Consider the following 144,179-nt stretch of genomic DNA (forward strand, 5'->3'; position numbering starts at 1 on the left):
GACAGGTAAAATAAAACATTTACATTACCAACTTTTAGTAACATCGATCTATTGGAAAATCGATAAATTTGCCTATATAAACAAAGAAGGAAAAAAATACTTAAACTTAAATAGAAAAAGTTCTATTTGGAAATCAAAAATTCGATACCCCACAAATTAAAGTTTAATTTATTCCGGATATTATGAATATTTTTTTAAAAAAATATTTTAATATTTGGTTGGTCCTTTTTGACTTTAAATAGACCCACCTCAGTTCATATAGACTCTGAAGAAAACCGGTAAAAAAAAATGACTTTTTCAAATATAACAGATAAAATGAGATATTTTCCGCAAAAAATCAAAAATTCGATACCCCTAAAAATGTAGAAAAATTATTCAATTTTCGTTATGTGTAATTTGTTTTAAATTTTAGAATGGTTTGTTTGGTCCTTTTTGCATTTTAGTGTGTACAGTGAACATTTCTTAAAAAATTCCGGCTTTTTCCGCCGTCATCCGTAAGTACTCGGAAGCTGTTACGGAAAATATAGTCGTCTGCTAGTCTGACTTTGTCGGTACAAATTGTTATAGCTCAAAGCCTATAAATTGTAGGCAACTTCACATTGACAAAAAAAAAAAAAACACAAAAAAAACAACAAAAAACATTGTAATTAGACAATTTAAAACAAATTAATTGTTGAACTCAGAAACGCCGAAACCTAGATCCGCTGTCGTTTAAAATAACGCTTTGGAGGATTTAGTGTTCAATACGCGTTAAATATACAAATGCTTTTAATTTTCATCGCAAAATATACTTAAAGCAACTAATTCTCGTGTGTTTTCGTAAAATATAGCCTGTCAGTAATTGAGTTTTTAAGCATTCTTAAGAAATATAACGATGATTAATTTATTTATTTCCAGATACCTATATCATTTTTTGTCAAACGATCTGGAGACTTTTTTATTGCGGTAGCGGACCGGGTCCGATCTCCGACGCGGTCATCTTTTTTTCTTCATATGGGATTTTTTAATAATTTTTAAACAAAAAAAAAAAAATTCTATTATTCATAATATGACCAAACTTTAATTTGAAAGATAGCCTTGATGAACTGATAATTCTGCTTCTTTCCGAACCTCCTTTGTATATATTATTCTTTATACTTAAATTAATGCATGTTTTTGGTAAATTCTTTAGTCATTCGTTTTAAAAAATTGCGATATCTATTATTTGATTTAATTGTAACAAATATCTTAAAATTGCCCTTTGACTTTATTGTGTATTACAATATTGCCTAGGGATAAACAATATCCGGTCAGTGTTGTTTCAAGACGGGTCATAAAAATATATGTTACCCCATTTACTATAAGTGATAGGTATTTTTATGGTTTTATGGTTTTTGCGTTGTAATATATGTCTTTCACTTTCTTCTGTCTTTATATAGTCTTTTCCCTTTCTTTCATGAAATTTGTTTTTACGATTTTTACCCTTATTTCATGGATCGTATGACAGTAGAAAGAATCAGTATAAATTTAGAATTCACATCGTTAACAGTGTTGTTCCGTAAATATCTACTGAGTAAAGATCCTGGCCCAAATTTCACGAAAATCTTAAGTTATTACTTAGTTAAGTCTGCTATTCTAAAATTGAGATATTGATGAAGTTATTGTTATTTAATGTTGTTTTTTCCTGTAACAATATATTTATAGTTAAAGTATACTATGGTAGTAGTATTTGTCAGCAGTACTTATTCAAGTCACGCAAATATGATATTTCTATTTAGGCACGATATAAGAAACTTAATCCTTACCATACTAAATTACAATAATGAACTTGTCTATCTTTCAATTTGGACTGTACTATTAATTATGAAAAGGGTGCATACCAAAAAGTTACTGGCTGAATGGCTGACAGTGCAGATCATGATCAGTCTGCACGGATGTGCAGGCTGATCATGATCTACACTGATTGCAAAGGAAGAACCAATCGTGTCCAGCATGGTAAGGGTTAAGTATTTCCTTTTAAAAGTATAAGTCTTATTTCTATACTTCTTTTTCTTTAAAGCGACCGGCCTCCAGATCGTTCGACAGCAAAAATACTTTTTAGATATCTCGAAAAAAAAATGCTATATTTCTTACGAAGGCTTCAAAACTTAATTACTGACAAACTTTATGTTATGGAAATACATGAGAATTTGCTGTTTTTACTACCTTTTACGATGAAAATCGAAAAACGTTAGTGGTTTAGAATTTTGAAAATATTTTAGAATCAAAAGCTCATATTCTAATGTTCATAATATGTGAAAGAACGCGCGTATAGAGGAAGTATTAAATATTTTAGATAACATATTCATATTCTTGAATATTTATTTTATTTACAGACAGTTTCTTGTGCGTAAATATTTCTTTTCTGTACATAGATATACGTTAGCATGATGTTTCATGTATTAAAAAGAAAGTAACTCTATGTGTTCGACGTATAAAATGTAACGATTTCTAAATATTTTAGATAACATATTCATATTCTTAAATATTACTTTTATTTGACAATTAATAAAGTATTATATAAATTTTCGACTTGTTCCGATTTTCACTTTAATAATTATCAAAACTTCGTTCAATTCAAGTATATCGTTTAGCAAACTGCAAAGATGTTAATTATCGATTTTTCCCCCGTGTTACTACAACAACAACAATTAGTACGGAAATCAACGAATCCGTCCGGTAGCGATGATATTGGATTATTGGTTTTATTGATTTTTATGATAGGTAGATCTGTCCCGCTTTATCGGTTTCGAGATGTTACTAAAAGTTGGTAATGGATGTTGATTCTGAATTATTTAGAAATTGACAATTACCATCGATTTAACAACTTTTCTGTTGGAGTGTGTACGTGTGCTATGCATGCTATTCAAAAATAACGTAGACTTTTTCTCTAGTGTTTACATTCCTTAATGAAGCAAAACGAGAAATATAACATCATGATTTGCAATCTTTCTACTAACTGCACGGCAGATTTGACGAGATTATGACGGAGATGCAACTCCTCCAAAAAAGTTACTTACAGTTACAAAGACCCGGCGCACAGCAAACATATTTCAACGATGTTAACGACGTCGTGCCTACATTGTGATGCTTTAATTTAAGTTTGCATTCATTTATATTTGTAAATTTATTTTATAAATTTTTCATGAGCTATACTTAAGTCATAACAAGTTTTTTGGTTAGAGTACTAACAATGTATGAACACTTATGACACGCATCTTGGACAGGGTACTCAACGTGAGTACTTGGTTTTTATCTACGGCGTCATACATTGGCGTTAACATTCATTCGCAGTTTTTTCCATTTTTGCCCTCCATCTTCACTGGCTTTAAGCAATTCTGAACCATTTGAGAAACATTTGTACCACTCAAAGATAAAGACACAGATGACTGAACATTGTTGTGGTGTCTGCTTCATTAGCTTATGAACTTTCAGTTGTTGTTCGCCAAAATTTCTCTAAAACTAAGCAACAGTCTTAGTAACCATGCGAGTCGAAGACGACATTATACGAGCCGCGCCATGAGAAAACCAACATAGTGGCTTTGGGACCAGCATGGATCCAGACCAGCCTGCGCATCCACGCAGTCTGGTCAGGATCCATACTGTTCGCTAACAGTTTCTCTAATTCCAATAGGCTTTGAAAGCGAACAGCATGGATCCTGACCAGACTGCGCGGATGCGCAGGCTGGTCTGGATCCATGCTGGTCGCAAAGCCACTATGTTGGTTTTCTCATGGCGCGGCTCATATGCATTATAAACAGTAATACTTAATCGGAATGACGCTATACTCTAGGTGCATGTTGCCCTGACATGTTGCTGCACTTTGGCAAACATGTGTATTATTAGAGCGAACATTAGTGATCGAATTCAAATCGTGACAGATCAAAAAGCGACTGTGCTGGTAATGCTTAGCTATGAATAAAAACGTTCGACGCACTTCACCATTTAGCAAACATGTTACGAAAAATGTAAGATAGAAATGTACCCCTTTGTTATGTTGCATTAGACTGTTAATTAAGATTATTGAGATTATTAAGTTATCAATTTCAGTCACTGGCTTGCACTAGGTTTCTACATTTTCAAATAATTAACATAAATGATTATAATAATTAACACCAACTGTAACTGAATGTAGTAAAGTAAAACATATCCCGCTATACAACATAGTATCTTTAAACATGCAGATGCTCTCTAAACATACTAGTCATGAGTGTGAGTCAACTTTGAAATCTATTCTTATTATCTTAGCATATATAAAGCTTTATTTTTAGTTTGGTTGTGCAAATATGCATTAGGGAAGTGCACATAGCTACTTTTTGCACACACAAAACTGAAACAATTTCGGAACAAAATCAAGCTATATGCATATTTAACAAAAACTCTTTTACAATAATGATTTTATAGAAAATACATCTAAGGTATAAATTCATCTATTTTCAACTGTTGGAAAATTATACACATATAAAAGGAGCTCAAATTAAAATAGGAGTTATCAGTTTTTTGGCTCTCCTGAAAAATTATGAAAATGTCAGTTATCCAGTTTTTGCGCTCACATGACGATATGCTCACCATGATCCCACTACTGTCGTGTTAGGGCCATGTCGTATGTCGTCCGTCGCGCTTTGAGGTCGACGCACGACAGTGCAACCCGACATCGCGACAACGCGACACGACATCGCGACAATGCGACACGACACACGACGGGACTAGAAAATATATCAACACAGTACCAAAGAACGGGGATACATTTCGTATTAGCAACAAAGCTTATTGTCGACAACTTATTTATCTACAGATTTGTGTGAATGCACTGATGGATATTTTGGACCTGACTGTGGAAATGATATCACTGAGCATCCTAACATAGACGATATCGAAGGAAATGGTATTTGTGATACAAAATTTGGCAGCGAGTGTGAATGTTTTGAAATTCAGACATCTGCACTTGCAGATGGATTTTATTGTAAAAGATTGCATTAAAAGGTACGACAAGTGATGTTTTAAAAACTATAGTATACATTGTAGTTTACAAACGTCAAAGAGTTACAAAGATACGTATATAAAATAAAAAGATCATTCAGCATTGCGGTGAATAAGTAATCATTACAGACTATTCACGAGAATGGTTAAGAAAGAGGTGCATGTGCACTTGTGATAACATACTCCAATTTGAAATTGATCTGATATAAAAGTTTCAATACTTGCTAGTATGTATCAAACGATTTTACAAGGATAGAAATGGAAAATAGATAACTATCATCATGTCTTGCACTGATATCTAAAATTTACGTTCAATTATATATATACTAATTAAAGCACACAGTTTATTTGTAATGCAGATACTGGTAAACTCGTTTCTACTGCATATGTATACACCAATCGAAACACACTGCTGGACTTTTTGTCATTTTGGTACAAAAGTATTGGTTTAAATTCTTAAAATATTTTTTAAAAATCCACGTTATGTAAAAGTAAGAGCAATGCTTAATTAACGGCACTATTTAAAGGGGCAGATAAGCTTTTTTTCGAGAAAAAGGATCATACCTGAAAACTGACAAAATAAATGAAAATATGATGATTATTATTATTATTATAATTGTTGCACTTGGGGATACATTACACATTATTTATTACAGGTAATGCAGAATGGAGACATTCAGGTGAAGACACTGTCCAAGGCTATTTCATGAATATGTTTACCGGAGAATGTTGTTTTGATACAGTGCCAGGGCAATTTGACGCCGATATTGAAACAACTGAACCAATTATGCGTTATCAATTTGCTGTTTCAATCAGTACTAACCGCATACATTATGGTGATACAACTGACGTATTCATATTCGACTCAACATGTTTAGAACTGATGGAAAACGAAACTTGAAATATTTTCTTTTTTTTGAAGGTAACTGGTGCTGATTTGAGAGTGTATTGTTTTACTTTCTTTTTTTTTGAACAATTCGCAGGTTATATGAATATCTTAGGAGAACAACTCTGTAAAACTTAAACTATCCATCATTTGTCACAGTAACAGATCTATGTATTTTGTTAGGAATAGATACATTTAAGCTAAGCTACATGAAAGTCATCTTTAACGTTGCACCCTTTTTTACAAATATGATGTGGTTCGTGTTTATCAACATTCTAAACGTCGAATTAACAAAAGATAGTAGGTAAAGGTAGATTTCTCGGAAGCACAGAGCACCACAAAAACAGCCTCAGAGCCACACATTTGCAAAGTAGGCACACAACAAAAAGAAGCTGTAACAGAAAATATTATAGACGGGTTGCTTCAAAAATCCAACCAACAAGTATATTTTAATTTTATGCAAAATACAGAAAAGGGGGGAGGAAGAGGTATGAATAAAAGACAGGAATATATCTGAACATCAGACATGCAAGCAAATAAAGAAGATAATATTAAAAATCACATTACCAAATATTGCCTTGCTATGAATATTGTTAATAACAATAATAAACACTATTTATAAGACAATTTTATTGCAAATCATTAAGGTTTAAAAGTCCATCGTGACATGATTGCATAATACAAGACATAAAGCAAACATTGGTGAAAATTCGGATATTTTACTGTATCAATGCTTGCTCAAGTAATACAGAAAGTCATTTCGATCAATGAATATGTAAACTGTTATTCATTTTTTCTTGAAGTTTCTCTATATGGATTTTTGTTTTCAAATTTGTCACCTGGATAACAAGGAATATAAAATTTATAGACTTACTACTTACTTCTCTCTGTAAAAGTGGTATGTATTTATTCTATGTAATTGTGTCTCCCACCACACAGTGGTGTGGGAGACAAATTGATTTACTCCTGTCTATGTGCGTGTGTGTTTTATAAAATGTGTTTGCCAATAAGTCCTCGACCAAGTTCGGTAACTAGCCAAATCGGCCTAGGCACTTCGGAATTATGGCCCTTGAAACTTTTTTTTCTTTTGATAATCAAAGCACTGAAAGTCTGATAAGGCAGTTGAGGTCTTGGTGCATGGTTGACTCATATACTATTCAGATGATTAGGCAGTTGTGGGAAACATGCGCTTTTTTCAAAAGCAGCTCTAGTATAAATACTATTTTGTGTGTCAAATGGTCTATTGATGCGTCTAGTGTGGTGTGTTGTGTGCTTGTCACCTTCCGCTTTCAGCCTCTGCCGCTGGCTAGCCCTTTGGGCAAAAGGGAAGCCGAGTGCGTAAGTCTTCCCTGCCAGTACATAGCCTCTCTGTAGACAAGCCCTATGCAGTGCCTTCTCGTGGCGACACATGGATACTGAGCACCCTGCGGCCTCAGGCAGAACTGTATAGGACTCGGAGGAGGTCTGCCCCCAGACATGCGGCATGCAAGGCCCACCGGTGTGTGGATATGTCCTGCTGCCCATGAACAGATCCCCTGTGGTTCCAGGGTAGGTCTTTTGGCTGGAATCTAAGGGATAGGTAACCCCGACATAAAACCTAGAGAGCTGAAGACAGATGTACCAGGCCAGTTGGCGCTCTCTAACAAACCATGGTGCAATGCATTTTTCACCATGACTACACAATCATCTAGATTTAGTTGTGATGGCGCTGGTTCTTTGAGATCCTTCCATTCAGAATCAGTGTCGGGCTCTGAGCCTCGACAGAGTCCACCTCATACTACTGGAGGTAACTCCCATCGCCTTAGAGCTAGGAGACGAGGGAGAAAATCTACTGGCCACACGGGAACAAAAAAGAAGCCAATGCAACCTTTCAGGGTTATGCATTGGAATGCAGAAGGACTCCTCAATAAGAAAATGGACTTAGAGAGAACATCTTGTTTGATAAGGACATTCAAGTCTGCTGCATCCAAGAGACTCACCTTAGCGAGGACAAATCCTTCAAGGTTAGAGGCTACAAGTGCTTCCGTTGTGACAGGTTGGGTAGAGCAAGGGAGGAATCCTAACACTGGTGAGAAACAACATAGCAGCAACACAAATCACCGTGCGTATGGAGTATCAGGTGTTATGCCTAAAACTTAGAGATGTGGAGTTAAATGTTGTCAACCTCTACTCCCCAATGACAAACCTCTATCCTCTGACACGATCCCAGTGCAGGACTCAAACTTCCTAGTCATTGGCGACTTCAACAACCACTCACAGAGCTGGGGATATGACCACATAGACAGACGTGGAGAAGAGGTAGAGTCCTGGCAAGATGATCACAACTTGTTGCTGATCAACAACCCCGACGACCAGGACACATTCTATTCCAGACGTTGGCATACCACTTCCACTCCTGATCTTGGTTTCTGCACTGAAGACATCCACAAGAATATTGCAAGAGAAGTAGGCCAACAACTAGGCGGTAGCGATCACCGTCCTGTTAACCTCACCTTGCAGTATAGGACCATACAGGAACCAAACTTACCTCGTTGGAACTACAAAAAGGCTGACTGGAAAAAGTACAGAGAGCTTACAGATGAAACCTGCAGACAGATTCGCACTGAAGGCAGGGACATTAACAAAGTCACAAAGGACTTCAATGCAGCCCTACTCCAGGCAGCCAAAAAAGGTATTCCTAGAGGTTCCAGGAGAGATTTCAAGCCATACTGGAACAAGGATTTAGAGGGCCTTAATGGATGAGTTGTCAGAAGCCAGGCGAGAGGCTGAAACACAACCGCCCCAAACCAACAACATAAAACTCCAAAAGGCAAGGGCCAAGTTTCTGAGAGCAAAGATCCAGAAGAGAGAGCTGGAAAGAAAAAACTGCCTCACTCAATTTAGAAAGAGACAGTACAAAGCTCTGGAAACTCACTCGGTACTTGAATGATGAAGGCGGATGCGAAAGAGGCACTACATCTGTAGAAGAAAATGGTTCTCTGCTGACTGGAAAACAGGCTGCAAATAAGTTTGCTGGAAACTACGAGAAAGTAAGCAACATCACAGTCAACAGAGGACGGCAAAGAGAAGTTAGAAGGGAGGAAAGAGAGAAGATCCAAAAAGTCCAAGAAGAAGTGATGGAATCAAGCCTCGCACTAAATGAGCTACTTACAGCACTGAAGAAGCTCAAGGCCAAAAAATCACCAGGACCAGACCACATCACCAATGAGATGCTGACCCATATGGGAATAAAATCTGAAAAGTAGATCCCTCGGAAGCACCGAGAACAAGGCAAACAGTGAAAATTGCAGACTCGGTTTGATTGAATCTGTTCATGGAATGGAAAATGCAACATTGCCCACGCCCCCTAGCACCGGCTTAAGCAGTATTCAATCTTCAAATCTAAATGAGTTGAAATCAATGCTCCCGAAGGACCAGAAAATATAACAACACTGAGACGAAGTCGGGGCGACTTTTTACGGCCGCCACACAGCACAGTTTTGCAACGAAAACCCTTCTAGATGTCTTCAACCTGAAAGAAAGTAGCCAGCTATCGCCCTATAAGCCTCACCAGCTCAGTGGGGAAGAACATGGAAAGCATCATAAACCAACGCATGAAGTGGTACTTGGAAGCTAACAATATCTTGGCCCACCAACAGGCTGGCTTCAGGTCATTCCGATCAACAGAGGATCAAACAACATACCTTGCACAAGAAATCGAAAATGCCTTTCAGGCAAAAAAGGTTACTCTAATGACATGGGTAGACCTTCAGAGAGCATTTGACAAGGTGGATGGTCTTCTTGTGAAACTACAGAGGAATGGTGTTGGAGGCACCATGTACAGATGGATAAAGTCCTATCTCTTCAACCGAAGGGCTAGAATGAACCTTGACGGAACCTCTAGTCATACGTTTCTGCAGAGACATGGAGTTCCCAAGGGAGGAGTACTCTCTCCTACTCTCTTCTTTCTCTTCATCAACGATCTGGTGGCTGAACTTCCAAGAGGAGTCAAAGCTGCTCTCTACGCGGATGATTTGGTGCTTTGGTGCTCAGAGGAATATGCAACAACTGCTAAGTACAGGATGCAAGAAGCTGCAGACCAGACAGGCTTACTGCCTGGGCAGAAGAATGGTGTGTTCAGATCAACACTGAGAAGTCTTGCACAACCCTGTTTTCACTGTCATCAAGGCAGACAAATGTTGGCTATATTAGGATTTGTGACACCCCACTTGCAGAAAGGCAACTAACCAATGCAGAAAGCAAGGCACGAAAAAAGCTTCCCATTCTTCGGAAACTTGCTGGTACAAAGTGGGGATCTCACGAAAACATACTCAAGACAGTATACCTTGGGACCATCAGACCTATTCTTCAGCTTGGATAACAGCGGCAAGACAAATCAGCAGAGGTTAGACAATGTGTAAAATCAGGCTCTCAGAATCGTCACCGGAGCCCTGACATCAACACCCATTAAGGCCATGTTACTGCCATCCCTCCACTTGCCAAGAAAAAGGAGTCTAAAACCCTGGTACAAGCCAGCAAATACCAATACCTGCCAGATCATCCCATGAAAGCCAAACTTGAAGGGCTTATAAAAATCGTTTAAAAAGAGGCAGCTTTGTACACGAAGCCAGGAAGCTCAACAAAACCTTTGCAGAGCATCTTGGACAACCCACTACTCCTTTCACTGTTCAAGATCTACCAGAACCGTGGAAACATGACCAATCCAACCTGACTATACATACTAATGTTCCTGGTCTTCCCTCTGGTACTTCAGATGAAACGGTCAAGCTATCCTTTACACAGACCATGATCCAAGGCACACAGGTGTACACAGACGGCTCAGCCTCAGCTGCAATATAAGACGGAGGAGCTGGCATCTTTATACTGCATACCTCGGGAAGATCAGAGACAAATAGTATTCCAACCGGAAAGCACTGACCAACTACAGAGCAGAGGTCAAGGCCATCAAACAAGCTATTAAACTCATTGAGGAGTCTCTAGAGAGCTGCCCCAACGTTGTTATCTTTACGGATGCTCTGTAAGTTCTCCAAGCACTGGAAAATTCAAAACAAACATCCATCTCCAGGGCACTGTTCAGCCTATGCAAATCAAGAGTTGTGTCCTTACAATGGATACCTGCACTGTAGTTTACCTGGGAATGAGAATGCAGACAGATTAGCCAAGCTTGGAGCTACAGATAACCAGCCACAAAATGCCATTATTCACGAGGAGAAGGTGACAATGATCAAAGCACGGACAAAGCCAAGGCCAACCAAGGATGACTACCATCTACTAGACAGATGGGAACAAGTAATCATCTTTAGGCTCCGCACAGGACATAATAGGTTAAATGCCCACATGTGCACAAAGCTTAAATTGTCTCCTTCTCCGATGTGCCCTTGTGGCCTGGAACAGCAAACTGCTGAGCACATTCTGCAGAGATTTCCACGTCTGGAGAACCAAAGGAAAAGTGTGTGGCCAAACAGCACCCCAATTAAAATCAAAGTGCACGGCAAGATGGAGGACCTGAAGAAGACGGCATCCTTCATTGCTGTCAGGGGTGATGGTGTAGGCGGTGAACGCCAAGAAGAAGAAGAATACTATTTTTGTTCTTTGAGAAAACGAAATTTTTGTTTTCGTAAAATAACATATGCAAAAGATATTCATATAAATTGATATTATATTTGGAGTTTACAACACCGTTGAAAAAAAAATTAAAGGCAGATGGGTTTTCACAACATGGCCTAGTTGTGAGGTTGGAAATATATGATCAAGGGAGATAAACCCAAAAATAAATTAATGTTCATTTTGTCAGGTATTTCTGTTCGTAGCTTATCTAATTTTTCTAATTGTTTCTCACTGTATCTGCAACATTCCTGCAAAGTACCATGATAACGTATTTTAATTCAAAAATATAAAGAAACAGAATTCTAACACGATCTGCAGCAATTGCTATATACACATATAGCGAAAATGCCTATACATGAATCTACGATAAAATATGGTTTGCTGTTACATTTCACCCCCTATGATTGTGGCATAAGAGATTCTACTTCAGTTCCATTACATACAAATTATTTCAGGGCCAAACGGTTGAAAACAGCATTTCAAAAACAAATATGATAAAAAGTCATACTGACTTCTGTGTAGGACCGTACAACCCCTTTCGATCTCTACGAGCGAATTCAGTTAGCTTAATTAAGATTCAGTGGTGACGTCATAAATGTATGACATAAAGTATGACGTCATAATGATGTGACGTCATACAAAGTTAAAAGGGTAACTTGTAACACAGGGTCAGTTCGTCTAATTTTATGATTTTCTTCATAATTAGTTTGCGAGCTGTTAGATTACTAAATTATAAATACTTCTCAAAATTCTGATAAAAAGAAACAAATATCTATACGTTCCATTGGCTATGCAACTCGTTCTAACCATAGGGGGTAAAATGTAACAGCATATGACCCGAATGACGTATTACGCTGAAAATGTAGTACTGTTAAATGCGAATTTTTTGCGTTGTTAGAATCGAAATAATAAATATGTTCCAATAATTTTATCAATTTATAAAACATGGGCAGTCGTTTGGATGCTAATGATTAAATCACTCGTGCTACGCACTCGTGATTTAATTATTACGCATCCAAACTCCTGCCCATATTTTATTAACTGATAAAATATAGGAACAGATTTATTATTTCTTAAATAAAAACATTTAAAAATATACTTCTCAATTTTAGACATGATACGTTTACAAGCTTATTAAATGAAATGTAAAGTCTTTCTTGGAAGTATTGATACATGTAATGATTCCAGTTATTACACTTACTAATTTTGAAAGATATCTTATATTGCACGCGATTATAAGCAAATGTTTGCAAACGAATTTATTAAAGTCATTTGAAGATGATGGGCATAATCGAATAAAATGATAGTAATATCCAAGAAGTTGTAATTACTATAACTTTCTTCTGTTGGTTTCGTAAACAACATATTTTAAATGACTGTTACAATGCATTTCGTTCATAGTAACAAATTCCTATTTGTTTAAAAAAAATGACGAAAACTATATTATTGTTTTTACCACATTTTACTTACAGGAAAACACATGCATTATAAATGGTTTGTGTTTCAATTAACAGCAATCTGTGTCATATACCTTTTTGACTTCCTCAAACAAACGGGTATACATATTTCCTAGACACATTTAGAAATGTAGGCCCAATCTTATATGATCAGTTTTAATCTGCCTTTGACTATGTTTACCTGATTCATACCTTCACCTATGTAACGTTAAAGTCAGACTATTCTTACAATGTGTATTAATTTTGATCTCTAAGAATGAAAAAAAATTAAAATATAATAATGGACATATGATTTGCTCACTGAAAGTCTGTGAAAAAAAACACTGGTCAACTGGGTTTGTCTTAAACCGATTGGTAGACAATGTCTTATTCAGAACAACAGGATGGGAAACGTAATTATTCATTATTTGATATGATTTGTCAGTTGAAATCAAATTTTAACTTTGAAATTCAAATTTGAAACACTTTGAATAGCATTCTAATTCAGTATTATATTGTTTTATTTCAGTGTTGCTGATGATAGACAGGAGTTTGATGCAGTTATGGACGACATTCCGATGAGAAATTTAGGACACACCAATCAATTGAGACGTTTTCAGCGTTAGCACCTTTGATGCCGAATCGAATTTATAATCTTGACCATTCGATAGCATGAAATGCAAACAAGCTTGATTAAGTGTTCATAGGATTTGATGGAATGTAAAACAACCCTCAAGCCGAAAAGCACATGTTTCAGCGTAATATATTACAAAGAAGCGATGAATACACTCCATTTTTCCCAAAGAACTGGAAACAATAATTACTGTGCGGGACACTTTTTAAAGCTTAAATAAGGCTTGCCAACTGTTTTGAACATTCTTTTCAAATCTACCGTGTCCAACAACCTTCCAAAATGTCATTTATGGTTCTTGGTGCCTTGAGACGATTGTTGATTGCAGCAAACTTCCTTTCCTTTCCTTTCTTTCTTTGTTCATTTTTTTTTCTTGTATCCTTCCCACTTCGAAAATCTCATAATATGTTATCTCAAAAATATACACGCACAAATACTCCAATTTCAGACCAACGCCATTAAAGTTTACACACTTAAGGAAACGAATTCATGTAAGTCTTTTTCGCAGACTTGTTTTCTAATCTTCTATATAATTTGCTCATATGTATCCAACTGTCTGTGTGCATGTATGTACTCATTGTATTCGAAATAAATACTGTTTAAACCAACTGTTTTGAGACACACCGCATGTTTAGTGTTCAACCCGTTTACAGATGGACACTACGCTTTCCTCTCTGTGATAAGTAGAAGTAGTTCTTAAATCCCAACAGCACTGAACAGTTTTGATTTCTGTCTTCTGGTCTGTTTCGTCGGACCCTTAATTAAAGAAGCATTTTTGTGTTTTACATGCCATTCCTTTTGTTTCCATTGCGTGTGTTAGAGATTTACCTGTTGGGGTGCATGTACCACGTGACTTTTCCGCTAATCTGGGGTGCCAAAAACATGGCGGATTCCTTGGTAAAGGCAACATTTTCTTAAATAGCTTTTCAACAACCTGTTCAAATAAAAGGAAACATAGATGAGTGCCGTCTCATATGAAAATCCAACACTCGGCTACAGGGTTTTTTTTTCAAAGTCGGTTCGATTTCTCTAAAAACGCATATCCGATAAATTAACCTTTTGAAAGACTGAAAAAGACTTGTTTGCGACAAGGATATTTATATGAGTATTTTTTGACATATACACCTTAAGAAATTACAAAATGAAAACATTCCATAGCTTCCGGGGCCAGATTTATGAAATTGCTAAGCAGTGGTACCGTTTTCCTTAATGCTAAGACGGGGGCATGATTAAATGATTTGTTATTGGAAGTTCTTTGTATTTTATTAACCTGCTTCATTTCAGTTTTTCCATGTTTATACTGCTTACTATAAAATAATCCCGATTTATGTCTGGTAAAATTCGAATGGCCATGAAAAATGAAAGCTTTTTGCCGACTGTAAACTGGAGTATTATCCTTCTTTAGTATGTATCAAAAACTGCACATGTTTCTGTGCTATTGTACTGACCACAATATGTGCTGCGTTTGTATGTAGCGATTATTTGACTCACTAAAACTTGTATCTATTACAGCACAATTCAAACTGCAATTGTTTCTCTCTATATTACACAGAAAACAGTTGTGTTGAATTTTTCACGAAACACTAGTTCAGTAAATATTTAATTAAATATTTTTATCGAAATAAAAATAACTCCACAGTCTCATTGAGATCTTTCAAATGTATCATATTACCGGTATCACTAGCAAAATCACAACTTGCTAATTTCTAGAGTAGTATAAGTCATAACGTAGTCTTTTCACAGCATGTGTCGAGACACTATTCACGGTGGTATTCCCTCTTTGTTCACATAGTTGAGATAGGTCAAGAGGAGCTTCCAATTGTTCTACAACAAAGCCTTGGTCTTGCTGGGGCACAGACTGGCGAAATTGAATATCGTACAATAAATGCTCCGTTGTCAAATCTAGTGGCACCTCACAATCAATAGATTGTTCACTGGCAGGAACAGAAACACTCGATGCAGGATGATTTTGTGTGTTCAGAATATTTTTCAACATAGGAACACTGACATCGTCCAATGCAACATTAGATTGTCTTCTCATCAATGGTAATTCAACAGGTGCCCATACTGAAGATGTATATGGTGCCAAAGGAAAACGTTCTCCAGTCCCTGATATTAACTTGACAGGTGTTCCTCTTGACGAAGTATGTCCTGGCAAAGGAACATTTACAAAAGAGTCTTCCAGATCTGGTTCTTTAACAGGTGAAGCAGCTACTGACCCTGAATGTTGTAAGGCATAAGATGACTCTACATAAGTTCTTCTGGTGATGTCGGACAAATACATAGGTGTGTGTCGTGAAGCTATACTCCCCATAATCTAGAAGAATCTTTACTTGCTGGTCCTGGACTGGCTTGCAATCCCTTAGAGGTCGATTGAACGTTTGAACTAGTTGTCGAAGTATCAGATGTGTATGCAAGTATGCTCTCACCTTTGTGGACATCTATACAGATAAATTCACAATCTTTTCGGCTTCGAGTCGACAAAAAGTTGAATGAAGGTGCAATGCCCAGAAATTAACAAGTTGTGGCATTAAACATGATTATGTCTTGTGACACGCCCTGATCTGCAATAGTCACATTTAAACGTACGCCTTTCCCTGAGGCTATGTATTTTCTCTTGCATTTATTGCAGAAGTATATCTCATCTTTACTGTTCATTGATTTACGATAGCCCTGTAGAGGGCACAAGTCATACATTTGATGGACAACAGAATGTTGCCACTGCTTTCACGCTCTGTTTTTCTATATTTGCACTCAAACTCCTAACAGTGTCTACCTGTTTGGGAGAAGTTTTCTCTGGGGCACAAAACATTTTTCACAGCACTGTCATGGGGAAATGATTTTAGAAAATCCAGTTCTGCTGCATTATTATTCAATGTATACTCCGCTGTTGTGCAGTTGAGCACAAAAAATAGGATAATTCTTCAAAGACAATCACATAACCTGGTCGCCCATCAAAGCCGACGGCAGATGCCCTCCAAAATGTCACAGACACACTTGTTTTTAGATTCCTAATTGTTATTGTAAGTCTATCGGCATTGTTAAATTTCTCTGCCTGCCCTTTATCAACTATGAGCCCATTAACAATCACAGCTGTGTTTTCTTCTAGCTATGCCAAGTCATACAAAGGTGTCAAATCAACAGGTGACTCTAATACACCCTCCTCTGTAGTTTCAACTGTTGTCTGATTGGTAAATAGCAATTGAATATCTTTCCTTGTTCTTGTATAGCTGGTCTGGCATACCTTGGTGCGAATTTTATGAACGGTGACAGTTTTGCCCTCAAATAAATTAGCATCCATATATTTACCTGTACGGAATTTGACAGCTCTAAAAGACCTATATTTTCATTCAAAATAACAGTCATGATTGTTTCGAATTTACACCTGTACATTTTATTTAACAACATTGATCTTACAACGGTAGATTTCAATTTACAGCTTTAAAACGACCATAAAACAGGTCCGACAGGTCGGAATTACGCAAATTAGACAATCTGACTAAAGTACATCTCCAATTAACGCTACGAAAATCGGATCTGAAGACCTGCTATTGACAGCCTCGTTCTGACGACCCTTCCGTTAGCCAATCAGAACCTTACTTACAACATTTTGTATTTGAAAGAAGATGTTTAAAAAATCTATATTTAGCCTGAGATTTTAATATTTACAATTTTTATGACGACCACATAGCGACTACGCCCTCGTGTTTTGAAAGAAATCATATGTTATGGTACGGTCGACTTGTTTCAACAAGCATTTGGCTGAACCACCAAAATAGCGTCGAATGTCAAAGGGTGAGAAAAATGTGCAGTCAGTCCGGGGCTCGAACCCGGGACCCCTCGCTTACAGGGCGAGTGCCCTACCGACTGAGCTAACCGGCTGTAAGGTGTCATACACTCTTCAAGAACATGGTGTTAGTCCTCAAATCTTAAACTGGATTCGATTTTTTCTCATTGGCCGTAGACAGATAGTAGTTGTGGATGGTGACTATTTTTCCGAAGTGCCTGTTACCTCTGAGGTGCCCCAGGGGTCAGTCCTAGTCCCCTCTGTTTCCTTCTCTATATCAGCCAGCTACCTTCCTCTGTGTTAAAGGCTCAAGTCAAATTATTTGCTGATGACTCTGCTGTGTACCTTACCATCAACTCCTCCTTAGACTCTCCAACACTCCAACATGATCTCAACAACACGGTACAGTGGAAGAAGCAGTGGGACATGGAGTTCAATCCTTCAAAGTGACATGTTATTCATATAACCAAAAACAAAACTGTGATTAAACACCAATATCTGTTCCATGGCCAAATCCTAGAATCTGTATCTAATGCTAAATATCTCGGACTAGATCTATCCGCCGACCTTAACTTTAACACACACATATCTAGAGTAACTTCCAACGCAAACATATCTCTTTGTTTCATTAAGGGGAATATAGCAGCGAAAAATAAAAAAATAAAATGTCAGAGAATCAGCATACAAGTCCTTGGTCTGACCACAGGTTGAATATGCGTCAATTATCTGTCCAGAGTTCCTACACTAAATCCAACATTCACAAGGAGACGTGCAATACGACGGGTAAAGAGGGACTACTCCCCTCTCTCGAGTGTAACAGCCATGCAGGAAGACCTGGGCTGGCGTTCCCTTGAACATCGCAGACTAGACTGCAGGCTCATCATGTTTTATAAAATATACCATACCTAGTTGCAGTTAATCTCCCACCATATATCAAAGTCCCTCATAGGTTAACAAGACACATGCATCCTCTATCTCTACGACAAATACAGATTTCCTCTGACTACCACAAGTACTCCTTCTTTCCTCCGGCACAGCATTGTACTTTGGAACAAACTCCCTGGTCACATTGCCACCCTGCCCGATCTTGATCAGTTCAGGCGGGCGGTTGTAAAGATGTTTTAGTCTGGATCCCGGTGTTTTTACTTTTTGTCCTTTCATTTTTTTCTCACTATTAACATTTTAATAATGACTAGAACCCATTTCTAGTCTCACTTATCCTGACATGTTTTCACTGTCAGGTTTTATCTCTCTCTCACCTATTTACTTATTATCAGACGTGCACTTTATTTCCTGCCTTTAACACTCGCGAGAGGGGTTGGCAGTATTCAGAGATAGCTAGATGTTGTAGCCTTGCCGGCTCGTGATAAATCCTATCTTTTAGCAAAGAGCTATAAAAATAATTTTATACTTCTTTGCTTTTAGTGACCATTTTCTAATTTTTAATAGAAATATTTTTCAACAGAACGATTGTAGCATCATCCTCATCTTTCAAAGATGGCCAAGATTTTTATTTCCAGTATATAAAGTAAAAAGTACAGTATGCAAAATGTCATTATTTGCTAATGTTTTAACTCTATTCAATAGGTACATTTTTATTATGTTATTAATTATACTTTTGTTATTTATGTCGGTCAATAGCTATACATAGCTAAATACTGCCCATAATACTCGCGAGAGGTGTGAGGCAGTATAAAGAGATAGATAGATAAAGTTGTCTATATATGTAACACCGACTTGAAATAAAATTTGTATCTTGTATCTGTATCTCTTCGTTTCACACGAAATTTCCTGGGTTGAACAAACTGGGGACGAAAGAATATAGGACCAAATGCTAGATGTAAAGTTTGCTTCGTAACCGGATGACGCACTTCCTGGATACGGTTGTCAAGTTTACATTTCTTGTATTTTCGGGCTCTTGTCAAAACTGAGCGAGTATCTTCAAATTCTACAAAGGGAATCGCAATAAAACAGACATGAGCGGAACTATTTACGACTTGATACCTCATGAAGAGGAGAAACAGTCAAAACCACCAAGGTAAATCTTATTGTGGTGTTGAAATTACAATTTGTTTTTCAACTTTTTGTTTGTTACGTTAGCTAACATCAATTGGTTTTAATTTTAGCAGGTATCTTATACTGCACCTCATACACGCAACAACTGGCAATGTAAAGACAATTCTGTGTTAGACATTTTTGTGACTCATGGCTTCAAGTTTGAAGTAAATATACGGAGCACTTGCACTTTAGTGGTCCCTATAATAATGGCAGTTTAAAAATGTCTTAAAGATTAAAAATTATATGGGGTAACTTTATTTTTAGATAAATATGTTTGGGGGCTACTGCCCCCGCACCCCCGCTTTACCCCACACCCCAACTTTCTGCGTGTGCACGCTGTAGACTTCCAGGAACTGCTAAAGAGATTCTACCCAAATCAGCATCAGATTCTGAGGGAATACAGGCTGATTGGACCATGGCTTATTCGGCCAAAATTGATCCTGACACTAATATCATGAGTAAAAATAACATTTATGAGCATCAAGTTTAATTTCTGATGCAAAGAATAATTGAAATGCTTAGGGCTGTAACGAGTATCCGAGTACTCGGATATCCACGAATTCGACCAAAAGTTCGAGTACGGATATTCGTCTTTGTCGAGATCGTTGGATCGCGATCTTTTCCACTATTACATGCAACACGTAAAATTCTATCAATAAAACTAAATTAAAGCCACATTAAACGTATTTAATGCATTTTTTGCACATCTAAGACGATTACGCATTGTCAGATTCTAGACCGGATGTAAACAAATGTCCTAGGTAGAGTTAGCATCGGTCTTATTTTCGAACGAAAATTAATATGAAATCAGTCAAAACAGTGAATAAACATTTATTATTTGAGAAATTGAATTAAATAAAAAGCTAAATACGAAACTCTTTCCAACAAATAAAGTTTCCTTATCAAAAATACGAATTTTATACTAGATATTGTGATATTTATGCCCGACATCATATCGTTCATCTGCAAGAATGGCCGAACATTACAGTAGTCCACCCGCAAAACCTGACTTTAATTAATGAGCAAAACATTAAACATTAGTCAAAACTGTTAAATGGAGCTGAAACTGAAAAGTCCATAAAGAAAACGGTACTTATATAATGGTCTTGCATTTTTGTGTCATTAAAAATTATGGCTGGTGATCTGTGGTTCGATCTATGAATCGTCAGCCCAGACTCGCGGATCGGATCGCCACTTGTCTGACGATCCACAGCCCTAGAAATGCTTATTTAAATGCATATAACTGATGCATTTTAGCTTGTCGAAACTTCTTACCTGCTTGTAAGGTGTATATTTTATAATATGTACGTCCTTACTTCCAGTTAAATCCGTATAATCAACATTATTTCCTGAACATTGCTGAATCATCCTAAATATATGGTCCTTATTGACTCGTAAATCTAAGTCTGTGGTCCAAATCAGCCAAAATATAAGGTCATTAGACATTTTCTACTTTTATTCAAAGTATTTGGTCCGAATCAGCCAAAATATTTGGTCCGAATCAGCCTGGGCCGAATCAGCCTGTTTCCATTCTGAGGTTTTCTTGGAAAGAGGCCCGGTGGGGTTCTATCTATCTTCCCTTACTGTCCAACCCTTTACAGGGACGTAGACACTTTCATGTACATCAAGCCACAAAGATTATTATTAGAAAAAAAATAATACGAGAAACAGGAGAAAGGATTTTATTGGGACAAATGGCAGTTCATAAAGGGCCAGTTGATTTTACAGGCTAATTTCCTGCAAGGCAAGTGGTGAAACAGAGTATTTTTATACTGGATGGCTGGAGGTGGCATATATTTATGCATAAAATTTGTATTAAATATGAAGCTTACTTAGACTTAGTGCTTTAGTACAATAGATGGTTTTCGCTTCCAGTATATATATTTATTAGGGTTAAAACTACTCTCTGGTTATTTGGTGCAGTTACTGATCTATTGTGAAAATGCTCATATAGTGGGGAGATGTTGGCAGCAGCCACATGAAGATATGTTAATCATATCATATATTAAATTTAATGTGTCAACTTCTAACAGTTTAAGGGTTATTTGACCCAGTAAACTGAAGTGCTACTCCGTGTACTGTAGACTTTATATACCTTTAAAAAAATGCACTCACTCAGATCTATCTTTTTTCGGCAACTTTTGCAAACTTGCACCATCACTGTAGAATCAGTAATGACTGTCACATTATGTAATATCATTAATAATGTTGAAGCCGGAAAAATACTAACAGATATTTGGCGGTATAAATAATGTACTTTTTCTTTCTATATAGGTACATGTCAAAGTTCAGACAGCCTGTAAAGGAGGAATACTTCACACACAAAGGAGACTACAAAACTATGGGACAGGCTAAAGTTCCTGCTCCAACAACTGATAATTTTCTAAAGAAGCATTCAAAGGAACCGAAATTGCCAGACAGTAAGGACTGTATCTTATTTATATAACAGTATGCTCTATAACCCTTACCCTGCTTAGAAATTTCTATAATGAACTTGTCCATCTTTTAATTTGGACAGCACCATTGACTGTTAACAGGGGTGCTTACCAAAAAGATACTGACTGAATGGCGCACAGTGCAGATCTTGATGACAGACTGCATGGATGTGCAGGCTGATCAAGATCTACACTGGTCGCAAAGGCAGAATCAATCGTGTCCAGCATGATAAGGGCTAGATATGACAAAATATGTTTATTTCATTAAAATACAGTAATATTGATATCATAGTTATTTGGCGCCATACATTCACAGACAAGGAATTCTACCAGTTTTGACACTGTTAGAAGTTGTACCTTCCAAAGTAAAGTACAGGGTACATAAGCGTAGTAGTATGTGACTTATAATCATTTTATGTCAGGACACTTAAAGACAGTCAACCAGTGTAATGGGCCCCTTTGATTGTAAGAGTTTTTGACTATAAAGAAAAAAAGCTACTGTTATCTTAAATAGAATTTCACTATAACCTTTCTGGTCTTGTAAAAGTTTGGAGAAGCAATTGGCCAGAATTTTACAGAGAAAAACATTTTTGGCCATAAAATTGATATCATGGCTGTATCTTTAAAATTCAAGTGCCTTTTATCCCCTGAAGACCCTTAGAATGGATTATAACAAAATCAGGTCTAGATCTTGGAAAATAAAGGGGAAAAAACAGATACTTCGGTTATGTGTAACTGTATCAAATGGTAGTGCATTGTGTGTTGATTTTTTATTTTACAATCAAATTTGAGATATTGGTACAGTATAGATATGAACAATTTATTATCTCTTTCATGAAGTGCTTTAGGGTGGTTTTTTGACAAATTGTATCTATTTAAAAGCTTAAATTGCTGGCATTTCCATCGGTTAAAAGTACAAAGATGCTGACCATATATAAATCCATATCGATTTACTGATTTTGTAAGTTTGCTAGTAATGACTAAAATCAATAATAAATTTATAGGGAAAAGCAGGAAGTTGAAAGAGAAAAGACAAAAAACTTAATTTAATGTGCTGATTTATAATAAGGGTGATGTAACAGTCGTAGGAAAAATGTGCAGCCTCGACCAGGACTCGAACCTCGGACCTTTGGCTTACTGTTCCAATGCTCTACCAAGTGAGCTACCGAGGCCACCCGATACGAGAACCGCTACACACCTTCCCTCTTATTGCAAGACATTGGCACTCCTGGCCAATGTCTGCCGCAGACTGTTAACCAAATTCAGATATACACCCCAGCCAAACTGCTTCGCCCGCATGGGCTCCAAGGGTGAGCATCCCGGACGAGCCTCCATGTTCCTGAGACTGACTTTTTTTATAGAAGTAGGAAGGTACTGTATTTTTCTGCTCACCATTGTGCTTTTACTCTGTCATGATTTTATTTCTCTTTTTGCAGAGACTGAGTTCAAATATCCAGATGACGATAGAAAACGCCCAATGGTCCCAGCAAAGGATGATAAGCCACTCATGGGATTGAAAACAACTAAAAATTTCATTACAACAAATGCAGTTCAAACTATCACCTCAGTTCCAAAGAAACCCGAGAAGGTGTATGTAGATACAATTAAAGGTGACAAGAACCTCTTGGTACCATCTGGACTTGAACCAGTGTACATTCACAAAAAGGTAACATTTTGCTCGTTGCATACAAATTCTCTAAAACCAGTTATTCTAGCATAAAACTGCTGCTTTTGTCATTTTCAGGGGGTATTTTACAGGAAGGTAAACATTAACTGTTAACACATCTTTTTATTATGGTGCTTCCTTGTAAAGCATAAATGTATTACATTCATATACACATAATTCAAAATGAAACAACATCAAACAATACTGGCATTCCTGTGCATTTCATTACCAGTTAACAACATTGATGTACAATGTAATCTGGCGGGTTTTTTTTGCTTTTTACACTGTTTATGCTAGAATAGCATCTACACACATTTGTTTTTCATGTTATATCATTAGAATCCTTTGGGGTATGTTGATTCCCAAACCCCACGCAGCATATGATGGCTATATTGAAGTCTTGCATGTTCATCTGACCAATTCCATCATGCCCAGTCTATATCATCTTAACCACTGGGAAGATTTTCATAAAAGTCTCATCCATTGTTTATCTGATTAAGACAACATAAAAAGAGCATATAACCTGGGACATTAAGTCCAAGGTCAAGGTCATACTGTAAAAAGTAAAGATGAAATAACTTAAATTTATGTTAACTCTGTATCTTCTAAACCACTGGAATGAATTTTGTTAAATGAGCATCAATTTTAAACTTATCCAGACATAATTGCAGACTTAACCCTTATCATGCTGGACATGATTGATTCTGCTTTTGCGACCAGTGTAGATCATGATCAGCCTGCACATCTGTGCAGTCTGATCATGACCTGCACAGTTTGCCATTCAGTCTATCATTTTGGTAAGCACCCCCTTTAACAGTTAAAAGCTTCATTACCATCTGTTCTAATTTAACAATAGCAGAGCAAAAGGCAAATTTAGCATTTTTGAAGTCTAAGTCTAAATTATTAATTTTAAATGCTGGTGTGATAAATATAGGCCCAGGTACTATATGTCATGTGCAACATACTCTAACTGCTGTATTGTTTAGGAATATGGAACAACACCACAGTACCTAACACGGCGCCAGGAGGAGATGAAACGCGCTCAAGAGGAATACAATGCTTATGTTGCAGAGCATTTCCGAAGGGGAGCCATGCAACAGCTAACAAACGAAGAGCGCCAATCAATCTTAGACGGACTCAAGCGAAACTGGGAAGAAATTCATGACCAATATCAAGGTTTGTCTGTTGTCACAGATACTGCACCAAAGAAGAACAGGAAAGAGCGAATGGAAGCAGAGATGAAGCAACTAGAAAGAGACATTGAATCAATAGAGCGTCACAAAGTTATCTACATTGCATAACTGTTTCTGAATGTTTTTGAACTAAGGATGTGCAAATTTCAACCATTTTAAAATAAAGAAGGTATCAGTAATTGAAATAATTCAAAAATTAAAGCTAAAAGATTAAAAGAAATGGTGTTTTTGTGCTTTCTAAAAGAACTACAGAGATAATAATTGTAAAGAAATGCCATTAAGCTTGTAAAACATCTTGTAATTTGAAATTTGGTTTTTCTAGCAAATAACTAGCCCAGAGATGTGTACTATATTCTGCATGCTTGACAGGAACAGTCCTTATTTTTCTGGAAATGAAAGAATAAGTTTGAACATTCACAATTTGTAGCACGAGATGTTGCATCAATCAGCATGAAGATTTTCACGAGTCTTAAAAAGAATACCAGGAATGTTTACTTTAATAGTCCATGCTTTTGTCTGTGATACCATATGTATATATGTTGTTGATTGTACATTTCACCCAGTATAGTTTTACCTATTAAATACAAGAGCTTCTTGCTGCATGGTTTGTCCGTGACCTAAAAAAAAACTTGGAGCACATATAAAAATAGCAGAATGGCAGACATCTTGCTCATGTAACTGCCCTCATTTCACTTGTTACGGAGTGTGTTGATTTAGCATTTACATTACTGCATCTTTCTTGTGTAGCTAATTTTTACTGTTATCTAGGTAATATGTACAATAGTTATTTATGCGTTGAGAAAATGGTGTAATTTGATTATTAGTTGTTGTAGAAGTGACTGTAGCAACAAAGCTTGCTGTCTTAAAGATTTTAAATTTCTAATTTCTAGCTCTGTTCTCCAAGGAAAATCTGCATGTCTTAAACATTGTAACATTTATACACCGTCATCTTAAATTTCCTTATTTTTGAGATATGCATGTATTTTACAAATGTAAAGGTATTTTATAGAGAGGGGTATTACATGATTGTATAAATACATGTAGTATTATATTAAAGTGATATTTGAAGACCAGTTTGTGCTTTATATTTGACAGCATATATCTTTGTAGATATGATTTGTAGCCTACCTGTATATAGCAGAGAAAGATAAGGTTAATTATCCCGGTAGGAGATCACCATATCTTTTTCCTAGGGATTAGATAAGCTTCATGTGCACATTTCAATTTTATTGGGTCAAGGGGGAAAATATTGCACAAGAGCAAGTCATGTGCTAATTAATAATTATGTGAGATTTGGTGATTCTAGCTAAAATATTTTTTAATTATAACTATTTTCATTTTTTTTTCACAAATTAATGGGAAAAACTCTTTTACTGGGTCAAGGGGAATAATACTACACATGAGTAAACGTTACAAAAAGCTTAACCCTTATCATGCTGGACACAATTGCTTCTGCCTTTGTGACCAGTGCAGTCTAATCAAGATCTGCACTGTTTGCCATTCAGTGAGTATCTTTTAGGTAAGCACCACTTTTTACAGTTAATGGCACAGACCAAATTGAAAGATGGACAAGTTCATTATAGAAATTCAACAGGGAAAGGGTTAAAAAGGTTTTCAGTTTAAGTTTTCCTGTCACTATTCAGCTCTACATTCCTTGAGACTAATGTATACCTGTCTACCATATCTGTTATCAGCTTTTCGTGGATTTCAACTTTTGAACATAAAATGAATGGGAATTTTACTTGTTTGTTGGGATTAAATTTTGTGAATTGACTTAAGGTATTAGGTCACTAATAGTAATGTTTACAAAATGGCCTTTGATTGGTATATTCTGAAAAGTAACCATGTTTTGCACTATTTTGCAAATTTTAAACAACTTTTACCATGTCGTTTTTTTATAAATTTTGAATAACTTATGGTATCTCCTCAAGCTCAAGTAGAGACAAATTTCAAAGTGATAGCCACTATCCAAAACATTTGCAGAGAACTCATTTTACCATTAATTTCAATCGAAGAAACATCAAACTATTGGTAACCAATTATAAAACACAAAATAAAAATGTTAATATCATTTTTTTCTATGGTGCCTCGTGTAAACGGATTTAATGAGGCAGAATTCGTACTTCAACATTGAAAAAATAAGGTCGAATGATGAGTTTCTGTTTTGAATTTTGCTTACTCCATTTGAAAATAACCTTAGGGAAGACGTAAAACCTACCAAAATTTCTTTCACAATATACAATCTAAGAATGAAAGCAAAATAGAGAACTTTCACCGTGCGTAACTCAATATTTTTAAAGATGTGTAAGTCTACCCCTTCTGTTTAAGTAGTAAATTCACTTTGAACAGCAAAAAATCGCTTATAAGATTCATCTTTTTCCATTTTTGTACAAAACATCAATAATAAGTCTTGAAAGAAGTAAAAACTTACTAGTAAAAAAGGAAAATAAAGAAAAAAAAATTTGGTCCCAATAGGGCTTGAACCTACGCCCCCTAAGAATTGCAGTAAAAGTAGGTTTATGGTAGGAATTAAATACTCTTCAAAAAGGAGGTTCTCTATTAGTGATCTAATACCTTAACCACGACATCCACGAAAATTAGTCCCCCACGAATATTAATGATTTCACAGTATGTGTATAGCAAATGCACTGAAAATCCTTTATTTCCCAAGTGAGAAGTACACAGACATGAATACCCTGCCACAAGGCATCAAATGGATTAGCTTTGCCTCAATCTAAAGACAGACTGTTACAATAAAGCCTCAAATGTCTACTTATCTTGTAATTAATCGCACTAACTTAATAAATGAAACTTAACACACTGTCTGGGAAGAGAATGTATTTTAAAAATTAATTACATTTATCCCCCCCGTAAATTAAGGTGCAGTTTGAATGTCAAACTTACAGCTTTTACTAAAAAAAAACATGTATTTTTCATGATATAACAAGCACGATTCTCTCTTCATTCCAAGCTGTTATTAAACTTCTTACCATTCAGTAAATGTGATGCAAGACATTACAATAACATAAATATCTGTACCTTAACAGTTGCAATTAAAACAATGACAATTTTTGAGGTAAACAACCATCTCAGACAAAAAATGTGCATGTTACCCAAACTTAAGTGCGCAGCTGCATTTAAGTGTAATATTTAAGAAAACATTATCATTTATTTAAATATCTTTAAGATATTCATGAAATGAACTATAGACCAACATTTTCTGCCCAATCATTATCTTAACAAGAGCTATCCAGTTGAACAAGGGCCATAACTATGTTACTGAGCTGTTTTGTTACAATTTATAACAAATTTTAATTTCATTATGGCAATGACAACAAATTGCAAGTCAAACAAGAGCTGTCGGATGACAGCGCGCTGGACTATTCGAAGAATTGATTGAAGAATGGGGTCAAAATATTACCACAGATATTCAGACAAAAGAAAAAAAAGATTAGACAAACAATGTTCCTGTATTTGTGGATTTCGATAAGTTTTGCACTAAATGGCAATGTGTGAACCAATTTCAAAGTCCAAAAAGAGCCATAATTCAGCCAAAATAGTTGTCAAAGTTATGTACTCTTGCCTACAGATTGAAATCATGATGATAAACAAGTGTTCAAAGTTTAAAAGCAATATGTCAAATAGTTTTGACAACAATTGGATTTCTGGAACCTACTTGTCAATTTGTCCTTGTTATTTTCGTACTCTTTTCTTTTTCTTTCGAGCAAGGATAACAAATTATAATACAACTACTAACGATATTAATGTAGACTCAAACATTGCAAGTTAAGTTTATTTACTAATAAGTTACTCAAACAGCATTTGAAAAACTATTAGATCATGTGTACGGTCTTTTCACTGTTAATATATTACTAGTCTATCTTTTTAGAATGGTTTCCATATGAATACAAGATGATATTACTTGAAGATAATGAACAATGTTTATTTGCTTAGACATGTACACTTATACACTTTCAAACAATTCTGGTTTATATAGGTAAATTTATTTCTTTTTTGAATAGACAGGTACACTTTCAAAAAATCTTGTTTATGTAGGTAGAATTATTTTTCCAGCTACGCTTGATATTCTATGTAAATATCTTTTTTGGCACATAAAATCAATGTTTGTGATGAATGTATGATACTTTGGATGTGGAAATGGAAATAAATTATAAAAAAAAAAAAAAAAAAAAATAGTTTTGACAAAATGTGGACTTGTATGAAAACAGAACAAATTTCCAAGTCCAAAAAAGGGCCATAATTCAGCCAAAATAGATGACAGAGTTATGTACTCTTTCCTACAGATAGAGACTATTATACTGAACATGTGATAAAAGTTTCAAAGCCATACGTCAAACACTTTACATAAAATATTAACTGGTACGAAAAACTTAACCCAGATTTCTAAGTCAAAAAGGGCCATAATTCAGCCAAAATCCTTGATGGAGTTATGTACTCTTGCCTATAACTGGACATGGTGATGGTAAACAGGTGTTGAAAGTTTCAAAGCTTTATCTCAAAAGACTTTGTCAAAATATGAACTGGTATGAAAAACTTAACCCAGATTTCTAAGTGAAAAGGGGCCATAATTCAGCCAAAATCCTTGAAGGAGTTATGTACTCTTGCCTATAACTGGACATGCTGATGGTAAACAGGAGTTGAAAGTTTCAAAGCTTTATCTCAAAAGATTTTGTCAAAATATGAACTGGTACGAAAAACTTAACCCAGATTTCTAAGTCAAAAAGGGCCATAATTCAGCCAAAATCCTTGATGGAGTTATGTTCTCTTGCCAATAACTGGGCATGGTAATGGTAAACAAGTGTTGAAAGTTTCAAAGCTTTATCTCAAAAGACTTTGTCAAAATATGAACTGGTACAAAAAACTTAACCCAGATTTCTAAGACAAAAGGGGCCATAATTCAACCAAAATCCTTGATGGAGTTATGTGCTCTTGCCTATAAATGGTCATGGTGATGGTAAACAAGTGTTGAAAAGTTTCAAAGCTTTATCTCAAAAGACTTTGTCAAAATGTGGACTGGTACGAAAAACTTAACCAAGGTGTGACACTGATGCCGACACTGACGCCGTGGTGAGTAGGATAGCTCTACTTATTCTTCGAATAGTCAAGCTAAAAAAGGACCATAACTTGAATTACATTCAACCAAGAGTTATCAACCACAGTTATTTCAGCAGGTCTGATGACTAGGAAGAGTGACAGTGTGAAGTTTCAATCCAATACATGTATTTACCAAGATATTGCTGGATACCATAAACACTCGAATATTCAAGATGAATATTCCTCTACGCTGTCAAGACAAATTAGTGAGTTTGGTACAGCTATGAAACTTTGTTTGTTTGTTTTGGGTTTAACGCCGTTTTTCAATAGTATTTCAGTCATGTAACGATGGGCAGTTAACCTAACCAGTTTTCTTGGATTCTGTACCAGTACAAACCTGTTCTCCGCAAGTAACCATCAACTTCTCCACATGAATCAGAGGTGGAGGACAAATTATTTCAGACACAATGTCTTTTATCAAATCTTCACGGAGAACACACCCCGCCCGGGGATCAAATTCACGACCCTGCGATCCATAGATCAACGCTCTCCCTATTCAGCTAAGCTGTCGGGCTCATAGCTATGAAACTGACCCTGTATACAGTTGTATGGTAACAGTGACCATGACCTTACCAAAAAGCTGCACATGTCAGTGTAACAGTGAACATTTGTGCCAAGTATTTTCAAAATCCTTTGAATAACAGAGTTACAGAAACACAAACTGACCAGAATGACAAAACAATTTCTATAGAGGCAAACAAGTTTTATTCTGAAAACCAAGTCCATAGTTGAACTATTGAAGTAGAGGAATGTTGCACTTTTTTTTGTGTCTTACATTGAAATCTTTGGTAACTGTCTTGTAGTGTAGATACGAAGGTTAAAAAACTAGCTTTTTTAACGAAATACAATAAATATCAAATATTCCTACCCAGTTCAGTTAAACAAGTGCTGTTACCAGCTGAAAACATTGCTGAACAAGCAAATTCAGTGACATTATATCCCATGCCGAATAGGTTTTTCTGTGAATGAGAGGATTATCTTTTGAAAATTATTTCATTTCCAGATACATTAATAAAGTTTAAATCAATTAAAGGCCAATATCCCTGCAGTTACTGAAGAGATACTGTTGAAAGGATTATTGTGTTGAATTTGATGGAGATCCATCAATAGGTTTCTTTGCTGTGACAATTTATAGGTTGTATAACAATTAAAGGGCAGTAACTCTGAAGGCTCTTAAATGATCCTGACGAAAGTTGTGCATGCGCATCCTTGTAAACCATAAATATATCTTGTTTAATATGCCATGTTGTATGATATATTATGTTTATGTCAAATGCCCATAAGGACCTTGACTTTCAATAAACTTTGAACCCACCCACACCCACTTACACACCCACTTACCTATAGTGATATGAGCCGTGCCATGAGAAAACCAACATAGTGGGTTTGCGACCAGCATGGATCCAGACCAGCCTGCGCATCCGCGCAGTCTGGTCAGGCTCCATGCTGTTCGCTTTTAAAGCCTACTGGAATTGGAGAAACTGTTAGCAAACAGCATGGGTCCTGACCAGACTGCGCGGATGCGCAGGCTGGTCTAGATCCATGCTGGTCGCACACCCACTATGTTGGTTTTCTCATGGCACGGCTAATATACATTTGGTTAAGTTTATGAAGATCCATTAATAGGTAAGTAGCCTATTGATTAGATACTCTTAAAGATCCCTATTTTTCACCTAAACACAGGCTTTTTTTACTGGTTAAATGCTATTTTGAATTACCAGTATAAGCATTTTCAATTTCGGACGGACGCACACAAACACACACACCAAAGGATTGACAAACAGCTAGATGGAAAATGTCAAATCTATATCCCTCTATCTTTGGCAGGAGATAAAAGTGGCATTAAACACTAAAAAACCTGGTTTTTTTTTCATTGTATGTTATGACTGTAGATTTTCAAGGGGCCTCCACAGTGGTGTATTAACGCTGGTACCTTTGACTCACTTAGCTCTCACCTCTGTGGACTTGGGCCCTCTCAAGGTGCTGTGTAAGAAAGAAATCCATCTCGCTTACAGAAGGCAAGTGATTCTACCCAGGTGACCACCTGTGCCAGATATATAATGCCTGTATTGTCACCCGTGGTCTTCCTCCACCATCATCTTGTGACCTAAACTGTGACGGTGTAACTTAAAACCAAACTTTTAAGAATATTTACAGATTAGAAGTCACCAAGCAAGGAACAGATGTTCAAAGACAGGAGAAAAACAACAGGAAAATTTTGACTGAAATGGGTTTAATAACAGTCTTGTTTTGAACAAGCAGCTTGCAATAGACAGTGGAAAATGAATAGTTTCAAATGTGTTGTCTTTTACATATTTAACACCGAGAAACTGAGAATGGCTCTCCTTGTGATTACCTCATCACATGTACAGTAGATAGGTTTTGTTTGTTTGTTTTAGGTTTAACAGCGTTTTTATTCAGTATTTCAGTTATGTAATGGTGGGCAGTTAACCTAACCAGTGTTCCAGGATTCTATACCAGTACTAACCTGTTCTCAACAAGTAACTGCCAACCTCCCCACATGAATCAGAGGTGGAGGACAAAAGATTTCAGACACAATGTCTTTTATCAAATTGTCACAGAGAACATACGCCCCGCACAGGGATCGAACTCAAGACCCCACGATCTGTAGATCTACGCTCTACCTATTGAGCTAAGTGGGCGGGCACAGTAGACAGGTAGTCATGTTGGTAGTCAAGTTATTGCCTTAATGAGCTAACTGAGTTAAAAGCAGACAAATTACTATAACAAAACTCCTTTGAGTTTGAGAACTTAGTTACTGGTACAGTTAAATGAAATATAACACTACCAATAAACTACCTTTGTCTACAGATCCAAATTTACTATAGGTTATTCCTTAATCAACTGTATTATGTGATAACACAAGCTACTGTCCAGTGAAATACTGAAACACTTTTAAGCTGCTTCATACATGTTTCTAGATAGTACATAACAAATACAACTGCTTGACGGAGAACTGTCCATCATGTTCACACTTGCGTCACAAAGCAAACATGCTGTCTTAATAACTGTATCTGTAATCAGCTTAATATATCACTTCTTCTCCTCGTTATCAAAATAAAGCCACCTTTGCAATTCAAGTGAGATCCTGTCCGGCGAGTAGTGAGGACACGGCAGCATCTGACTCGAGATACATGGTATTTACAGCTTTCTGTGAGATCAACGATCTGCTAGTCTCCTCCTCGTGTTGACGTCTCTGGATCTCAAACATATCCTGGTATATCTGCAACATGCAAACTTGTAATATTATATGTAGCAACTGTTTGTTAATATTACACACCTATCAAGCGTCATTTCCAAGAGACAGATCAATATTTCGAAAGTTTATGTCTTTGCAATGACATGATCAGGATCATAGAGCTCCTGTGGTGCAGAAAGACTCCAGCTGCCTTTAGACAGTTTATTTCTTGTAATTTTCAAGGTGAACATTATTCTGTAGTCATATATTTTAATTAGGGATGGGAGCGAATACTGAAATCAATATTCGAATATTCGGTTTGCCATATTCGAATATATTCGAATATTCGGTTTGTTTTAATGGAAGCTTTAAATTCTTATTAAGTGATTGGCATATACACAACGTATTCATTTGTTTAAAGCGTGGATCATCGTACGTAATAAGGTCAAAAAATGTTGTTGTTTTTTTAGGGTAACCCGATCGTACCTAGCAAAACCCGCCGATCCTAGCGTTTTATTTCACTATTCTGTCAGTATAATCATGAACATATTTAACTAATTCAGTGTTTTAGCTTCAAAATGATACAAAAAGTCAAAACGATTATATCTTAGACCGTCGCAATTTTATCTAAAAATAGCAGGTCGTCCCATTTAAACATGTGAGGCGCTGTTGTATTACCGCCGCCATTCTGAAATTTTTCAATCGGCGTGTAAAATGGTCGAGTAAAAAGCAAGTAAGGCAGACTTAAACCTCCTTCAACATGAACTTATGCATCAATCATATATCATTTCTTGATTTTCTTATAAAGTACTTCAGAATTTAATTCGAATACGGCCGATTGCGGATGAAAACCGATTCTGCGGATGGTCTGAAACGTCGTAAAAATATTGTGAAAAGATCGGCAATATCTACAAGTTTGGTATTGTTTTCGAAAAAAAATTCTACAACTTGTTACATAAAACAGACGCCAATAAAAATGAACAAAAGATAAAAAGATATCACATTTACGCCTAATACAAACTGTTAATCCGTAGCGATGACCCCATGTAATTATGCATTGCAATTTTCTTGTTAATTGGACATCTTTTGACATGCATCTGACACATTGACGCCTGTTGCAAACTGTTAATCCGTAACGATGGCCCCTGCCAATTATGCATTGCTATTTTCTTGTTAATTGGACATCTTTTGATATTCGATAAACAAACATGACATTGTTTCATTCTGTAGAATTAGCATGCTCATATTGCCCAAAATCAATGATACTTATTTTGAAAAAAATTAAATACAATTATTTACGAATATTCGAATTTGATTTTCATATTCGAATATTCGACCGATTTTCGAATATTCGAATATTCGTTCCCATCCCTAATTTTAATAGTCAAGTTCAAATACTGAGTCTGTACTTGACCTATAAAATGGTAAGCTGTGCATAACAGCACACTGAGCAAGCATTGTTACAATTGAAGACACCCTTATTTCAGATAATGCCTAGTTACAACAACATTGCTGAACTGAAATAAGAATGATGTCAAGATTGTTTGATACATGCCCCCTGATAATGCTTGAAAAAATAATGTGTAAAGTCAAAAACACGCCATCACATAGGTAATTTGTCCATTTTTCCAAAAAGGGTGTATTAAATCAGGGCAAAATTCATGAAATATTGGTGCCCGGGTTATGGCCCTTGAGTTATATGATGCGGGTGATGGTATGAAACACCTACTTTAAGTTTGAACCAAATCCATCATAAGAGATACAGTGAAAGTGCATCAAAACTGTAACTAAGGTGTAGATGCAGATGACAAGGCAAGCTGGATACATGTAGCTCTCCAAATACCTTAATTAATCCACTTAAAATTATTTCAGAAACAAACCGTGTTGTATAAATTCAAAATAACACCAACTGGATATGATAACTAGGTGTTTTTGTAACAAAAACATATGTCTCCCCCCTATGAATTCTAAGGATGGAAGAGGGGCATGTTTGTTGGTATGCAGGGCGAAAGTCAAAACGTAAGTTGCAGTTGGTTTTAATGGATTTAATATATGAAGGTGGACGCAGTTTCGTCGAAATCTGTCCAGCAGTATCACCTGTGAAAGCCAGACAAGATTTTTCTATTTTTAGCTCTGGTGGCCATTTTGTGCAGCGAAGCGGAATGTGCCAGCGACGTGCATAACTGGGGTTGGTACTGATCACTGCTGTGAAGTTTCATCGAAATCCAGCCAGCAGTTTGACCTGTGAAAGCCGAACAAGATTTTTCTATTTTTAGCTCTGGTGGCCATTTTGTGCAGGGAAGGGGAATGTGCCAGCGATATGCACAACTAGGGTTGGTACTGATCACTCCTGTGAAGTTTCGTCAAAATCCAGCCAACAGTTTGACCTGTGAAAGCCGGACAAGATTTTTCTATCTTTAGCTCTGGTGGCCATTTTGTGTAGCGAAGCCGAACGTGTCGGCGATATGCACAACTAGGCTTGGTACTGATCAATCCTGTGAAGTTTCGTTGAAATCCGGCCAGCAGTTTGACCTGTGAAAGCCGTACAAGCTTAATGCGGATTGACGGACAGACAGCGAAGGCAAAAACAATAGTCTCGAGACATAATTAAAAAGCCAAGTTAGCCCTTATGGAATAATTTTGTAATTCAACTGCAAGTTGAAAAGGCATCAATCAAAATTTCGAATGCATAAACACACACACACATCCATGAGACTGGTGTATTTCTGCCAGCCTCAATTACATTGTAACTTTGAACAGAAATTACCTTCTTATCCTCATGTGACAAAGAACTCCATTTTAATGCCAACCTTCTTGTTAACTCTTGCTGCGGTATTATAGCATTCTTCTCCTGAGATATACAAAAATATTCTCCTGACCTAGTTTTGCAAACAATAATAAATTAACCTGAACAGTAATACAAAAGTTCTTACTAGTGCTATATAATGGCCTCCCCTAACGGCCCACAACTTCTACTCGTACAGTGTATTATTAAATGTCATTAGTCAGACTGTCAAGAACATCCACCTTGACTAACCCTTATCATGCTGGACACGACTGACTCTGCCTTTGCGACCAGTGAATATCATGATCAGCCTGCACATCCGTGCAGTCTGATCAAGATCTGCACTGTTCGCCATTCAATCAGTATCTTTTTGGTAAACACCCCTTTTAACAGGTACTGTCGAAACTGAAAGATGGACAAGTTCATTATAGAAATTTAGCAGGGTAAGGGCTAATAATGAAGCATGTGACATTCTGCAAAGTATGCTTATTATAACTCTTGCTAGCATGTTCCTGTGTGGGGAAGTGTTTTTTTTACAGCTCTTGTACATAGTTATACACAAATTTCAATGTACTTTATATGGCTATGTACTCAAAGTTTTCTTTCTTTAATGTACTCAAATTATGTTGGATTAAAGAAAACAAGTAAAACAGCACTGCCACAAAACTAGGTTTTCAACATGAGATACCTGACGTTTGACAGAAATGTAAATGTGCGTAATACTAGCAACTACCGGTACACAGTTGCAATGTTTGTACAATACCATATCTCAAAAATTTATGCTAACTAGAGTAAGCAACTGACATGCAAGCTAACCAATATGAGTATCATATGCAATGTTTGTAATGCCAACACTGAATTCAGTAAAACTTTAGCTCATACCCGTATTCTAGTGTCAGATCAGTCCATTCTCTAGAGCAACGTGTTCTGATTTTTCTAAGACTTATTTGTAAATAGAATACAGTAGGTAGATCACATGACTATGTACAAATCAAGAGTACGCAAGTTCAATCCCAGGCTAAGCAAATGTTGTCCTTGTCAATTTTACAGAAACCAATATGTGTGCAGTCATTCTGCTATGTCTGATTCATAGTCAAAGAGAACAAGTCAGTATTGGTACAGAATAAAGATACACATTGGTTACGTCAACTGACTAACTTTACATAACCAAAATACTATTCAAACATGGCTCTATTTCATTGCCAGTTAAACAAAGAAAAAGGTCAAGCTATGTATATTCTGCAATAAACAATGATTGTGGCATGGACTGGTAAGAGAGCATTATGATGTCAATTATGACGTCAGATTGCTGCATGATGCCCAGTTCATTACTATTTGGATAAATGAAGCCTAGCATAATTTTTATCAATAGATTTGTATGTACAATGTACATGTATGTAAGAATGAAAACTCAAGGCCTTCTTGTGGTTTGTTGTCTAATTTAGCACAATTCATCATTCAAATGCTTAGACATTTAATTGCTTGGACTAATACTCTTGTAGTTCAATTCTTGCACATATGAACTCTGAACTATGATAAATCACACAACAAGCTACTTGAAGGACTTGATTATTTGTTAATCAACCTTTACAAAAATGAAGAAGTTATCGAAATCATATAGCATTAAATAAAAACTCACCCTCAAATATTCATTCTTCACAGACTGTCTATACTGATCACAAAACATCAGAAATGCATTTGTTGGCCGCCGTGGAGTATCATAGGAACCGAGGCTCATACTGTACACATCCTGTTGTGAACTCCCAGTTGCCACAGGTGATGATACAAGATCATGTGACCCACCAGCTGCCAGCTGATTGGACAATGTCTGATCAGGTGACTTAAGTAATGACTTGATTTTCTTCAGAGGTTTAGGTTTTGGTGGTGTTTGCTGTTCTGGAATTTTTTCAGCAGCTAGTGGAACTGTCTGAGGTCTCAGTAAGTTATACATTTGATCCTCCTAAAATAAACGAGTACAATAACAAGCACATGAACTTGCAAAACAGAGCTACTTCCAACCAAATTTGTATATGAATAAAGCAATTTCAGTGAATCAGTATCCTCCGTTGAATGGAATAAAAGTTTTACTGTTGAACTGAAAAAAGCATTACCTGCATATAAAAAGCACATTTTCAAAATCAAATGGATGTCAGTTTAGTCCCAATGTCTCATTCCTTCCTCAAGTTATTTAGCTTTAGCAACTGACATAAGTTATGTACTCTTGCCTACAGGTACTGAGACTAATATAATCAATAAGTGTTCAAAGTTTTAAAGCCACATGTCAAATAGTTTTTACAAAACATGGACTTGTATGAAATCTGAACCAATTTCCAAGTCCAAAAAGGGCCATAATTCAGCCAAAATACTTGACAGAATTATGTTCTCTTGCCTACAGGTAGATACTTTTATAATAAACAAGTGTTCCAAGTTTGAAGTAAATATCTTTGATAGTATACATGATATTACCATTTCATAAAAACTTTAACCAACGCCGAAACTGAGGTGAGTCTTATAGCTCTCCATATTCTACAAATAGTCGAGCTAAAAATTATTGGTACAGATTTGTATAGCAAATTATAAATGACTTTTTGTTGTTTGTTGACAGTACATTATCGTGGAAAAAAATGCTTCATCACCTAGCAACATACTCTTCACCTGTTAAACCAATCAAAATATTTATGGGGAACTTTAATGATTGTATAAATCCACAAAATTGAATTCCGACAAACAAACCAAATTCACATTCAATTTATCTTCAGAAGCAGAAATCCATGAATTTATACCCAATGAAATTGCAGCTTCTGCCAAAACCATGAAATTTTATGTCAACAAAATTTTACGTCTTCACAAAAATTTTCATAACAATAATCCAAAAATTCCCTAAATTTTTCTCTTAATTTTGTGGAGTTTGATATTCCTAAAAACTTACCTTATAAGCAACATACACATACACAATAACTTACTGAACAATATAAACCTATGGCCAGTTTTACAGGTTTTAAGTGTATTTTTTTTTAATCTGACACTTTCACAGAAATCATGTAGTGCAAACTAGTACCCCTTTAAAGGCTTTAGAAAATGGACATACCTCCCACATTACTGGCACCTGTGCCTCCCTGTAGTTATCCTTATAGCCATCTAACCTTGCTTGTAGAAACCTGTAAAAACAATGTCATCATGGCATAATCATTCAATTCATATTGTTTACATTTTACCACATGAAAATATTCAACTCTTTCCTACAGAAACTGCTGCATCAAATTTAACGTCCCAAGTTCAATCCTTTGGCACATAGAATATTACCTAAGACATTTTGATACAACCTTGATGCGAAGTCATGCTGGGTAATTTTAAATTAATTTTCTGGAGAGCATCATATAAACAATACATCTTGTTCTTATTTTTATTTCTTTCCAATAAAATATTTTACACAAAATGCAGTGTTTCAAAACACTCGCTCAGGGCAGCCCAACACCAGAATGGGACCAGGGCCCCCTAACACCAGAATGAGACCCCAGCCCGGGACAATGGCCCTGTAACACCAGAATCGTACAGTAGCCTTCTAATGCGTCAATGCAGCTAGTGCCCTCTGTAATGCAAGAATGGGACCAGAGCCTGTATTCATCCATGTTTAAAGACTGAAACTTAATACTTTAAAAGTGTGGCTTTTTCAGCTGTAGACAGCTGAGCAAAATTTCCATAATATAAACTAAACATACTGTTACTGAACATTTTGACATTCTTAATTCTAAGTTTCAGACCTTAAGGGTTGATGAATATAGGCCCTGGGCCAGGGTCATCTAATGCCAGAATTGGATCAGGGCACTCTTATGCCAGAATAGGCCAGATTCCCCTAAAACCAGAATTTTAACAACTTTGTGAGAAATTGGTCTTCATCAGAATCTGATTGTCATTTGCATATCCAAAAAGTTGTGTTCCAACACTTCAGATTTTCAAGAGGATAATTTCCATCAATGTAGCAGGAAAATCAAAATGCCTGGGTGAGTGCACTAACCAATGTGTGACCTGGGTATATTCAGCTATACAAATACTGACCAATGACAAGTAACTTACTTTTTCTCCCTGTTATATCTACGTATAAGTTTCTTCACATGCTGTAGTCTGTTTATCACCTTTTCATTTCCCTGAAAAGACAATGATCACATTTGTCAGCGTTGATAAAACCAAAACAAACCATCCCCAACCCCTCAACATTCATTTTCTTCTACCATGTCTACAGTTTTCAAATCTGCTTTGGTGAATGACAATACTGATTCAATCCATTGAGAATTTATCCATATACAGTATATTCATTTGATCATAGTTTGAACCAATGTCATAACAGAAGAATAGAGCAATATGCTTCAGTAGTAATGATTGTGATTCTTTTTAAGAATCCTTGGCACTCTCTTAAAATCCTTGGTATCTGTGTGTGAGCATGTTGCCTTACAGTGTAGGTTACACTGTGAACACTTAACACTTCACACACAAACTGCTGACTGTAATAACACTACAGCCATTATTCTAATAAATTTTTCTATATTACTATAATGAAAAGAAAATTTGTAAAACATGTGACAGTATTAACTTGTTACATTGTATCCGACGTAAAATAAAATTTCTTGTACTACCTTTGCAGAGTAAAGTACCTGTGTATATTTTAGCAAAAAAAGATTTTTTTACAGGCAGTGGCTAGGTACCGTAATCCTAGCCTCCGATTCTAGGATTGCAGAAGTTCCGTATTCCTAGACAACCCTATGAGGATAGGCTAAGATTACGGAAGTATTTAAGAGTCATCAACTATATGTTAGGACATGCATAAATGATGTTGTAGACTTACTTATTTCACTTAAAATAGCGATTTTTCATGCCTGCCTAATATATATGGGGCGTTCCATGAGAAAACCCGTATTAGTAACAAAAAATCAAAATTGAGATAATAACATATTCATAAAGATCATTCTTTTATCTTTCAAATCCGAAAATTTGAAGTGATTATCTTCAGAGCTACAATGTTTTTAAGTTAGTCACCGAGGGTATTTTGAGACATGACGTTAAGAACGTCATGAAAGCAGTATGACGTCGTTGTGTATGGCGTGTATTTTTCAAGTCATTAATGGAACAAATTATGCGTAACACTTACTTAACATCATGCATTTGAATATTTAGGAACAGTTTAAAGCGATTTTACCGAAAAATAACTTAACCGTATATTTTTAGTTTCATCATGAGCCTTTTATCTATATACCTCTATATTTTCATGACACATGGGTGCTTTGGAATTTCCGTTGCCATGACAACAGAAACAATATTTATATGAAAAATGGTAGAATTTGATTGGTCTTAGATGACACAATTACAATATATTAGTTTCTAGTTTCTGGGGCAACATAAGAAAAACAGCCATTTTTCAGTATTTTACACTACTAATTATACAATAGTTACATCATGTCACTAATACAGGTTTTCACATGGAATGGTCCATATTTATTAATAGCGGCGCGCAGAAATATCGTTGTCATACTACTTGGAATTATACGTGAGCGTTCAATTATAGGTGGACAATTATATATGCGCTGTTGATGAATGATAATATGAATGATAAAGTTAAAATCTTCTTAAAGTGAATTATACGCATTTTTCAAGTAAAATCCAGCTGAAATAGATGTCTGTTTAAAAAGGGTGAAGGAAATTATAGCTTTTAACCCAATACACCAAACTCTTCCTGTTACCAGTACGAAATAATAACTTCCCAAACATGACTTTTCTTATTATAACTGGGGCAGTCTTTTCAAGAAAAGTCAAACTGCATGCAGGAGTTGCTTCCCTTCAACTTCAGAAATCTCTAACTACAGGTAAGAGAGATAATTGCGTAGAAGATTGAAGAAAAGAACTATTATTTTATTAGTCCGATTTCTATATTTCTAAAGAATCAACTTTTCGCACTAGACAACTTTTGGGAACAGGTACCCATACCCTCAGGAAGGGAAATTTTTCGTCGTTTTAAGACAAAAAGGGAAAGTTTTTAGCCATATATGTTACTACTTTTCACACTTTTTAGTACTGTTTTCAAACATTTGATTTTCAAACTAATGTAACTATATTGCAGCAGTAAGAGGCTCTATAATGTAACTTTAAAGAGGGTTCATATCTAGTTGTGTCAAACAACCTATTATCAGGGGAATTTTCTTCTGAGAAAGGGGAAAAAACATATTCCATATTCGGACTGAAAACGGCTAAACGAGTGCTCTGATGAAAATAGTAATGTTTCAATGTTTACATAATTGTCCAACTACATCCGGGCCACACTAGATATTTCCGCGTGCCGCCATTAATATATCATTTCAAATTATACTAAACCAAAATGGAGGACTGATAACAAGAAATAATATGGCAGGCATGAAAAATCGCTATTTTAAGTAAAATAAGAAAGTTTACAACATCATTTATAATGCATGTCCTAAGATATATTTGATGCCTCTTAAATACTTCCATAATCCTAGCCTATCCTCACAGGATTGTCTAGGAATACGGAACTTCCGTAATTCTAGAATCAGAGGCTAGGATTACCGGGCCCAGGATTACGGTACAGTAATCCTAGCCACTGCCTTTTTTACATCAATTTCAGGTCACAATTCGAAAGAAATATGAGAATTACGAAGTCAAGGTTACACTTTGTTGTAAAGAGTTCATATGCTCTCAACAATACAATGCTGAAAGGTCTCTGGTTGGTGTCAATTGTTGGAGAAAAATGTGTATCCGAACTGATACTATCCACATGCTATGCTAGATTGACAATTGCATTTCAATAATTTTGCATCGATCTTGTTGCCGTTTTTCGGTTTCCTTTTCATTTATTACATTTTGGTACCTGTTGTAGATGTTCGCATTTATTTTTAAGTGCTAAGTATTTCTTCATAAACACATTTTCTTCGCCAAACTGAGACTCCAAATTTTCTGCCATGTTTGAACTATTCGTTCTCAAATAATTTCGGACTTGAGGATGCAACATATGGATGGTAAATTGGTTTTTGCCAAAAATCTAATGCTAAATGCTTATTACTTAACGCTAAATGCCAAATACGTAATGCTAATACCAAATGCTATTTATGTAGTAGGGTAGAGTATAAGGGTGCACTTATACTTCCTTGCTATTGAGCTAGCTTTTATTGTATACTTACTGCTAAAATGCTAAATTGTATGTCAACTCAAGGACAATAATATTATGTTTAATTTTAGGCCTCGATCAATTACTGATACATTGATACTTATTGCCAAATGTCACATAATTATGTTAATCGTCAAATTCATCTCATAAACTAATTAATGTATCATTTAATCAATTGAGAACATGTAATATTCTACTGATCTGATTTGAAGCAATAACATGTTCTATCGGCCAGGGGAGCATGCTACCAACAGTGTTTAGTAGAGACAAAATCATCAATTAAATGAAATGTAAAATGTAACGAACTTCAATTACAAAAATAACAGTAAAGAACAATCACAAATATGACAAGATTCATTGAAATTCATATTGATTTAGATGTGAAAATTATTCAACGATAGCTAGCTTGTTAATTGCATTGGGCTGTGGGACTTGAAGAAAATACAATCAAAGTTACATTTCAAAAAGAATTGTAATATCCGAGATTATCTCAGTCTAGTCACAATAATGTTCCTATTGAAGGGCGACATGCAGTTAATTGCAGCTTATCAGCCATTTCCAGTAATTGAGATTAAGTCATATCATTGATGGAAATTCCGTTCTACATGTATTTTGTATTGAGCATTACAAAAAAAGTCAAAACATGTAGAATGTATTCTCAAAATATATATTGTCATGATTATTAAAACACACATACGCACGTACACATAAAATAATATTATACCTGATCTACAATATATATCATATAAGAATCTGTATTTAATTTGTGGTTCATTAAAACATTTATTAAATCGCTTTGTCCTTAAACCCACTCTGGTAACCGTTCAGAGCTTACTATACCAGTTTATGTTGAAATGAGGTTGTTCACTGCGTAACGTATGTGAATATAGATCTATTTAGTTTAGTTTAGTTTAGCGCAGCTCAAGTGAAATTATTTGTACGACGTATTACCACCCGAGTGTATATAAATAGTGTTAAAACACTAGCTCGTTTGATATAAATTGTTTAGCTTCTTATATGCCCTTAATCTAAATTTTAAACAGTAGATAAAATATATTAGCGCTTTTTCTTGGTCGCAACAAAAATATTGACGTCACCGCACGTTAACGTGATGTCATTCTAACGTAAGCGTGTTTTAACAGAGACAAGCAATTATTATAATTGAAATTAACAACAGATATTTCCGTGAATGTTCGATATATATATGGGTTACCAATTAATGTTTCTGTTTGTACTTTTAACAGCATTAGTAGGAACTGTAATCAAAATAGATATCTATAGTAGTTTGACTAGCAAACCATATTTGTTGTTTCAGTTACTTTTGGTCAAGTCATTGATCGCTTGTAGACATTTTTTCTTGATAGGAAGAATTCATATTCATTTACACAGTGAATCAAACAGGATTGTTTTCGTGTTTGCATTTTAAAACATTCACTGAACTAATTAATATCTTGTCATTGTTTCTATATAATGAAGCATTCACTTTAAAATTATAACTCAAAAGTTAAGAAATCACTCGTGGAAACTGCATTATCCGATACCACCTGTAGCGGACATGGCACTGGATGTGAATACATGTATAGATCTATAAATGTTAATCATGTAATCGTTTCAGGGAACAAATCATCAGTGTCTATGCTCCACCAGTATAGAAGGTTTTTTAGTAAAAGAGGAAATTACATTATAGACTATATCAAAATATTATCGATCACCAATGTTGTTTTTCTCATATATTCAATACTATTATGTAAATATCTGGGTCGGCCACCCTGATACAGGAAGAACAAGAGACGAAAAAAAAAAAGGTTTTAGCAGAGTGGAGATCTAGATCTATTGTGTCTTTATGCCAGCGAACTTAGTTACTTTCGAGATTTTAAAAAGTAACAAAATGGCACGATGGCTTGGTCAGTCCGAGATTATCTTTGTTATAAATGCACGAACAATTTCGGTCTGGTCCAAGTACGGGAAGACTTTTTACAGCCACCACACGGTACTAGAAGACTGATGTAACGGTTGTGATATTTAATAAAATCTATAAGAAGATCCTTTGGAAGCATAGAACGCAACCAAGCAACATAATAGCAGACTCGGTTTGACTAAGTTCCGTTCATGAGAGGTAATGAAACGTACAATATCCCTCATACACCCTAGCATCGGCTTAAGCGGCACAATTGAATGTACGCAATGATCTCAAAGGTCTTTATCAGGAGAAAGATAGCCTATTTAGGAGATACTCACTCCTGATTTGTAGATACTGTATTAAGTCCTAATTAGAAGATAGGCAGTCACAATTATGACTTTGTACCTCCTACTAAGACTTTTCAAACTCGCAGATTGGACTCCGTATCTCCTATAGTTAGGAGGCAGGAGATTTAGAACTGTATGATTTGACGCGAGGAGCTTCCTTATACATCTCACGTGTTTTGTTTTTTTTATCTACTCAAATGTATGCTGTGGTGAGATATCGAATCCGTGACAGTTTGTTCCTAGTTTTGCCAAAAAGGCGTTTTATCTCTCAAAATTTTACAATTTATATTGCTAATACTGGTTCCTTCTATTTTGCAAGTAGCAGACATAAGTATGACAGAGTCATTTACTTTCAAAACACTGTTTAGATGTCCAGAATGAAACAAGACATTTGAACTGAAGCGAACCTGGCAAGCTAAAATGAGCCGCGCCATAACAAAACCAACATAGTGTCTTTTGCGACCAGTCCCTGTAAAATTACTAGACCAAATGCTTTTAGACTTCACACATACGAGCCACACCATGAGAAAACTAACATAGAGCATTTGCGGCCAGCATGGATCCAGACCAGCCTGCGCATCCGAGCAGTCTGGTCAGGATCCATGCTGTTCGCTTTCAAACCCTATTGCAATTAGAGAAACCGTTAGCGAACAGCATGGATCTTGACCAGACTGCGCGGATGCGCAAGCTGGTCTGGATCCATGCTGGTCGCAAAGCCACTATGTTGGTTTTCTCATGGCGCGGCTCAAATTATGTAGGCTAGATTTAAAAGACAAAACTATTATGTTGCTTTCAGATGCTTTTATCTAATTCCGATTTCATATGTTTATACAAAACACGTCCAGCCAGCACAAACAGCTTAGGTACGGAACTGCATTCTGGCCAATTCTCATCATCCCGGCTGCATGATGGCATCTGATCAGTTTTGACAACCTCTCTTGTATGAGCAAGGTCAGTACTCGCGGCAGCTGGTCTGACATCCTCTCTTGAACGAACAAGGTTCATACTTGCGGCAGCTGGTCTGACATCCTCAATGGTGTAACGAGCATCTTCCCATTGTCTACTTTGTTTGACGGTTGGTACAACTTGGCCAGCGCCATCATCTGTCGAATGAAGGTCGACTTTCTTCTGGAAAACGTATTGTGTTGAAGTTGGATGAAAAATGAGTATCAGAAGACTATAAGATTCTTTCACTGGTTGTAGGTGCAGATGGGAATTTCCGGTCTCAAGGGTAACTGTTTAGGCGGTTACGAGGCTCCAGCCGAGTGACCGCGTAAACAGTTACCCGAGAGCCGGATATTCCCATCTGCACCTACAGCCAGTGATAGAATCTTTTTCTTGCATACGATATTCAACAAAGAAGAGTAAAAAATAAATTCAATCAAATGATTTTCTTAATATAGCACTTTTTTCTTATAGTAGCGTATTAACAAAGTGCGGTAACTTTACGTCCGTGAACAGGAAGTACGTCATGACGTTACAGAGACGAAAACAACGTAAGAGTTCCGGTTTTGTTTTATCATCTGCAATGAACGTTATGTTATTTCCTTAAAATAACGTTTTTTGAATCGACAAATATGTTATAAGGAACAAAGAGGAACTATCAATGTATTTAATTGTTATCCCGTTTTACAAAAAATATTATTATTACTACACACATCTTCTGTACATATGTAGTTCGTTATACGTCATTTACAGCACGAGTGTCATCTTACACCCCGGGGTATAAGATGGAGTTTTCCAGCACCGGTGAAATCACCAGAAATCCCCGTCTGCTATGCAAGAAAACAAAGTATTAATAAACAGTGATTAGTTATGTTTTTGCATATAAAAAGGTATCTCAGAAACCACTTGTTATCTAGATCGAACTTAAACTTCACACACTTATTTACTGACCTTTCATGCAATTCACAAGTTACATAACTCTTTTTCACAAAGTTATGCCTTCTTTTCGATTTTGCCGATTTCAAAGTCATTTCAGTAAGTAATAATGAGAGTAAATTGAAAGTTCACACACTGGTACTCTGTGATGATAAGACATGCCAAGCAGAGGCTCTGTAACACTCTTCTCTGCGTTTTCACCACTTGTTTCACACATTTATTTTAATACCGTGATGATCTGACATGCAGTGTACAAGTTTTTTTTTTTTTGTTAAAGACACTGATTCTGGTATGCAAGGTACGTGGCCTATTTTTTTAATACGTCAGCAGGAATCTTAGAAACACCAGTTGGTGCAGAATGGAACTTTACACAGTTATTCAATGTAATAATCTAACGTATAGGTTTCATTACTATTCTAACTATTCTATCCCCAAGTCCCCCTATTTGTCATACTGAACCAACGCCGAGTCCCCCTATTTTCATACTGACCCAACGCCGAGTCCCCCTGTTTTCATACTGACCCAACGCCGAGTCCCCCTATTTATCATACTGACCCAACGCCGAGTCCACTAGCTATTTATTAAATTGACCCCTCATATTTCCGTGGAGGGTCACTAACAAACCATATAATTGATTTATTTTATCGACCGCTTATTTTCAGCCTAGAATGACACGAAAGTCTACTGACCCTCAACAGAATTATAGGGGGTGACCACCTTTTATCCAATGAAAATGCGAGAATGTTTTGGGAGGTAAAACAAAAGGCCGTATTGACTCGTATATGAAGCCAAAGAGCGGACGAAGTGGTCCAGTAGTAACACTTGTGAATATCACGATTAGTGAAATTTATGATTCTTTGCTTTTCTCCTTTGGTGTTTATTCTATGTATTGCTTGTTATGCAAGTTGTTTACTGTGACTTACTCTATTTTGTCTTTTGGCGGGAATTTACATACTTGGTGGGAAAATTTGTTCTTTAGTATTACTCCAAATTCCGTGATATTTACTTTTCATGCTTTTTATTTTTTGGCGGGAAATTACAGTATAAAAATGTTTTGTGTAACATGCTTTTGATCAGTTTTAAAAGTTGTGGTTTTTGGATGTGTCAGAAAAAGCTGTGAAATATTGAATTAAAAATAGTGAAAATTAAAAGTGTTGGAATTTAAAATTGTGTTCATTTTCCTCCGATTCCGATGTGGCAAAAATAAAAGGTTTTAAGGAAAAGCTGCCACAAAACTGTTTGACTACAAAACCAGGGGTCGCGAGTTCGAGCCCCCGCGCGCTCCTCCAACTAAAATGATACTAACATTGGGATAAGAGTCCCGTGTATGGGTGCTTTATGTCTGACACGTTAAAGAACCAGGGAAGCTCCTGGAATTAAAGCATCTTCTGTATCTTGCACTATCCTCCTACTAACATTACTAACAGTCTCCTGGATGAGTCGTCCGTACGGGTTACCGGTGGAGACTATAAATAAACTTACATATACACGCACTTTATATATGGAGCCAAAATCAGATATTGACTCCATAGGCCTATACTCTAGGTCGATATCACTTTTTCTAGTACGATAAATCATCATATTGACTTTCTTAAAAGGCAATAATTGCATATTATTAAACTATATCTATAGACCTTTCCATCGGTCTAAGACATTTGAAACTACATATTTACCGTGCTCCGTAAATTATACGGCTTTCCTTTTTCTTGTCTTCTTTTCTTGTATTTCATTTTCTGCACTGGATTGTGTTTAACATCTTGTCTAAAATATAATTTTGAAATGTATTACAGGACTGTAATATCACGTGCATTAACAGTGTCAACAGTGTTCAGACAACTAATGGGTTCCGCTGAACATAAACTTCAGTCGATCTTCTCTGTTGTTTTTCACAATCATTAGACATTTGTTTAGAATGTTCACCAAAGGATTTGCACCTTAAAACAGTCTAAGTTCCCAAACGCATCTACACGACAAGCACTTCCGCACAACGCATTAGTACGCTAGTTTTTAGGTAATGCCACCCCCCCCCCCTCCCCCTTTTCAATAACAATCGACAATTTACGTAATCTCCGTATGCTATTTCGGCATTCTCCGGCATTCTCCGGTGTTTACGGAAAGCTATGTAAGCGTTGAGCTACGTTTATCAGCGAAGAATGCCGAATTTATTAACGTGAATACATAGTAGCACGGAAATTGCCAAGTGTCATTATGTGAGCAGTACCTTAAAATGTAAATTCATTTTATTTCGACCATAACATTAATGATGGTCCCTTTGAAATGCTCTGAGATAAGTACCCTTAGCGCGGCTAAAAGTCGCCGTTGAAATGTTGACGTGACTGAAAGCGCAATATGCATGTATAAATCACAATCTTTTTTTTCTCTAAATAATTCCATGGAAAATGTTATGAAAATTGAAATATATATACTTACGCTAGAGGAAGGACGTTAGATGATAAGCCGTCGGGCTGTGGTTTACTGCTGAGATTGACAGTACAATCAAGGAAACTTTCTTGTAGTGGTTCGATCTCAAAACAGACATCCGGTGCTTTCCTTGAAACTTCCAGCGGCGTTGGGCCGGGTCTGATGTTATTACGGCTTGCGTTGGCAGAGCCAATATAATGGCGATCTTCAATCAATTCGGATTCGTCTGAAATACATGTAAAACGGCTGCAGTGTTCCTCTGACCCCGGTGGCGCACCTAGTTTCGCAATGGTCCGATGGCCATTATTTCACTTGGTGTGCCATTATGGTCAAAAGTTATCCCGCAGTCGTTTAGTATGGACAACCCAACTAAAAGTCTTCAGTCCTGAACTGTACAGTCACATACAAAACTGTTGTTTGGTTCATCTAAAGTCAAAATTGATCAATATATTTAATTTGAAAATGTCAAAAATCGTATAACCTCCCTCGAAGTTCTTTTAAATGACGTGTAATCTCAATGGTATCGTCTTAGATATAAAGAAAAATCATCAAGCAGTAAAAGAAAGTATATATTATACGGTAGGTATATAGATTTATGCGTGGCGCAGTAACTTTTTAAATTCTAAGATATCTCCAGTAGAATCTAACTTTAATTTTACTGTTGTTTTTCTTTTTAAATAGATTTTTAAAATTCTTATTTACATGATCTAGTCAAAAAACAGTAAAATTAAATTAGATTCTACTGGAGATATCTTGGAATTTAAAAAGTTACTGCGCCAAACATAAATCTATATACCTACAGTATAATATATATTTTTCTAATTCTCTTTATATCTAAGACGATACCATTGAGAAAGGGAGGTTATACGATTTTTGACATTTTCACATTAAATATCTTGATCAATTTTGACTTTATCATAAAAACGAGTTTTCTAGGGTATTTTCCATTGTAAATGTCGGCCACTTGGCACGCCAGTAGATTTAAAACTAAGCATTTTGCCTTTACATGTGGATGAAACTTTCAGGATAGATCTAGATCTATTTTATTTAGCAACAAGAGGGTCATGATAACCCTAGATCGCTCACCTGAATAATATTAGCTACAAGTTTCAAATGTCAAACTGATGCTAAAATATTAAGAAAGTAGGTCAGTAAGTCACGTTCATGTTCACCGAAAGTCAGTGTTAAGATCGGTGTGCAAATTGTATATGTCATCCGAACTTCAAGGCTGTATCTTAAAAACAAGAAAGCAGGTCAATATGTAAAGGTCACAGTCAAGTGACCACCCCCCCCCCCCCCCCCCCCACCCCGCCAATTACTTTGGTCACCAGGTAATTATAATTAAACAGTCGGAAATATCAGCAGATATTTTTTGAAGTATTTTTCCAATATAACTTATACACAAGAGACCCCCGGGGCGGGGCCTCTTTTCACCCACGGGACATAATTTGAATAATCTTGTTAGAGAACCACTAGGCAATGCTAAATACCAAACATCAAAGGCCTAGACCTTGAACATTCAGACAAGAAGATTTTTAAAGTTTTTTTTCCTGTATAAGTCTATGTAAAACTTGGGGCACCCTGGTTGGGGCCTCTTTTCACCTCATTGGCATAATTTGAACAATTTGGTAGAGGATCACTAGGCAATGCAACATACCAAATATCAAACGCCTAGGCCTTACATTTTCAGACAGGAAGATTTTTAAAGTTTTTTCCCATATAAGTCTATGTAAAACTTGGGACCCTCGTGACAGGACCTCTTTTTACCCCAGGTAATAATTTGAACAGTCTTGGTAGAAGACCACAAGGCAATGATATATACCAAATATCAAAGGCCTAAGTCTTTTGGTTTCAGACAAAAAGATTTTTAACGTGTTTTCCTGTATAAGTCTATGTAAAACATGGGACCCCCGTGGCAGGTGCTCTTTTCACCACAGGGGCATAATTTGAACAATCATTAGATGATGTAACATGCCAAATATCGGGGCTCTACGCCTTGTGGTTTTGGACAAGAATATTTTAAAGTGTTTCCTTTCGGTTGCCATTGCAACCAGAGTTCTGTATGGAATTCAGTCCTTTGATTATTTTTTTTTAAAGAAGATCATCCAAGGAACATCCCTGTAAAGTTTCATCTAAATTGGCTTGGTAGTTTAGGAGGAGATATTGTTTAAAGGAAAGTGTGGACGGACGGACGCCGGACGGTGTGCTCATGTGAGTTAAAAATGCAACATTTCCATGCAAAATATTTTGTAAAAATTCTTAAACGATATTTTGAAATTTTAAAAAAGATTCAGCTATAAAGTCGCCATTCGAGAAAAACTCTGTTACAGATTACGTGGAACGAACAGAATTGCATGCAATATTTAGAATAAGATTTTTGGTAATACTTAAAAAATTTTAGAATGAGTTTATCGGAATCGCTTTTATTTTATTCACATTAGCAATTAATGAGGCTCTTACCTTGGAAAACAATGTTTCTACTGCTGATAGTCTTTCCGGCAGCATTCAAGCTTTCGTCCGAACCGCTGGATAATGCGTGTATGCGGTATCCTGTGTTAACGGTATCATCAAATCGTACAGACTTTTGATATTTATCTCGCGTTTCACTGTCTAAGGAAGGTGAAGACTCCTCGGAGTATGTTAGGTCCGCATCAGAGTCTCCCAGAGAAGATATTTCACTCAGTAAGTCGTTGTTAACATCTGTATTGTATGGCCCGGATCTGTATGTTCCGCCACAGGCTATGAGCTGCGTCGCATCTGATACCATTTTTAAATTTTTACATGCAGTCCCGTTTTCGTCAATGTTTGCGCTTCTAATTGCTTCATCGCCAATTTTCCTTTTTCTGTCGCTTGATTTATGAAGCCAAGTTCTCGCATCTTTCTTAAACTTTTTCACTTGTCCATCTATTACACATCTTAAACAATACGGGTCACTTTCTGAATCCAAGTATGTAACGTTGTATAACGAATAATTGATGGGAAATCTCATGTAAGAGCTTACAAGTTCCGACACAGAGTTCACCGTTTGATTGAAGTTTCTGTTTACTGTATCTTCGCTTTCACTCGAGTCAGCGTTATATACGTTAACTTCCTCCGTTTCTGAAGATGGCACTTGAACCACCCTTGGCATTGGATACGAGATACTACTTGTAAAACTTAAGTCATAACGTCGTTGTTTTTCCTACTCTATGCCGTATACCATGACATTGTTTTCTTTCAAGACACAGTGACGTATCGTGAAATCTTTCTCACGCGACATTACGCGGATTTTGACGGTGGCGTTACCAGTCTAAAACGTAACGCTTTGCCGCTCTATGACGGGAGGTATATGACACATTTTTTTAAGAGGAGTGAGTGAGTGAGTTGGGTTTTACGGCGAATCGACACAAAATGGTCATATATCGCCGAGTTTTTAAGAGGATGAATGGAGACAATACAGATGAAATGCTGCATAATTATGAAGAAATTATGCGTCCTTTTCACACAGCACTGGCTGTAGGCCTACGTAACATATCTAGCGGAATTTTGATTATATCATGGTTTGTAATTTGCGTTATCTCTTTGACGGACTACACAAATTTCATTTTTGTTTGTTAAACTACAGAAGGCCACATTTGTAATAAGATGTATATAATTGTTTTTATATTTCTTACAGTGTTACCTTCTTTAAATAAAGATATTATTATTATTATTATTATTATTATTATATTGGTAGTTGATTTGTATACTTATATTTGTTTGGTTTATTGATTTATTCTAAGTTCTGTCTTACCCTGGGTCCGTATTCTTTTTCATGCACTAAATATTTTTGGCAGTTTAAAATTAGGTACATTTATTAATTTGTTCTGCCTAATGTTCGTATGTTACAAGCCCTAGAGAAAAAGAGAAAAATAAACCAACACCGGACTTCATACGTTTTATTCTGAAAACTGTTACTTTCATATTCCGTTGACGAATACTTGGACTGTGACCTTCAACTAGTCGATGTTCCGGCAAAATCGGCATTGACTGGATGCTCACTTTACGCGAGCTTAGCAGCTTAGCAGATAGTTGTCCCGTACAGTCCAGTTGTTGACTTTCGTCAATTACCCACACTAAATAAAAATATCTATCTTTGCCCGAAGAAGAAAACATAAGATTGCGGACAGACACTTGGGTTGTGGAACGTTTGCCCTCTTTCCCCCCCCCCCCCCCCCCCCCACACACACACAAGATATGTGTGTTTAAGTCACTGATAGACGACTTATTTTAACAAGAGCAGCGTCTGCGGGTGCCATCGCTCGTCTGCAAGTGCTGGACAATATGTAAGGAAAAGAGTTATAGTTCAGATTTTCTAAGTACAAAAAGGACCATTTTTTCTTACAAAATGCAGGTAACAAAGTACCCTAATGATGATAAATAAGTGTGCAAAGTTTCAAAGCTGTAGCTCTTATAGTTTTTGATGAAAGGTGGACCTAATCAAACATTTTAACCAAGAAACTCAAATGTTCTTAGTATAAAAATGGCCACAATTCTGACAAAATACATATCAGTCCTACACAGCTAGTCCCCTAATAATGATAAGCAAGTGTACAAAGTTTCAAAGCTGTAGCTGCTATAGGTTTTTAGAAAAGGTGGGCTTAAACAAAAATTTAAATCAACACCGTCGCCGACGATCAAGTGACAACAGTACCTCGTAGATTTTTTTTCAAAAATCAGACAAGCTAAAAACTAGCTAAGACAAGTTTTACCGCCGGCGTGTGATAAGTGTCTGCGTCTGAATATACAATGATGAAAAAATGTTACGCACGCATACGGTGGTTAGACGTAAAAAAATAAATTGTTTGTTTCCGGTGTCCCGACCTATACCATTTTTGGCCCGACCTCAGTGCCGTAGCCAGACAAAAATTTTAACCGAGGCAATCTACGGGGGTGCGGGGGCACCCCCACCCCGCAAGAATTGTTTTCCCTATGACGTCTGGTGCGTTCTGGGCACTCTCTAACTGTGTTACATCACAGTAAAACTCGTTCTTTTAACCCTATCTGTCTCAGTTACTTTCATATTTTAAGAAAAAAATAGATATAACTTGTAAGGATAACTGGGGCTTTATCAAAATAAAATCAGAAAGCCATCAGTAAAGACATACAACAGCATGCTATTTAACAGTTTATTAGTAGTTTATTAGTTTATGGCCCGAGAGGGGATTGGTATGGGAGTGGGGGCGGGGACAGAGGCTCTGTCCGTGTTGGGGTATGGGGGTGAGGTCAGGGGACCCCCCTAGAAATTTTTGAATTATAAGTATGATATGGTGGCCTCTGGTGTTTTACTATTTTTTTTAATTTTGAGATACTGAATGGGGCACAATCCTTCATTTTAGTGGGTCTGGGGTCACTATTCCTAGGAAATTTTGAAATATAGATCAAATAATGGCATATATTGCATTTTTTGTGGTCTAAATGATGAGGTACTATAAGGGGAACAATCTCATTTTAGGGGTTCAGGGTGCTCTCTCCCCGGAAAAGTTTGAAAAACAGGTATGAAATGGTGGCCTCTGGTGCATTTTTGGTCTAAATTTTAAGGTATAGAAGGGGGTATACCCCTCAGTTTAGTGTAGTTAGTGGCTCTCTTCTTGGGCAATTTTAGAATATAGATACGAAATGGTGGTCTATGGTGCAATGTTTGTCTAAGTTTTGAGATACTTTAGAGGGAACCCCCTCATTTTATCTTGAAATACAGGTATGAAATGGTGTCCTCTGGTCCATTTCTTGGTCTAGATTTTAAAGTATGGGAGGGGTTTCCCCCTCATTTTGATGGGGACAAGAGGATATCTTCCTAAAATTTTGAAATGTAGATACGAAATTGTGGCCTATGGTGCACTGTTTGGTCTAAATTTTGAGGTACCTTAGGAGAACCTTCTCATTTTAGGGGAGTCAGGAGGCTCTCGCCCTGGAAAAATTTGAAATACAGATACGAAATGGTAGACCTATGGTGTACTGTTTGGTCTAAATCATGAGGTACTGTGGGAGTTTCCCCCTCGTTTTAGTAGGGTCAGGGGCTCTCTTCCTGAAAAATTCTGAAAGTCAGGTACGAAATGCTGGCCTATGGTGAACTGTTTGTTCTAAATTGTTCTACTTTAAGGGGAACTCTCTCAATTTAGGTGGGTCAGGGGGCTCTCGCCCTGGAAAAATTTGAAATACAGGTATGAAATGGTGGCCTCTGGTGCATTCTTTGAGTCAAAATTTTTGGGAGGGAGTTTTCCCCTCATTTTATGGGGTACACGGTACTCTTTTCCTGGAAAATTGAAATAGTGGTCTCTGGTGCTTTTTTTGGCTTAAATTTGATGATAATGATAATAAATAATTGGGTGCAATTGGTCAACTTCTCAGACAACTTGTGGGGTGGGGGGGGGGGAGCACGGGCCTCCTCGGCCCGGACCTGGCAAGGCTATCAATATGACTGCTAGGATTTCTGCCTCACCTTGCCTCAGTAATGTCATGAGGCAAATGATATTCTGATATATTCTAATGCTATTAATATACTTTTTTGAACTTTTATAACTGATTTTTTCATCAGTGTGATAGGCCTACTTTTTACTCTTTTTTGCTCCGCAAATTTTAACCGAGGCAACTGCCTCGGATTGCCTCAGTGTGGCTACGGCGCTGGACCTTGATTGTTTTTATGGCCTTGGAGAATATTTTTTTCAACTTTTTAACAAAAGTTGCAAAATTGCACTTTTTATGCTTTAAACATGGTCAGTGATGTTAGGAATCAACTTACTAATTCCCTAAAGGCATAACCCCCTTATTTCTATTCATTTTTTGACACAAAATAATTTCTGAAGTCTCACTTAATAAAAAAATCCAAAAAAAAAAAATATATTCCGACCTACCTACCCTAATTTTTTTGAGCATGTAACCGGAAACAATTTTTTAGGCTTTAGGTGGCAGCGGGCAGGTGTTCCACATCCCAAGTGTCTGTGGGTTCGCGAACAGATACGCGTCAGCTAGATAATTTCCAAAATACATACAGTATATTGATATCATAAATAAATTTAAGGATATTACAAAATAGTGAACATACAATAAAACGTTACCCCATAAAGCTGTTAAAAATCTGTTTATCACTACACGATAGAGCCTATGCAAAATACACCTGATGCATATAGCTGATGACCGTGATTATGCGATTTACACCAATCGAGACTGCCCAGCGTGACAAATCTCAAGTGGGATGAATCCATTTTACGTAAAGGGTATAGCTTCTACGGTACAGGCGTTTATAGAAAAATATACAGTTTATGTCATTCTTTTAGAACAATTCTACTCAATTAGATACGGATTTGTTATCTTTTCATATCTTTCAATCATTCTTCGGCCAAAATAATGAACCACTGAACTTGACTTTGAACTATTTGTCCCCACACGGACGAGTCGATTCCATGTAAACAAAATTCTGACACATTGTAAGATTTCCATGTGTAAATAACACATATACCTTTTTGGACAAAACTAATGACTAAATGAGTGTCCTTTTGGATGCCGAGTGTCTACAAGAACCAGAATACATCCTAGAAAATGACATAATTGCGGGAAAAAGTACCGCCAGCGGTGACATGGACGAAGGGATTGAATGCGGCTATTCTAAGGTAAATTTACTTTTTCTTTGAAAGAAAAGTTTCGCCCGCGACCGACGTGCACGCTTGATGTGGATATTTTTGATCTATTGAAATAACCATTGTTAGTTGTTATAATGAATACTACATTTTATATTGCATATTTCAGTTTTATTAGATCTAATTTTTGATAATGAAACAACAGCACGAAGTCCACGGGCTTTGACATGACTGCACTCAATGACGTGTCCGTTTCGAAAACTTTTCTTAGTGTCGATTAACCAGTGCCAATTTAGGCTTATATAGTTGAAGTGAATGCATCTGTATAACTATTGTTGAAGTATCACCTGAATTACGGGTGCATTTTAAAAGAAGAGACGGGACGCACGGGTAGCTTGAACCGTATATCAGTTTGGTTTTTTTTGGAGCGTTAAGGTGATGTCACTTTTTGAATTTCCGGTGAATAACAAAAAACCAAAGAATATTCAGTTCTTTCCAAAAACTGTTATATTATGATTCAACCAAATAGTTTCCATTGTCTACCAGAAAGGAACAATTCTTATATCTTAATATTGAGATTTGATACCTTTATAACAGACAGTAAACTAAAACAATAGACATTCATATGTGACGTCGGTGAGCTCAGCAAAGCAATTTCAAGCACAAATATTAATGTGGAATGTAAAGTAAGTTACACACTACAATATCCGTCCAAGATACTTTCAAAAACAATGAATTTGCAGAATAGAGAGATAAAAGTAATTTTGACAGCTCGTGAAAACTAATGACAAATTTTGACAGGTATATGATGACTCATGACCTAATTAATTTTTTTCTGTTATTTCTAACTTCCAGTTTGATTTTCATAAAATGGGTATTCTTTATTGTAGCTTACAACTCGTACATTAAAACAATAAAAGACTATATTGTTACCTCACTGTCGTTTTGTCTACTCATCTCTCGTACGAATTCCTATTGTTTCAGTCATTTGTCAGTAATTAGAGCAACTCACAGTGTTGCAATCATACAAAACACATCCCTTATTTTCACATAGATATTGAGGATTTATCTAATGAGCACATATATTGGAAACACAATTTCAATACCGACTGTGTATTGTAATAATGCTAAACTATCTCAGCCGTGACATCTCCTTAAAAAGTTATAATAAGTGGAAGTCTGGCATCTCTCATGACGGCTTTTAAAGTTGCAACATGTCATGAGACTAGCCCCAGGTAACATTGCCCGATCGGGCTTACAACACAAAATCCATGTCGCTTATTATAACTTTTTAACAACATCAAAACTTGTTGACAGTGACAACATGTCATGAGACTAGCCCCAGGTAATATGCCCTGCGCTGTTCGACGCCTATGTAATAATATAAATAAAACAGTAATCTAAACCCTTACGTAAAACTCAATATTCTGCTTTTTAGCTAAACACCATTTCTATAGACGAGGTTCTGAGTACACTTGTTTAATCAAAACTTTTATAAAACCAAACTGATTTTCAGAAACGTTATATCATTACCATCTTCCCTCTTGCGCATTCGTGTTTAAAGTATTTTATAATTTGGAAAATAAAGTAAATCCACGGCATTCAAGTTTTTTTCCCTTTCTCTGTCCTGTACTGATGGAAAATAAAACTAAATATCAAAAGGAAAATTGAATGCTCGTAGACACACAACCACTATTCCTAAATCCCTGTGATTTATGGCTCAATAGGATACAGATAATGATGCCTTAGAGCCAAAGCGTCCATTGTTTCACCTCTTATATTTATGGCCAATTAATTTTATTACCCGATGGTACTAGTGGGGCGTCGTACAGTGAAAGTACTTTGTTCGACTATCTCTTGAAAAGTTGATTGCATAATACAGTACAGACCATAAGTGGCACATCTCAGAAACAAAATAATAAATGAGCCGTGCCATGAGAAAACCAACATAGTGGGTGTGCGACCAGCATGGATCCAGACCAGCCTGCGCATCCGCGCAGTCTGGTCAGGATCCATGCTGTTCGCTAACAGTTTCTCCAATTCCAATAGGCTTTAAAAGCGAACAGCATGGAGCCTGACCAGACTGCGCGGATGCGCAGGCTGGTCTGGATCCATGCTGGTCGCAAACCCACTATGTTGGTTTTCCCATGGCACGGCTCAAATCGTCTTAATTATAGAGGTAAAACTGATTCAAATTCAAATACCCTGTTAGGTAGTTGGCAAACTTTAAATATGCTAATGTATTACTAACCTTTTGTATGTTTCACCGATTTTTAGCTCGACTATTCAAAGAATAGTAGAGCTATTGGACTCGCCCATGCGTCGGCGTCCGCGTCCCGATTTGGTTAAGTTTTTGTATGTAAGCTGGTATCTCGGTAACCACTTATTGGAATGGATTGAAACTTCACACACTTATTCACTGTGATAAACTGACTTACATTGCACAGGTTCCATAACTCTATTTTGCTTTTTTGAAAAAATATGCCCCGTTTTCGAGTTAGAAATTTTTGGTTAAGGTTTTGTATGTAAGCTGGTACGTCAGTAGCCACTGATGGGAGTGGATTGAAACTTCACATACTTGTTCACAGTTGTCATCTGACATGCACTAAGTAAGTAAGTAAGTAAGTAAAAACACTTTATTTAATGAGGCTACACATTTGGTTTCCCAGTCTTCCATGTGGGCCTCAACATATATACATATAAACAACAGTACATTACACAAAGTTACAATACAAAACAAATAAGAATGGTACATAAATAAAAGTACTGTACAAACTGAATAAGAAATGTAGCATTTTAAACATGTTTAAAGATTGTCATACTAAAATAATTAATAGCAAGTTTAACACAAATCAAAATATATTTTTGTTGGAAATGAACACGAAGATTATAACTGCCTTATATTCATTCACACATGCATGAGAAAAGAATTTCCACTTAACATATGAAGCTTGGAATTCCTTAAGTGTTTCAGACTTTCGTATATTAAGTGGAATATCATTCCATAGTTTGGGACCTGAGTACACCAATGATTTACGAAAGAGTTCTTTCTTCGGTTTTGGAATGACTATTTCAGAGTTATTTACAGATCTCAAGTTATGATGATGCCTTTGATTAATATTTTGAAACTTATCTTTCATATACTCAGGAAAGGAGTCATCATTGATGGATTTGAACATCACTATTGCCTTTTTGTATTGAAGTCTCTCGTCAAATTTCATCGATTTTAATTCGTTAAATAAAGCATCAGGTGGAGTACCATAGCTTTTATCTAGAATTATTAGAATTATTCTTGCTGCCCTTTTTTGAAGTTTGATTAGATTTGTGGTCAACTCATTGTTGCAGTTGCCCCAAATTGTACAACAATAGTCCAAATGTTTTAAAATATAGGCATTATAGAATAACTTCTTGAATAAGCAGGTCCCATAACTCTACTTTGTCTTTTTAGCTCACCTGAGCCAAAGGCTCATGGTGAGCTATTGTGACCGCTCAATGTATGACGTACCGTTTGGTATGACGTACCGTTTGGGTCAAAAGTCTGAAATCGCTCGAGCGATTCCATAATACACGGTTAGCGTGTAAATTTACACGCTTACCGTGTAAATTTACACGCTTACCGTGTATTTCAATCGGTAGATCTATAAAAGTACACGCTCACCCGTGTATTTTTACGCTTTTAAACCGGTAAAATACGCTTAGCGAAACAAATTTATTACGCTTAGCGCGTTTTCGCTCGCCTGACTTACACTTTTAAAATAAATTACCAATCAAAATACATGTTACAAAGGAAGATATTTATAAAGTTTATGACTGAAATTATTATTTTTAAGGAAACATACATAATATTTTCATGATATTACGAATTGTTTTGCCACTGTAAAGAGATTTCAGTTCAAGTAACTTATTCTACAGTATATACGCTTTGATTAAAGACATGTACATTTTTTACCATATTTTAACCTGAAAAGCCTGCTTTATCCTTATTTTCGTCAGAAAAGAACAAGCTTTTTCCCAGTCTAATTCCACACATCATACAATATAACTTGTACTTTACATTTTTAAAATGTCATTTGTTATCATATATCTTTTTTTTTCTACAACTTCAAATAATATATATATATAAATAATATATGTACATAATTGGGTGGGGGGGGGCAGAATAGAGCCGCTCCGTGTCACTGAAGTTGCTGTTTTAAGTTGATCTACCGGAAATCATTACGTAACTATTATGCAAATGACATAAATAAACATATGTCACCTAGGTTATCAAGATCCTTTCGAGGTTCCCTAATTAGAGCGGATCATAAAATTTACTGAAGCATATAAGATGGTTTTGATATGACACAATTTAATGCCTTCGGTCTCAACGCCACTATATATGAACGAACACGGTTTAAATATATCACGTGGCGGAGCTGTCTTGTGAAACAAAAATTAAAATTTTCGAAAGATTATTATTATTATTTACCAGATTTTTTTTAGCGCACTTTTCATCTATAAAATAAACGTTCAAGAGCGCTGAAACAGATATCTAGTATTCTAAAATCTGTAAGAAAAATATTTGGCAATTTAATGGACATTTATTTTTAAAACGAGGGAAAGTGTAGTAACAAAAAATGTAAATTCGTTAGATATAAATCAAGGACTTTAACTACTTACTAATAGGAAATACCTAATATCTGGAACAACGATCCCTATTAGACCTTCCTGCTAATATAAATCTATAATTTTTTGTTTCTTATTTTTTACATGCTGGATCATTTTCTATCGAAAATGTATCGTGCGCGAAGTCATTATCCGTAATTTAATAGATTATAATTATGACAAAGCTGAATTCCGCAAAAAATAGAACAAGATTTCAAGTCTAGAACACCCTTCCCTGCTACCCCCCACCCCCCCCCCCCCCCCCCCGCCTCTCTCTCTCTCTCTCCCTTCCTCTCTTTTCTCTCTCCCCTCTCGCCCTCCTTAAATCTGATCGCTGCCATTTGATATTTTCAAATAAAAAACTTTCAATTCTAAGAATAAATAAGAAATGATAAATAACAATTTCAAGAGATTACTATTTTGAATACGGAATGAATTGATCCCCACCTTATATAAGTGGATACAAAATGAAAAACTGGACTTAATTGAATATTTCATTTTAAACTTCCACTTTTAATTATATTACAAGTATTTTCCATTTAGGTAATACAAATTTAGCCATTTCCGCTATGGAAATAATTTCCCCCATTTCGTTGTATCTATATCCTTTTAGTAATAAGTTTGTTAGTTACTTTGTATTTGTGGCCCCGACCCATTTGCTTATTTTCTTGGCTGCACATGTATATTTTTGATGTTTGTTAGTATAAATTGTAAACAGTAATAAACAATAAAATATTATTAAAATCGAAATTTGATAAAAAAAAATTAAATGCATAATATACATTACCTAGGCTTCGCGCGGCCGGCGACGGTCGCCGGCTACCCAGAAATAAATATTATCCATTTCGTGAATGAAGTTATTCTCTATTTCGTTGTAGTTATAAATTATTATTCCATTTCAGTAATAACTTTGTTAGTTACAGTTACAGGTTTTACCCGGACTTCGCATAGCCAGTCGTTGGCTACCCAGAAATAAATATTACCCATTTCGTCAATAAAATTATTCTCCATTTCGTTGTAGTTATAAATTATTATAAATTTGATTTATAAGTTTGTTAGTAACAGGTACGCATCATATACTTTTACCGGGACTTCGCATAGCCAGTCGTTGGCTACCCCAGAAATAAATATTATCCATTTCGCCAATGAAATAATTCTCCTTTTCGCTGTATTTTATAAATTATTATCCATTTCATATAAGTTTGTTAGTTACAGGTACGCATCATATACATTACTGGGACTTCGCGCAGCCGTCGTTGCTACCCGGAAATAAATATTATGTATTATTTCAATGAAATTATTCTCCATTTGGTTGTAGTTATGAATTATTACCCATTTAATTTATATACAGTCGTTTAAGAAACTACGCTGTCTGCATTTTTTCATATGGATCCATACAGAAGACGATCACACACTGGGCCGCGGGGAATGCAGTCATTTTTGCAGTTCTAAACTAAATTTTGATTGGTCTATTCGCTCGAATTATAAATTTAGAATTGGGTCAACGAAAATACACGTTGACGTGTAAATTTACACGGTTTTACCCTGTAAATTTAACGCGCTTAGCGTGTAATTTATACGCTAAGCGTGTAAAAAACACGCTTAACGTGTAAATTTACACGCTTACCGTGTAAATATACACGCTTACCGTGTATTTCAATCGGTAGATCTATAAAAGTACACGCTCACCGTGTATTTTTACGCGTTTACCGGGTAAAATATACGCTTAGCGTACAAATTTATACGCTTAACGCGTATCGCTCGCTTTAGTTACACTTTTTTAAAAAAAAATTTGCCAATCAAAATACATGTTTTCAAAGGAAATATTTATAAAGTTTATGATTGAATTATTACTTTTAAGGAAACATACATAATATTTTCATTATATTACGAATTGTTTTGCCACTGTAAAGATGATTTCAGTCAAGTAACTTATTCTACAGTATATACGCTTTGATTAAAGACATGTATATTTTTTATCATATCTTACCTGAAAAGCCTGCTTTATTCTTATTTTCGTCAGAAAAAAACAAGCATTTTCCCGTCTAATTCCACACGTCATACACATATAAAACTTTTATTTACATTTTAAAAATTCATTTTTTTACATATATCTATTTTTTCTACAACTTCAAATAATAATTATATATATAAATAATAATAGTTTATTTTTCTCTGACTTGAATGACATGTACATAATTGAGGCGGGGGGAGGGGGGAGTAATAGAGCGGCTCATGTCACTGAAGTTGCTGTTTAAGTGATCTACCGGAAATCATTACGTAACTATTATGCAAAATGACATAATAAAACATATGTCACCTAGGTTATCAAGATCCTTTCGAGGTTCCCTAATTAGAGCTGATCATAAAATTTACTGAAGCATTTAGATGGCTTTGATATGATACAATTTAATGCCTTCGGTCATCAACGCCACTATATATGAACGCACACGGATTAATATATCACGTGGCGGAGCTGCCTTGTGAAACGAAAATAAAAAATTCACAAGATATCTAGTATTCTAAAATCTATAAGAATATATTTGGAAATTTAATGGACATTTATTTTTAAAACGATAGAAGTGTAGTAACAAAAAATGTAAAATCAAGGACTTCAACTAATTACTGGTGGCAAATACGTAATATCTGGAACAACTGATACGTATTAGACCTTCCTGCTAATATAAATCTATAATTTTTTTAATTTCTTATATTTACATGCTGGATCATTTTCATATCGAAAATGTATCGTGCGCAAAGTCATTATCCGTAATTTAATAGATTATAATTATGATAAAGCTGAATTCTGCAAAAAACAGAACAATATTTCAAGTCTAGAACACCCTTCCCTGCTACACGCCCCACCGCCCTCCTTCTCTCTCTCTCTCTCTCTCTCTCTCTCTCTCTCTCACTTAAATCTGACCGCTGCCATTTGATATTTTCAAATAAAAACTTTATATTCGAAGAATGAATAGAAATGATAAATAACAATTTTAAGATGATTACTATTTTTGAATACGGAATGAATTGATTTCCCCAAATTTAGTATAAGTGGATACAAAATGAAAAGCTGAACTTAATGAATATTTCATTTTTAACTTCCACTTTTAATTATATTACAAGGTATCATGCAAGCTTATTGCGACAGGTTGTAAGTTCTGCGAGGGCCGAGCAAGGAAATAAGACAAAAACTTTGGTTTAAATAATTGATCTTCAAATGTTCCATATATAATTATTTTCCATTTAGGTAATACAAATTTTAGCCATTTCGGCTATGAAATAATATTCTCATTTCGTTGTATTTATTATCCATTTTAGTAATAAGTTTGTTAGTTACATGTACTTATGGCCCGACCCATTTGCTTATTTTCTTGGCTGTACATGTATATTTTTGATGTTTGTTAGTATAAATGTAAACAGTAATAAACAATAAAATATTATTAAACTCGAAGTTTGATAAAAAAAAAACTAAACGCATAATATACATTACCTAGGCTTCGCGCGGCCGGTCGCCGGCTACCCAGAAATAAATATTATCCAATTCGTGAATGAAGTTATTCTCTATTTCGTTGTAGTTATAAATTATTATTCATTTCAGTAATAACTTTGTTAGTTACAGGTAGCATGATAAATATTACATGGGGTTCGCGCGGCCGGTCGTCTGCTACCCAGAAATAAATATTATTCGTTTCGTCAATGAAATTATTCTCCATTTCGTTGTAGTTATAAATTATTATCAATTTCAGTTATAAGTTTGTTAGTAACAGGTACGCATCATATACATTACCGGGACGTCTGTAGCCAGTCGTTGGCTACCCAGAAATAAATATTATCCATTTCGCCAATGAAATAATTCTCCGTTTCGCTGTAGTTACAAATTATTATCCATTTCAGTAGATCTATAAGTTTGTTAGTTTCAGGTACGCATCATATACATTACTGGGACTTCGCGCAGCCGGTCGTTGGCTACCCGGAAATACACTGACGAGATAAAGAAACGCCTCATTCAAACTCGGTATACAATTTTTCGTTAACCGTGATTCAAAATTAGAAAAGAACAATTCCATTCGCAAATTAGATGCTTTACAAGAATTTATGGTCAATAAGAAATCATTACATTGTCGCATTAAGCTTAAATCTTGAATTTTAATAGCCCGGTCGGAGAAATTGCATTAGAAAAATCAGTAGCGCGTGTGGCCACCTTTGCTAGCAACCACAGCAGCAAGGCGACGCCTCATAGAGCCGCACCAGTTGCGTAACAGATACCGTGGGATTCTGGCCCACTCCTGGTGCAGCGCTGCTACGTTTGCTGGCTGGGGTTGACGTTGGCGTAACCGCCGTCCGAGATAATCCCACGCGTGTTCAATCGGATTGCAGTCCGGTGAACACGCCGGCCAAGGTAAAACATTAATGTTTCTAGCCTGTAGAAAGTCCCTGGTGACGCGTGCAACGTGAGGTCGCGCGTTGTCGTGCTGATAGACTAATCCTTGACGTTGACGGAATAAAGGGACAACTACATGACGTAATATCTGGTCGATGTAACGCCTGGCTGTGAGATTACCTTGGCAAACGACGAGTTGGGACTTAAACCTATGGTTGATTGCTGCCCAAACCATTACTCCACCTCCACCGTAACGATTGTGCTCCAAAACGCAATTGTTTGCGTAGCGTTCATGGCGTCGTCTATAGACACGGATACGTCCGTCGGCGTTCCACAAGTTGAAACGCGACTCGTCACTGAACACTACGTTCTGCCAACGCTGGCCGCGATGGTTGCGGGCCCAAATAAGACGTTGGTGACGGTGGCGTAACGTTAGAATTAGACCGCGGTAGGGCCTACGACAGGTAATTCCGCGTTCTCTGAGTCGATTTCTCACTGTATGTCGACTAATTGGACGTCCACGGTTACCTACAACTATACGTGACGTAGATTGCGCCGTCACAAATCTGTCACGTAAATGACGTTGACGTATATAATTATCCTGTCGTATTGACGTTACACGCGGTCTACCTGAACGTGGTCTATCGATAGACGTTCCCGTGTCTCTAACACGTCGAATAAGACGCACAATTGTCGAACGAGAGACGTTAAAACGTCTAGCAACTTGTTCCTGCGTTCGCCCACATTCAAGCATAGCCAAAACCTGAGCCCTCTCTTCAGAATTCAGCCTCGACATTACGAAAACTAATGTTTTTTTTTTCAGAGAATAGCTGAAAATATGGTTGTGTGTCGTATTACACATGTACATGTGCAAAAATCGTTCAATCAAACCACATGGTTTACATGCACGGACTGCACGAGGAAATCATGACCAGGTACATGAAGTGAACAAATGGCTGAATGAAATCGCGCGAGTTTTTGTTCACAGTGTTTGTCGGTCAGAGTACATGTAGATTTACTACATTTCACAACAATTAAAAGCGTTAGGAAAAAAATAACGCCAAATTTCAATGAGGCGTTTCTTTATCTCGTCAGTATAAATAATATGAAATAAGGCAAAGCCTCAAATCGAGCTCAAAGAAATCGGATTTAGCTAAAAATATTATGCATCATTTATTTGTCACAAAAAAACTATTCACTATTCATAAGAATTCAGGAGAACCTATTCACTTGAAAAAGTCAACATTTAGTGTCACCATACCTGTAACAGTGAATATCATATGTTGCAAAATTTATGGGAAGCCGGTGTCACGGTGACGTCATTACCGCGTTCCCGTTTCTTTCTGCTTATTAATGACATTTTTCCATTTTCTGGCCGATGCTTGATCTTTTAAATGAAAACAATATTTTTTTCAAACAACTGGAAATCATTATTTCATTATGGTTGAGTGATGAATATTTTTTAGCAATTGAATGAAGTTCTGTATTCACTCCGGAAAGAAGTACTTCCTGTGAGCACCTATCCGCTAGGGTGCGCTTTTTAAAAACTTCCGACGAAACTTTTCAATTCCATCACCAAGTGTGCAAGTATACTTGCGTTACCGTAAAGCTCGATTCTCGAGCAGGCCCTTCGGGCCTGCTCTTCGAGCTCGCTATTAGTATTTCTTCAATGAAATTATTCTCTATTTGGTTGTAGTTATGAATTATACCCATTTAATAATATACAGCCGTTTAAGAAACTACTGCTGTCTGCATTTTTTCATATTCATAATTTTAACATGTCCAAAACATCGCGGAATGATACTTATTTCACTTGGGTATTGATTACATTTTACTCGGACTTTATCATAGACTCCTTGTGTAAAATCTCAAACTTTTAACTAAAATAAAGGTATTAAATCGATATGATATTTCAATGAAACTTCAAAGTTTTGTAGTTTGTAGCATCATCTGGGGCATATGCAGTGAAAAATCTTAATTTGATTTCTAAAATAGTGTGATATTTATTTTTAAAGTCTCTATATATTCATTGTAAATATACTTCGTTATACCCAAGTGGAAACTGGCAGGTACTCGAAAATGCAGCTATCTGATTGGTCAATTAGAACCCCTAATGTACTGTGATGTCATGATAAAGTTATGAATGGATCCATACAGAAGACGATCATACTACTGGTCCGCGGTGAATGCAGTCATTTTTGCAGTTCTAAACTAAATTTTGATTGGTCTATTCGCTCGAATTCTAAATTTAGAATCGGGTCAACGAAAATACACGTTGAGCGTGTAAATTTACACGGTGAGCGTGTAAATTTACGCGCTTAGCGTGTAATTTATACGATAAGCGTGTAAAAACACGCTTAACGTATAAATTTACACGGTGAGCATGTAAATTTACACGCTTACCGTGTATTATGGTACGGATAATTCCTAACTGGTATAGGAAACTGTGCTGGATAAATACGAATTTAGAATGGACAAACACCTAACCAAACGAAAACTGCTGTTTGTCTGTGCTTTTTTATGGACTGCTGATGCTCGAAGTTCTTTGATCTACCCACCCCTGCAGGGATGTGGGATTCCTATTTCCAACTTATCCGACTCGTGATTTTTTGCCGGCGGACAAGTGCATTTTTCATTCTGTGTGTCCGCGGACAAGCATACTTTTTCAGGTATAAGATGAGAAAACATAAAATATCATTTAGATTGTGTGTTGCTTCAAGGGTATGGAGGTGATAAAGATAATGGGTTCTTTGACTAGGTCTCGCGCACACTGTAACTCGGTGACTATGATAAAATATCAGAGAAGATTTAGATACAAGAAGATTTATTTAACGTCGGAAAAGTATAAACATATAACACTAGCTTAAAGCTATTTTCCGACAAACACATGTAAATAAGCTCAACATAAGTAAAACAGCTGTAATAAAATGCAAATATGTTAAAGCACATTAAAGCAAATAAAGCATCTGGCTCTAAGTAGATAAGAAACAAATCACAAATTATCACATACATGTTACAGCACATTAAAACAAAATAGCACATATGTACTAGCAAAAAAACGAAAAAGTAATTTACCACATACAGATTTAGCACATTTAAAGCAACATAAAAAAATTAGCTGACACTACACAAAAATAAGAAGAGTCACATTTTACAACATGCATTTAAAAAAAAAAACAACATAAAAGAAGAAATCATATACATGCTAAAGGGAACATAAGAACTACTTAAAGCAGCTGAAGAAAAATGTTTGCATCATCAGCATATAGCATTCTGTAACTAAAACTAAAAAAAGGAAAACAAGGGTTACACACAGAGAACTAAAAGGACATTTAAAGACATCAGAAACGTAAACAACTTATAAAAAGTATTATGACAAGTTTTAAGTAGAATTCCAACTGTCAAAGGAAATATTTGACCCAGTAGTCAGCCAAATTAAAATCAAAAGCACACAGAGATCGCAAGTATGCGTGGGCAGTGTTTCGGGCATGATCTCAAAAGATCCCGAACACTGCTTACGCGATTTCAGACTTTTATAAACGTTAAAATTCAAATATTTCAACAGCTTATATTTTACCACAGTTACTGTATTATGCCTGTCTTTTTATTGTCCTAAAAAAGAACTCGATCTCCAGTCTATTTGCGCTTTCATGAAGGTTTAATATTACAAATCAGAGCAAGTGAAATTTGACTATGGACAAGTGGATTTTAAGTGTCCGTGGACAAGTGAAAAATGTAAGGATACCCACACCCCTGTCCCGTCAGTCCATGCATCACTCCCCCCCCCCCCCCCCCCCCCCCCCCCCGAGCCACACACACACACTTTTCTTCCCTATTTACCGTCTGAAAAATATCATATTTAATAATTAATCATGAATCTAACCCCATTTAAACAATACCAAACATATTCCATTAGCACCTCTATAAAAATCTCTTACACTATACGATATACAAGATTTGAAACAAACACAATTCTTCTGAAACATTGTGTGTGCGTGCGTGCGTGCGTGCGTGCGTGCGCGTGAGAGAGAAAGAGGGAGAGAGGGTTGGGGACTCATTACCAACTTTTAGTAACATCGATCTATTGGAAAATCGATAAATTTGCCTATATAAACAAAGAAGGAAAAAATCACTTAAACTTCAATAGAAAAAGTTCTATTTGGAAATCAAAAATTCGATACCCCACAAATTAAAGTTTAAGTTATTCCGGATATTATGAATGTTTTTTTAAAAAAATATTTTAATATTTGGTTGGTCCTTTTTGACTTTAAATAGACCCACCTCAGTTCATATAGACTCTGTAGGAAACGGATAAAAAAAACTGACTTTTTCAAATATAACAGATAAAATGAGATATTTTCCGCAAAAAATCAAAAATTCGATACCCCTAAACATGTAGAAAAATTATTAAATTTTCGTTATGTGTAATTTGTTTTAAATTTTATAATGGTTTGTTTGGTCCTTTTTGCATTTTAGTGTGTACAGTGAACATTTCTTAAAAAAATTCCGGCATTTTCCGCCGTTATCCGTAAGTACTCGGAAGCTGTTACGGAAAATATTGTCGTCTGCTAGTCTGACTTTGGCGGTACAAATTGCTATAGATTGTAGGCAACTTCACAGTGACAAAAAAAAAAAAGAAGATTGTAATTAGAGAATTTAAAACAAATTAATTGTTGAACTCAGAAACGCCAAAACCTAGATCCGCTGTCGTTTAAAATAACACTATGGAGGATTTAGTCTTTAATTCGCAATTGCTTTTAGTTTTCATCGCAAAATATACTTAAAGCAACTAATTCTCATGTGTTTCCGTAAAATATAGTCTGTCAGTAATTGAGTTTCAAAGCATTCTTAAGAAATATAACGATGATTAATTTATTAATTTCCAGATACCTATATTATTTTTTGCCGAACGATCTGGAGACTTTTTTATTGCCGTGGCGGTCCGGGTTCGATCTCCGACGCGGTCATCTTTTTTCTTCATATGGGATTTTTTAATAATTTTTAAACAAAAAAAAAAAAACAACAAAAAAAGTCATTTTCTATTATTCATAATATGACCAAACTTTAATTTGAAAGATAGCCTTGATGAACTGATAATTCTGCTTCTTTCCGAATTCTTTGTATATATTATTCTGTATTCTTAAATTAATGCATGTTTTTGGTACATTCTTTAATCATTAGTTTTAAAAAAATGCGATATTTATTATTTGATTTAATTGTAACAAATATCTTAAAATTACCCTTTGACTTTTATTGTGTATTACAATATTGCTTAGGGGTAAACAATATCCGGTCAGTGTTGTTTCAAGGCGGGTCATAAAAGATATGTTACCCCACTTATTATAAGTGAGAGGTATTTTTATTGTTTTATGCTCTTTGCGTTGTAATATATGTTTTTCACTTTCTTCTGTCTTTATATAGTCTTTTCCCTTTCTTTCATGCAATTTGTTTTTACGAATTTTACCCTTATTTCATAAATCGTATGACAGTAGGAAGAATCAGTACAAATTTAGAATTCACATCGTTAATAGGGTTGTTCCGTAAGTAATTACTGAGTAAAGAACCTGGCCCAAATTTCACGAAAAATCTTAAGTTATTAATTAGTTAAGTCTGCTATTCTAAAATTGAGATATTGATGAAGTTATTGTTATTAAATGTTGTTGTTTTTTCTGTAACAATATATTTATAGTAAAAGTATACTATGGTAGTAGTATTTTTCAGCAGTACTTATTCATGTCACGCAAATATGATATTTCTATTTAGGCACGAAATAAGAAACTAAATCCTTACCATGCTAAATTACAATAATGAACTTGTCTATCTTTCAATTTGGACATTACTATTAATTATGAAAAGGGTGCATACCAAAAAGTTACTGGCTGAATGGCAGACAGTGCAGATCATGATCAGTCTGCACGGATGTGCATGCTGATCATGGTCTACACTGATTTCAAAGGAAGAACCAATCGTGTTCAGCATGGTAAGGGTTAAGTATTTAGTCTTATTTCTGTATTTCTTTTTCTTTAAAGCGACCGGCTTCCAGATCGTTCGACAATAAAATACTTTTTAGATGTCTTGAAAAAAAAAATGCTATATTTCTTATGAAGGCTTCAAAACTTAATTACTGACAAACTTTATGTTATAGAAATACATGAGAATTTGCTGCTTTTACTACCTTTTGCGATGAAAATCGAAAAACGTTAGTGGTTTAGAATTTTGAAAATATTTTGGAATCAAAAGCTCATATTCTAATGTTCATAATATGTGAAAGAAAGCGCGTATAGAGCAAAGAGCTATAAAAATAAATTGTATTTTATACTTCTTTGTATAGAGGAAGTATATACGATGTTTAGATAATATATTTATATTCTTGAATATTTATTTTATTTAAAGACAGTTTCTTGTGCGTAAATATTTCTTTTCTGTACATAGATATACGTTAGCATGATGTTTCATGTATTAAAAAGAAAGTAAATCTATGTGTTCGATGTATAAAATGCAACGATTTCTACATATTTTAGATAACATATTCATATTCTTAAATATTACTTTTATTTGACAATTTATAAAGTATTATATAATTTTTCGACTTCCGTATTTATAATACAAAGCTTAATCAACTTCATTTTGAAACAAAAAATATTATAATTGCTTAAATTCTAGCAAGGATATCCCAGAATCTGATCTGATTTCCACTTTAATAATTACCAAAACTTCGTTCAATTCAAGTACATCGTTTAGCAAACCGCCCGCCTGTAAATGCATCAGATAATGACCAAAGATGTTAATTATCGATTTCCCCCCCCCCCCCCCCCGTGTTACTACAACAACAACAATTAGTATGGAAATCAACGAATCCGTCCGATAGCGATGATATCGGATTATTGGTTTTATTGATTTTTATGATAGGTAGATCTGTCCCGCTTTATCGGTTTCGAGATGTTACTAAAAGTTGGTAATGACAGAACTTCGAACATCGGTGGTATTAAATAATTTCTTATGTAAATATAATAATTTTGACTTTTATACTGAGTTATTTTTTAGTTATTTTTTAGGGTTTATTCCAAACATTGCTATTTGCATAATATTAGAATTATGAAAAAATATTTGACTGTAGTGGGCATACATATAACATCTTAAAATTAATGACAAAGTTTGAGGACAATACCGCTTATAAAGTAATTTTTACAATAATCAGACCATGTACATGTCAACTCATTCATTTCTATAGAATACTAGTCAGTTAGGTGTTTATCCGTCACACAATTTCGTGTAAGTTAGGTTTTTATCCATTCCTCATGTAAAATGAGTTCGGTTTTTATCAAATCAAAGTTAGGTTTTTATCCCTTTTCTCGCTGTCAGTACATTTGAACATGTATTGTGTCAACATGTAGTGGGTTCACAACAGAATGTAAAGGGGCCTTATAAAGCAGTATATCTTTGCTTTCAAACAACAAAATAGTCGAGGCATCAAAAGCATAGAATTATTTTTAAAGATTTTTTGTAAAAGTTTTCATTGAAAAAGTTGCCTTGTTCGTCGTTTTTCCACCCGAATACACAAAGGTTGATATATAATTAACATGATACATTTTGAAATAAATATACACTTGATCAATGGAGATAGATATAACAACAGAAACATTCCTTTATACATCGTAATTACACAGAAAACAAAGTTGTATCGGCTTTACATCCGCCATGTTGGCAGTTAGGGTCGCTGAACAGAGTTAAGATTATCCGGGTACATGGCGTGCTAATGGGAATGGATCGAAATTTCACACACTTGTCCACTGTCTTGAGCTGATAAGCACTGTGCAGGTTCCATAACCCTATTTTTCCATTTTTACAAAATTATGCCCCTTTTTCGACTTTCGTATTTTTTTAATTGACAAGGCTGTTGAATAGTCGAGCGTTGCTCTCCTCCGACAGCTCTTGTTTAATAAGTAATTGATAAGGTACTTCCAGTCTAGAATTAGTTGGGATATAAAACTTCATTTTTGCAAAAAGTTTTTGCTGTATCTGTTTAAAGGGAGGTAATTAGTATTTTCGTAATGAATTAAGAAGACCTAATTTCGGGATCGCAAAATTTGTTTAGTTCAGTATTCAGAGGGTCTGGTTTGGAAGGATTTCATTGCATTGCACATAGTCATGACCATCTTCCTTTCCTACTACTACAATTGCTGCTGCTGTTTTTATTGCTACTGCGACTGCTATACCTACACGTCAATGTATATAGTACGAGTATATGTCCTGGATGTAGGGGCTCGAACCAGATCAAAAAATTCAAGATATGGTTAGGCAAATATTTGGAATTCTGATCAGCCAGGTTCGAATCTGAACAGGAAACAATTTAATGTCGTGAGATCATGTAAGGTAATCGGCAAGTATGAAATGAATTCTATTTAGATTAATATTAAATTTGTATGGCAGGTAATTGAATTAAAAAAGACGAGACGAGATGAGCGATCGCACAGTAAGACGCGCGACACGCTGCACTTAGCCTAAGGAATGAGAAAATCTCTGATTTTGAAATTATTATTATTAAAAGAAAAACATGACCGCCAGAGGTCGTTCTCACTTTTCTCGTTATATGTCCTCTGGGATATATTAGTACGTCTCCTGCTTATACTGTGTAGAGGAAACTTCCAAAATAATATTGACAGAAACTACTGATTCGGGCTTAAAAGCACTTTCACATTTCGGAGATCGTTCAAGGCTTATTGCCGAACAACACAGCCAACAGAGCAGACCACAAACTTGTTTTTAGCTCGACTATTCAAAGAATAGTCTAGCTATTCTACTCACCCTGGCGTCGGCGTCGGCGTCACACCTTGGTTAAGTTTTTGCATGCAAGTACATACAGCCATCAATTAAAGGCATATAGCTTTGAAACTTATGTTTTCTTTTTCTAGGTCAATTACCAACCTCTCTGGGTCAAGTCCCATAACTCTGACATGTATTTTGAGCAAATTATGCCCCCTTTTGGACTTAGAAAATTTTGTTTAAGTTTTACATGCAAGTTACTATCCCCAAAACTAATGCAGATATTGATTTGAAACTTCACATGTGTCTTTGGGTTTATAAAACTAGTTGATAGCAGCAAGTCCCATAAGTCTGACTTTCATTTTGGCCAAATTATGCCCCCTTTTGGACTTAGAAAATTCTGGTTAAAGTTTTGCGTGCAAGTACATACAGCTATTTCTAAAAGGCATATAGATTTGAAACTTAATTTTTCTTTTTCTAGATCAATTACCAACCTCACTGGGTCAAGACCCATAACTCTGACATATTTTTTGAGCAAATTATGCCCCCTTTTAGACTTAGAAAATTTTGGTTAAAGTTTTACATGCAAGTTACTATCTCCAAAACTAATGCAGATATTGATTTGAAACTTCACATGTGTCTTCGGGGTTATAAATCTAGTTGATAGCAGCAAGTCCCATAACCTTCATTTTGGCCAAATTATGCCCCCTTTTGGACTTAGAAAATTCTGGTTAAAGTTTTGCGTGCAAGTACATACAGCTATTTCTAAAAGGCATATAGATTTGAAACTTATTTTTTCTTTTACTAGATCAATTACCAACCTCACTGGGTCAAGTCCCATAACTCTGACATGTTTTTGAGCAAATTATGCCCCTTTTAGACTTAGAAATTTTGGTTAAGTTTTACATGCAAGTTTTTATCTCCCAAACTATGCAGATATTGAATTGAAACTTCACATGTGCTTCGGGTTATAAAATAGTTGATAGCAGCAAGTCCCATAACTGATATGCATTTTGGTCAAATTATTCCCCCTTTTGAACTTAAACTCTTTGATATTTACCTTTTGGGTAATATTTTCCTGCTTCTGGGACAATATTTCGAATAGTCGAGCTTGGCTGTCTTACGGACAGCTGTTGTTTGACGACCCTATCGAAAGATTGTTCAGATTATTCATATTTGTCAAAAGCATTGGCCGCTAGGTTCCGTATAGCTTGGCTCCCTGGCTGCATGGTTATTTTTATATTAATACTGGAAACATTTTATAAGAAACTTTTAAGCCTCTAAAATAGCATTGTTTTATCTGATGGCTGAACCTACGTTTGGAGCCAGGGGCAATAAAAAATGTCAATGTAGAAACAACCTTCTGGAGTTACTTCCCTCTTAATGAAGAAAACTGATATATGTAAAAATAAATACAAACATAGGGACGGGAGCCAGTCTAGGGTCCGTAGAAAGTTGTCCATATATACATATATAGTGAAATTTATGCCATTCAGGCGTTGATATGTTGTTTGCTGGTCTCTTTATATATATATGAGCAGGTCGTTGCTATTACTGTTTCTGTGTAAATACATGGTCGATTTGCGGAACAAATGCACATGAAAAATCGACAGACTAGAACCCAGGCTACCCTCCTGTCGATTATTCTAATTCTTCTAAATCACGGTTGCCAGTTTCCCTATATCTTTTGACTGACAAGCCATTCAGTAAATAGGGTTATTATAATAGTAGCTAGATCTGGGATGCTGTATTCGGCTCGATTGGAATTGCCAGGTCGGATCTCACGAGGCGCGCCGAGTGTGATTCGTCCTTGCAAAATCCACGAGAGCCGAATAAAAAATCCCAGATCCAGCTAATTGTAATTACCATTTTATTACATACCTCTACCTTTTTGTTTGTTCTTTTGATATCGAACGAAATCTTTAATGTATGTCGATGTTAAAATAGAAATGATTTTTTGTTCGCTATTTATAGGGAATCGATCCTACCGAAGCGACGAAAATCGGGATCAGTTCCTCTACGGTAACATGCGATATATACCGAATGAGATATACTGTCGAATTAAAAAATGTGCACAGAGCGTCGGATTTTTTTTTTGAAGAAAACGTTTTCTCCTTGTGCGTAATAAGCGTCCACATAACTTGTCCGAACCGCAACGTCTTGCACACCAGTACAATTATGGGCAGTATTGTTAGGATACAAATACATATTTCTGGGCATCAGGACTGTAGCGATTCCCGATTGAGGCATTGCCTTATTTCATATCACTATAAGAACTGTGTCAGGTCATGCATATTTTGATATGGAAGTAGTCCGGCAACATACAATACAAAAGGTACAATACGGATTTTTTTTCTGCCTGTTAATATTTTCTTGTGAAATGCAAGCTGTATTTTTGACAGAATTAATATAGGTATATAATAATGGAATAGAACTAAAACCAGGCAGCACATTGTTTGCGTACAATGCACTTGTATATCAATCTATTTAACACTAAGCCTTGTTAAGTTTCTGTTTAATAAGACATAGTAGGGGAAAAATTTAAAGAAACAACTGAATATTTATTTGCAGATTTATGAAATCGTCGAGGAGAGCGTTCAAACAACACCTGATGTGATCAGTGTCAGTTCTTCGCTCTGTGACTCTGGTTTTACAGAGTCAGTTAACGACAAGCTTAACCTCCATTGCCTCGAGTGCGTCATTGACTTACCACCGAAGAAGAGCCACAGAGATGGCGTCGTCCAATGCACTTGCTCAAATATGGAACATGATGGATTTGAAGATTACGTCAGTGAGATATATCTACACAGATTAAGTCTTGAAGAAAAGTATCACGTGCCAGCATGTCTTGATAATCAACCAGAGGTAAGACTTGATACATATGATATGTAGAACCGTCGTCTCTTTCCTTGACTCATACAGAGTTAAAATACTGCTACAGTACTTTATTTGACCATGTCGTTCTCGTTTGAACGGCGCATATTGGTTAAAATTTTGTAAAGCAACCAGACAGTCGCGTGAAGTTGGCTATGAGATCATCAATCGAATATAGACATTCAATATTCAAAATGTTCATTTGCGACCTGGACAATTTGGATTGTAGATCTGGATCTACATTGAACGTCGATCTATGACCTGGGCATTTTCTGAATATCTACGATTGTCGATCACAGCAGACTTAGTTAAGAAAGTATGTACGAGAAAAGTCCTATACAGCACGATGCACTTTACTGCTTCCGTCAGTTTTACAAAACAAGTTTCAAAGTACGTTGTACATTTGCTTTCTTTTTCTTTTTTCTTTACACTTTTGTTTGGACTTTCTTTGCAGGTGTCCACAGGGGTACGCCGAGTTCTGATACAGTGGCTAACATCTGTGCACCATAGCCTCAAGTTGTGCCAAGACACACTTTACCTCGCTGTGAACATTATAGATCGCGTGCTAGATGTTATGCAAGTGTCACGTGACTGTCTTGAATTACTTGGTGTCACATGTTTACTTGTGGCCAGTAAACAGGTAATCTATATTTTCTTGACCTAAGTAAATTTGGTACTGTCTTAATCAGGAATTAACAGAAATTTTGGAGACTTTTCCCATATTGGAATACGCACCAATATCTGTTTTAAAATCAGCCGACTTTTTATTAATTAATTTTTATATCACATGAAATTAGAATAGTGACTGCCTTTTAATTCCAGAACGAGATATGTCCACCGGAAATTCACGAGCTGTTAGAGAAATGTGAGGACACGTTTACCCGAGAACAGGTGAAACAGCTCGAAATGATCGTTCTTATGGCAACAAGTTTTGACCTTTTAGCACCCACAGTTCAACAATTCCTCGAATATTTTGCTTCGTTTTGTTTAGCCATGTGTGCTGCGGACGAGGAACAGACATACAGGTTAAAGTAGGCAGATTTTGATTGTTAATGTCCATTCTCCGTTTACTTTAAGTTCCAGTTTTCAGACTTCGTTATGTGATATAGTAACGCAAAAAAGAAACTGTGCACTGTTATATCTGCTTTATTGTTAACTATTCGAAATAAATGGGTGAAAATTTCCTCTATCCGCATACTTGCGTACATAATTTATTTATTATTGTCGAGCCCGCTTGCGGTGAGCTCGATATAATCGTCACTTTTGGCGGGTCGGTGTTTGTGCGTGCGTTCGTCTGATTTTGTCCGGACCATATCTTTGACATGCTTGGACCAATCTTGTTTATTTGGCATAATGTTTAACTCAGTTAGAAGGAGTGTCATGCCCAAACCCCATGTTCCTATCTCAAAGGTCAAGGCCACAGTTGGAGGTCAAAGGTCAAATTGAAGTTTGTCCGGGACCATAACTTTGACATGCATGGACCAATCTTGTTATCCCCCGCCGATGAAATCGGGAAGGGGGTATTGAAATGGCGTTGTCCGTACGTCCGTGCCATTCTCAGTAACTAGCAGGTAGAATTTCATGAAACTTGAAATAAATATGAACCAACATACTGCAATGATGCCCGTCATTTTTTTTTGATTGGTCAATTTCCCTTAGAGTTATTGCCCTTGATTTAATGAAAAATCAACGTCTGCAGCCATTTCTCAGTAACAAGCTGGTAGAATTTCATGAAACTTGAAATAAATGTGAACCAGCATAATTCGATGATGCCGGTCATTTTTTTTAATTGGTCAATTTTGCTTAGAGTTATTGCCCCTTAATTGTTTAAAAATCCACAGATTTCTACATAACAAACAAATCAATTGGTAGAATTTCATTAAACTTCTTTCATTCCTTTCCGTGAACATTTATTATAAACATGTGAAGTTGTGTACACACACCTGGTCACCACCTTGCCTTGGTCACACCCCCTCCCCCTCCCAACACCCTCCCCCCCCCCCCGCCCCTAAAAAAACATTTTTTTCATTCCTTTTTTAATTTTTGTTTTCAAACCTTCCATGAATATTTATCAACATGCAAAGTTGTACCGTTCCCCCATCTCACACCTCCACCCAGTCATGCCCACAACCCCGATCATGCACCCCCCACCCCTACCCTTTTTTTTTTCATTTTTAATTTTCCATCAATATAATCAACATGTAAAGTTTTGTACCCTCACCTGCCCCCCCCCCCCCCCCCCCCCCCCCCCCCCCCCCCCCTTTCGGCGGGGGATACCAATTCATCGAATTTGCTTGTTTATACATTTGTATTTAGCGTGAACGTTAACCTCAATGAGAAGGAGTGCCATGCGCAAACCCCATGTTCCTATCTCAAAGGTCAATGTCACAGTTGGAGGTCAAAGGTCAAATTGAAGTTTGTCCAGAGCATTTCTTCTTCATGCATGGTGGGATTTTGATGTAACTTACTTGGCATGAATGTTCACCATTATGAGACGGAGTGTCACGCGCAAGAACCAGGTCCCTAGGTCTAAGGTCAAGGTCACAGAGGTCAAAGGTGCTGGCGGGCTCGACATTCTGCCCGTGGGCATGCAGAATTTATTTCTAGTCTTACATTTTATCCGATACTTATCAGACGGTGTTACCCAACATTTTGCACGTGCAGATCAAGCGACACGTTTTACGTCTATGACTAATATACTGAACAATTTTGCAATCTAAAAAGCACATTTCACGTTGAGTTCGACTCGTTTACAAGGTGCCATGACGTCGCGGTTACGATAGAGCTCAAGCGCTCGTGCTTTTTGCGTCGGACACGAGTGTCATTGACGTTGCAAGACAGTTTAGACAGTTTAACTGTAATCGTAACATAATTTTCAATCTGCGACAGTTTTTCGCTCTGTTTCGATGCCCAAAACGGGTGTAGTTTCAACAATTCTGCGAGCATTTAACAACTTTGAAAGCATTAAAATAATCATATTAATCAAAGGATTTGTTCGGTTTTGCGTAAACTTCAGAAGCCAGTACATTTATTTAATGAGGTAATAGTTGTGTTTAATGACGACTCGTAATCCAGAGTAGAATAACCCATCTAACAACATCAGACGAATTTATAATTTACAAACGTTTGAATAAACGGTAAAGTAATTGTTATATGTAACATGAATATATACGTATTTTAGAAATTTATATATTTCCTAAATCGTTGCAGAATGGCGCGAGCTGTGGGACGCTGCCTACTGGAACTTACTCTGCAAGATTACGAATTCTGTCAGTTTCGACCCTCTCTCCTCGCTCTGTGTGTCTGGAAAGCTTCCGTGGAACACCTCAAGACATATGACGGCAACTTTATCCCACCAGGAATGACCATTGTCAAACAGCACTATGATCTCTGCCTGGCTGAAGTTCATTTGTTTATAGACAATTTTCGCCAATCTTGTCCAGACATAACATCTGTTTGTGAAAAATATGCAGATTTGTATGGACAAAAATAAAGATAGACCCAATGAATATGAAGTAACAAGGTACGGACTGAAATGAATGGACATACAAATAGTTGAATCTGTAAAACAGAAGACTGAGACGTAAATGTAGGCATATTAGTTATTATTCAAGATACGAAGTTCAGTATAGACGAAAGTATAGGTATTTGATTTGTATGTAAAGAGCTAAATATATTTAAATCGTTATAAAACTACCAAAGTCTGACTGAATGGAAGTGAATATATTCACACCAGTATAAAAATATAAGACAAACCGTTACCTCAGCGCAGAACTTGGATAATTGCTTATTTTGCCAATGTAGTTAATAACTTTTAAGCTCACCTGAGCCAAAGGCTCATGGTGAGCTTTTGTGACCGCTCGATGTCCGTCGTCAGTCGTGCGTCGTCCGTCCGTCAACAGTTTCCAAAAGAATCTTCATAACCACCGGGCAGATTTACACCATACTTAACAGGAATGATCCTTGGGTGGCCCCTTTTCAAAACTGTTCAAAGAATTGAATTCCACACAGAACTCTGGTTGCCATGGCAACCGAAAGGAAAAACTTCAAAATCTTCTTGTCCAAAACCGCAAGACGATAGCCTTGATATTTGGCATGCAACATCATTTAATGATCCTCTATGAAGATTGTTCAAATTATGCCCCGGGGGTCCCCAAGTTTTACAATGACTTACATAGGATTTTTTTAAAAACCTTCTCTTCTAAAACCACAAGACTTAGGTCTTTGATATTTGGTATGTAGCATTGCCTTATGATTCTGTACCAAGATTATGACCATGGGGTGAAAAGAGGCCCCACCCGGGGGTCCCAAGTTTTACATAGACTTATTTAGGAAATAACTTTAAAAAAAAACCTTCTTGTCTGAAACTGCAAGGCATAGACTTTTGATATTTGGTCAAGTCAAAGGAAAACCTTGTGTATGCAATAGGGGCTGCATTTTTTACTGGATCTTCATAAAATTTGATCAGAATGTTTCTCTTGATAAAATCTAGGCCAAGTTCGAATATGGGTTATCTAGGGTCAAGAACTAGGTCACCTGGTCAAATAAAAAAAAAACCTTGTGTATGCAATAGGGGCTGCATTTTTTTTCGCTGAATATTCGTGAAATTTAATAAGAATGTTTGTCTTAATCAAATCTAGGTCAAGTTAGAATATGGGTCAACTGGCATCAAAAAATAGGTCACCTGGTCAAATCAAAGAAAAACCTTGTAAAAGGGGCTGCATTTTTTCCTGGAAATTCATGGAATTTGAACAGATATTTGTTCTTGATCAAATCTAGGTCAAGGTAATCTGGGGTCAAAAACTATGTCACTCTGTCAAATCAAAGAAAAACTTGGTGTGTGCAGTAGAGGCTGCATGTTACATCTGATGTGCATGAAACTTGGTCAGAATGTTTGTCTCCATGAATCTCGCATGAGCTTTTATCTGGTTAACATGGGATCAAAAACTAGGTCACCAGGACAAATCAAAGAAAACGCTTGCTTACACTCTAGGGGCCACCTTTTGTATTCAATCTTCATAAAACTTAGAATGTTTGCTATCATGAAGTTGGGTCATGTGGGGTCAAAAACTTGGCCACTGGGTCAAACATGTTTACACTGTTATAGTATGTTACTCAGGTGAGGGAGCTAGGGCCATCTTGGCCCTTTAGTTTGCATTGAGGTTACAATATATAAGTAAAATTTATAAGTATCTTATAAATGGACAAGAAAATGAACTTAAAATGTTGAAATATTTACAACTGTAGGTATCTTTGGACAAAGTAAAAACTGAATTTATGCAGGTCTAGACTTTAAAGGAGTGAGAAGATAGAGCAAAAACTGTGATGATTTGATAAAACCTATTAAGTTTACAACTAATCTTAAAACAAAACATTTTCACCTGTGAGAATAGTGGTTTAATGTGGGGGAGTGGGTTGGGGGTAACTTCTGAAGGAAAATCTTACCAAGTCTAACATTCATTATTTTCTCTTGGTGACTTTGTTTAGGAATACTCTGGTTAGTTTGTTTTGAAGTCTTGAAATATTCCGACAATTTTTATGCATAACAAATGGAATAACTGTACAAATGATTTACCTAAGACTAGACTTTTGTCTTTCTTTAAAAGAGTTCCTTCAGATAGGAAAGATTTTTTTTAAGAATTTAACGAAAACATTTGGTGCATTTTTAAAAAAAATCCAAGGGATTTTTTTTTTCTTTTTTGTCGATGTTTTATTGCCTCATGTTCAAATTTGGATTAAACTTGTTTGCATAATAGATTTTGTTGAGTAAAGAAGATTTACCTAATTGCATTTTATTTTCAGACAGTAGTAGAGTTCACAAGAAGTTCCTTTAGATAGGGAATACTCCTGGTTTCAGGGAAAATTCTGTTTGTTTATTTCTTGACTGTGATGTGTATATCTTATTGATCAAAGCAAGCTGTTTGTAAAACAGTTTCATATAGTGCTATATATTGTGCTTATTGTTATACTAGAATTACGTGTATACACAGCGTCTATATGAACTTACCTGACCTGTACAAAACTTTTAAGTATACTATAGTGACAGCACAAAGGTCAGAATTTTTGATAGTTATGATAAATAAGAAAAATCATCAACAACACGTGTAGCGTTTGTTCATAGATAATTATTAACTTCCAACGTTTCGGCGTTAAGCCTTTCTCAGGGAAGAATAACAATAAAAACAACGGACGTGACGTCGTTAAACAACGTCGCGTAAAAAGGCGGTAAAATGTATACAAAGTTTAGATCTACATTATTTACAATGTTAAATAAATTAAAAATAACGTTCCTTTAAACGGATTTAACAAACATACCGAGTAAATTGTCGGATAGTGTTTATACAAAATTTCCTATACTTATGTATATAAAAAATATAATAGATTTTTTTTGATAGTTATGATATAATACTACTACTGATATTGTATGAGTTGTATTACACAGAAATATCTTTGTAAATTGCCAGCCTGTTACCATTTATTTTCCATAGTCAGGAATAACTGTCTTGAACGTAAAAGAAAATACATGATTCTGGCTATAATAATGGAACTGAGTACTTACATTAAAATATTTCTTTTTATGGATTAGTGCTGAAGGTTCAGGTGAGCTATTACTAGTATTAGTATAGGTTAATGGTCCGGCATCCGCCAGCCGTCGTGCACAATTTACATAAAAGGCTTCTTTCCAGAAAATAATGGTCAGAGTTACCCCAGATTTGGTCTGTAACATTTTGCTGGCAAGGTACTCCCTAAAGTTTGTTCTAATATCGGGTTCCGTTTGATTCCTTTGAGGAACCTTGAAGGGGGAATCTAGGGCGAAAATAAAAACTTTAAATGATTCTTTTCTTGAACCGCTTGATGGATTTTTAGCTCACCTGAGCAATGCTCAGATGAGTTTTTGTGACCGCTCGATGTCTATCGTCTGTCTGTCTGTCTGTCTGTCGTCTGTCAACATTTAGCTTGTGTATGCGATAGAGGCTGTATTTTCAGCTGATCTTAATGAAATTTTGTCAGAATGATAACTTTGATGAAATCTAGGCCAAGTTCGAAAATGAGTCATCTGGGATTAAAAACTAGGTCACTAGGTCAAATCAAAGAAAAACCTTGTGTATGCAATAGGGGCTGCATTTTACACCGGATCTTCCTGAAATTGGATCATAATGTTTGTCAGGATGAAATCTAGGTCGAGTTTGATGATGGGTCATCTAGGGTCAAAACTAGGTCACCCGTTCAAATTAAAGAAAAACGTTGTGCATGCAATAGGGGCTGTATTTTACACTGGGTTTTCATAAAATTTAGTCAGAATGATTCCCTTGATGAATTCTAGGTCAAGTTAGAATATGGGTCATCTGTGGTCAAAAACTAGGTCACTAGGTCAAATAAAAGGAAAACCTCGTGTATGCAATAGAGACTGGATTTTTCAATTGATCTTCATGAAATTTGGTCAGAATTATAGCCTTGATGAAATAAAGGTCAAGTTTGAATATGGGTCATCTGGGGTCAAAAACTAGGTCGCTAGGACAAATCAAATAAAAACGTTTTGTATGTGATAGAGGTTGTATTTTTCAATTGAGGTTCATGAAATTTGATCAGAATGATTGCCTTGATCAAATCTAGGTCAGGTTCGAATGTAGATTTTCTTGGCTCAAAAACTAGGCCACTAGGTCAAATTGAAGAAAGTACTTGTTTACACTTAAGAGACCACATTTTTGGTCCAATCTTAATGAAAATTGGTCAGAATATTTGTTTCCATGAAATCACTAGGTCAAACATGTTTACACTGTTATGGTGTGTTTCTCAGGTGAGCGACCTAGGGCCATCTTGGCCCTCTTGTTTACAACATTATTTCAGGTATTCTCCCAAATGAGTTCGAATGGGAGCAGTTGGTCCCTTTAAGTGGCTGCTGGAGCTTGAAATAGCAAACATTTTTAAACGACTTCATCCTATGAACTGCTTGGTGGATTGTAGGGGCGGTTACATTTAAACTATATAAAAACAATAAACAACTTCTTTCCATGAAGTGTTTGATGGATCTACACCAAAATAGGTCTGTAGCATTATCGTAAGGTATTTCTCCGAATTCATTCAAATGGTGGTGGTTAGCCACTTCTAGGAGTACCAAGAGCTAAACCTAGAGAATTCTGTTTACAACTCATTTTCATGAACGGCTTGATGGGTCATCATCATAACTGGTCCGCAGAATTATATTGTTAGGTCTTCTCTCAATTATTTTCAAACGGGGGGCAGTTGGCGCTGTTTAGGGGAATAAAACCTTTAAACAATTCTCATACATCGCATAATGGATTTTCATCAAACTTAATCTTTAGCATTATTGTTCAGTCTACGCCGAGTTTTATTCAAGTGTAGGCACTCCATCTTGTTTAGGGGTCGCTACAACTAAAAATAGAAATGCCTTTAAATGACTTCTTCTCATGAAGTGCATGATGGATCTTCATCAAACTTGGTCTGTACTGTCATTGTTAGATCCTCTCCAATTAAAAAACAACATTTAAACATTTTTTCTCATGAAAACTTGATGGGTCTTCATCAAACTTGGTCAGTCGCATCATTGTAAGGTCTTCCTTTAAATTTGTTTTCAAGTGAGAGCTCTTGACTCCCTTTAGGAGCAGTTAAAGCTAGAAATTGAAACGCCTCTAAACAACTTCATCTCGGGAACCACTTTTAAGAGATCTTCATCAAACATGGCCTGTAGCATCATCATAGGGTCCTCTCCGAATGCTGTTAAGATAGGACACTAGAGCTTTTTGGGGGGCTGCTAGAGCTAAAAATAGAAATATCTTTATACAACTTCTTTTCATTAACCGCTTGATGGATGTTCAGTTAAAAAGAAACTATTTCAGAGGGACTTATTCTGCATTTCATTTGCTCTGTCTTTTCTGAAGTTTTTCACAGGACTTCAAACGTGGGCCTAAACGTGTGTAATTTAGTACCAATAATTTCTTTTTGTATGTTTTTGCATATGAGAAATCATTTGTACAGTTTTTTTACACTTTGATGGTAATATTTGGTTTGATGCAGACTTTTTTTTTTTCATTAAATGATTTCTAGAAATATATGAACCGTTAAAAATAAATCTGATATAAAGGAAATAGTTTATTTTATTATACCTCACATAAATGCCCAATGCAAATTTCCCATTAGTTTAACTTGAATATTATATCATATTCCCCCAATGAGTTTATAACTCATGCGCGAAACCGTTATTTTCAATTTCTGCGCAGGTGATATGATCCGTGATTTCATATCACATGCGCAACACCGTTATTTTGCTTTTCTGCGCATGTGATATTATTTTTTCATATCACCCGTTGAGAGATTGATACTTTTATGCATTGATTAAAAGACTGAGTCGATAAATTTTCAGACGAGGCGCTTATATAATTATACGTCAGGATTAAATTACCCTTTTCTGGTGCCCTTGCAAGTGTGAATCCGGCAGAATTTTCTTTTTTATGCTACGTGTAAAATATTTCGAAAACAACTTTTCATCTAATGTTGAATCGAAACTACCACCATGAGATTGGAAATGATCTAACTTAGAAAATGAGTACTCACACTTATACGTTTCGTTTAAAAAAAGAGAAAGTTTTCGAATGTTACTGATTGACGCAATGTTGAAATATTAGGTAGGTGTCAGCGATATGTAAACGTCTCGACTAAATCTTTCAAAAAAGTCTTATTACACAGCAAAGTCGCCATAACAAGTAAATACGCTTTAATTCTGTAATCATTATTTGGTCAGTAATTACTTTTTAATGTTAAATAAATTATGTTGATTTTCCAGTAAATGTTTTGACCCTTATAAACTTTCGGTATAATAAAATAAATATTGCATTCCTGAGAGGGCGATATGAAAAATGTTCACCCCTCGAAATATGAATATAGACCTCGGCTAGCGCCTCGGTCGATATTCATATATCTCGCGGTGAACATTTTTCATATCACCCTCTCAGGAATGCAATATTTATATAATATATTGTTCATTCCAAAGAAAATGCCAGTTTGTTATTTTTCATCGAAGTTTTTATGAGGTCTTGTGTACTTGTGTTTCAATTAAAGCGTTTTGATACATCCCCTTGGGAGAAATTAACCTTTACACTGCTAAATTTCTAAAATGGACTGGTCTATCATTCAATTTGAGCAGTACCATTTATTAATCGAAGGGGTGTTCACTGGAAATGTACTGACTGGATAGCGAACAGTGCAGACCATGATCAGACTGCATTAATGTGCAGGCTAATCTTGGTCTGCACTGGGCACAAAGGCAGAATCACTTGCCGCCAGTGACTAAAGGTAATATCTCTTGGAGCAATATTGTTACGGAACCGACGTCTCCAGTTATTATCAGGGATGGCACGGAAACGTTAGCTCTATAACGTTTATAGGGATAGGAATTACTTCGTATTTAGCATAATCACTTTTAGTGGATATGTGAATTTAGTGGTGTGCAACCTTTTAATAAGCCAATTTTATAATAAACACCAATGGCATAGATCTACTAGATCCTTTGACAGACGATGATATATGCAACAGTTATATAGGTAACGGTTTATCACTGGGCCTTGTATAACACCATTGTATATGACTGTAATGGCTCTTTCAACTGATATATTACATGGATGCTGTATTACCACTGACCACTTTTAATGGTCTATAACCTTGCACAAGAGCAGAATTATAACCACAGGAAATACACATTGAAACTTTATCAACTTTAATAAATAGCAAAACTCTGTGTAGACCTAATATAAGAACAAATGATTACATTATATTTATGAACATTTGCTGAATAAATTCTTTATAAGAATCACGTCTTGTTCTCTTTTACGTAATGAACACTGATTTTATTTTGCCCTTGGTAGACTGAGATGATCAGTTTCAACGATCGCTATCGAGATGAACGCAAAGGAGATATACTTTCAACACCGAACTTCTGCATAAAGAGAGCGGCCGATTTCTAATAATATATTTGCTATAATACACACTGTTCTCTATATAATACTTGCGGGTGCGGAATTAAAGGTGCGGAATCAAGTCTGCGGATGTTTACACTGGAAGTCGTTGCTACGGAATATTTTTGGCTGCGGAGGCAGCGGATATAAACTCCATTAATAATAACTGTAATGTCTGCGGAGTATTGGTATGCGGAATTGATGCCTTTAATTTAACCTATGGGATCAACCCAACAAATCAGAAAGCCACCGACTGAGTTCGAACGCTAAATATATAGATAAATGCGTAGGGATTCCGTTCTTTCTAAGGGATGCGGACTATTTAGAAGATGCAGAGTCTGTGACCAATCACAAGAGAGTACGGATTACTGTCAGCCAATCAGATACTCAGAAGTCACTGCGGACGTCACACACATCTAAAGTTGATGAATACACCGAAATCAAATGTTCCGTACCTTGATTTTCAATTCAAAACTATACGATTAATAGAGAAGCAATCAATATAGGAGTTACACAGTCAAGAGGGTGTCCATCTAGAGATCAGGATAGATATGTATTAGAGTTCTCGCACCTTTATTTATTATTTGCACGGCTATGAAATCTACCGATAGAATTCTGTCATCTCCGTAGTCAAATTGTCAACACAAAAGATTATTCAGTTCATGTGTAAGTTTTAGGTATCTCCAGCGGTAATATTCATATTGGAAAGATACTTTGAATCCTGATAGTTATTCTCGATAATAGTTTGCTGCTGATTTCTACGCGAATGACACAATATTGGTAAAAGTAACACATTTTCGCGGGTACATATTTCTGTAAAGTAGTTGTAAACATCAAGTGATTTTGCATTTGTGTCGGCCTCTATACTTCCAGACTATAACAATATTATATACTATGTTCAGAGATAGACAATATTTTCTACATGGATCACCTTGTTCAGAAATTTTATATTGTCTTGTATCGCATGTAACCCAACAGCTCACGTTCTGTGTTACAAAAAATATCAAACTTCTTTTTCCAAATTATTTATCTCTTTATTTTAGTTATGTGTCTAACATACTTATTCTTTTTTTGAAGTGTGGTATTTTTAGTTTGACAGATCTTTCTTTTTTCATTTTGCAATTTTTGTTATATTTTTTTGTAGCTCTACACGTTTTATAAGATTTTCTACACTCCGAACATTGGGAGAAAAGGTTAGACACACAATGATCATTAATATAATGACAGTGTTTTTTGACATTTTCTACAAAATAGAACCTAGATGGTAGAATTACAAGTAATAGAAGACTAAATGTGTCGTTCCAAACAGAACTACCCCCATAAGCCTCTTCTATTTGTTCTGTACAGTGTATGGTAATATGTTTTTCAAAAAAGGGAAACGAATGGCTGTAAGACGTTAAATCATAAAGAAATACTTCACGTGATAGGGGAAGTCTTGAAACACTACTAGAGCAGTTTTGTTTTATTTGGTAGTACTTAACAACATAATGTCGAATATACTGGCGTATATTACCATGACACTGCGGAGATATTTTCGGCACGCAGATCTAGCAAACATACCCATGAAACACGAAAGCAAAGTCGAAGACCATTGGTTCGAATCACGCGGCCTACAGATGAGTCTAAACCATTTTCGGATCGACCTTGGGCATAAGAAGAAGAAAAAGAACCAAAGCATTTCAAATTGTATATACAGTATCATGCGTCCTGCTACAACTAGAATTAATTAAGTTATACGGTCTATATTGTATTAAAACATTTACTTTACTATATAGGGGACGTTTAAATGAAGCACTTAAATGCCAAAATATTTGTCAAATAACATACCAGCCACAGTGTTGAACATGTTTACCTGTTAATTACACACGTACTTATCATTGAAATATTTCAACATACAGTAAAATAGAGGGCGATCCATATAAACGTTTTAATCGAGTTAACCCCTATTTACCTTTCAATTTAGGCATTTTCAACATTTAATATGTAATACTACACTAAAATTGTGTCATATGAGATCATTTGAAATGCGGTGTTGATTTAAAGTTTACAAAATCAGAGACGATAATTTTTTTCGTCGCCATTTTTAATGAATTTCATTGTGGAAAATTAATTTCCTTTTTAAGTCTACACTTTGAGGAAAAGCATTATATAGGCCCGAGGGAAGGAAGCGAAAACCAGCCTTGTTGTGTTAAGTGCCAGCTTAAAATGTCACTTTTTTCTGGTGCGATATTAATTGAATGTTTAACAATTTGCGCTCTTTACATTATTCTCATATTCATTTCTTATTACGAGCCATGAAAGTGCTAAATCATGTGTCATTAAACGACAGTGTACCAAGGGTTCAAACTTGAGATTTCTACTAAGGCCGAGTCGCCCAATTACAAATAATATTCAAATTTTCATTGTTACTGTGTCCACTAAAATGTGAACATAACAGGTTATGGGCCTCCGTGGCCAAGTGAGTAAGGTCACTGACTTCAAATCCCATGTCTCTTACCGATGTGGGTTCGAGCGCTGCTCGGGGCGTTGAATTCTTCATATGAGGAAGCCACCCAGTAGGTTTGCGGAAGGTCGATGGTTCTGCCCAGGTGCCCGATCGTGATGAAATAATACATGTCCGTAAAACTTGTATTAAATAAATTTCATTCGTATATATACAGAAAATCGTTCGTCGGTAAGCAATACCGAATATCCATAAAAGTCATTACGCCTTCAAAATATTTACAAACAAGTTGCAGGAATGGAATATTTGACATAAAAAGATGATGCGTTTCTACTCCTCTTTGATGTATATATTCTTTCATTTGTATTAAATTCCGGCAAGCCATTCACAAGTTTGTATACTGTTTTACGCTAAAGGTGAAATTTTAAGACAGGAACTATTGCGTAACGTCAGACGACAATAATACTTATTTCGAAAATATGGAAGGATCATAAACTATAGGTTCAATACAGCATACATTTTACCGTTCTTGCTAATATGGAACAGAATTTTCAATATTGAACCCTCACGCTGGTAAAAGTTACGGCGAAAAACAAGTTACCATTGCATATGTTCAATATTTTATTGTAACAGCTAAACAGAATAAAATGTCATTAAAATACCGTTTTGCATCCTCACCGCAAAGAATTCTGTTTCTAATGAAATTCAAGAAAAAAGAAAATATATCAATTCACAAGTGTTGCTGATCAAATATTTGTCCAATACTACAACACAATATTACAAAGCGTTTGACGCGCCATTTCGATTCCGAGAGCACGCGACAATTCCCGCCTATTTCAAGTGACAAAAAGCACCTCGCCTACAAATTATCTTTAATACAATAATACATTGATATAAAGAACTGTTAGCAAATGAGCAATATTTCAATATTTGTTAAAATGTGTTATTTATTAGCCTCTTTTAGACTCCTTAATAGACTTCGAAATAATATACAAAGTTTATTTCATACCTTTCGAGTAGTTAACAAAGGTTGTTATTAACCGAGTGGACGTTTCTTTTTTATTCCGCAACAATTGCTAATTTTATATTTTGTAAAAGGTATTTGCACCCACTTCACTTTAATTATGAAGTTGCAACTTTGGTCCCTATAATAAGTTACAAAAAAAGTCTTTTTTTCAAAGCCCATTGAAAAGAATGTTTTGAACGTAAAGCGTGAGCGACGTTATATTCTGGTATGATAGTCTTCAAACAGAAAAATTAAAAACATTTGTATTTCATTCTATTTACTGGGGTACACAATAAAGTTAAGATGTACATTTGTACAGCCATTGTCTTGCGGCATTTATTCAATTACTACACGTACATTTCACTCTTTGGCTTATATTAGTCAGGTTTGGACATGATTGTAACAGTTATAGAGGGCTGAATAGGTCACTTTTGAGAAAGCGACTGAATTCCCAGAATGCTTCATTTAAATGGAACGGTGGATATCTGGCCATAGCTCAGGGATGTGTTTTGAAGACGGACAAAATAAAATACCCAGTAATTAAAATTAGATAAAAGGTAGAGAGGGGACAGCAAATATTCTTATTTGAGCACTGACATCACCGTGCCACTTTGACTTGATATCACTGAAATCTGGTATTGCATGTCGTCTTATGGTTAATATTTGAAAATCCTTACAGATTTAGTGTGATTCAGTGCGGAAAGGATAATTCATCTCCGCCTTTAGACCGTGACCTTGAACTGGCATAACCAAGGTTGTGTTTTGCACCTTGTTACACGATTAACATACTAGTATGTTAAAAAAGTCATTTTAGGGTGTAAGTAATCAAAACGTGGACACGAGTAATTGCTACTTTACTTTTAACCGACATGATCAAAAGTTGCGTTGTGCACATCGTCTCATTTTGGTGAACAATCTTGTCATGCACACCTTTTGGGCAATCGACAAGGTCATATAGTTGCTAATTATTATGCATTTTCATACTTTCCAAGTTCCCGTATCCTTTGAAACAACCGCCAATCTGAAATTACCATGTCCAATATGAATCTTTCAAGTAGACAGTATGCCGAAATACGTGCAATCACAGGTATTCAGCTTGTTTGTTTGGTCAGTAACGACGACACGTTACTCCAGAATGTGGCACCAAGTACCAAATTCGGCCGATTCGGGTAGTTATTACCAAAGTACTACGTACAATTAGTTGCAGCAAGATGTGTTTTAACCTGACTATAACCCATGTCTGTATATTTTTCACTTTTTACAGTTCAAATTCTCATTTTGACGTTTTGCTGTCAATAACTGAGTAAAATTCTTTCTCTTGCACTGGCTATAGTCTGTTAATTATACCCGAAAGGGAAGTTAAACAGTATTCGAAGACAGATAGGTATATTTGTGGCAAATCATTTTAAAATCCTTCCAGAGGTTACTTTACCTCTATTTCAAATTTACCTTTGATCACGCTTTGAACCGACATGGCAAAAATGGGCTAAGACTACTTCTTTGAGACAGATCGAAGGGGTCTATTGGTAATACTGTCAGACTACAAAGCCAGGGGTCATGAGTTCGAGCCCACGCTCCTTCAACTTGAATAACTAACATTGGGACAAGTATGGATGCTTTACAACTGGCACGCTAATGAACAAAAGAAATTTCTGGAATTAAAGCGTCTTCCGTATCTTGCACTTTCCTTACAGCTTACAATACTAACTCCTTGCGGAATCGCCAGTATGTGCTACTGGTGGCGACTACAAATAAGTTTCCAAAACAACTGTACTTATTTGTAATTTTGGGGACCCTCGCAAAGCATTCGATTGTATCAATATAAGAAAACTATGGAAAAGTTAAGAAAACTATGGAAAAGACACACCATTTGAAATGCGATATGCTTATAGTGTATACCTGCATATTATTTATGACGAATAAGTACATCGACACATACGAATTTCGAAACGTACTAACAGACGGACATGTGAAGCGATATCTCACCATAATCACCCATGTTAACGATTGTAGGAAAACAAACGGACAAATTTATCAAACACATTACATTACAAATGTACTTTATATTTAGTGTTTTGAAAATATTTAGAAATGTTAGTAAACAGTAGTACAACTTTCAATCAAATGCATGCACACCGCATTTATTTTCAAACATGCTATACTCAACCGAGGCGCCTGGTGTAAATTATCTTAAATGAGCAGTCAATTCAATATATCAAATTTGAAAATAATCAAAATACAGTTAATCGGTCAATTCATTGAACACAAAAGAAAATAATATCAAATCTATTTTCAAAAAGCTTTTTGTAAACATTAAGACCGAAAACGCATCAAAGCCGCTTTTCATTGAGTATTTTATAAATTGGGTATGCCTTGAATGATGATTCAAATGTCAACAAAAAAGTGGCTACAGCCTTATTGTGAAGGCAGTAAGGCTTCAAAGTCTAGTTAAACAGTTATCTTTTGACATATTTTAATTAATTCGATTAAATCAGATTTATTTGTAAGGATTGTCCTTAAAGCTCGAGATCTCTGAAAAGGAGAAAAATAAAAGAACAGTTTATGTACACAAAGTCTCTACCCCGCCGACATTAATAACCCTATCACTTACTGTCGCACCGGCATTTCATGCCGTCGCTTCTGTCAGTAGACATAATTCAGCGCAAAACCCAGTGTGTTAAAACCCCAGCATGCGAGCACAATTCTTATATCGAACTTTGATTAAGCTACATTCTAGACATGGTCGTCAAGCTGATTTGTTTTACCATGGAACTTGGTTCATGTGTCTGACTTTTATTTGACTATGAATGGACTGAATGTTATTCCGTAGTTCGTTGCTAGTCACACTGAATCATTTTTACCCCGTTAAGTTATACGGAACTGATCGGCAAGTTCCGTGCGATTACGTCGTATCCTCCGTGTGCAATTTCGGCACCCTCCGGTCATAGCAGTTAATTATTTTTCATAACAACTGGAGACTGCTGAAATTGCATACGTACTACGTAAACCAACGGAATTTGCCGAACGCCATTACGGGACAGTTATCTAGGAAAACATGGCGGTTTAAAAAACCAACACAGCATCCTTGCAAAAGAAAACAACTCAGTGTCACTATCCGGCATATCTAAAAAACATCCTGTATCTTGTCTTGTTGGAACAAAATCATTGATAATGACAAATAAAAACTTGAACAAAAATAAGCTACATAAACATGCTGTGAATCCAATATAAAATTAGAAACTGAAACAGGCATTTTACAGATTTGTAAATAAGGACGTAATAAAATGTAACAAGTAACTCACCTTTATAAAACATAACTAAACAGCGTATGGAACTGTCTCTTGTGAATATAGGATTAATTGAATTATGCATTGCTTTCAAACCACACATCTACTCTAGAAAAGACAACGTCAGAATAGAAACTTCTTCAAGTTGTATATGGTGTTTAAATTTGTATGTCCTGATGAACAATACTATAGTAAACATCATTTTACTGGGTTTGGGTGTTTCCTCGGCTGATACTAATTATTTAAATATCTTTCTAGTAACATATATCACACAAAGGGTACATATTTGCAATAACTTTACTTCACATGAAATTTGTTCGGCTACAGCAAACTTAATGGCATCTGTAGTGGGTGTTTACCTCTTCTGTGTTTTCGTTTTTTTTCGTAAAATCAGATATTTTGAGCTTGTCGATTGCCTTCTTTATAACCCTTAATTGATTCAGTTTCATTCAGTGACACATCTAATTGGCAAATACCACAATTACTGTAGAACTCAACAGCCAGTTCTTTCCCATTGGCCAACAGCGTTCAGCTCTTCTATCTCCCGCCTTCTTTTGTTGTCGAACAGCAGTTCGTCAAATCATTGACGATGAAATGTTTGTCATATTTTAATGACATACCGCAATATATTAAGATGTTTTTGTTAGCGAAGGAAGTCGACAAAATTTGATTTTATGACATTTGTACGACAGAATAATCGGATTTTCTGTGGACAGGGAATCGTAAAGATTATTTCACTGATTAAGGGAACCCATTTTCGGCATATTGTTTTATCTGTCACGTAAATGAGCGTGGAATAGACGTCAAATTTAATCCAAGACGGCACGAAAAAACGATTATAAACGGGAACCATTGAGGCAGATTAGACAAGAATTGTGTTTGCTTGATTAGAACATCATTTAGAATATTGTTTCGTTGCTTGATTTATGTTCTCAGGGATATACGAATGGAGAGATTGGTGCTTTTTCTTGGCATTAATTAATTCAGATTTATAGTTCTCCAGACACATTTTTTTGTCAAATTTATCAATCTTTCCTTGTTATATTGCCATAAAACATACATTGTGACATATATTTTGTTGAGTTAAGCTCTTCCAAAATTTCAAAAAGACAGAAAAGTTTATTTTGTGAGATTAATCTAGACAACTGTTAATTCATTAGAGAAAAATACTCGTTATTTTGTAGATTTTCTAGATATAAGAATAGTCTAGAAATTATTTTGGATTTATTTTCCAATGATTGTTTTACAAAATTAACTGGGAGAAAAAAAGTTCAGTTGAAAGTTGAAAAAACGTGGGATCAGCGGCGCTTTGACGGAACGTAAAACTGTGGTGAACCAGCAGCAGATGTTAGACGTACAGATAGAAGTGTTTTGTAAATAAATGGCTGCCAGTGTTGGGAACCAATTTCCGGCATTTCACAGTATTGACGCATTGTTAGGCGGGCCGGAAGCCGCCATGTATGGACAACAATACATGAGACGGTTTCCTCTAGAAAGGAATGGATTGCTAGACAAGGCTTTAGATATAAAGCCACACAAGGTGTTTGGACCTGGGTCTCAGCTGAATGGACAGAATGATGCCATACAGAAACACAAAAAGGACACAGGTAAAGTATTAGCTGTTTCAATTAAAGACAGTGTTTCAGTTATACCTTGCAGGTCTGAGTCATCTTATAATTAGGAGATGAATAATTTCAGTAAAATGATTCTGGTGCGTTATTCATACAATAAAAATTACTGAAATATTTCGGGCTTTTTTCGATTGTGCGATTGGTGCGTTTAAGTCTTCTCGTGGTTTTGGTTGCGAAAATACTAGAAGAAGCTGGAATAAAATGAATTAATGTCATTGTAACAAGCGCAAATATTTGATATTTTCGAAAATGTGCGTTGATGTTTAAATAAGAAATAATGTTGTTTTTTAATGTGTTATTATATTCCTTTGAATAAGTTGCTTAGAAATTTGGAGTTCATATGTTATTAGGGGTGCTCACATTTGCATTTCCATTCTGTAAAACTGAGCAGTTACATCCAAGTTGCGAAATATAGACATAATATCAAGAAAACATAGAAGGCAATAAGCTAATTAATATTTTGTTAAAATGTTGACACTATGTTTTGACAAACGCAATTTCAGTAAACGTAGCACAGAACCGGTTCAATCTACTGGGCTGTGGTTACAACGGAATACAGTTATTTTATGATAAGAAAAATTCTTTGTAACTTATATTTTTATTTTACTTCATGTATATATCTGAGATAGCATTGGGACATCACGGTGCTGTCGTATTTAATATTTTTCGAACAGCTGCGAAATAAGAAGTGTTGCAATACCTATAAATCATTTTTAAAAATATACCAACGTTCTGAAATATACGTCTCATATCCTTTTTTATTTCTTTAATTATAACTGTCTGTTAGCTATTAACCCTTATCATGCTGGACACAAATTATTCTGCCTTTGCGACTAGTGTAGATGATGATCAGCCTGCACATCTATGCAGTCTGATCATGATCTGCACTGTTTGCCATTTTGGTAAGCACCCCTTTTAACAGTTAATGGTACTGTCCAAATTAAAAGATACATACTGCCTGGCTACCTGTCCCTTAGTAGAGAAGACTGTATTTTTGTTGCGTCATCTCTTTTTTTCAATATGCCGTAAATATTATTTTTAATTATTTTACCATTTCCTACAAAGTTTTAGTTAATTTTCCCACTGATTTTTTTCATGCAAGCATTTTGCTTTAAAACTAAACTATTTTAAAGGTCAAATGCGCGTTTTTAATGCAAGAGTCCACGTTCAGTTTCATTAGAAACATTTTACTTTTTGCACATTTACCCTTCAAAATCAAAGGGCTTTAAATTTAGATATGAAAAGTAGCTCTATATGACAAATCTGTCATATATAAAATCACGTCTTTAACTGAGTTTCAATCATAATAACATTTGAGTTCGAAAAATGGCTTCAGGGTTGAATTTGTATTCTATTCTTATTTGTTCTTTGTAGTGTTTGCTTAACCATTTGTCGCCCTTTGTACTTAAACAGTTGAAATATAATAATTTGAACAAAATATTATGAGTATTGATATAAAAGGCTTTGAGCATTAATTTAATTTCTATTGTATTCCTTTCAGAACAAACTGAATATTAAAATGACCAGTCATAAGTTATTTTATTGTCCTCAGCCCTTGTGACATTCCTTGTGGAGATTAAATGTCAGCTTTTTCTTTTCAAGATAATGTCATATTTTGAACTTCAAGGAAAGTTTTAACCATTCACTTGACAATGTACCATTTGGAAATATCTTGTACACCAGTTGTAAGATTTAGATATATAAGCTATATACATTATAATTTTGCATAAGAAGGCAAAACCACAGGGATCATGTACCATTTCAGAATGACCAACATTGTTGCAGATGGTGGTTAGACAATGTCTCTGTATGGTGTTTTTAGGCGGACAAGGCTACTATATGATTTTTCTAAGGTGGACAAGGTCAATATTTGGTGCCTCTAAGGTGGACAAGGTCAATATACGGTGTTTCTAAGAAGTGAACTGTATCAATACGGGGTACATAACGGCGTTTCTAAGAAGGGCAAGGTCACTATATATATATGAATATGTTAGTCACAATATATCATAATAGAGGTTATAGCGATTGTATACTATGTTTTAAGAGTCGCGTTGTATGTTGTTTCTAGGAAATATAACGTCACATTGTACCTGGTGTGTCAATATGACTGTTTCAAACTTTACCAGTAACGTTTCTATTCAAAGAAAAAGATTTGTTTCCAGAAATACGTGTCTTTCAAATAGAATTTTCGTTTGAAATGCGGTATGTATAATTATGCACGGCAGCATTCATTAAAAAATGAAAAAGTAGTTTGGAGTTTTCTAGATATAATTTGAAGAAAGATATGTGAATACAATAATCTGTTATCAGTCTGAAGTAAATAGAAGAATGTTCATAAATATTTTAAAACTAGAGTCCTCAAATTTTTACTGGACATTTCATATTTTACAGTTTGTCTTCTCCCTAAAATATTAAAAACAAGACAGTATATCTTACACCATAGTGTTGTCTTGTTTCAGTTTCCTTCGAATAGACATGTTTTTCTAAACGTTTTCTCATTTGATAACGTCAACAAAACAATTAAAAATAACAAATAAAGGTATTACTTACCATGCTTTTTTCACAAATGCAAAACTACCAAATAAAGGCGAAATACCTAAATCTTTTAAATATTGTTTGACTTTCTATAAATTGCTCATAGAACTTATCTCAGTACTAAACAAATTTGGCAAGAGTAGAAAGGTTAAGAGGTCAAAACAATAAGCAGAAAATGATCTAATTCTATACCACATATATTGACAATTTTCGTTCAAAATAAATTCCTAGATCCAGACTTTTGCAGCCTTTTAGAATGTGTAAAAATTATGAAAGGCCATATAACTCATTTGAAAGAAAAAATGGTTAAAATTCTAGCTAAAATTGCAAAAATCATGAAAAATGTTGGGTTTTCCACCTTCAAAATATGACGAAAATACTTTTTTTATATCATTTTTCAGGTTTGATCTATTATTAAGCATTCCATCTGAAAAAAAATAAAAGAAATCCCTACCAGTTGTTTCTTTAACACAACTTTAATAACTTTAACTTTTAAAAGCGGCATATTAAAAAAGGTTTAAAATTTCGAACCAACAGTCTGTGTACATTTAAATAGAGAAATGAAAAGATTATGCTGTGTGTTTCCATAATGAGTATAAACGCGATGAAACAGAAATAGAAGTATATTTGGTCAAGATCAATTACTATCATTGCAAAAATGTTTGCCACCCTTTGCCATGTCATATGACTTACATTAGAAACAACATGTGCCAAGTGTTAATAGCTATAGGATTAAGGTTTAGAAATGCGGAGTTTTAAGGGGTCCGAGAGTTTAACTGAATTTTTTTAGCGAGTTTATTTCAAATGGTGCTGTCTGGCTGATTTGAGTGTGAAGCAATCCATAAATTTTGAAAGAAAGCAATTTGAAAAGGATTAAAGCTTGATATTTGACGGTCTTAATTAAGTTTTGCGAGTGCAGTGAGCTGGTGGCCGTTGGAACTTCTACACTGTCTTTCTTGACTTATTCTACTTAACTGTAGTTAACAGATCAACATTACAAGTAAAAACATTTTAGCTGACATTTCAACCGAACCTGAATGTTTTTATGTTAAATTTGATTTTGTATAACATAATATCATAATCATCTTGTTTGTATCAATTGTGTTTGTATTATTCGGGTACTACATAATTATTATTTTTTATTATCAGAGCATCAGAAATTGTTTTCAACATCTGCGAAGGACCAGGCTCAGAAGAAAAGGGAGAAAAGTAGTGTTGATAATGAAGAATCGGAAGCGCGTAAAAAGACCAGGCGAAACCGGACTACTTTTACGACATATCAACTACATGAACTTGAGAGAGCGTTTGAAAAATCCCATTACCCAGATGTATACAGCCGCGAGGAGCTGGCGCTAAAAATAAATCTTCCAGAGGTTCGAGTTCAGGTATTGGTTTCGTACGTTACAATAATTCAGTTCCTTTTTTATTTTATAATTAAATCTTTGGGACATCATTTTCTGTACATTTTGAGTAATCTAATGATAACCATGAAAGACAGTTATTATAATATTTCTTCTTGCAAAAATAAAAATATTGAGATGTCACGTAATACATAATAAAAATATTTTGTTTTTAAAAAAAATGTTCCAATACATTTCTGTTGAGAAATAAGCATTTTACTCAATGTCAAAATTCCTCATACAATCAGCATGACTTAGACGAAATACATATGAAGTGCCACATCATTATTGATTCATAGTACCAAATTTCATTAACAACTTGGGACCTCATTTTGGACTACATTGCATTAACACTGAGGAGTCATTTCCTGTTTGGTGTAAATAGAATGTAGGGAGCTGCCTTGTTAAAGTGGCGTACCTCCAGATATGGCTCACAATATAACAAAAATTCTAAAACAGATAGCAACATCTATATAATATAAAAATCACAAGTAAGTACCATTATTGTTGATATCATCATTTTTAATAATATGCTGTGGGGATTTTTTTTTTGTGCAAAAAAGTAATATTTTGAAACAATCTTATAGATGAATTTACAGTGAAAACACATATATATTCAAACTATATTTTAATTAAGGCACTGAAAGAATAATGTATTATACTGATTTTCAGTAATAATAATAATAATAATAATAATAATAATAATAATAAAGCCTTTATTTAACGAGGAAAACTCATTTGACGAAAAACATCAATCTTCCATGAGGCCCTCAAAACAATACATAACATATACATCTAAAATATTTACATGGTACATTGTAACATATAGAAGACAGACAAGTGCATTTAAGGGTGGCCAACCCACGTGACTTTTCGGTATAGCACACACTCGATAGGTAACATTTTATCGTTTTTGTTATTTGACGGATTTCAATGAGATAAAAGCGTTGAGGACAGGAAATCTAGTGCTGTCCTCGGCGCAAAGAGTCTGCCACACATTCTCAACATTAATTTCAAAAACTTCACCCAAATCCCAGTGTGCACGCTACCTACATATTTGGTCCGTGAAGAAAACATTTGGCCTAAGTGTTTGAGAAATGTACTGAGATTGTCTGACAGACGTTTTGTGTCAATAGTCACTCGTTTTCCTGTCTTCGACACTTTTATCAAAATCTACCAAGTAATAAGGAAATTATATGCAAAAAAAAAGACATCTATAACGGGCGATTTCTTCCTGTGTACGATACCGAAATGTCACGTGGGTTGGTCACCCTGTTTACAGCTGATATCAACAAACGCCTGTGCAGAGAATTGCATTTTCATCAAATAGGATGGCGTTTTTTTCTTCTTTTTTTTTTCTTTCTTTTACGTGTTTTTTTTTTCAAAATTACACTAAATTCATTGATATACGTCTTTTATATTCCCTCGCCTATGATAACTAAGTACTGTTTGTGTTCGGCTGAACGAATTTTCACATTTTATATTAAAATAAACTTATTTTAAAAAATCGCTGATAAAAATGATGTGTGCATCTGGTTCCTGAAGAGACTGCTTGATAAAAATGACAATATTTTCAATAAATAGCCTGCACCGTATGTTGAATGTGTTGGCGGTATTTGGATATTTGCTATTTGAATCCTTAGCAACATCCATTGTCGTCTTGTATGATACATAAGTGTACATATGCATGGCACACGCGTAGCGCTAGCAGTAATTACACGTTTGATAATGTACCTTCACCAAATATTGCATTAATATCGTATCTGTCAGCCGCCAAACACTGCGCGGATATTGTATCAGTTAGCAACATCGCGCGAATAGTTAGCGGAAAGGCAGGCTCGCCAAACAGAGCACGGATGTCGTATGAGACAGGGGAATTGGCAGGGATATCGTATCAGTTAGCGGTATTGGCATTTCACCAGACACCGCATGGATATCGTATCAGTTAGCGGTGATTGCATGTTCACCAAACACCGCATGGATATCGCACAGTTAGCGGTATTGGCATGTTCACCAAACACCGCATGAATATCGTATCAGTTAGCGGTGATGGCATGTTCACCGCACACTGCATGGATATCTTATCAGTTAGACGAAATTTGGCATGTTCACCAAACACTGCACGGATATAGTATCAGTTAGCGGAAATGGCATGTTCACCAAATACCGCACGGATATCGTATCAGCTGGAATGGCATGTTCACCAAACACCGCATGGATATCGCACCAGTTAGCGGTATTGGCATGTTCACCAAACACCGCATGGATATCGCACCAGTTAGCGGTATTGGCATGTTCACCAAACACCGCACGGATATCGTATCAGTTAGCGGTGATTGCATGTTCACCAAACACCGCACGGATATCGTATCAGTTAGCGATATTGGCATGTTCACCAAACACCGCACGGATATCGCACCAGTTAGCGGTACTGGCATGTTCACCAAACACCGCACGGATATCGTATCAGTTAGCGGTGATGGCATGTTCACCAACCACTGCACGGATATCGTATCAGTTAGCGGTATTGGCATGTTCACCAAACACCGCGCGGATATCGTATCAGTTAGCGGTGATGGCATGTTCACCAAACACTGCATGGATATCGTATCAGTTAGCGGGGATTGGCATGTTCATCAAACATCGCACGGATATCGTATCTGTTAGCGGGATTTGGCATGTTCACCAGACAATGCACGTATATCGTGTCAGTTAGCGAGTTTTGGCATGTTCACCAAACAATGCACGGATATCGTATCAGAAAACGGTGACGGCATGTTCACCAACCACTGCATGTAATCGTATGAGATAGAATAGAACTTCTTACATAAGACTCGAGAACAGTAAAATCTTAGAACCTGATTTACTCACTTAGAGATCAAATTTGCCCCAAAATATCGTAAAAATAATATATATCGCATTAGATCACGCATCTTTTATTGTTTACAAAGCAGTAATCAAATAAAAATACTCCTGTCGTCCTTTCTTTCTATTGATTGAATTTCCTTTCCGCGCTGAAAATGTCAAAATCACAAATCAAAGACTTTAACAGATTACGGGGCCCTAATGAGCTAATGGGGTTATAATGAGATGTAGAAATGTCCCTTTTAGCTTCCCTATCATCCAATCTCTTCAACCAGACTAGTCCTGCTTCGAGAGGCCTTAATTGATTCTTATACGGTAATTTACTAAAAGGCACAGATAATGAAATTTATTTTATGCATCTCAAATTCCAAATTAATACTGTTGGTTGTGATAATATAAATTTGCGAAATCCTCCCTAATTTGTCTGGTTCCCAATAACAATTGGGTCTTTACACCGCAAGTCAAACATCTTTATTAATGCTTTATTGGGTACAGTCGCCTAATTCCACAGGGCTTTTCCTAAAGTTTAGTTCGATTTGTTTTGTTTTATATAGTATTAAGTAAACAAAGTGCCAAGTTTGGTCAGACGTTTATTGCATCAAATCAAATGTAAAAGACATTTCAACCCGGCCAGTCCATTTTAATTAGCTGTAATGACATTATTTTTCGGGCCATCAACATTGGCATGGGAATGAGAAGGAAAAGAAATTAATTTTACTGGAGTCATATATTGCCGGTACACTTTTCACAGTACTGTGGAATTCCCGATATATTTTGACTGGGATTTCTTTAACAAATAATCTAAAACATTTTTTTTTTATATAAAATAATGGGACTTTTATTTACTTTGGTTCTTGGGTTATGACAGTTCTTAAATACTTTATCACAGAATATGTCTCAGTATTGGAGTATGATTCAATATTACGAGGGCGATGGTCTCGGTGCTGGAGTATGATTCTATATCACGGGGGCGTTAGTCTCGGTGTTGGAGTATGATTCTATTGCACGAAAGCGATAGTCTTGCTGTTGGAGTATGATTCTATATAACCAGAGCGATACTCGGTGTTTGGGTATAATTCTATATCATGAGGGCGATAGTCTCGGTTTAAGAGTATGATTCTACATCACAAGGGCCATAGTCTCGGTGCTGGAATATGATTCTATACCATGAGGATGATAGTCTCGGTGTTAGAGTATGAGATCTATATCACGAGGGTGATAGTATCGGTGCTGGAGTATAATTCTATAGCCCGATCGCGATAGTCTCGGTGCTACAGTATGATTCTATATCACAAGGGCGATAGTCTCGGTGCTGCAGTATGATTCTATATCACGAGGGCGATAGTCTCGGTGCTGCAGTATGATTCTATATCAAGAGGGCGATAGTCTCGGTGAGGCAGTATGATTCTATATCACGAGGGCGATAGTCTCGGTGCTGCAGTATGATTCTATATCACAAGGGCGATAGTCTCGGTGCTGGAGTTTTATCTATTTAATTTATATCCCGAGGGCAATAGTTTCGGTTTTAGAGTATAATTCTATATCACGAAGGCGATAGTCTCGGTGCTGGGGTATGAAGCTGTATTACTGCGCAGTTAGACGTTTAAAAACTTGATGCAAATAAGTTTTTGTTGATCGGTGTAAACAAAAATTTCCCATCTATATCCAAGAGTGTTTTTTTTTTAAAAAAATCTCAATATTAGCGTCAAATAAATAAAGTCTACTCTGAAGACAAGATAATTTCTTCACCGGTCAAATTTGTAATAGATGCTAAATAAGTAAAGATTGTGTCGTGGCAGATAGTGTCTTTAAAAAAAAACTATTTGAAAAACGGCAATTTTGACAAGTCCCTGTGAGATATTTTCGCAACTAACTGGTACAGCTGGAGTGGTACGCGGTGTGTCGGGCCTTGGGCACTTTTCTCCGCTCAACAATGGTAGGCGGGGGTTGCTCTAACACGGTATCGTATTTAGAGGACATCAATTATACGTTGAAAGCTAAACAGTCGGAAAATGATGCTTGGCTGTTGAAACATTATAATGGGACTGGAGTGACTCTTACAGGACAGTTAATTAAGCCAAACCACATCATTTACTAGTGGAGTTTAGGAAATCTGTCGGGCTTTATGATATGATCAACAACAATGGACTGTGTCCGACTGTCTAAATGTTTTTCAATACGCACAATGTATTAATATCTTATTACAAATTTTCGTACAATATTTACTATAACAGAAAAGTAAAATGGTGTTGACAAGCTGAGATATCACGTGCTGTTGACAAACCTTTATATGCGCGTTTCATGGCTAAACGTACAAGTATAAACGGCTTTTTAATGCATAATTAAAACGGAAAAACGCTTTTCAACACAATATTAATTTAACTGACCTTTTTACATGCTTAATTACAGAATGATTATTGTTCCCTTTAAAAGATCTACAGAATCCCTCGGGATACGCAAATCAATTGTTAAATATAAATAAATATCTATTTATTCTTTGGGATAATTTTATTCTATTCGTATAGATTATGCGTATGTTATAACGCGTAAAAAGCATGCGGTGCCCCTAGATTAAAATCCTTGTATGTTTTTATTGTAAGTTTATTTTCACTTAATGCAGACATTCTACGGCTATGATCATGTCTGTCGAATTTGTGAATGGTTTTATAAACACGCAAGCAGGAGATGACTAACATATAGTAGTATGGTGGTGAATAAAATTGTTTCGGCGGGTAGGTCAGATATCAAAACTTAAGAAATATAGGGAAATTATTACTTCAAAGAAAATATTAAATAAAAAAGGTCTGTCTTCCCACTGGTTTCAGATTTTGGTGTGTCCATATTTTCTAGTATTGTTGTTTATTTTCAGGTGTGGTTCCAAAATAGAAGGGCAAAATGGCGCCGTCAGGAAAAACTTGAAAATGCTAGTTTTAAACTATCTGAGAGTTTTCCATTATCATCAGTTTCAAGCAGGTCATCAAATGCCGTCCTACCACTGGATCCGTGGATGACGTCACAATTAACGACCAATAACATCGGCCCTAGTACACAACTGCAGATCACACCTCAATCAACGAATCAAAATGCTGCTTACGCTCAGTTTCTTACATCACAAACATTTTCTGGAACGTCATCTGCAAACGTCAGCACAGCAATACAAAATTTATTTGGCGGAATCTCCCGAATGGACGACGGAGATCCACGGAACTCGAGCATTGCTTCTTTGCGTCTTAGAGCACGTGAACATATGGAGCATTTGGAACGGAAATATCATTTATAAATTTGAAACGTTCAATATTCATTTGCACCATTTGGCAATATATTTGAACAATCATTCACAAATGCATTCTCTACTGGCTATGGGGCCGTAAACTGCCGGAAAAAAAATGGAAAGCCAGTGTTACAGTGTAAAAAGTGAAACTGGTTGCGTTGTGAACCTGACATGTATTATTAATTTAACTTTTACTTTAGATCTTTGATTATTTGTGTTAGTACTGTGCTGACAGTAACTGTTTTATGAACATAATATTTATGTTATTATCACTGAAGTTTTTCAACATTTTTATGACATGAAAATGAATAAAAATCAATTTCATTTCATGTGAAATGGGACCCGTTTCTCATAAGACTCTAATACAAATTACAGCAGCTCGTACTTTGACTTGACAAGTTTTAACATGCAGATTTCTGTCAAATGATTTCCTCTTTTATTTGGACAGAATGATAATATTTTAATCTTCAACATGCTTAATAAACAGGTCATGCTCATGCGATTTCCCTAAGTACACAATTTAAATCGGAGTTCAGAAAACTGTGTGAAACGATTGTCAATTAAAGTCTGGCAACATTCAAATACATAAAATAAACATAATATATACGTACAAAATTTTAATATTAATATTTCAATGTTTTATCTTATTTTTTAATCCTTTATGTACTCGTAAATGACATAACGTTACGTGCATTTTTAATTTCCGGTACCATTCTTATTCCTTTACATTGCTTGTCTGTCAAATATATCGCCACCATTCAAGGTAGAGACAGCTTTAACAAGATAATACAAATTTCCGACTGTTTGCCCTCTTAATTTGTCTATGACCGTCTCCAGTAAATTGGTACCCAAAGGATAAGCAACCTCGAGTGTTTAAGATGTTTTCACAAGCTGGTTTTGAAGTGGGAGGGCCCATGGTTCGCTACTGTTTGAACCAACAGACGCAAGGGCGCCTAAAAAGACAAATTGATATTCATTTGCTCTCCACTCGCAGCGACTAACAATCGCTGACAATACAGTACAGGTACTTTATACGCCCAAATTATTTGGATTTCTTGACACACACTTTTTTGTTATTGAAACGTACTTGTATCCTTAATTATGATGTTATGTGAAGAGTATAGAATTTAAGAACATGTTCTTCAAAAGGATGATTATAAAAAGATAATTTAATCAAACAGGCCAACTCTCCACGTGACTCCCATTGAATGTGGTTGATGTAATTTTTACGAGAGTTAAATATGAGCAGAGTATAATGATCCGACCGAACACCCATCGTTTTTTAACAGGGATAATTTCTTTCACAAATTATAGATGTCTTGAAAGCGCAGTGTCTAATTTAAACCGCATACAAAACACAATTGTAAAACGAAAGAGACTATGAATCAAGTCGGATCGAATTTTTATATCTTAATCATTTAACAGCGTATCAAATTTATTTTACGGATATACATTTACTGTTTAAGAGAAAATTGAGTTTAGCCTGGCTATGTTGCTGATAATATTGGTTCTAAACACTTGGCACCAAATTCGTATCACCATCTTTTACGGTATTACGATGCAAAACTGCGATGCTTACTTTTTAGGCGAACGCCAGACTATTATTACCACAAATCGAAAGTCACAAAGATCAGCCAATTGTTGAGACTGACAACATAAAATCATTCCGTGCCAATTCAAATAGTTCTGTCATGTATATCAGTTTTACCATGGATTTGTTACAAGATTGTTAAACTCACCTGTTTCAACAAAAACCATTATTTTAACCATTTACAATCGTGTTTTCTTTTCAAGAAAAAAATATTTCAAGGTAAAAACGGAAGTTTATGAAGGCGTCGCTAATTACATATTTAAACTTACTACGCGTTTCTTTATTAGGCTGGTGTGACGTCACTCCTTGTTCATTCACTTTTGTATATGCATGGAAACATTTATTTTTAGATTTTGGGATAGTCTATTTCAAGTAAATGTAGTGCGAACACGATGTACACAAACTGTTAGAGTTAAAATCTTGCAAGTAGAGTTTTGGTAACAATTTTATAACTACTTACGAAACCTTAACAATATTTTAAATTTTCTTGGTGTTAGAAACATCGGAATAAATCTTGAAGATACATTAAAACTCTGACAGACATTAAAACGATGTCATTTTATATCCCTAATTTCAAGTAATGGATTTTTCTCTTGGCATAATCTGTTTTTAGATTTCTTGAGATTATTTAGGGGTTTTCCATGTTCTATTTTAGGGTATTTGCGCCTCCTGATAAAATCACGTTTCTCTTACATTACTTTGCTAAGTATATATATAGTTTTAAACTTGGTCAATTACAGGTATTAATTCGGAAAGTCAAGAGTTGGGTCCTAAGTCGATTGTCGGGCCACGAAGTGGAAAAGTGGGTCTTTTGGCACCCAACTGTTTTACCACTTCACCAATGGTCTAGGGGGGTTACCCCTATGAAGCTAATCTAATACATTAGGGAACGATAAGTGGTTTTCTTTGATTATAACTGATTGGTGGGTCAAAATTTTATATACAAATCTAATAGTGACTCTTTGATTAACCAAATATGAATATATATTTATAGGAGATATTACTTTGGCATTCAAATTCACAATTATTTACTAGAACTTGATAAAAAAACGCAGGTCTTTTCAACCTTATTAATGTTCATACATAATGTAGGGGATTGCATATCGAAATATAGATTTTCTGTTTGTTACCTTTATAATTTATCTGATATTAGATCCCTAAAAGTAAAATATCTTTATAAAATCATGAGTAAAAGAAGTAAGCTTCTTCATAAACATATATTAACGTTGACTCTCAAAATATGCAAAATCGTTATCAAAATTCAAGAGTAAACACCGAAAGTTTATTCATAAACGGAGGTTTAATTTGGCAACGTAGGGTATCTTTACTTCTTCCTTTTTAGTTCCTCTGTTTCTGGTTATTGTTCTTTATAATACACAAATGACACCAATTTTATTTGCAATGTTCCTAACCAATAGGAAATCTTGTCTTGCTCTGCAATATTTGCTTGTTTGTATCCTCTACAACATACAAATTGTAAGCAATTTCATTGCCCGTAGGATAGTTTTCTAAACACAGTATATTGATATGAGCTTTTACTTATCACTGCTTATTTATATTTTTATGCAAACCCAGGCTATATTAAAGTCAATGAACAAACTTTGCTTTTAAGTGTTGACTTTGGAACCATGGTGGAGCCAAGAACAAAGTTACAAGCGTTGCATAAACCTGTTTAAATTAACCAATGATATGTTTGCCGACGGTGCCCGACTGTGTTCCTTTCATAGTTCACTTTGCCATCGTTTGTCTATACGTTTTACTTCATTTATATTGTGTACATATGTTTATGTGTATACATCAATACATCCACTGCTTCGGGGTTGAGATTTGATGGGACTGCGTTCTCGGGGCCTAATTTTCTCTGTTAGATATTAATCTTTCCGTTTTGCAGATTCCACAGTGAAAATTAATTGCCGTTTTTCTCACTAATTGTGTTATCCATAATGGAACAAACACAATGCGTTTTTTTGCACCAGCTTTAGTCTGTAATATCCTAACACTACCTTTCTCAAGTTAATCAAGATGATTCCGCACAACAATACCCTATGCTCGCCTTAGTTTGATATGGAAAACCCATAAAATTAAGATTTTGCAAACATCTTTCCCGCACAGTTTCATCCAGTATTTTGTGGTAGCCAGCCTTTCTGTACTTTCAGTACTTTGATTTCTTAATGTCGCCCTTAGGTAGAAAGGGCGATTGCACGATTGTACGATGTACCAAAAAAAAAAAAAGGAAAAAAAAAAAAGATTACACGATCGATGCGACAGTACGATGTTAACATCACATTATCGTATTTCCGAAATATAATTCAATTAAATTGTCTTACGGCCCAAAGAACTATAGTGCGACTTAAATAATTAAATAATATAGCGGAAACACGATGGTGGAGTGCGAGTGTTGATATCATGTCTTCGCATCGTGTTGTAGAGAATCTTCTCGAACTGTCTTGTGAGTATGGTGTATAAGGTAGGCTATTCTACCGTGAACTTTTAAATATCGTCACCAAAACTAAAACTAACTAGCCCTCTTTCCTTGTTTATGTCAGGGGTGTTATATATTTCATTACATCTCATGAACAAACTCATCCAATTTGTTTCTGTTTTTTTTTTATTTGTTTCTGCTTGGTTGCATTCAATGCTTCCAAAGGATCTACAGATTTCATTATATATCATATTGCAATAATTTGCCAAAATACAAATGCATACAATCAGTTTACGGCCCATTTTATTGAAACTGATGACATACCAGAACATATCTGAATGGAACAAATAAAGGCTGTAAATTTACCTCAACAAATGAGAAACACAGGGGCAATAGTACATCAGGCAACATAAAACGTTTTGTCTACAGATATATACCCACACTATCATAATAAAGTCAGTCGAGTTCACACTATATACATGTATAATGATGATAACTGTTAGCCTTTTAAGAGCTGATCATTACTGATCGCAGAAATACGAGTATTTCGGCCGAACTCTTACTGGAGTATTATTATGCACCGGACCAAGTACTCGATCGACAAAACAAAAGGAACAGACAACAAGTTTTAATAACAGAAAGAATACAATAGATATTTCATATATACAAACAAATAAATTAATAGTTTTCTAAGAAAAACAATTGGCTTCTTAAAGAAAGATTTGAAAAACTCACACTGTAGCTCACCAACGTTCTAAAACTTCGAATTTATCGAAGGTTAATTTACTCGTCTAGGTTTCAATGGAATACTGTATGCAGAAAAGTTGTAATGGACGACTGCTGTGGGCATCTATCAAAAACAACAGAAAAGACACAGTGTTACATTTAAAAATTCAAAATGAAAGTTTTTATATAATACAAAGAACCAGTTTTCTAGTTCATGACCTTATATGATTTTGCGTCGTCTTCGTTTCTTTCTCCCCATTCGTATTTTTAGAAACTGATGCGCCGGATTCCACATTTTCCAATGGACGGGCTGTCCTGTTCGCAGTTGTTGACCGCGTTTTTGATGACGTAGACTGTGCCCTTGCTCGTTCAACGCATTTGCTCAGACCCAGAAGCTCTATGACACGCCCTCTGAATTTCGACGAACAAAGAACGTACAGAAAGAAATTGATAGAATAATTAAGCTGCTCAAATATTTGGGCTACCTCTCGCAGAATGAAAAATCCACGAGTGTTGACATCAAAGGCGCTTACATTTCTCCAGAAAGCCAAATTGTGGACTATGGTAATCGGCAGCACTAAAGCAACGTAGGCGACTACTATACCGATTAACATAGCGGATATCCGTATCGTCTCCGAGTCGGCCTTGTCTCCTGCAGCTCCAGCTAAATGCTTCCTTTTACGTCTTTGCAGTAGAAGTTTGATCACAATGACTGGAGTAAGTATTGCCATAATTATCATTGGGATCAACGAATAGAACGAGGAACCAGCGAGCAGGAAATCTCGGTACTTCTCCTTCGTTTCCGGATACGTCACATCCGGTTTGCATGTTCCGTCTACAATGATCGACGAAAATGTCCACACACCGTTATATGTGACAATGAATATGTAATCTATAGCGATCAATGCCAGGATGCTCTTCTTTGTTATGATCGTCTTCGTTTTAAATGGGAAAACCACAGCAACGAAACGCTCGAAGCATAGGATGACAATTAACCATGATGACGTCATCTTTCCGGTTTTGAAAATATGAAAGAACGCCTTACAGCCAATATCGGACATTGCCCTGACGTCATACCCAATTAGTTTGCGGAGAAACAACTTGTTAAATGGCTGTGTCAGCAGGAGTGTGGTGTCAGACAGGGCCAGCGCAATTAGAATGTATCGTGATGTCATGTTTGAGAATGATTTTGAGGCCATGGTGAAAATGGTCACTCCGTTACCGAAAAGTCCTATTACCAAAAATATCGGTGTAAGGACATAACTTGCAACGTAAAAACTGTTCTGCAATTCAGCAAAACTTTGTTTCGGTGGCGAAACCGTTGAATTCGTGGTGTTTAATTCGACGTCGTTGGGAAAGAAGTCCGTAAGGTTTACGTCAGCCATCGTCAGGTTGTCTGAGAATAACGCCATTTTGTTTGAAAATCTAGAGACACCTGAAATATATTAATGTTGCCGTAATACTTTAAAAAAACTTCTATGAATCATGTGACAAGTCTCTGTTTTAACTTCAGATATGAGGAATTACGGTTAAGAGATAGGATTTGAGACTAAAACGCCAAGCAAATAAAAAGACGTCACCTGACGACACTGAAACGTAGTCGTTTTGCATCGTTCGATTTCATTTTTGCAATTTGTGTCTTTAATTTGAAGGTTTTTTTTCTAGCGTTATTGAGAGTAAGGCCCATATGGTCAACCATACAGAATCTACAATATACCAGCAGAATCATACCTTCTATATTTGCCCAGGTGCAGACAGCCTTGTCGCCATAAATGGAGAATTTTGTGGCTGGTTTTACGACAATTTGTAAATTTCATTATCAAACAAATCTTATTGTTGGATTATATAAAACTCATTTCAATTGGGAATTATTTTTCTTTGGATGGGGAACTTTTTGCTTTAAATTTGGAATGATAGAACCTAATTGGCATTTGTAACGGGGTCGATTGTTGGCCCTGTGAGACAGACAAAAAGGCCCTGCCCTTCCTTTTTGCTCGTAAAATCTTTAAGGTGTTCGGCGAAAGCAGGGGACCCAATAGTTTTAGTAGGTATGGTAATATGAAACAACATACTAATCACAGAGAACTGCCGTCTAATTGCCGCGGAGAGAAGGTAATTTTCATGACTTATGTAAGTTATGACATTTGCTGGGTTATGCCTGACATTCTGATAACATTTTCAAAGGGAATTTCTGCAATTTGAGAACATGTAAAAAGACCTTATTACGTATATTTAGCTGCCGTCATTTTGAAAGAAGTTTCCTAGCGTTCACATTGTAATAAGTTAAAAGATATACGACCCCTATATTTCTTGTTATTTTATTGCTGCCTTGTAATTCTTTTTTAAAGTGGCATTATGCGCATCTTACAGCACGTAGTGTGTTTTTGGTGAATGTTTTATAAAAGCAAGTTTTCAGTTGCTGTGCATTTAAATGTGTTTAATTAACAATAATGCCGCATAAGTATTTGAAAGTGATGCTTTAGAAATGAAGAAATCGGACTTATAAAAAATAGTTCATTTCTTCAGCCTTGTACGCAATTATCTCCCTTACCTATAAGTAGAGATTTCTGAGGTTGAAGGGAAGCAACTCCTGCAAGCAGTTTGACTTTTCTTAAAAAGACTGCCCCAGTCAAAATAAGAAAAGTCATATTTAAAAAGTTATTATTTCGTAATGGTAACAGGAAGAGTTTGGTATACTGGGTTAAAAACTATAATTTCCTCCACCCTTTTTACACACATATCTATATGTGCTGTATTTTTACTTGAAAAATGCGTATAATTCCACTTTAACCTTTACCCTGCTAAATTTCTAAAATGGACTGGTCTATCATTCAATTTGGGCAGTACCATTTATTATTCGAAGGGACATTCACTGGAAATTTACTGACTGAATAGCGAACAGTGCAGCTGATCTTGTTCTGCACTGGTCGCAAAAGGCAGAATCATTTGCCGCGGCAGTAGGCTGTAGGTTAAAAGGAGAGAGGCGTTGTCCTGTACGACAATAGAACGTGTCGCAAATATATTAACTATCGTCGCTATTCGATGTTTTTACAGTTACTTAGCTAGATAATTGTTGTCTTGACTTTGTCATAAAATTCTCGATCAGTATCACTAAAGCTCAATAGAAGAGTTATAAATTATCTTTCTTGCCAGCTATTTTTAAAACCGTGCATCATGATCATGTGGAAGTCGCGCACAGAATTGGTGCTAATATATATGGTCCTTTCTATTACAGTCTTAGTAAACTAGAATGTGTAACACATTGTAGCGGGAGGCCACTTCACAAACCGACGGAAATGTTGTTAATGTATTTTTGTTGTGTCAGCTCGCTTAGTTCGATACAATTGCAAATGTGTGCATTTTAAAAAAAAGGTAAGAACTTCTTCTTTTTTTCTACAATTTTTATTATCATGATATTTTTTCAAATGTTGTTTCAGCAAGTTATTCACAAAAGAAAACCATTTTGTTTTATTTCATAGTTTATAAAACACAACTATTCACCAAACAATGTGATTAGACAACAGCTACTATAATAAGAAAAATTATGAATTTTTAATTCTTACTGAAATCGTATCAAAATTTATGCTTTGAAGGTAAATTGTTACTTCAAGTGTTGTAGCATAATACTGTAGTCAGTCGTAATGTTGAACGTTTGTTTATTACTGAAAAAGCTGGACTGGTAGGTAATACTGCTTTTTTTTTTACTAAATGGCGCATAGTTTATTGCTGTTTTCCGTCGTCTTAGTAGATCGTTTTGAAAGCAACATAAAGTCCATGGCGGCCTATAAGTAATCTATCCGTGCTCAAAATTTTAATTCTTGAGATATTATTTTCTAATGTATGGTAATTTATGCGAATATATTTTAGCCGCTTGCACCTTAACGCATTTAGACATGTATGCGTCTCGCGGTTAAACCAACTTTGACACAGCGGTTGTCTCTGGGAAGCAGACATTATCATACAAAGTCATTCTGGTGCCGGCGACTTCTGTAAAGCCTGACATTGTACTCGGAACATTCGTGAGTTTACAGGACCACAGTCATTTGGACTTAGATATATAGAAACTGTCTGACAGAACTGTACAACTGTTTGCTGAATATTTTATGTACTTTACTTATTTTATAGAAAAATATTAAAAGATATGTGAGATAATGATAAAGAGTACATGGTATATTTTTTTTTATTCTACTTTATTTGTTCAAGAACTTCATGCCTCTTTGTTTTAAACAAAACGGAATTAAAACAGCCTCACAGCCCACGACTGATTCCGCCTTTGCGACCAGTGCAGATCATGATCAGCCTGATCATGATCTGCACTGTTCCTCATTCAGTCAGTACCTTTTTGGTAAGCACCCCTTTTATCAGTTAATGGTACTGTCCAAATTGAAAATGGACAAGTTCATCATAGAAATTTAGCAGTGTAAGAGTTAAATGTCTGAGATTGTTCAGGCATATCTGCGAGATGTATTTACCTTAACAAGAAACTGAAAGATTCTGTCACCCTGACAAATCACATGTTAACCAGAAATTAAGAATTATATACAGGGACAATCAAAAATAATTCTACTTACCTTTTTGAAACTTTTTCTCTCCGTCCAAACGTGTTCGAGAATCAACCGGCTTACAGAGGGCTTGGCCATCATATGGGTCTTTTATACTTTGTGAACACGTTGATTTCGCAGGCTGAATGTGAACTTGTGATCGACACAATTTCAGACCATCGGAATCACACTTTTTGCTAATGTCAATTTATTATTTTGTTATATAGTTATTATTTATTTGAATTATTACAATTATGACGTACGAGTGAGGTATGAACTGGCTATTGTCGGGTACCAGTTCCTAATGCAAACTATTATGGCCTTTATTCATAATGTGCAAATTGACGTACGATACCTAATATATTTTTTCTGATATATAAATTATAGGTTTGCATCAAAACGTATTATTGCCCGTTAAATATGTTTTTACTGGTTTTGTTACATCTTCAATATATTACCCAAACTATTGAAAGAAAGATGTATTTGTTACCTGATTGATATAAAATGACATCAGAATACTAAAATAGCTTAGCATCAAGCTTATTTGAACCACTCTCGAGTCCGCATCCTGGAAGAACCAGTACTGATGTCACATGAGAGGTCTTGGTCGTAACCCCAGTGAGGCTCGAACCCACGACCTCAGGGTTGAGCGACACCTTAACAATTAGACTACCGCTCCCCTTCTTTTTTTTTTTTTTTTTTTATATGAAATTTGTTAATCGGAGGTTGGTTTTATTTGATTTGCATTGGCATTGCTACTGGTCTATAAACTTGGGTATTCACCTTATCCTCATACAATACACTTACAACTTTTTCTCACGTGAAAACATTTAAACAAAATTAAGAATACCGTATTTCTTTAAAAAAACAACAACATTCCATATCTCTACAAATGCTTCAATATTCAATTGACTTATCAAATACTGTTGCAACAGTCCCAATACGCGACTGAAACGGAAGAGATAATTACACCACGAGTTGGACTACTGTTGCATATACCTTTCTTCTACCAAGCGAATATACAATTTATAGTTTGATTTTAATTTCGGTTAATATGCTATATAGATATATACTAATTATCTACTGATAATGTTTACTTAAACATATTTATCTTATTAGGACTGATAACACTTCGTTCTCTATTTTCAGTGTGGATCAGTCAAGAACACAAACTGAGGCATATTTGACTGACGTTTTATCATCAATTTCAATTTACTTTAACTTTGGATATGTGTTTTAAATTCATTCTTGCCTTTTCGCGTGAGTACAGTCTTTTTAAATTTGTAGCCAAAATTCCATTAAATAGATGAATCTAAATGAAGTTACCTTCCAGATGTTGGATTTACTAATATAACAAGTATTGCCTTTTCGGTTCGGTTGTTATCGGAGAATATGTCAACCTGGAAAAAGTGATATCAACATCAGGCCACGCCCCCGGTCAACATCGGGCCACGCCCCCGATCGAATTCATGTTCACTAGATCGATAAATTCTCATACCGACCACATTAAAAGGCAATAATTGTATAGCTTATTTTATGTTAAAAGAAGCGGTTTAGTGCATTGTGCTCTATCTCTATCTGCAATTCAACAATAAAAGCAACAACCGGCAACATTTTGCAGTAACCTGATGTTTTGTTGAGATACAAAAGTATGACTTAAAGGTGGATAATCAGATTTTGGCCATGTAACGGATTTGTTCGAAACTTTAGCATCTGATCATTTACACTCATTTATGTTCACTTAACACTTAATACAAATAAGATTTTCACTGGAGGTATTTTTAAAATTTCATTTTCCTATCCTGGTTGCCCAACCAAGATAGAGTTATTTTATCATAAGTATAAATTTGATAAACATACTTTGGCGAAGGAAATGCATAAATATTAGACATATTGTAATATATTTGTAAAATATTTGCATTAAAAATTATGTATTTAGATGGAATTCATTAGAAACGCAAGTTTGAAAAATTATTATTACCTCCCTTTGCCTATCTTGGTTGCGCAACCAAGATAGATTGGAAATAAATGAATTCAGAAGCTACACACAGCTTTTAAACTTGCATTTTGGTTCAGATTGTTCAATAGTTGATATGTCTATCAAATGCAAATGTAAAACTAGACATTGTATCGAAATAAAAAGAAATACCCAGCTTTTTCTATACTTTCATATTAAAGGGAAGTAATTACAAAATTTTATAAAAATAATAAAATATACATTTCAAATAGGAATCTAACTCTATGTAATCGGTCTTTTTGTTCCTTAAATAATTCTCTACCAGAATATACAAAAAGTAAAAAATGTCATTTAATGTTGTCTAAATGTGATTGACCACCTTTAAAAAATCTTACTTTTTGGGGTCGTTACCTCTTATAGTTACAGTATAATCTATGTTTAGTTTAAAGTTATATGTTTATTAAAGAGTAAACTCAACTGTCAAGTATTATATATATTCTTCTTATTGCCTTGCGCCCTCGGTCGAAATCGCTTTTATCGGGTCGATAAATCCACATATCGACCGAACCTAAAAGGCAACAATTGTTTTATTATTTAAAAATTCAGCCTACTTATAAGTATAAAAATGAAATACAAATATCTGCAGCCTTTGGTCATTTTTCGTAGTAAATACGATTTTTTATCATTGATCATGAGACTACATCTAGACCAATGGGAAGAACTATAAATATAGATTTAATAATAAAAAGGTTTATATGATTGCCTGTGTTAGAACCCGAGAGGCAGCGTGGAATGGAAAACCGGGCGCTAGCGAGCTTTTTAATCCACGCCGCTGTCCCGAGGGTTGGGAAAACACCTGCCTTAATCAGGCAGTCATGAAAGTTCATTTTTCTTGCCGACCGTTGATATCATTGCAATATTATCAAAGATATTATAAATTACAATTCGCTCATACACTGTGCCGTCATAATATGACGTCAAAGAAAGACGTTAATATACGTACGTGTTGTTTCTATAAGACGATCTTCTACCTGGATAGCCTTATCTTTCCCCGCTAGGTAGACAAAAATATTTATTATATATCCTGTAAAATTTACTTGCAGTAGTTATTGCTAACATTTATAACGAGTGTTATGGCCAAGGTATTTGTGACCTGCCAGACAGTGATACTGTAGAGCTTGGCGGAAGCTGTAACTTCAACAAGAACACATGTGGGTACACGTTCCCAACCTCGCTCTGGCGCACCCACACAGAAAGCTTCGGTGGCCTCATCTACGGTAAAATACGTGGTGACGATAACGGTATGACCTCATTCGTATAGTACTTTACATAACTTTGTTATAGAAACTTAAAAAAAAAATATTTCTGTAAAATATTCTTTGGAACTGAAGGAAATATTTGCCAAGATTGCTAGAAGATCAGCAACAGGGCTAACGTTTGAACATAAACAGCTAACAGTTAAGATATTTAGGCCTAATCATATCTAGACAGTTTAGGGACATAACTATTTATGTCCCTGGATAGACGTTGTATTCTTTTCATGAAGTTGAACTAATCAAATCGAGACCCCGATCGTAAAAGAGTATATTTTGCGGTCCGCATCATATAATACATATAATAAAAGAAAAACAGACTCAGAAAGGTCTAAGCGATCAGTCATTTAAGGTAGTTTTGCACGTTTGGATCGAAATTTTTTCTACAACGTAGAATTTAATTAAACTCTGATTTTTCAAAACTTCTGAATATACTAAGACAATTCAGCAAATAAAAAAGATAGGGTCGTGTGCTTGATTTTTTTGCTAGACTGATTTGAAAAATTTCGACCCCACGCAATTTTTCATTATGGGAGTCTATGGGAAAAACGCAATTTTCATAACATTTTCGCGAATAGAAATTTTTCTACAATGTAGATTTTAATGACACTTCTCACAGTCGTAAAAAAAACAACATATGGCATATAATATGGTAAAATAAAATATATAGGTCCGTGTGCTTATTTTTGAGATATCTGGCTATGATTAAAGTGAACCGCCTATTTCAAGCTAATTTTAAGACATTATTTTGAATTATTTAACGTGTAAGATGTTTTAATATCATATTTTAACTTTAGAAAGGTAGTAACAGTGCCATTTCAATACACTTACTGACGGGTTGCCCTTAACTCATAAACTGATTTTCCAGGCATTATTCTACGTTTTCCGGATAAATGACGTTACGCCATCACTTCCGGTTTATCAAACGTGCAGAACTACCTTAATATTAATTTTCCTATCAGAAAATGTACATACTCGTTCTTGTCCATACTTAGTTATCAGTTAAAATGTGCATTATCATTTTATATTTACCCAGGCGAGAAGCAGACATTTGCCTTATTCCAGTCCAACGACCCGAGCCTTAATGAGTCGTTAGTTCTTAACAGTAGCATTGTTTCACCAGAGATCTATACAAGACCGGTGTGCCTGAAGTTCTGGTTCCTCATGCCCAACCAGAACTCCAGACTGGAAGTGTTTACTGTAGAACCACGTGGCAATAAGACAAACTTGGTGTATTCGCACGTGTACAGCCCTGCTTCACAGTGGGAAGAAGTAAAGGTTCTGGTAAATCCCAGCAATTCTTACAAGGTACTACTTTACACGATTTAATTCTTAGCAGAAACAACTAAAACGCTTTTCTATACTTAAAACTGGTTGCGGCCTGATGATTCCACTGAAACTTTCGCTATTTCTTTGAACATCTATCTTAGTGTGATAAGCGGTTTGAAAAAATGTTTTGAAAACGAACGTTACTTATAGAAAGATTTCCTTTTTATCTATTTCTTCATGTATCAATTCTATTTCTATTATGCGTGTACTTGTGATCAACTTGGCGGCCTGTGTAGGCTTATTTCTCGCATGGTTGATTTCAGTTAGAGTTCCGGTCAACAAAAGAAAATAACTACGGCTACGTCGGAGTTGATCATATTCAAGTCTTAATACGTATGACTATTTTTTCTTACAATTCTGTGTTTCATTTTTTTTGTTAAGGAGGTAGGTTACCTTGTTACAAGGGTAAATTCAAATTAATTGAACCGCAGCATCTTTTTGTATTTCGTGTAATATGAATTTTTAACTGCTAAAATCTCAGTTTCGTTTGTCTCTGTCCCTTCAAGTTCAATTTTTATCCAGGTTTGAAGAACATGACCCTCCAAAGGTATTTCATATTGAAAGAAGAAGGAAAATACGGATATTTAACACTTTTCAGTGTATTTTAGTTTAATTGATATCCGTAGAAGTCAGTATAATCTATTATTTTACTAGTATGCACGTCAGCTTTCTAATATAAGCCTAAAATGTATATGTCGCGGGGCTCGTGTTTCCATGGTAACGCATTTTCTCTCATTTTTAAACAACTATGTATAAAAATAGGGGTTTTCGACGACTTCAGTGCCATTCTATTAATGACCAACATGGAATATTTGGGTAATATTATTAGCAAAATACCAAGCACTATACATGGTACCCTATTTTTCTTAAAGTTTAAAGTAACCATGGCAACAGAGATGTTTAAAATGGCTTATATCTTGCTTTTTGTCGTAATTTCTTATAAAATAACATTGAATAAGATTGTCTTTCTAGTTGATGTAGCTTTAAAACATATTATTTCTAACGTAAGTTATATTTTCGTGTTATCTGCATTTATTCAAACAAATTTCTAAGCTTAGAATACTTACAGCAGTACCCCTCGTCTGGCATTTTTCATGGAAAAATCGTTCAGCATGCTACTATTATTCTCATGGATATTGTTGAAATGAAAATAAAAAGCCGAAGCTGTGTTTCTTAAATAGGCTAGTGTCAACGCTTTTGAATTTTACATTTAGATACATAGGTCACGGGCTTCGTTTCCATGGTAACATCAATTCAATTCAAGAAACCACAATTTTCTACTGAAATTCGAACAATTTTAGATCTTAGTTTTAGTATATAAGTAAGAAATTATCAACGGAAACTGAAATAGGTATTACAAATAAAACAGCTAGATTTTTTATTTGAAAATGGCCGTAACAAGTAACCTCTCACCCAACTATATTCCAAATAACATTGGTTACCATCATCCATTTTCTTACATTCCGCATAACATTTCAATATAACTACATAAAAGAAGCAAAATATTGATTATTATTCAGAGCAAAAGACTCATAAAAAATATTTCAGCAAATAATGGTTATTTGAAAATAGTTTGAATAAAGAAAATGCACATAATTACGTACTTTCAAGACAAAAGCTATTAATTTTGCGCGGTAACTGACACGTAACGTCATGACGTCAATGACGTCATTTTAAGACAACATTGTTTTGAAGCGTTTCTGCGGCAATTTATTCATTATTTCTGCATTATTAAACCATAAAGCGTCAGATCGAAGACAGGTCTATGATTTGTTTTCAGAAGAATGAATATACAAACACATTTAGTTTGTCGTAAACGTCGTCGTAAATCGTCACGTTAGCTTCCGGTTGGACATGCGCACATACAAATATAAAGGTAACCTACCTCCTTAAGAAAAATAAATCGCATACAGTATATCATTCAACTTGTAATCGTATTCATTAAAAAGAGCAACAAATTACGTATAAGAAGGATAACCAAAACATGTTCAAGGGGAACATGAACTTACGTGCCATGTAATGTCGTGGTCCCGAGATGTATGTAACCCGGTTCGCTTAATGTTTAGGTAACGAGTCTTCTTAAATTAGGAAGTCATAGATTTTAGTCCAGTGCAAGCTGAATGTAGTCTTTCGACATCAGTCTACATTGAGTTGTCACTTACATGCGTAGAACAGTATATTACTGATATGAAATACAGAAACTCTTGCAAGTTTAATTAACCATTTTGATATAAGTTGAAATACTGTTGAAAAACGACGTTAAATCCAACGAAAGAAAACATAAACTCGATGTATGTTTAAAGGTATGTGTATAAAGTTAAAAACAGTACAGTTTTCTGCATTTCTTTGATAATACTTGACTATGCATGTTCGCCTTTTAAGAGAAAGTCATAACGACAACCTCTACGACGACGACGACAACAACAACACCACCAACAACAACAACTCGTCCTACAAAAACAACGACAATATTAACAACAGAACTACTAACAACTGAATCAACAACAGAATATACTACAGAACCAACAACAACAACAACAACAGTAATACCAACAACCGAAACAACCACAGAACCAACAACAACAACAACAACAATGCCAACAACAGAATCAACCACTTTGACAACAACAGAAACAACAACAACTTCTACTACTTCAACAACAGCAAGAGAAACAACAGAATTACCAGCAACAGAAACGTCTGTGCATTCAACAGGTAATGAAATATATGATAATATTGTATTTAAGAAAGGGCAATATGAAAATGCCCATCTCAAGAGAAATGAATATATTACTCTGTTACACCATAAAGTGGTACTAACGCATTTTTGGTACTTACTACCAAAATGCGCCCAAGTGTTTAGTACTAAAACCAAAATTCGGCAGAGTTGTGGTAGTACGAGGATTGTTCAAATATGAATGCATCTAGAACGTTATCTCGCTCAATAATGCGAAAATCACGAGGAAATTAAGATTATTGGGTAGATAAACAAGTTAGCTTTACCTTGATACCACACCCATTAAAATCCGTTCACTTTAGCTGTGTCTATCGCTCGCTAAACATTGCCTACTCGGGTAAACTAATACAAAAATGGTTGGAAGAAGGTCAGCGTACGCCGTTGAAATACGGTCCTATATTAAGAGTCGTTGTATTCTTTGCATAGGGTGTAAAGACATTTTTGATGAAATATGTTCTGTTTATGGGCATAATGAAATGTCTTTTTCGACAGTTATTCGTTGGTTTGAAAAATTCAAATATGGGTTAGTTTCAACAGAAGATGCACCACATGGCCTTCGGCCGAAAACAGCAACGTCTGCCAAGATGGTTGCTAGAGTGAAGGAAATAGTTGCTACTGATAAAAGATACACCGCTAGGCAAATAGCTAGTATGGTTGGCATCTCATTAGGAGCAGCTCATACAATTCTGAAACGTAATTTGAAAATGAGAAAGATCTGTGCTAGATGGATTCCCCATCTGTTGACAGATGAGCAGAAAAAGGCACGCATGCAATGCGCAAAATTGTTGCTTAAACAGTTTCCAAATTACAATGCACGGTCTTTCGCAAATGTCGTCACTGGTGACGAGACATGGGTTCACATTTTTGAGCCCAAACGAAAGATTCAGAATAAAATAAGGGCAACAAAGTCTGGCAAAAGACCATGCATTGCAAAGCGGACCATGAGTGTCAAGAAGGTAATGTATGCCATATTCTTTACAACTCAGGGTCCTGCCATTCAGGTTGTTGTACCTAAAGGCAAATCCGTAAATGCGAAGTTTTACAAGACTAAAGTTCTTCGAAAACTGGAGAAATATTTCAAAAATCGAAGTCCCGCAACTGGTTTGGCCAATGTCAGATTGCTACATGACAATGCGTCATCGCACAAGGCGTCTATTGTACAAGACTTTCTGAAGCAGGAAAAGGTTGTTGTGCTCCCTCACCCTCCTTATTCGCCTGACATTGCCCCGTGTGACTTCTTTTTGTTCCCAAGGCTAAATAAAAATATACCTTTCTGGTCGAAAATTTGTGCAGCGCAAACACCTCGGTTCTGCAATATTCCAGTGTCTTCATAGTAAACCTAGAAAATACTATGAAAATGCCTTCAAGGATTGGATTAGAAGACTGAAACTTTGCATATCTTTTGGAGGTGAATACTTCGAGGGGACCAAATAAAATTTTCTTTGAAATCTATCAAGGATACATTTTTATGTGCTTAGGTGCATTCATATTTGAACAATCCTCGTAACTATCAAAATGCGTTGGATACAATGAAATCTGTGACTGCACTTCCAAAGTGTGTTTACATATACATAATATGGGCTTTATATACATTATATACTGGCAGAAACTTAAACATTATAAAATACTGGTTGAAAATCTGTAACTCTAATGATGATAAATATATTAAACAGGTCTATGATTGTTTAAAAAGTTATGTCGAGTTAAATCAAGAGAATGGGTTTCACATGTTAAACATACATTATCAAGGTTAGGTTGTTATGAGGTCTGGCTTTCGCAGGGGGTAGGGGATGTCAACATCTTTCTGCGTCAGTTGAAACAGCGTATCGAAGACATATACGTACAAGAATTAAGAACAAGTTCACATGAATCGAGTAGAGCTATATTTGTTAGAAATATATTTGACTTCAAATTTAACGAATACTAGTATCTGGATATTGTAACTATAAAAAAAAATTCGGGTTGCACTGTCTAGATTAAGATTAGCCTCTCATAGACTTGCAGTGGAAACAAGCAGATGGAAACCCAGAAAGTATCCCTTATGATGACCGTAAATGTACAGGATGTAATGCACTTGAGGACGAATATCATTTCGTTATCAGGAATGCCAGGATTTCTTAAGCCTACGAAAACAGTATAGCAGAAATTATTTCTGGCGCCATCCTAGCTTTTTTCAGTTATTATAATATCAATGATGTACGTATTTTTTTCATTTATATATACAAAGCTTTTGAAGTAAGAAATAATGCAAATAGAGTCTAAAGGTATGTAGACGTACACTTGTGATATACATATAGCTGTTGTCTTAATTTTCAGCTTTCTATTTTTGTACGATATCAATACATATCAACACTAACTTATGTTAAAACAATTATTTCAAACACTACTTGATCCAATACATGCTGTCTCTCCCGTTAAAACAATTTATTTAGACAGTGAAACTTATATCCAATTTGTACTTTTTGTCATCTTGCCATACCATGTTTTAGATTATGAATTGTATATGATGCTATGCTCATGAATCTTGTCAGGTATATTGCATAATAAAACTATTCTATTCTAAAAAAAAATCTATATATAACGTAAACGATATTTCTGATAATCATAACATGGTGCTTACATTAAAACAGAAGTGCTGGATTTAATAGTATGTTCTACATTACCTGCATACACGACTGTTGCCGTGAGCTTTTGCATTCACTCACCGGTTCATGGGAACTGACCTGCAGTTTCTAGGCATGTACGTTCTATCCAGTATGAATAGGGGGAAAAAAATTGAAAATGGACAACCAATGATTTCAAACAATAAATAAACATCAAATGCCTAGATGTGCAAAACACGTATAGGTGTGTTTAAAAAATAATAGTCTGATAATTTCTAGTCTACGTTATTCATTAGATGCACTGAATAATATATAGTGTACCAACATTCGTTTCATTCCATTGTACTTGACCATTGTATTCACCTCTTCAGTGAAGTCTGGTAAAACCAAAATTCGGCCGCTGTTTTTGGTATCAAGTTCCAGGCGGCTTTAAAACTTCATTATGGTGAAACATATGTATACATATCCGAAAAAGCCGAAAATGACTCGAAAATTTGATATTCCGATTTTGATGTAACACGGTGCTCTTTACGGGTCAATATCACAAGGTAATGACCTGCGATTGGCTATGGAGTCATGTATGATGCAAACAGTTGACCGACAAGACATTCAGTAAATGAGTTATTACATGCGATCAGATATTTTTCCAAGATGTCAATAGGCTCATTAGCAAGGATGTTCTGAATGTTTTTTTCAGCTATGTCTATTTTGATGACTTTCCAATTTTCTTATTTTCTCTTCATATCTAAAGTGATTGAAATTTCTTCTTCAGAAACATCCAAAGAATACTGCTTGAAAAATCTGAAGGAGAAATGTTTAGATCTACATACATGAAATAAATAATTGAATAATATTGGCTGAGTATATCATACATCAAGAATTTTCATTTGTTATGAATAATTCCACACAATTGTTTTCAATTGCAGGTTGTGTGTGCAGCTGTCCGACCGTACGAACGATATGCGCTGGTGTACCCCTGCCTTCTACAAGTAAAACTTTCTTTATGCTGTCAGAATGCAGTCACACATGTGTTAAAGACCACCTTTAACGAGTTTCAAATTCGATTTGATATATTATAACTATTGAATAAAGACCAGTTTTATATAACATGACGTCTTTACGTATGTATACATGTTTGACTGCGTAATTATTTTCTCATGCGTTTTGACTTCGCATTACGATGAAATATGGCCAACTAATTAAATTTAGACTGTTTGAACAATTTGGAAGAATTTATGCATTCATGACGGTTTTCAAAATATAATGCTTTGAAATGCATTTTTTTTAAATATATATCTGTAATGATAAAAAGTTTTACTCTGTTATTTATGAAATTATTTCATATTGGCCTTGTAATTTGTCCAAGGGTGCTTGTAAGGTCTAAGTCCAATATAACTGTCAGATGACAGTTGATACGGTCCACATGAAATAACCCGACTGATGATAATTTATCATTCAAATCCGTATTTATCTCAGTTTAACCAATCAAAATGCTTAAATCCCGCACTTAAATCCTGACGTTTTTTGTTGTTGTTGTTTTTTTTTCATATTAGCCATGGGCGGATCCAGCGGGGTGCGGGGGAGGGGTCCGGACTCGCCTAGAATTGGTGAAAACTTTTAAAGCTGCACTCTCATAGTTGAACAAACAGTACAAAAATCGTATTATAACGTACTGCGTACATCAGGAAACATTATTACAAGACCTTTTACAATATACAGGAAAGCCCTAAGAAAAGATTCCTACCTTTTGAAACACGAACTTTTTTTAGATCAAACGGCAAACATCCACATCGATAATGACTACATGATTTATATTATATTTTAATAACCCTTTAGAAGTCGACGAGTCTTTGGCAGGGGGCTTAAACTTGGTCAAGCCCAATAATGATTTTTTCATCCTTGTTCATCCGTACCCCCACTATGCTCGTTTTCATATTATTATTATTCTTATACCTAACTTATAAAGCACTCTTTTCATACAAAATATGTACGTTCAAAAGTGCTTTACAAAAACATAAAGAACACACACATACACATACACACATGAAAATATATTGGTAAAAGATTAAAATGAATAGTAATTAAAACAAGATCATCCATAAATTATGTTCAACGTTAAATTACATTACGAGACCAATCCCTTTCTAAACACGAAACAAACCTTTCATGGTTTTTGGTTTAACGCCATTTTCAACAGTATTTCAGATTTTGTTATTTATTTATAACATATGTGAATGTGATTTGGTTTAACGCCATTTTCAACAGTATTTCAGATTTTGTTATTTATTTATAACATGTGTGAAAGAGATGCGTTTTCAAAGATTTTTTTAAATGCGGACAGTGAGCTTGAATCTCTGATGCTTGCTTGGAGGGCATTCCAAAGATTTGGAGGTGCATGCTTGAAACTTCTGTCACCATACTTTACTGTTCGACTCCTCGGTACAACCAAAGACACCGGGCCATTTGCTGACCTTAAGTCTCTACAAGGCTTGTACATGTCCAGCATATCGACAATGTACTTAGGAGATTCATTGTGCATGACTTTGTATGTAAGTGTCAAGATTTTGAACTAAATGCGGTGCTGAACCGGAAGCCAATGCAACTCCTTCAAGATCGACGTGATGTGTTCGTATCTTGGAATCCTGGTTATGATGCGGGCCGCTGTGTTTTGTACACATTGAAGTTTTTGCAGTGAGCCTTTGGAAATTCCGTACAGCAGCGAGTTACAGTAGTCTGCTTTCGATGTAACCAGAGAGTTCACAAGAGAGCATCAGCTGTGATGTACTGCCTGATGTGGCCAATTTGCCGAAGTTGTGCGTAACTAGCTCTACAGAGAGTGTTAACATGCTGTGTCATGACCATGTTTGAATCCATTCTAGCACCGAGATTCTTCACACAAATTGATGGTTTAATCTGAGAGGGTCCTACTTTCACGCAGATATCTTCGGGTATTTTTGTGTGATTTGTGTGAAACAAAATGACCTCAGTTTTGTCAGTATTGAGCTTCAGCATGTTCTGATGCATCCAAGAGACTATGTCGTTGAGACAGATTTCAATCCGAGATAGGGCTTCGTGTTGGTGGGAAATATTTTTTGGCTTAAACGATAAGTATAGTTGTGAGTCATCGGCATAAAAGTGATGATTCAGTCCATGGCTTCTGCAGATTGAAACAACGGGTTTTGTGTACATGATGTAGATTTTTTCGGTCCTAGGACAGATCCTTGCGGTATACTGTATTTCATACGGACCGGAGTAGATAGTTCGCCATTTACTGAGACTGGTAGCGGTCATTCAGATAAGAAGTCATCCACTGTAGTGGTTTGCCAAGCTGGTATTGGGTCTTATTCACACGACTTACATGGAGATGCCTGAATAATATTCTTCACTTCTTCTAGTGTTGCTGGAGTAAAACAGTTTAGGCAGTCCTCCATTGATGGTTGTGTTTCCTTGTGTTTCTAGGCATATATCATGGGAAAATTTGTAAAATAATATTGGATTTCTAATTTTTTTTTATGAGATTCTTGTTTTTCTTACTGTAAAACGCTGGAAATTCGCTCTCCGTTGACCCCGAGAAATAAAAATTTTCCGGGGGAGGCCCCCTCTACCCCCGCCAGCAGGAGGGGGACACTCCCTCCCGCACCTACCCCCATCTGGACCCCTCCATGTTGGCCAGATATTTTCATATTGGCTCATCTGAGTATGGCATGTTCAATGTATGAAATATTGTCCCAACAACTTTACTTTGTTGAATAATAAATTACAATATTGTTTCCAGCTCCAGCTTCGCCGCCTACACTTTGTGACGTACCAGCTGACCAGCGGTCAGTCCTTGACCAGTACAGCTGCGATTTTGACCACGGAACGTGCGGGTACAATATTTCCAGCTATCCGCACCTGTGGGAATATAAATTTCATCGATACGGGGATCCAGTTGCCGGAGAGATTATCGGGGACCATTCACCAGGTAAGTAAGAAACAGCTTAGCCAGAAGTATTCCTCTGAAAATATGAAACACATTTCAACTTATGATTATTAACAACAAGAGATCCATAATGGTCCTGTGCCGCTCATCAGAGATTCAAATCTGAAACGGGTCAAAAGAAACTAAACGTGTTTCCCAAATAATTTTGTAAACTAAAGAGAAGAATCATAGATATATGAGCCGTGCCATGAGAAAACCAACATAGTGGGTGTGCGACCAGCATGGATCCAGACCAGCCTGCGCATCCGCGCAGTCTGGTCAGGCTCCATGCTGTTCGCTTTTAAAGCCTATTGGAATTGGAGAAACTGTTAGCGAACAGCATGGATCCTGACCAGACTGCGCGGATGCGCAGGCTGGTCTGGATCCTTGCTGGTCGCATACCCACTATGTTGGTTTTCCCATGGCATGGCTCAATTATAGCGAGACAATATCTTTCCTTGCAACAAATCAAGATGACTTTTATACCTTCTGTAGATACCAGGGGGTCACCCAAAGAACATTTCTGAGAAATTATCTATAAATCGGACAAGTGCTTTAGAAGAAAATGGCGTTTGAAAATTTAGTTCTGGTGGTTATGTTTCTATACAAATCAAAATAATATGGACACACTTGATAGATGGTCACCTTCAATAGCGGGCCAACAGTTGTTGGGAGTCTTTATTTTTTGGTCTGTCGGCTATCATGGTGACCAAAATTTAGACGAATCCGAATAATTTGAACAATCTTGGTAGGGGTCATCCAAGGATAATTCTTACATGGACTAGTAGTTTGTGACAAGAAGAAGACTTTCAAAGTTTCTAATGTATATACGTTTAGGGAAAATTAACCACGTCCCTGGCGGCAATGTTTTTATTGGAACAATCACTCAATGAGCATTTGTGTGAAATCAATTCAAAATTAGATCAGCGGTGTAGGAGATTTTTTTTTTTTTTTGCGGTTGTGGTGGCTAGCATATGTGCAACCAAGAAAGAGGACCATTCAATGAACATCAAACCGGTGTTTCAGCAACTTCCATGAAATAGCTTCAGAGGAGATTTCATTCAAAGAAAAATATGGATGACGGACTACGGACGGTGAGAGACCGCAGTAGACCCTCACTTAACACGCAGATGAGCTAATTGTAAATGACTAATAGTTTTAGTGTAGCCTATCAAGTGAAGTTGAAAAAGGTAAAGTGTAATGGTACCGCGTGGTTAGCAGTGTAAAAAGCTTCCTTATATTCTTCACGGTGGCATTGACAACTTTGGTACATAAATAAGAAGCGGATGAGGGATGACTACAGACCCATTGCCAAACTTTCGTGTTACTTGACGATAGAAAGTACGATTTCCTGATGTACTATCCTACGGGTCCTAGCTGTCTTAGAACAAGAGTGATCAAAAGTTCACATTGTAAAATTACATGCGGTTATTTAATACTTGCTATCAATTCAGCTAATACGCTGTCACTTTTCATTTAGATAATAAGGGCATCACTATGGTAACCTGGAAGACGTCACTAATAGTTCCAATGCCAGATTAATGCATGTTATTTGCTCCTGTACAACACGACAAAATGTAATTGTTATTTATTTTGACCAGAGGCGTTAGGTGGTTACGTACTATTCAACACCTACAACAACCACGTGCAGAATGGCACAGAGCACGTGTTCCAGTCTCCGGCTCTGCTTCCATTCACCCAGTACTGTGTATCATTCTGGTATAATATGCCGAACAATGAGTCTCGACTCCAAGTTAATGCTGCGTTTGATAACGGTACACGTCTGTTACTATGGAAACGTGTGGGTCTGGCAACGAACGGATGGAACAATGTGCGTTTAGCCGTTAGGAAAAATTCATACTTCAGAGTACGTGCAAATGACTTTTTATCTTTCCACCATAAATAATTATGTTCTTTATTTTTTTAAATATGAGAAATAAATAAAATTGTCAGGAAAACTTCAAATTTAACACACAAATAATACAAAGTTAAATGTTTGAAAGTAATATATTCCATAAGCTGGTAAGGGTACATATTTTCAGCCGTTTACGTAAACAAAGCTAGAATTTTTTGGCGGCTATTAGTTATTTACACATTTATCATTCAAGATTATTCAGTATCGATTACATTTTAATAAAACATTTGACTGCAATAGATGTTTTATTTCAGCTCCAGTTCAGCTCGAAGAAAGAAAATACTGCAGGTTTTCTTGCAGTTGACAGCATTCAAGTATCCACAGGTGTGTATAAATAACTGGTAATTATATTGTATTGTATCTTTGTATCAAGAGATATGCACGAGGCTTGTTGCGAAAATAATGCGCGACCTTATGATTCCGCTAAAGAACGAATGTATATTTCTTGTTCTTAAGCTTATGTTCTTATTACATACGAATCTACACATTAATATATTTTTTTTAAAGTTGTTTTTTTTCTCTAAAACTTGAATAGAATAGAATAGACAATTCTGACGTAAATAAAAATTCAAACGCAACGATACAGATTAAAATGACGTCATGCAGCCGCTATGCAATTTAAACGTCAGACTGTAAAAAGATATTATAAGGTTTCCGATTCCATGGTCAATATACGGAGTATAAAAAAGTGACTGATTGCTGCCATTTCGTTTTGACGTGCTTGTGTGTTTTGAGAGTGCAAAAATGCCAACACGCCATAACGACAAATAAACGCACCAATACGACAACTACAAACGCGCCAACCCACCAGAACGACAAAGGAGCGTGCTATGGGCCTTTGTGGGAGAGTGGTTAAGGTCACCGACTTGCCCCTTTCCGGTGCGAGCCTTACTCGGGGCGTTGAACTCTTGAGGAAGCAATCCAGCTGGCTTATTCTACCTAGGTGCCCGCTCGTGATGAAATAATTCACGGAGGGGCACCAGGGGTCTTCCTCCACCATCAAAGCTGGGAACTCGCCATTTGACCTATAATCGTGCCGATGTGACGTTAAACAAACAAACAAAAAAAAAGATTAGCGTGCCGATACGACAAATACGGTATTTTCCTTATTTACACCCTAGTTTTCGTTCCGAGGTGTTGGCGTGTTGGTAGTCTTCAAACGCGCCAGCATGTCAGATCGAAATGGCACCGTACTAATTGTAAATACCCATATTTATTCATACTGACAATACATAAATATTCTTCAAAGTCAGTAACAACGCTGTTTTTGTGGGGTTTTTTTTTTACAGAGAAACCACGCTTTCCACGAGATGTAAGGATGAGAGAAAATTCATTGCTTGATAATTCCGCAGCAGACGACACATCCGGCTGTTCATGCACGTGCCCTGCTTATCACGTGATAGACTGTGATAAATCTACTCACTCCCCACCATATGGTATGGCCTATCAATAATTTGTTCCTTCATAATCTAAAAAAAAAATCCTTTCCTTTATAAAAAATGAGTTTATATAAAATATGAAATCGAAATCTGTATAAAAATACTTGTATGAAGATTTTCACCTTATTTTTTGATGGCAGATTTTGTTCTTTTATGCTGGCATATGACAGACTTTGTTCTTCTATCTTGCCATCATCAATTAAATAGAGGTCATATAGCACCAAATATATATCAACAAAGAGCGATATACAAGGTTTACTCGTTCAAAAATTCGTAAACCACCGGAGTAATGAACAGACAGGTTTCATCAAAACATATATTAAAAAACTATGATATCGTGTTTTCGTTTTGGTTAGCAAAAGAAAAATGGTTTCATTTATACGAGAATTTAACCCTCTCTTCCCTGTTTTACAAGATTCAAGATAAAAGTCCATAATTTTCAGTATCAAAATTACTGAGAAAGTATATGTATAATGAACGTATATATAGACGTTATATATAATAATAATAATTCCTACAGTATGAGTAATTTTTATCCAACCAGTTCCAGATACAACCCATCCATTATAAAGATCCTTTAGTTTCAAAAATCAGCAAATTGAGACAATACACAATATATGTTTAATTACTATTTTTAATAATGTAGGCCAGATAAATGTTTATAAATACATTACGAGTCGTATAATGCGATATAATCAAATTAAAATTTTAAAAAAAAAATCGTTTTCCTCCAGATTTAAATGCAGGTTTGCCATCCTTAAGCTGACATTAGCTTAAATACGAACAAAGCTCTTCATTAAAAATATTCTATTTCCTGTTTCAGTTAAGTCGTGCAGAGATGTCACGAATGCTGTACTGGAAAATGATCTAAGCTGTAATTTTGACGACGGGAATTCCTGTAAATATGTGCTGCCTGTGTATCCGCATGTTTGGGACCTAATCAGTTATCGTTATGGCAACAACACCGTCGGAATCATTGACGGCGATACGTCTAAAGGTTATAATTTGAATAGTGACTAATTTCGTCATACACCATATGGACATTACTTTCTTCCTCAAGATAGAGCACTTTTGCTTATGGGCCTAGCCAAGGATTGGAACCAGTATCACCAATGTTGTTGATTAAGTGAATGTGATACTTAAACATAACTATTGCAACTTATGTTAAAGCGTATAATGCATTTGTTTAAAATGTGGCTGCCACATTTTCCGGTATGAAGATTAAATATATTACATTCTTCTTAAGGATGTAGGAGCGAATTTTTTCATACTCTGTGAGCTTGAAGAACATTTATTTCCAAGACAAACAAGAGAAGAAGAAATATAGGTCACCGAACTAGTTTTAATTTTATCGGGCATTTTCTTCACCCACTGCTTAAGCATTTCTGAAATTTTGTAAAATTAGAAAAATGGCGGTACTTTATAATTCATATAATATCCCACTTAATATTAGAGGGATTTCAGGTGTTACAGGTTAATATGAACACAAGGTGATGCCAGTATTATATAAGCATAAATGTCACTAACAATTCTCTTTCATTTTCTCATATTGACATAATTACCCCACCCGCTTTATTGTCAATGGAAAAAAAACGTATTTAGATCTACAAAAAAAAATTCTGACGTTAAGATTTTCAAAATGTTTTGCAGCTTTAATGACCTACAGAAATGCTTCAAAATGGAAAGAAAAAAAGTTGGGGTACTATGCATCTAAGAGATTTATTTAGAAAAAACTGTTAAAAATTGGTGAATTTTGATATTTTTTGTTCTTTTTGTTTTAATATATATTTTCTAGATAATATAATCTGCTATCTTGAAAACTTTTATTTCAGTTATAGCTCATCATTATTTGTATCAGTCAGAAATATTTCAAAACCAAACCTAATCTACTTTAATAGATATTTGACATAACCTACCCCTACCCCATTGTAAATCTTACGTCAATTTTAGGCAAATACCAGCCAAAAATAAGGGTAAAAAAAAATCAGCAAAAAGTAGAATCTATTTGCTTAAATGGTACATTATTAGCCATATTTTAATTATCTATCATTAGTTTTTGGCAAAACTTTTGTTAGAAAGCACTATTCGGAGAAACATTTTTCAAAATGGCGGATATAACTTTTTTTGAATGTTGAGGAACATGAGAAAGTTTTATTAAATCTATTGTCTTTATTACCTCCGCTCTAACTGTTAAAGTTCGTGTGCAGTATTCAAAGAAGCGCTTTTCTAAATATTAAATGATGGATAACATCTATTTGGGCAGCTGCTTCATTCGTTTTCAACAAAAAATTTAAAGCCTTATGGAACTTTAAAGTGAAAGAAGAAAAAATGTTATTAGCATTCGTCTTTTCTATTACAGAAGGTACAGGTACATTCGCAGCGTTTACAACGGATAATCACCGCGTGCCGCTTGGAGAGGGCGGGGACATGGTGTCGACATACGTGATGCGTACTGGAAATCAATGCCTCAGTTTTTGGTATAACATGCCAACTGATGTTGCCACCTTAAGTATAAGTACAGATAACGGAAGTCAAAGAACGTTGCTATGGTCAAAATCTCATGTGATAACCAAAGGATGGCAACAAGCAACCATTTTACTGTCCGGAAATGAAACTTTTAAAGTAAGTATCAAGTATCGAAATGTCTGCATCACATTCGTATTAGTACGGTTATAGCTCATTAGGCGGAACCAGATAGATGTTTTTGTCTAAAATGCCCGACTTGCGCGAAATACTGCTAAGCTTCAGAACAATCCAGAATGCTACGGACATACATGCCCTTTAAGAAAGCTAAATGTCAGTACAGAAGTGTTTCCCTATAACATTATACGAAATCATTAAATTTTTAGATTGCTTGATTTCAATGACGCGGAAGTCTTTCTTTTATTCCATTTTGTTTGATAATTTGCAACATTTAAAATTTCCTGTTAGAGAGTTTGGCGAAACATAAAACTGGTGAATCAGATCGCAGTGACGTCATCGTCTTTCTACGGAATCCTGTTGGGACCATTTATAATGTCGCCGTCGCGTTTGCGGGGTCGACACACGACAACGCGAAGTGACATAGCGACATTACGAAGTGACACCCGACAATCGCAAACGACGGCGACAATCCCAAACGACAATGTCGCGGTATCCACTTTGAAATGTCGCCTTTCAAAAGCACGATATATCGCGATGTCACTTCGCGTTGTCGAGCGTCGTTTCGCATTGTCGCTATGTCACTTCGTATTGTCGCGATGTCACTTCGCGTTGTCGTGTGTCGACCCTGCAAACGCGACGGCGACATTTTCAAACGACATGCGATAATCACAAACGACGCTCGACAACGCGAAGTGACATTTTCCAAATGTCGTATCGTATGTCGCGTGTCGCGGGTTTGGGTGAGGGTCGACGCGCGACAATTCCAAACGATACACGACACGCGAAGTGACACTCGACAATACGAAGCGACATTTTCATAATGTCGTATCGCATGTCGCCCGTCTACCGGTGAAAGGGTAAGATAAAAAGCTGTATTTCCGTACTTTTCCGTACGGAAAATGTCCGTGTTTTTCATTAACTTCAAATAATTGTAGATTGTTCCAAACACAAGATAATAACTTTTATAAATTAAATTCAAACATTATCTAAACGGATATGTAACTTGTATAATTTTACCGCCGACGGTTTCGTCGGAGGACCGTCTCAAAATGTATCAGTTTTCGTGAAAATATGCATACTTCTTCATATATTAAATAGAGGGGTGGTCCTTGTCTGAGGAGACATTTCTTCATAATCTGATGTCCGATTTTAATAAATGGTACTTTGTTGCAAATGGCAAGCCAGTACCAAAAGAAAAGAGGCCACGTCAGGTTCGAACCCGGTCGGCTAGGGGTCAAGGCCATAGGTCAAATTCCGGTAATATTCTCAAAATATGAACTTGTCAGAGCAGTCAAGACGGTCCTGAGAATCCAAGTACTACCTTTACTGAGTCCAATGACACCATTGGAGCAATTCTCATGGCTCCCCGGATCGGGTCAGCTTAGTCTTGGCCAGCACCTTACCGTATGATACATTTTGAGACGGTCCTCCGACAAAACTGTCGGGGTAAAATTATACAAGTTACATATCCGTTTAGACAATGTTTGAATTTAATTTATAAAAGTTATTTCATTAAAATATCTTGTGTTTGGCACATTCTACAATTATTTGAAGTTAATGAAAACATGGACATTTTACGTACGGAAAAGTACGGAAATACAGCTTTTTATTTTACCCTTTCACCGGTAGACGGGCGACATGCGATACGACATTATGAAAATGTCGCTTCGTATTGTCGAGTGTCACTTCGCGTGTCGTGTATCGTTTGGAATTGTCGCGCGTCGACCCTCACCCAAACCCGCGACACGCGACATACGATACGACATTTGGAAAATGTCACTTCGCGTTGTCGAGCGTCGTTTGTGATTATCGCATGTCGTTTGAAAATGTCGCCGTCGCGTTTGCAGGGTCGACACACGACAACGCGAAGTGACATCGCGACAATACGAAGTGACATAGCGACAATGCGAAACGACGCTCGACAACGCGAAGTGACATCGCGATATATCGTGCTTTTGAAAGGCGACATTTCAAAGTGGATACCGCGACATTGTCGTTTGGGATTGTCGCCGTCGTTTGCGATTGTCGGGTGTCACTTCGTAATGTCGCTATGTCACTTCGCGTTGTCGTGTGTCGACCCCGCAAACGCGACGGCGACATTATAAATGGCCCCAACAGGATTCCGTATCTTTCATTATAATTCTAATATAGCTCGCTTTGATTGGCTGTCAAACAGAGAAGAAAAATTAAGTTATGTATATTTAAGATGTAACATATCCCACACAGTAATTTGTCGTTCAACTTTAATAAAATATTGGTTGAAGTTCAGGTGCGAAGGAATTATATGTATATATACCACACCAAATATTTTCAAAGTCCATTGAGATATTGCTTTCATATTTTGCATACTTGTTTACCCCATTCTATTAACAGGAGCAGACAACTCTATCAAGCATTTTGACTAAATTATGACCCCTTGGCCTTTTCAACTTAGAATATGCTTATTGTAATGTTTATGTTTGCGTACCACCCCAAATATTTTCAAAGTCCTTTGAGATATTGCTTTCATATTTTGCGTACTTGTTTACCATCATGACCCCAGTCTGTAAACAGGAGCAGACAACTCTATCAAGCATTTTGACTGAATTATGGCCCTTTTTCGACTTAGAATATGCTTATTGGAATGTTAAAGTTTGCGTACCACCCCAAATATTTTCCAAGTCCATTGAGATATTGCTTTCATATTTTGCATAGTTGTTTACAATCATTACCTCAGTCTGTAAACAGGAGCAGACAACTCTGTCAAGCATTTTGACGGAATTATGGCCCCTTTTCGTCTTAGAATATATTTATTGGATTGTTAAAATTTTACTAATAGCTTATATTATACTACCAAGCACTGAGAATAGTCGAGCGTGCTGTCAACTGACAGCTGTTGTTTTTAAAAACCGAGTCTGCAATTTTCACTGTTTGCTTTGTTTTCGGTGCTTCCGAGGGATCTAATTTCCAGATTTTATTTACTTCACAACAGCGGGTGTTAAGTGCTGTGTGGCGGCCGTAAAAAGTCGCCCCGACTTCATCTCAGTGTTGTTATATTTTCTGGTCCTTCGGGATCATTGATTTCAACTCATTTAGATTTGAAGATTGAATACTGCTTAAGCCGGTGCTAGGGGTCGTGGGCAGTGTTGCATTTTCCATTACTGCTCATGAACAGACTCAATCAAACCGAGTCTGCAATTATCACTGTTTGCTTTGTTTTCGGTGCTTCCGAGGGATCTAATTTCCAGATTTTATTAGAAATAAAATGACATGTATAGTATAAATAACAGAAATATTAATTAAAGTAAGCTATGCTTACCCGTCTCTTGTAGTTCTGTTAAGAATGGCATATGTATTTTAATAAGATTTTATTATGTTTTATTGTGACATACATATGATGAGACGTAAATAAACTATTGAATTGAATTGAAATATATAATAATACAAATCTTAACGCCGAACGGCAATTTTATTCAAGAGCAAATCATTGATTTTGGGATATATTGTTAGGAAAACAATTCAGAAAGCATGACGACGTCAAATATGCTGTCAAATTGTCACATGAGATCCTATTCTTTACTTCTCTCAGCACAATTTTTATCAAAATAGTTCAGTAAGCATGTAAGAATGAAAACAATTAAGGCCTTCTTCTGGTTTATCGTCTACTTTAACACGGTACATACATTTAACCAATGGTTTAATGTCCTCAAGGTTAAAATCATGCGCAACGGAACTCAGAATCGTCATAAAACTGGCGACAAACTACTCGAAGGCCTAGACTTTTTGATAAATAAAAACTAAGCTAATCATATGTTTTAGGTCATAATATAATATGAATCTTAGCATATGTACTGTTAATTCAAGCTCTACATTTTGTGATTGTATTTAATAAATGCCTATTTAAGGAAAGAACGCAGACGCGTATAACATTGTTAATATCTAAATGTCTATAATAATTAGTTTAAAAGTTAGATTTTTATAATGTTTTCCCTGTTGTTATGTTTTGTCAAATTCTTTATATATAATTGTTTACGGCGCACCAAAGCATGCGTACGTGTGTACGTGTAAGGTGTCCGTCTTTATTTCTTTCAGCGTATGAGAACACTGCGATTTATTCCCAAAATACATTACACGTTCATTTGTGCCTGTAAAATCAAACTGTGAATGTGCTTATTGTTACGCGTACACGTAATATTAAATTGCTACGTCAACAAATCGACGTATAAATTTAGAAAGATGGCAAAGACTTTTGCTTTATTTCCATCCGCATAAAAAATTGATGGAAACTTACTTGTTGATTGATATTTATCATATTTGCGCAATACAGAATACCAATCGAGCGTTCATTATAAAAATTATACCTCTAACGCAAGTAAATAATAAACATCTATATATTTTGACTGGTGTTAATTGATCAATATCGCAATATATATGAAGCATTTGTAAGTATAAAATGTAATAATGATATATATAAAGAGGTGACTGCATATAATTCAATGTATTACTTGATGGTAAATGGTTGTAATTTATTTTGAAACACCTTTAGCGATGGTGTCTTATTTGTGCGAAAACATTAATGTTCAGAATCTAAATCTGTATTAACTACTATTATCACTTGATATATATACTAGGCACTGTAACTAAAAATACAAACTTCAAGTAGGAACTATCTATTTTAGATATATGTATAGCTAACTGCATCAAAGTATGTAGACTGAAAAAATATTTCAGATATCATTTTCGGAAAAAGAGTTATTTGAGCTGAAAAAAAATGATCCCGGGTAAAATATTTGGAAAAACTGGAGACAACTCCGCTATGACTTTACTGTAGGCTTAGGTGGGTATTGACCTAGTACCCCATGCAAACCATGCACTTTTTACTTCTACGCAGGAAAAAGCATGCTTAATTATGCATAATTGCCCTAAGGATTTACAATCTGAATAGAAAATTATGTAAAGATCAAATAAGTTAATGCCCTGGGGAAAGTGTGACATTTTCTGTGGTGAAATTTGTCAACAAACAGACGATTATTTTGAAAAAGTCAAAACCCACAGAATTTCACTAGGTAAAATATACTGAAAAGGTTACTGCTGGAAAGAGAACAATCTCTTCTATCAATATATGCGTCAAAGTATAGGAAAAACATCTAGAAATATGAGAAAATCAAAGAAATCAATTTCAGGACTGTTCAATGCATGACTGTCTTATCATGCATAGCATTTAACATAGATAGAATACTTTTCCATTGCACTGATATAACTTGGACAGGATTAGGATTAACATATGGTGTTCACTCAACAATTTCACCATATATAAACAGATTGTCTCCCTTGTGAAAAGAAGGCTTAGGGTAAGTCTCTATATATACCGTTAGGAATGAACCTTTGACGTATCATCCAAATACGCATGCGCCTGTTTAGAAATAAGTTTAATAAAGAAACGTAATCAGTATCACTTTTTCTGACAAATGCAATGAGGAAAAATAGTTTGGGTGTGAACCAGAACTACGAGCGTGCATAAATGTCTTTATCTGTTATCTAAAAATAGTACGTTAAACTGTCCGACGGAACTATTGCCAAGACAATGACAAATTTGGTAACCAGCTGAACCTAAACCTTGAGATAAATCAACGAATATTTGAAATGTTTTGTTTGTTCTTTTGTTTACAGTTGGTGTTTTCCTCCAAGAAGTTGGACATGGATGGATATTTTGGAATTGATGACATTCAATTTTATACGATAAAATGAGGACCTCTGCCTAAAATAAACGTGTGCCTAATTTGAAAATTGCTATACGGCTGTCGCATTTATTCATTTCTTTATTCAACTGCACATCTGATTTTAGTAGAAAAATAAAATAAAGTACCTATACATTCTCCTAAACTTTGTAACGGCTAACATGCTTCTTTAGCTTACAACATTTGTGTTATCGTGCCCGCGACAAAGCGAAAAGACGAGATTTTTAGTTTTTGGCGCGTTGTCGCCTCTTCGCTTTGTCGCGGGTGCCTGGGCGGAAAGGCGAGCGAGATTTCTGGTTTTGGCGCGTTGTCGTCTTTTCGCTTTGTCGCGGGCACAAGAGCGAAAAGGCGACATTTATAACTCGACAAGCGAAAAACCAAAAGTTTCGCCTTTTCGCAAAAAGGCGAATTTGACAGAAATCAGCCACCATATAATATATTATAACTGTTATAGCAAGTGAAGTAGCCAGAAAAAAATGCTAGAAACGCTTGAAGAAACATTATGTTCATGTATTAAGTTTTGTTGGATTTTAAGTGATACTAACATAATTAAAGTCATGACAACTTTCTAGCTCAATGTTGAGGAAAACCCTAAGGGCCCATTTTAGACAGACGGACACCTTGGTAGAACCACCAACTCGCATGAAAACGTTTAACATTCCAAGTTTGGTTTGGAACCAAAACGGTGAGAGGGAAGTGACAGAAAGTCAGCGACCTTTTTACCACTCAGCTACGGTTGTGCCAGAAACGTGTAGGAAAACTATCTTCTCAGCGACTTTTCTTAGATTTTCGACATATTCAACATTCTTTTCCATTGTACATTTATGAGCTAGTTGACATACCCAGGGTTCCTGCAGGTAAAGTACAACTGGTCTATATTATTTCAAAAATGGACAGTATTGAAGCTCTACCTGCTATATGGTATAGGGTAATATATCAATTGAATTGACATAGCTCAGCACAGTGCTGATTGTGTACAATGTTTGGCGTCCTTACTCGCGTCCTACTCTAAGTATTTAAAGTCATACTTTTATAGGGTAAAAACCATTACCTTCAGTCGACGACAACCAACTTCTTTATACAGAGAAATGGTCCTTATTTTAATTAATATGTGTGAAAATTCTTTGGAAACATAGAGGTGAATAGTTATCAATGCTGATGGTGCAGATGAGAGATATGTAAAATGCTGATAGTGCAGAGGAGAGATATGTAAAATGCTGATAGTGCAGAGGAGAGATATGTAAAATGCTGATGGTGAAGAAAGACCCCAGATGCCCCTCCGTACATTATTTCATCACGAGGGGGCACCTGGGTAGAACCACCGACCTTCCGTAAGCCAGCTGGATGCCTTCCTCACATGAAGAATTTAACGCCCCGAATGAGGCTCGAACCCACATCAATGAGGGGCAAGTGATTTGAAGTCAGCAACCGTAACCACTCGGCCACGGAGGCCCATGGGGTAGAAAAGAGGTATATTAATGCTGGTGGTGCAGGGGATAGATATGACATGCTGACGGTGAATGGGAGAGGTCAATCGGTGCTGATGGTGCAGGGGAGGTGCATACTAATGCTGATGTTGTAGGAAAAGGGTATACCAATGCTGATATTGCACGGGAGAAATGTATACCAATGCTGATGGTACAGGGGGGTAATAAGTAAAATGCTTATAGTGAAGGGGAGAAATATGTATAATGTCACATGACGTAATGCAGATAGCTATGTTTTGTGACGATAGTTTAATACATGTTAACAATTTAATATTTCACTCAGTTAGCGCAGTAATGAATATTCCTTATTATGGCAACTTACCAGCAAATGAATAAAAGATTTTCAAGATGTTCTCAACAATATAGCTTTTAGTTTCATCGAATGACATGAAAATAAAATATTTCGCTTGTAGCGTAGCCACTACTGGATATCATTTATTTCTCATACCATGAAAAGAAGAAGAAAACAACACATATTGATAAAAACTTGAATTTTCTGTTAATTATATACTCCAATAGATGAAAACTTTATTTGTTTACATTAAGAACTTATGATAACAAACACTTAAGTCGATACTTTTTCGTGTAGGCGAAAGTCAGTTTTCCATGTACACCTGCATACT

At 35.8% G+C, this 144,179-nt stretch overlaps 7 protein-coding genes across 9 annotated transcripts; 4 read left to right on the forward strand and 3 right to left on the reverse strand.

Annotated features, from left to right (window-relative positions):
• The first annotated feature begins 19,203 nt into the window (after nt 1–19,203).
• Nucleotides 19,204–25,770, forward strand: LOC123523014 (enkurin-like). Its single transcript, XM_045300594.2, has 4 exons — nt 19,204–19,383; nt 21,678–21,823; nt 23,275–23,504; nt 24,491–25,770. The coding sequence occupies exons 1-4, from the start codon at nt 19,322–19,324 to the stop codon at nt 24,803–24,805; spliced, it is 753 nt and encodes a 250-aa protein (XP_045156529.2). The 5' UTR covers nt 19,204–19,321; the 3' UTR covers nt 24,806–25,770.
• Nucleotides 25,771–32,028: 6,258 nt separating this feature from the next.
• LOC123523013 (uncharacterized) lies at nt 32,029–42,814 on the reverse strand. Its single transcript, XM_045300593.2, has 6 exons — nt 42,668–42,814; nt 39,871–39,941; nt 38,885–38,954; nt 37,436–37,756; nt 35,779–35,862; nt 32,029–33,056 (listed from the first exon to the last, which is right to left on the reverse strand). Exons 1-6 carry the CDS (start codon nt 42,806–42,808, stop codon nt 32,910–32,912), a joined length of 834 nt encoding a protein of 277 aa, XP_045156528.2. The 5' UTR covers nt 42,809–42,814; the 3' UTR covers nt 32,029–32,909.
• Nucleotides 42,815–45,992: 3,178 nt separating this feature from the next.
• On the reverse strand, nt 45,993–52,743 carry LOC123565854 (uncharacterized). The gene is made up of 4 exons (XM_045359630.2): nt 51,974–52,743; nt 49,523–49,739; nt 48,766–48,853; nt 45,993–46,339 (listed from the first exon to the last, which is right to left on the reverse strand). Exons 1-4 carry the CDS (start codon nt 52,641–52,643, stop codon nt 46,004–46,006), a joined length of 1,311 nt encoding a protein of 436 aa, XP_045215565.2. The 5' UTR covers nt 52,644–52,743; the 3' UTR covers nt 45,993–46,003.
• A 4,185-nt stretch (nt 52,744–56,928) lies between these two features.
• LOC123565853 (cyclin-O protein A-like) lies at nt 56,929–86,874 on the forward strand. 2 transcript variants are annotated; one of them, XM_045359628.2, is made up of 5 exons: nt 56,929–57,138; nt 77,465–77,758; nt 78,222–78,407; nt 78,590–78,798; nt 80,978–86,874. In XM_045359628.2, the coding sequence occupies exons 1-5, from the start codon at nt 57,013–57,015 to the stop codon at nt 81,258–81,260; spliced, it is 1,098 nt and encodes a 365-aa protein (XP_045215563.1). In that variant the 5' UTR covers nt 56,929–57,012; the 3' UTR covers nt 81,261–86,874. The 2 variants fall into 2 exon arrangements, with proteins under 2 accessions (XP_045215563.1, XP_045215564.1); XM_045359629.2 differs by having other exon boundaries at nt 78,590–78,792.
• A 9,234-nt stretch (nt 86,875–96,108) lies between these two features.
• Nucleotides 96,109–109,832, forward strand: LOC123565852 (retinal homeobox protein Rx1-like). The gene is made up of 3 exons (XM_045359627.2): nt 96,109–97,080; nt 100,789–101,024; nt 106,774–109,832. Exons 1-3 carry the CDS (start codon nt 96,855–96,857, stop codon nt 107,182–107,184), a joined length of 873 nt encoding a protein of 290 aa, XP_045215562.2. The 5' UTR covers nt 96,109–96,854; the 3' UTR covers nt 107,185–109,832.
• A 2,294-nt stretch (nt 109,833–112,126) lies between these two features.
• On the reverse strand, nt 112,127–113,326 carry LOC123565490 (leukotriene B4 receptor 1-like). Its single transcript, XM_045359358.2, has one exon. It carries the CDS (start codon nt 113,324–113,326, stop codon nt 112,127–112,129), a length of 1,200 nt encoding a protein of 399 aa, XP_045215293.2.
• A 4,271-nt stretch (nt 113,327–117,597) lies between these two features.
• LOC123565851 (MAM and LDL-receptor class A domain-containing protein 1-like) lies at nt 117,598–142,609 on the forward strand. Of its 2 annotated transcripts, none has more exons than XM_053549420.1 (13): nt 117,598–117,715; nt 119,516–119,713; nt 120,762–121,033; nt 121,318–121,387; nt 123,437–123,769; nt 127,321–127,383; nt 130,170–130,358; nt 131,957–132,222; nt 132,525–132,594; nt 133,560–133,706; nt 134,533–134,706; nt 136,069–136,331; nt 142,002–142,602. In XM_053549420.1, the coding sequence occupies exons 1-13, from the start codon at nt 117,685–117,687 to the stop codon at nt 142,077–142,079; spliced, it is 2,154 nt and encodes a 717-aa protein (XP_053405395.1). In that variant the 5' UTR covers nt 117,598–117,684; the 3' UTR covers nt 142,080–142,602. The 2 variants fall into 2 exon arrangements, with proteins under 2 accessions (XP_053405395.1, XP_053405396.1); XM_053549421.1 differs by having other exon boundaries at nt 117,616–117,715; nt 119,519–119,713; nt 142,002–142,609.
• Nucleotides 142,610–144,179: the final 1,570 nt, after the last annotated feature.

This window comes from Mercenaria mercenaria, chromosome 8 (assembly GCF_021730395.1).
Source record: "Mercenaria mercenaria strain notata chromosome 8, MADL_Memer_1, whole genome shotgun sequence".
Taxonomy (NCBI): Eukaryota; Metazoa; Mollusca; class Bivalvia; order Venerida; family Veneridae; genus Mercenaria; species Mercenaria mercenaria.

Bases quoted from the DNA above. Each gene is read 5' to 3' on its own strand.
- LOC123565852 (XM_045359627.2), top strand. From the start codon at position 96,855: ATGGCTGCCAGTGTTGGGAACCAATTTCCGGCATTTCACAGTATTGAC. The intron at 97,081-100,788 runs GTAAAGTATTAG...TTTTATTATCAG, and splicing joins GAAACACAAAAAGGACACAG to AGCATCAGAAATTGTTTTCA. The intron at 101,025-106,773 runs GTATTGGTTTCG...GTTTATTTTCAG, and splicing joins TTCCAGAGGTTCGAGTTCAG to GTGTGGTTCCAAAATAGAAG.
- LOC123565490 (XM_045359358.2), bottom strand. From the start codon at position 113,326: ATGGCGTTATTCTCAGACAACCTGACGATGGCTGACGTAAACCTTACG.
- LOC123565851 (XM_053549420.1), top strand. From the start codon at position 117,685: ATGTGTTTTAAATTCATTCTTGCCTTTTCGC. The intron at 119,714-120,761 runs GTATGACCTCAT...ATATTTACCCAG, and splicing joins AATACGTGGTGACGATAACG to GCGAGAAGCAGACATTTGCC. The intron at 134,707-136,068 runs GTTATAATTTGA...TTTCTATTACAG, and splicing joins TGACGGCGATACGTCTAAAG to AAGGTACAGGTACATTCGCA.
- LOC123523014 (XM_045300594.2), top strand. From the start codon at position 19,322: ATGAGCGGAACTATTTACGACTTGATACCTCATGAAGAGGAGAAACAG. The intron at 19,384-21,677 runs GTAAATCTTATT...CTTTCTATATAG, and splicing joins AAACAGTCAAAACCACCAAG to GTACATGTCAAAGTTCAGAC. The intron at 23,505-24,490 runs GTAACATTTTGC...TGTATTGTTTAG, and splicing joins CAGTGTACATTCACAAAAAG to GAATATGGAACAACACCACA.
- LOC123523013 (XM_045300593.2), bottom strand. From the start codon at position 42,808: ATGTTGCATCCTCAAGTCCGAAATTATTTGAGAACGAATAGTTCAAAC. The intron at 38,955-39,870 runs GTAAGTTACTTG...TTGTTTTTACAG, and splicing joins AGATATAACAGGGAGAAAAA to GTTTCTACAAGCAAGGTTAG. The intron at 37,757-38,884 runs GTATGTCCATTT...CGTTTATTTTAG, and splicing joins AGGTGCCAGTAATGTGGGAG to GAGGATCAAATGTATAACTT.
- LOC123565853 (XM_045359628.2), top strand. From the start codon at position 57,013: ATGAGTGTCCTTTTGGATGCCGAGTGTCTACAAGAACCAGAATACATC. The intron at 77,759-78,221 runs GTAAGACTTGAT...CTTTCTTTGCAG, and splicing joins GTCTTGATAATCAACCAGAG to GTGTCCACAGGGGTACGCCG. The intron at 78,799-80,977 runs GTAGGCAGATTT...AAATCGTTGCAG, and splicing joins GAACAGACATACAGGTTAAA to AATGGCGCGAGCTGTGGGAC.
- LOC123565854 (XM_045359630.2), bottom strand. From the start codon at position 52,643: ATGCCAAGGGTGGTTCAAGTGCCATCTTCAGAAACGGAGGAAGTTAAC. The intron at 49,740-51,973 runs GTAAGAGCCTCA...CATGTATTTCAG, and splicing joins TAGAAACATTGTTTTCCAAG to ACGAATCCGAATTGATTGAA. The intron at 48,854-49,522 runs GTAAGTATATAT...ATTATATTTTAG, and splicing joins TCTAACGTCCTTCCTCTAGC to ACAAGATGTTAAACACAATC.